Genomic DNA, 144179 nt, shown 5'->3' on the forward strand with positions numbered 1-144179 from the left:
CGAGTTAAAGCCGAACAGTCAGACAGACAGAGAAATGCCCTCATTAAGGGTATGTATCCTCTTCTTGCCGAGGGCTTGCCAAAAGCAACCCCGGAAGCATCATGTAATTTTCCGCCACCATTAGTTCCGATTAAGCTACGTCACAAACCGACCGCAGCTGATATTTTTCTCTCGTCCTATTTGGACGACACAGTCCCAGAATATGCGAATCCTGCTCCGCCAGCTCCTGTAAATAATGTAATCCCTGTTCCTCCAGCCACCGGGGCACCTGCTACAGCACCTGTTACGGTACCCCCGGTCCAGCCTGTAATACAAGTTCCCGTTACATCAGTCACTCTGCCAGCACGAAGAGTATCAGTCGACGATTCCAGTTTAGGGGCCGCGGGAGGAGGTCCTCCTGGCACCCCGCCGCCAAACAAGCGTATAACTTTAGTCGAGTTACATGAACGTGCGTTACAGCGTACGCCCAAACATCAGTCCGTTGCAGAAATCAGGCGAGCTCTTACCGAATGCTGTTATGATCCAGTCCCAGGCGATGATAATATGGTTTTATATTCATTGCGTGTAAGACGGGTGACCGAGTATTTGGACACCCTACCGAATATGAAAGAAGATCTAGACAGAATGTATCGATTCATCCGTACAGGAGAAGATCCAGAAAGTATTGGCGAAATCATGTCTTTAAGGAAAGCTGAGACCCAGCTTATGCTATTAAAGTTTCTAATCAATTGTTTAATAAGGGAACAAGATTATCCGACTAAAGATCCGACCGAAATGAAAGTTCTGACAAGGTGGAGTGATAATATAGCCGAGGGTAGACACAAGACACTCAGTAGTATAGAGAGTATGTACAAGAAAATACGTAAGGAAATAATAAGGTTACACGAAAATCATAAAACAGCACAAGTAAGCGAGAAAGAAAACGAATCTGATACTGAAGAAGTAGACGACGAGAATCCCGCCAGAATAGCGTATGTAGGTAAATCTAGATTTCCAGACCGACATTTACGCCTACAACACAAGAAAGTCTTTCATCATCTAGCACCAGAACAAGGTTCTCTAGAACAAGTATTTCAAGCTACCGATCACATTCTGAAATCACGAATCGGTTATAGTGAACTTAGTACCATGCATGAACAAGAACTAGCCCGATCAGCAGTCCGATGGATTACTGATTCTACCACTTTTCCAGACGAAATAGTGGCACAAATGTTTCTGAAACTGCCCCCAGCCGAGCAGCGACTGGTGGGTATGTATATGATCCAGCACCTCATTACATTGTATGAGGGTCAACATTCTGATCCAGGTCCGTTACATGATATCCTGAATGAGTTACTCCAGTATAAATGGAAAGGTTTAGGTACAGATTTAATTAGTGTCATTCTAGAACAGCGCCACAAATATAGAACGTTTCTGAACCCGCATTTTGTTCACGTCTCACCTCCAGAAAGTAAACCATTTTACATAGATAGACAGCATCCGCTACGAGAAGTACACCCAGTTAGGACACCGGATGGTGAAATGCAACGAGTATTTGTTTACACCCCTGTCACAAAGATGGAACTCTTAGAGATGAAGAAATTAATTCCCTGTCACGACAAAGATCCAGCAGGGTTCCATCGAGAATTAAAAGACATGCTCCGTATGGGAGAATACACGTATCCAGATATTATTAAAATGTTAAAGGTCCTGTTGCCCGCAGGGGTATATGAAAAACTCAAGGAAAAGGAATGGGAGGTGGGAGAGAAAAAGATTGATTGGACAGCTCTAGAAGCTGAAGATAAAATACGAGTGCCAGGTACCGGTCTTGGAGACAAATGTAAAGAATTGCCAGAGTTATTGATCCAGGTTTTGCCTAGGTTATTAGCCACAAAAAAGGAAGATTGGGATGCAATCTCAGCATGTAAACAGAAACAGGATGAAGATACTAGTGATTTTTATTCTAGATTCGAGAAATGTTTCATTATCAACAGTGGTTTGAAGACAGGTAGCGAGTCATACCCTCATCTTTTTGTTACTAAACTAGTCGAGAATTCAAGTCCACAAGTTAAAAATCGAGTTTTGAAAGTCGAAAGTACTTGGCAAGCTAGTACCCCGTCACAGATGCTTCAGATGCTCCAGTATCACCAGAATAGAATCAGGGAAGAGCAAGAACACGAAAGGAGACGTATGAAAGACACGAAAATGAAAGTACTAGTTGCACAATCTGTTCCACAAGACAGTCAGAAGAGGGGTCCGAATCAAGCCAGTCATCCTGCAGCTCCCGTTAAAGGGACATGCAATTATTGTAAACAGCCAGGTCATTTTATAAACGAGTGTGCAGTTCTGAAACACAACATAGCTACTGGTAAGACTAAAGAAAGACCACGTCCGCCTAGACAAGAACAAGTTTCCCAGACTTCTCAGTCACCACAGAATGCACAACAGACAGTTCCAGCACCGCAGCCTATTGCTGCAACCCAGCATGTTACACAGCAGATGTACCAGTATGCCCAGACAGAGTATCCAGATTATCAACCGTATTCATGAAACAGCCTAGAGAGGGAGGTAGGCTTGCCTCTCATCGAGATACCTGTAGATCAAGAGGGTCCCTATGTACATAGCCAGGTATTAGGGAAAGACAGAAAGTTTTTGATTGATACAGGGGCAAGTAGGACTACTATCAGTCATGACGAGGTTCCAGGGGCTCCGCTCTCAGGCTCTAGAAATGTTTCCCTTGGATTTTCAGGAAAGCCTATTGTAAACGAGATATCAAAGCCAGTTACTCTAGAAGTTGGTCCATTGTCCCGAACTACTGATTTGTTACTTACGAAATCATGTCCAGAAAATTTGTTAGGTATTAAAACATTGAAGGAATTAGGTGCAGTTATTTGCTGTTCCCCAGAAGGAATACGTATGTTCTTAAGAGATTTTAAAGGTCACTATGTATTACGAGATTTTGATCCAAGATTGTCAAATGTTCCGCAGCATTTATGGGCGCAAGGTCCAACTGATGTAGGTTTTATGCAAATCACACCCCATCGTGTGACCCTCAAGCAAGGTATAGTCCTGCCACGAATCAGACAGTACAGATTGCCACCTGAGGCTGTAGCAGCCTTATCCAAAATTATTGACAAACTCATTGCTCAAGGAGTGGTTGTAGAAACTGACTCCAATGTATGTAATTCTCCTATCATTCCAGTCATGAAACGTACTGATCCAAATGCACCCCCCGTATATCGATTAGTGATTTACCTTCGAGAACTTAATAAATGTATCATACCCCAGTATCCAGTAGTCCCAGATATTTCATCTCTATTGACAGCTATTGATTCTGAAGCTACATTTTTCACTGTAATAGACCTCAAGAATGCATTTTTCAGTGTTCCAATTCATCCAGATAGCCAGTACCTTTTCGGTTTTTGTTTAAATGGAAGGAGCTATAAATTCACACGAGCTCCTCAAGGTTTCACAGAAAGTCCTAGCATTTACAGTCAAGCACTTAAAAGACAACTAGACAATATTCACATGCCAACTGACACTGCCCTGCTCCAGTATGTCGATGATCTACTGATCACAGCCCGGTCTGAACGTGACTGCGAGCGAGCGTCACTTACAGTTCTGTATTTCCTAGCCGAGATGGGGCACAAGGTGTCCCCTTCGAAGCTTCAGTTCTGTGTCCAGCAAGTGATCTACTTAGGCCACTTACTGTCCAAGTGGGGTAGGCAGTTGACACCAGACCGTATCCAGTTGATAGCGAGTCTTCCACAGCCCAAGACACAGAAGGAGGTACGTGCTTTTATTGGCCTTACTTCTTACTGCAGACAATGGATTCCTCAGTATGCATTTCTAGCAAAGCCACTGATACAGTTAACGACACAGGAGGCAGCCGTATCGACTGTTCTCCCTTGGACATCTGAACATACACTTAGTTTTAATGAATTAAAGAAAGCTTTATGCCAAGCACCTGTTCTAGCTACACCGAACTACAGTAAGCCTTTTACACTTTTTGTCACAGAACGTGATGGTACAGCATTATCTGTTCTCACACAAGATCAAGCCGGACAGTACAAGCCTTGTGCTTATTTTTCGAGCACATTAGATCCAGTAGCTCAGGCTTTGCCTGCGTGCCTCAAGTCAGTTGCAGCCACAGCTCTAGCAATCAGACAAAGTGATTCCATAGTATTAGGACACTCCCTGACAGTACAAGTTCCACACTCCGTGGAAGTTCTTTTAAACCGAACACAGACTCAGCACTTGACAATTGCACGTTTAACAGGTTATGAACTGACATTGTTCCAGCCACACATAGAAATCAGACGCTGCAACGTTCTAAATCCTGCTACACTGTTACCGTCAGTTACTTCAAATCCTGCCACACATGACTGTGTGGAAGTCATTAACACTATGACTAAGCCCAGACAAGACCTGACAGACATTGCCTTACCTGATCCCGACCTGACACTTTATGTGGATGGTTCATGTATGAGAACTAGTACAGGAGAACTAGTAGCCGCGTATGCAGTGACTACTGACACTAAAGTTATTGAAACACACCGTATTGACACCTTGTCTGCTCAAGCAGCAGAGCTAGTTGCTCTGACCCAAGCCTGCATACGTGCCAAGAACCTGAAAGTAAACATATATACAGATTCACGTTACGCATTCGGAGTTGTACACGACTTCGGAGTGCTCTGGCAAGAGAGAGGTTTCATGACTTCTCATGGAACCAAGATTCAGCATGGTCTCCTCATTCAAGCTCTGTTAGATGCAATACATTTACCGACAGCTATCGCTATCATGAAGTGCAAGGCACACACGAAAGTTACAGACATTATTTCCCAAGGTAATGATCTAGCAGATCGAACAGCCAAGCTTACAGCTCGGACACCAGACATTCCAGTTAACAAGACACAGACATCCACTCCAGAACAGACTACTTGTATGACAGTTAAGGATCCTACACAAGATGTCATAGACATACAGTTACATGCTACTCCCGAAGAAATCAAGAAATGGTCCGAACAAGGAGGGGTCCAGACAGATCAGGGATGGGTGACGAAGGGAAAAGCCACATGGTTTCTCCCCGACTCTATGGTTCAAGTCATTATCAATACCGCACATAGTCCAGCACATCTAGGAGAAAAAGCCATGTTAGACAGTATCCAGAACCTTTGGTTTAACAAGCACTTACGAGCTGCAGCCAAGCAGAAAGTCCGTACTTGTATGATATGTTGCCAGTTCAATCAAGGTAAAAGTGTCCCGGTGGAACAAGGTGGATTCCAGCCCCCTGACCACCCTTTTGAGGTCCTCCAGATGGATTATATTCAGATGGAGCGATGTCGAGGTTTCAAATATGTCCTTGTAGTTGTATGCGCTTTGTCCAGGTGGACAGAAGCATATCCAGTTCCAGATTACACAGCAGCGACCACTGCCAAGCAGTTGGTTCGTGAATTCTTCCCCCGTTATGGACTCCCTAGGGTCGTGTATTCTGATAACGGCCAGCCATTCTCATCTGAACTCATGAAGCATGTTTCCCTCTTGTTAGGGTACCAGTGGAAGTTCCATTGTGTGCGCCATCCTGAAGCAGCCGGTCTCGTAGAGAGACATAATCAGACCCTGAAAATCCGTATTGCTAAGACATGTAAAGAGAAAGGTGTAGACTGGCTAGTTGCCCTGCCAGTTGCTTTATTCTTTATGCGCATGGTTGCACACTCCAGATCAGGTCTGTCCCCTTATGAGGTCGTATTCGGCCGCCCCCCAAATATGTGGGGTACACCTAGACCCCGCAGTATTACAGATGTTTCCAGTAATATGCTGACAGATTACCTAGCTTCCTTGATGTCTGCCCTACACTCTTGTCGTTCACAGGTTGCCGCCGCATTTCCAGACAATACTGAAGTGAAACCGCACGAGGTCATCCCAGGGGATCTAGTTTTCATACGGAACTTTGATCGTTCAAGTCCGCTGGAGCCTCGTTGGAAAGAACCGCGACTTGTCCTCCTGACCACCCGTACGGCCGTGAAGTTGGAAGGCCGCAAGGGATGGGTCCATCTGTCGCATATCAAGAAATTTCATGGAATCCGGAAAAAGACTTTGTTGAATGACAATGCCAAAGACTGCTCCATTTCTAAAGACTGCCTGAAACCAGACTCCAAATCAGACATTAATCTCAATCCCGAACTGAAAGTTCCTTTGTTAGAGAAAACTCCGCAGCAGGAGTATAAATTAAAGCTCCGGTCTAGTAAAATAAGTCAGCCAGTTTAATTGTCTAAGTCCCCCTCGGGTGAAACGGTTAGACAGGTATCTGACATGTATGAGATAGACCCCCATAGTGAGAGAGTTAGTCAAAGCTCTATCCGATGTATCGTTTTTCTAAGTTTTCTATTGTTTCTAAGTTTGATGGTTACCTGCACAAGTTATGCATTGCATTTATGTTTTCCAATTTCTCATGTAAATAAGTTTTCTAATGCTACAGTAGAGCACACGTTTAGTGATCTGCCTCCTCACGAGTTATCCTATCGTCTTGCTATGAGAAATAATACATTCATTAGAATGTTGCATTATTCACACCAGACCAGCAATGCTACTAATTGTTGGGTGTGTGGTCGACTCCCCCCTTTCCAGACACCGAAGGGAGTTCTGCCACTCTTTCCTTATCCGTTTTCACATAATGGTTCGTGTGGAGCATGGCCCATGTTAACGTCATCTTCAAATGATATGTCCCTTCTGAATAGAACATGTTTTCCAGACAAGCAAGGTCTCTCCCATAGAACAGGGTTAGATCTAGAGAATGAAGTTTATAATTTAGGTAATTATTCTTCGAATTTTATGGTCCTGAATGTTCAGTCTGATACTACTCCAGACTTACCTGCTATTTCAGTACTACCAGTCAAAGGCGAATTATGTGTCAGAAATAATGGTTCCGTACATGTAGGACATAGTGATTGTACTACTACTGTCGAGTATAGTGACAGTGGGAAATCTATTTTCAAAGCCTCACGTCATTCTTATTTTGTTTGTGGTCAGACCGCATATGTTCGTCTGCCCCTCGATTGGGATGGAACATGTTACATTGCCTTCCTACTGCCACCAGTTTTTCTAGCCCCATCTGATTATCACAGAAACACACATCTAGTACACGTCAGACATAGACGGGAGATTGAGTCCCCAATTGTCGATCAAACTGAAACTGCTCTAGAACAGTATACAGATTTCAATAGAGGTTTCTTCTTCTTTATAGGCCCTGTCCAGAATAGTAAGTCAATCCGTAGATTAACCAGAACCCTTGAAGCAGTAGTGAATGAGACTACTTCTGCTCTAGGTAACTTAACTGAAGAGCAAGCTGCTATGAGATTTGTCGTGCTCCAGAATCGTCTCGTTCTTGACGTCATACTGGCCGATAGAGGAGGAGCATGTAGAGTCATCGGATCTAGTTGCTGCATTTTCATTCCTAATAACGCGCCGTCTGTTTATTCAGCTATAACCAGACTTCATAAAATTGCCCATCAGTTACACCAGAATCCAGGCACCTGGACATGGTCCGGTTGGCTCTGGAGTATCATATCTGCTTGGGGATGGAAAGTATTGTCATTCCTAGGTATTGCAGTAATGATCATATTCAGTTGCTGCCTCTGTATACAATGTGGCCCTGCGATTTGTGGCATTTGTGCTACCTCTTGTATTCCTAGTCCTAAGTCCAGCTCTAAGTCCCGTTCCAAGACAATTCGAGACGAGCAAATGATGCTGTATGAAATGATAGATGGTATCATGAATATAGATGTTTCCTGATGGAAACGTAGGGCACAAGGAGGGAATGTGGAAAAGTAAATTTTGCCATGTTATATGTGCCTACGTGTTCCCCATGTTATGTCATATGTGCATGATCGATATGCATGTATTCCCTTCTGATCGATTAAAGACGCAATTACAGTTGTGTCCATCTCTAGTATGCCAGTTTTCAGTCTTCGTGAATACAACGAATATCAGGCCTATGTAAAGCTACGTTGCCACGTTTCACAGTGTGCACGTTAATTCATTGAAATATCCCCGTTTCTAGGCCTCAATAGGGCCCGGACTCAGATTCAGCTCCTGTTTTCTGAACCCTCTCCGAGGAGCGATACAGCCCCCACCTGTATCCCTGACCCTTAGCTTACTTTCATGTCTCGCAGTGCCCGGCTCGGCCTGGCTCTGCCTCCTAGTCTGCCAAGAGTATGTTATGTTTCTAGTTATCAGTCCAGCCCTCCTTCTCTGCATTCCTAAGCTACTGAATCGCATCAATAGTTTCCGTCATAGTCTAGCCTTTATGTCTCCATGTAAAAGAAATACTGTATTAATATTCATAGAATATTCCCCGCACACGCACTACATGTAGGATTATGTATGCACCAGTCTTAATGTCTGTTAGCCTTTGCCCTGATAACTTTTGGATTCTATCAACATGTTCTCTAAACACTAGATACTAGATAGGCTTTAGGTACGTGTCGCTCTGACACTCCAGACTTTAGTCTCCTCTTCTAGCGCAGAAGTTATAGCCCCCCAGTTCTCCCTAGTAACACGTCATTGCCAGTTTGCGCGCACCATTAGGTTAGAGGTCCCAGCTGCTCAGGGAGCCCCCTCCATGTTTCCGCCCCGTTTATGACATATTCTGTTACGTTTGCATCACATGTCTATGTATACGCCCTGTACACGCCTTCTTGTTGCATCAGTTATGCCTTATCTTTCGCGACTGCTACAAACTCCGCCTACTGCTACGCCTACTGTATTGAATGCCATGTATTTGTTTAACTATAAGTATTGTGCACTGTTATTAAAGTTTGCTAGCCATTCCCAGATCCTGCCCGGCAGCTGTCGGGCCCCCGTCGTGCCCTGTCGGGCCCTGCCATCCCGTTCCCATGCAGGCTGTCCTGTTCCTGTCCTTTTATGCTTGATTAAAGCCTGTCAACTCTAGCTACCTCGTATCTTGACTCTTATTTATTGAGCTATCTATTTGTATGAGTATCCTGAAAAATAGTACCGGTAATTAATTATTTATTTACCACAGTCCGGGCAGAGGCACAGAATCTGCCCTCCTTGCCATCGGGGATGACCTAAAGAATACAGTAGACCTCAACGGGGTTGCTGCGCTACTCCTCTTGGAGCTTTCGGCTGCCTTTGACACGGTTGACCATGACACTCTGAAACAAAGACTCTATGAAGCCGGCATAGAGGGGACTGCTCTAGACTGGATCACATCCAACCTTCGTAACAGACCTAATGTCATCCACACCCCACTTTTCTCATCCAAACCGTATTCTACAAAAGCAGGGGTCCCTCAAGGCTCTATCATCTCACCCATGCTTTTCAACATCTTCATAAAGTCATTACCAGTATTGATCAATTAATCTCACGTGCTATAACTATGCAGATGACACACAAATACTCCTTCAACTGATGTGCCACAAAGAGATTGGAAAATCCCCAATGTTCAGTTGTCTCAGAGCTGTGGATCAGTGGATGACTTGGAGCCATCTCAAATTGAAGGCTTCCAAAAACGGAAATACTCACATGTTTCGATTCGAAACATTATGACCCGCTTTCCTCCTGGCCTGATGAACTGGAATCACCGCCTAACGTATTGAAGGAAGTTAGAAACCTCGGAATTACCATGGACTCCAAGCTATCAATGAATACCCAAGTGGACAAACTAGCAAGAACAAGTTTTGTCACTATAAAAACACTGTAACTAATTTTCCCTCATTTGGGATTTCCACACAAGATCCAAGGTACCATCTTCCTTGTTTTGTCCAAACTCGATTATGCCAATAGCCTCTACCACGGATCACATTTAACAACCATCAAATGACTACAACAGATACAGAACTCGGCTGCCAGACTACTCTTGCATATCAAACCGGGAGACCACATCTCACCTGTCTTGAAAGCCCTGCATTGGTTACCGGTTGCCAGAAGATCCACGTTCAAGCTACTTTGTATCACCCACAAAGCACTATATGGAATGGGACCGCTCTTCATCAGGAATAAAATCACCAAACACATTCAACAAAGGAACATCTGCTCTAAAGGGGCATTGTGCCTCAAAATCCCAAGATACCAGCAAAAAACATGGGTGGCAAATCCTTCTCTGTTCAAGCAGCCAAACGATGGAACTCTTTACCCTCCAACATAAGATCCACTAACAACCACCTTATCTTGAGAAAACTACTCAAGAATTTGCTCTTCCCCACCGAAGCACTATACACCAAGAGAAACTTACAGCATATCCCTCTGTATATAAGCATTTATCTCACTATAAATGTGTACCTATCTTTGTGTATTGCGTTGTATAAACATGTAGAATAATTATGTTGTTAATAAAAAATTGTAAAAAAAAATAAAAAATCATCTTTGGTCTACATGTACTTTCTTCCATTGTGCATCTATGTATCTTCCATGTACTTGTATCTGTGTGTCAATTACTTTTCTCCTGAAAAATCATATCCATAATTAGTCACGAAATACATGTGCTATATACAATGTGAAACTGTTAACTTTGCATCGTGCTTTTAATAGTGCATCCATTTGAGTACTCATGATCGCATTTTATAAGTATTTTCTTGTATTCTCCAAACATGTTTTCCCTCATATACTGAATGTTCAAACATGTTGAATTCTTCCCGCTTTCACATTGTATATAGCACATGTATTTCGGGACTAATTAGCTTTCAATGTTTTTTATGTGTTTCATCACAATGTATATACTTCTCGGAAATAATGATGTCTCAGGTTTATTGTGCCAGTGTTAATGCATTATCATAACTCAGGCATCTGTCACACGTGACGGGAGCTTTCGTCTCCTTCTCCGGTAATCGGCGCATGGCCTTGCGAGTCTTTCAACTCTGGCCATTAGTGCACGTCCTCAGTAACCTTTTCCCGCGGCCTCCGGTATTTAATTATCCTCCTGGCGGGGCCACGCTTGCAATTCATTTGTTGCTGAGACACCGAACTGTGAGGACCCCTGTCTTCAGGTAATTAACCACACAACTCGCGGCGTAATTGTAATGCTTTTACAGCCGGCTGCCTTTCCTTGCCAGCATGACTAAGCTTTCGCACATTTACTTCACAGACTGCTGATCGCCTTGAACCGTGGTTAATACACGGACCACGATGGCGCCCCCACCTTTACAACTTTGCCTAGGCTTCATTCCTGAATAACACTGAGGTATGTCTGATCAGCAATGTAACTGACGTATACGCTATCCTCGATGCCGGTCCAGTACTTAAGGCATTTTATCCCCATTTTTCCTCCTTAGTTCATTAATCTCCTTGATGGTTACCCCAAATGGAATTTACTAGTGAATCCGACATGGCTTGATGAACTCATCCCTTGGCTTCTCACCACATGCGAAGGGTAAGCCTTACCTTTTTCAACCACGCGCACTGCTTCTTGATGCGCACCTTTACATACAGCAACGGACCTGACCCAAGCTTTTATTCCCATTAGGCGACTTATCCACCTTCATCCAGGTTGCCCCACACCACCCCAGTCCTGAAGAAGATCCGCACGGCTGAGGTTGTGAAATTCCCTTGTGCCCTAAGTCGGATCGAAACGTCGACGCTCTTGGATAGGCCTAGACTTACCCTTTTGTGTCCTCTAAAATGCAAATTTTGAATTTTATTCTGCAATTTTACATATGACTTCAATTGTGTACAAATACGTGTGGAGCTGGGCTGCTTATGACGGTGAAGGACAACCGATCATAGTGTTTTTGAAAATAATATGCATCTCTTGTTTTCTCCTAGGTCACTGATTTCGTTCCTTCTTAACACTGAGCACTCCTCATCCTATTAGCACGTTCCCCCTTTTGGAGCAACCTTTACTTAACCGGTAATTCTTGAATATTACCTGTCTCTTGAATATTACTTGAGTATTCACCAGAAAAACTAGTACATTAAATTACTTGGTGAACATATATTTTTTGGTCTGTTTTGTCTGTTTATCCTTATGTATAACTGAGTTTTTGAAATGTGCAAGCAGATATAAACCAGGCTTTCCTGTAGTACCAGACGTCTGTATACCAGGCTGTGTTGGGAGTGCAAGTGCCCCAATTAGATGAGTATTTGAATAGACTGTCGATCCCCAGACTTAACCCCCTTCAGGGACATTCACCAGATGAAACCCTGACCACTGAGGAAATTGGCTTCATGATTGACTAGATCGCGTGCAACAAAACTTGGATGGACGGGTTCCCAGTGGATTTTTACTTCACCTATAGAGCAACCCTCACTCCAAACCTACTCCAAATGTACCAACAGGCCCGGCAGGAGGGCACATTGCCGGGATCCCTATGGGAGGCTATGATATTGGTGCTGCCTAAGCCCCACAGGGACCCCCTGGAGCTACGCTCCTACTGGCCACCGTACACCGACAACAAGATTCGCAGGAAGGTCCTTGCAAACAGGTTGCTCCCCTGCCTCTCTACATTGGCACCAAGACCAGAATGGTTTCGTACCTGGGAGAAAAATGTGTCTAAACCTATGGCGCCTCTGCAGCTGATGGAAAAGAATCTTCAAGAATTTGCCTCCATAAACAACACTCTCACTAGATGTAGAGAAGGCCTTCGACACCCCGGAGTAGTTTTATTTAACGAAAGTGCTGATGTGCATGGAACTAGGTGCAGAAATACCGCACTTGATAAATCTCTGGCCCGCATCCGGACAGGCAGAGATCTCAGTTTGTTTTGAAGCATGTGGCAAAGATACCTGCTGTCGATTACTTTCGCCCTAGTCATGGACCTGTTCGCTGGTCAGTTTCGTTTGCAGGACCCAGCAGTCGGTATACCAAGTGGGCAAAATTGGGAGGTCATTTCACTGTATGCTGATGACACATTTGTGTACCTCAGGAATGTGCAGGCGTATCTACCTCAGGTGATAGAGGTTCTAGATGATTTTGGTAGGGATTCTGGACTGAGGCTAAATTGGACCAAATCCAGCTTATATCCCATGCGCAAACTCACAACTGAGAACAGGAAGTGCTGCCCCAATTAGCACTGGGGTGGCACCCTTACATCTTCAGGTATTTAGGGGTAAATTTACTACACCGAAGAAGAACTTATACAGGGCAACTTAGATGATGTCCAATGTTTGCAGCTCCCTGTCACTTTGGGGCTCCCTGCCACTATCGACCCATGGGTAGAGTGAAAGTTGCAAAAATGCTGTTAATACATTTATACTGCTTCTCGACCCCTCCAGTTTACCCGCCCCGGCGCTTCTTCAGGAAATTGGACTCTGTTTCTGTTTTTATGGACTTAATCAGGGGAGCGGGCCACGAGAGAGTCGCGCTTCAGCAACTATACTCTACCTTGGAACGGGATGGGGGATGTACATTTAAAAGACTAATAAAGAACTACAAACTACTGTGTGACTTGAAGACGATTATTTCTCAATACAGCCCTTGTTTGTGATTTCGTTACCATTCTCACATTATCATCCGCAGTAGAAGAAATGGAAGCCAGGGGTGTTTGATCACAGAAACTCATTTGCATACAAAGGGGGGTGAAAGCCTGTTCACAAAGCACAACACAACTTGTTTATGTAAAAGTTTGTACATTGCACAGGGAGTGTGATTCACGTAACAGTGTGAGTGTTGTATGGCAATAGCGAGCAGTCTTAGTTGCTGAGATATGAATCTCTGACTGGTGCATCTTTATCTCTTTCAACTGTTTGAGACTGAGAGGGTGGCAGTCTCAAATTCTTGGGGCACAGATACCAACAGCTTCACTCATAATCTTCACTTTTTGCATCTACAGGTGGTACAGATGCCACCTAAGAGAGTAACCTTAGTGTGCTTTCTCGAGTCAGTCTGCTTTGCTTTTCCCAAACTTTGGTCAGCAAAGTTAAATGTGTCTTTTACTCAAGTGTTCTTTGCTCGCTTTTGGTAACGTGGCTTGAGCAGTATGGCCTAAGGGGCGCTCGCAGGTAAAGAAAAACAGTGGAAGTCACAAATTTCAATACAGTTTATTAAAAATAGACAAGGAACTGTAAGATTCAAACCAAGTTTAGATCAAAAAGAATATTTAATAATTATTCAGAAGCTAAATCTAAAGGAGGGCTGTGATTTAAGCATTATTAATTAGCAAAACCACTGTCAAAACCAAACAAAAAGGTAAATGAATGAAAAAAAGCAGATCCACTGAATCAATCAGGAAGTCACCTACAAAATTGTAGCTGACTTCGATAGCTATGCTCGAGAAGACAAAGATTCGTTTAGTCTCTGGTGATGATTAACACAGGAATTTGAAGCAAGGTTTTTGGCTGGATCAGTCTCAGAAGGTGACGAGCTGCACAGAAGTGGCTTGAAGTGCAAAATTCCCACAGAGTAGAGTTGGGTTATCAAGTTGAACCTGAATCCACGGCCATCAAAATGCGGGAAACTTCAAGCAGTTACAACAGCTGCGAAGTCTTCGGAGCTTCCAAGTTATGGAGATGGTTCAAGGTTGATGACGAGATAAGAGCCAAAGCATGGAACGTGGCAGGCCTGAGGCATGGTTAAAGGGATAGCAGGTTCCATTTGAAGCAAAAAGAAGATGGAAAGAGGCCACTCGTGTGGATCTTTGTAATACGAGGCCATGTCCCATTGGAACAGAAGTCATTAGGAGTATTTAGGGTGGAGCCAAGAATGGTTTGCATATGGCTGACCTTGTTTGTAGTTACACAAAGACTAGAGAATGATGTGGCGGGATGTTGTAGAGATTAACTACCAGTCCATCCATCACCTTTAGTTTTTCTCAATAATAATCCCTACGTTGTACAGACATGAACAGATGTTGGTCCCATCGAGACCTACGACAAAGGGACTCCTGCTTCAGCCCCCTGGTGAGGCTCATTAAGGCTGGAAACAGTTTGAGGTTACATGCATTCCAGACCCTTGGGGGCGTGGCATCAAAGTTCAGGATCCAATGGACTTTGTGGGTCAGTCATTGCTTATAAACACTCAGCAAACACAACACGCTGAATGGAATGAGGCCACAAATAGTTACAATAGAATAAGGTTAATTCAAGCATTTCCATCCCACGCTGTGTTCTTTTCTGAGTAGACGGTTTGTTGGACAATCAATGGAGCGGTGTCTTTGTGGCTGCTTCATGTAAATGTTTTGCGATGCTGAAACCTCCCCCAGGGTTTACAGTGAGCACCTTTTATTCTCCCACATTGTCTCTCTTATGTGGAAAGGTTACATTTATAACTGAAGTTTTTGTCACATTGAAAGCACGGATCATTTTCTTTCATGTTGTGGGTTCTCTCTTGTTGAATGAAACTGAATGTCCAGCAGACCCTTCCCAGGCATTTAGAACAAAGACAAGGTTTTTTCACGGTGAGTTCTCGCAGGTTGAGTGAGACCAGATTTCCGACTGAAACTTTTCCAGCATTCAGAGAGTTAAGAAGGTTTTACCCCAGTGTGAGTTATCTCATGTCGAATGAGAGTCTTTTTCAATCTGAAGCTTTTGTGGCATTCAGAGCACTGATACGGTTTGAGTCCAGTGTGGGTTCTTTCATGTACAGTAAGGTTGGATTTCTGACCAAAGCTTTTCCAGCATTCTGAGCACTGATAAGGTTTTTGCCCAGTGTGAGTTCTCTCATGGTGAGTGAGAGTCTGTTTCAATCTGAAGCTTTTCTGGCATTCAGGGCACTGATATGGTTTATGCCCAGTGTGGGTTCTTTCATGCACAGTAAGGTTGTATTTCTGACTGAAGCTTTTCTGGCATTCAGAGCACTGATACTGTTTGAGCCCAGTATGGATTCTCTGATGTTGAGTTAAACCGGATTTGTGATAGTAACCTTTTTGGCATTCAGGGCACTGATACCGTTTATGCCCAGTGTGGTTTCTTTCATGCACAGTAAGGTTGTATTTCTGACTGAAGCTTTTACAGCATTCAGAGCACTGATAAGGTTTTTGTCCAGTGTGGGTCCTTTCATGTGCAGTAAGGCTGGATTTATGACTGAAGCTTTTATAGCATTCAGTGCACTGATAAGGTTTTTGCCCAGTGTGGGTTCTTTCATGGTGAGTGAGAATTATTTTCTGACTGAAGCTTTTCTGGCATTCAGAGCACTGATAGGGTTTGAGCCCAGTATGTTTTCTCTCATGTTGAGTTAAACCGGATTTGTGATAGAAACCTTTTTGGCATTCAGAGCACTGATACGGTTTCTGCCCAGTGTGGGTTCTTTCATTTGCAGTAAGGCTGGATTTATGACTGAAGCTTTTACAGCATTCAGAGCACTGATAAGGTTTTTGGCCAGTGTGGGTCCTTTCATGTACAGTAAGGCTAGATTTATGACTGAAGCTCTTAAAGCATTCAGAGCACCGATAAGGTTTTTGTCCAGTGTGGGTTCTTTCATGTGCAGTAAGTCTGGATTCATGATTGAAGCTTTTCCGGCACTCAGAGCACTGATAAGGTTTTTGGCCAGTGTGAGTTTTCTGATGTTGAATCAGACTGCCACTAAAACTGAAGCTTTTTTGGCATTCAGGGCACTGATAAGGTTTTTGCCCACTGTGGGTTCTTTCATGTGAAGTGAGATTGGATTTGCTACTGAAGCTTTTACCGCATTCAGAGCACTGATAAGGTTTATGCCCAGTGTGGGTTGTTTCATGTACCGTAAGGCTGTATTTGTGTTTGAAGAGTTTCTGGCATTCAGGACACTGATAGCGTTTTCGTCCAGCACTAGTTTTCTCATGTTTAGTGAGGTGGGATTGATAACTAAAGCTGTTCTCACAGTCATTGCTCTTATTAGGGTTGTTTGTTTCTCCAAGTTGGGTTTGTTCCTGAATACAAGCCATCTTAAGACTGAATTTGATTTCTGATTGTGTACTTGTTTATGTTACAACTCAGCATTAACTTCTAAAATACATTTCAGATGCTCTTCTTAACATTTATTTAACTAATTATAGTTTTAACCTGAAGATCATTTTCCTACCTTTAAAGGCACCGATCTAACTTGTCTTATTAACTTTCACTGAGGAGCCCCTTGTATTGATTAAGAGGCCTCTCATGGATTCATTTTCTCCAAGTTATGCCCGGGTGAATTCTCTCAAGTTTAATGAGTCTCATTTAGTGATTCCAGTTTATCACATTTGTTAGGTATGTTTGTTCATACCAGTAATGACAGATGATTAGGGCATGCCAGGGTGGTTTATGAATTATCAATAGCGTAACACTGGCCCCTTTTATACTTTCTGTGCCAGTATATGCTTTTTTGTTCAGTGGTTAAGACAGGTATATGAGCGACTTTGGAGTTACAGGACCCTTTGAAACTACTCGGATCAACCCAAGAGACAGAGCTGGTGGGGGAAAATCTTCCTATATTGGAAATGATAATCCAGCATCTTTTCTGTAACGACATCTGAGAAAGAGTATTTACAATGACTTTCTTTTAAACCATCTTTTCTTTCCTCTCATCTTCAGGAGACAGAGACAAAAGCTTGCGCTTGTAAACCAAGGATATTAGTCTTTTTGACGGTTCCGTCACATCCCAACACGTCTACGGATGCTGATCTGTTGGGGAGGGTTTGTGTCTCCAAAGCATTTCTCATAAACCATCAAACAGATTTACAACACTGACTTTTCTCAAGTGCACTGCGTGGGAATCAATTGAGGCCAATGTTCTCTTCAATCTCAGTTCCTAACACTTGATAAACATTTATGGCCATTTTACTATAGGGATTTGACAACTTTCACATTCACCATTTTCTTCCGCACCAACATCCTCACCATTCCTGGCACATAGAATGTGTTTCTTCTCAAGAGCTCGAGAATGTTTTAACTTTCCTTGAAATAATCCTTTTCGCGTGTTTCACTAAATTTAAACCTTCTTTTTTTTGTTCATGCTTCAGTCACCTGTAGAAATGGAGTCAAAAATTTTCAATGAACACAAAGAAAAAATATTTGTGACCTTATACTTTGCAAAAAGAAAGTATGGACAAAAACAAGCTAGGAAATCAGTTGAGTATAATTTCTGATAGTGGTGAAACAGCTCGGGGACACTGTAGATCGGGAGCTTCGGATCACTGGAACTCAAGGATGTGAGAGTAAACGTATTTTAATATTAAAGATAGAAACACAAGTTGCACATATATTGTGACTCAGATTCTCACAAGAAGCCAACACTATCAATTTTCAATTTCTGTGGCAAAGGCTGGCATCACAATTAGATATTTGTAATACTTTTAATGAATTATCAGATGTTATTTACTCCCCTGCCCACCTAGACTGTTAAGAGCTATAGAAATCCTTACCTGACAGTTATATTATATTTTGTTCCTCCAAGGGTGGCAGCCACGCTGCAATGCCTGGTCATCCCAGAATACCTTGAAAGGAAGTAAAGAAATAGTTTTGCGTCAGACGACTATCACACTTCATCACATTTTACAAATAACCGTCCTGAACTTACAAACAAAAGAATCTCTTGTTCTCTGGAGGCCATTGTGAAGCAAATATGGGTATGAATAAATACTTTTTTGGTTCAAGAGCCATGATCCCTTGCTGTAAAAGGTCTCTGTGAATATGGAGTGCACCCACAGACTCAGAGAACAAACCCTAACAGCCGTCCACTTCTTCATAACCCCCATCTTTCCATTTGCAGACCATGAAACTTGCAAATCAAAACAATCGGGTTTGCATTGGTATGTTAATGTCCTTGTACATAATTCTGCCCACCGTTCATAAATCAGTCAACCAGACAGTCAATGGAAGCAACAAAGCATCAACGTGTTGATGCTATTTATCTATAACTTATCTGAAGGGATGATGCGGAGGGTCAGTATAAATAAATCCTTCACGAGACAAAGCTTGAAACCTTGAAATGTTTAGACCTCCATTGAAGACAACGGAGCAGCAGCAGCAGCAGCCTATACAACCTGATATAGGCCCGCTGCTCTCAAAATTTCAATGTCCTTATACACAGCCACTGCCTCTTCCTTGCTCTTTCCACTGCCTCTCCTAAATATATGGATTGGGCAGGAGAAGGCAGAAGATAGAGCCTGCAGCAGGGCACACAGGAGCCTCCCCCCTTCCTCCTCCAGTAGCTCGCAGTGTCACTGGCGTCTCAGAGGGCAGAGGGGGGGTTCTGCTCATCTCCTGCATCTGTTTCGGCTCACCTGAATGATGAAAAGCAGTTTAGCCGAGCCCATGGAGAACCAGGGGCTGACTTCAGCCTCCTTTACCACCTATTGCTGTGAATGTTCAACAATTAACCACTGTGGTCTTGCATGCGGGTGTTAACTGTTCAACATTCACACTTACAGCAGTCGGAGTACCGGAGGTGTTTCAAGCCCCTCGGTCTCCGGGACACTGTTATTTTATTAATTAACACATTCTGCCCTCATGGGGCAAACAGTTTAATGACCTTATAGTCAGCCGTAGCAGTCAATACTGCCCATTAAAGGACCGCTCCCTTGATAAAGGCCCTTGCCTTTGGAGCTACAACAAGCTACAAAGCTATATTAAAGGTTTCAAATAATTACTGAAGGCATAAACATGGGTACTCAGTCAGAGAAATAATTATCATAATATTTTCAGGAGGATCACATAAAGGTAACCCCTAAAGTATATCAAAAAAGCTCGGCGGAACCAACCCCTTCAGTTCCGCGGTCATCCCATCGCTTGGTATCAGGACCTTTCTGCTATCACTCTCCAGAAGAGGAAGGCATTCAAGTGGCTACGGACTTTCTGCGTAAACAAGAGGTTCCCTACTCCTGGGGACACACATTTCGTTTGATCTTCAAATGGAATGGAGCCCTACAACAGCTGCGTTCACTCAAGGATACCTGCACACTACTGGGCATTGAGATGGTAGAGGACGCATCGCCAGTGGGGTCCTCCCAGGGACCCTCCCGGGGAGGCTGGCAAACGGTGGGCCGAAGACGATCCTCAGACCTACGCTTCAAGCCTGAACCCCACGTCATCTCACAGGAGAGAGCTACGGCCATTTTGGAAGTGGCCAAAGAGACATCGTCCTCTGATTGATTTCTCCTATCGGGGGGGGGGAGTATCACAGCACTGTTGCACACTGAGCGGGGGGGACGGGCGGGGGGCCACGAAGGCCGCCAGTGGACATCACCCCAATAGGTATTGTTACCACAGACCTGTGTCGGACTGACAGGACTGGGACATTGTATCCACACATTTGGGCCTTTGGGGTCCGGGTGGAGGGAGGAGGGAGGCTGGTTATTGGGTCTGGGGGTTTGTTGGGGTTGGGGATGGAGGGGGTGGACGGGAGTTTTTTTGGGGGTGGGGGGGCGGGGAGGGGAGCCGGTGTGTCACAGGGGATTCCATATTCTGGGCTTGTCATCTTTTACCCTCGTTTCAGGGCGTGTCACTGTCATCCTCATACAAAACCTCTCCTTTACCTGATTTGTAATGGCTAATTCTGCTTTGAAAGTGTTGACCCTTAACATGAAGGGCTTGAACAATCCCATAAAGCGGAGGGCAGTGATCTCATATCTAGAAAACTCCGAGGCGGGGATTTGTCTACTTCAGGAGACCCACCTGCTTACGAAAGATTGGTATAGGATGCGCTCCCGCGTTTTTCCACAGCAGTTTTTCTCCTCACTCCCATCGAAGAGGGCGGGGATGGCCATTCTGGTTTCTAGGCACTTCAGAGGGCGAATAGGGGATAAAGTGGGGGAAATTAAGGGCAGATTCCTTGCCTACACCTTTTACATAGGCGATCAACACCTCACCATTGGCTCCTTTTACGCCCCTAACACAGGTCAGGAGCCCTTCATGAAGGGTGCCATTTCAGAGGCGCTTCATTCACCCGACCCCCTCTTGCTCCTTGGGGGGGGGACCTCAACCTAGTATTGGACACTCATATGGACAGATCCGGCACAGGTATTGGGACACGGGCGCCCTCTCCAGTGCAGGTAGGGCTTGGTTACATGAGCGGGGCTGGGTGGATTTGTGGAGGGCTAAGCACCCTACTGCGTCCCAATTCACTTTCTACTCCCATGTGCATCACACTTACGCCAGTCTCGACTACTTCCTAGGATCCTCCGACCTGGCCGCTTCTCTCGCTGACGTCAGCATTGTCCCTGCCGCCCTCTCCGATCATGATGCCGTTGAGCTACTGCTCGAGCTTCCTAGCCCTAGTTGTCCCCCGGGGGCGTGGAGACTACGCAAAACTCTGCTCCAACGCCCAGAGGTAACTAAACAAATCCGTTCGTGTATCACGGATTACTTAACCATTAACGACACGCCGGAGACGCCAATCACGGCTCTGTGGGGAGCGCTGAAATCAGTGGTCCGTGGCGACCTCATTGCCATAGCGGCAGCAGAGGCTAAGGCTTGTAAAGCGAAGCGAGAGGACCTCTCTGCCCAGGTCTCTGAACTCGAGAGAGTTCACAGTCGCACCGGGGCTCCACGGGTGTGGAAGCAATTGAAAGCCGCCAGGGCCCAATTAGCCAGCCTAGATACCGACAGGGCTGAATTTGCGGCTCTCAGAGTGCGCCACTCGTACTACGTCGGGGGGAATAAAACTGGCCGACTTCTGGCTAGCACGCTGAAAGCCAAGTCACAACACTCAATGATTTCCGGCCTTTGAGACCACAATGGAGTGGCGGTCGTGGGGGAGACAAAGATCGCGGAAACGTTCAGAGACTTCTACGCCTCACTATACCACGCTGATAATGTCCAGAGCGGGGATATCGACAGCTATTTGGAGACAGCGGAGATTACCGCACTCTCCCCGGGAACGGTGGACGCCCTGGAGGCCCCCATCCGCCTGGAGGAGGTACTGGCGGCTAGCTCCCGCCTCCGCCCTCTTAAATCTCCGGGGCCTGACGGCTTTTCGGACGGTTTTTATAAGATCTTCAGCTCCCTACTCGCTCCTATCCTGACCCAGCTCTTCAATTCCTTTACTGGCCCGGGTTCCATCCCCCCCGATATGCTGGCGGCCGAAATTGTGGTGCTGCCTAAGCCCGGCAAAGATCCCACACACTGCTCGGCATTTCGCCCCATTTCTCTTCTCAATTTAGACCTGAAGCTTTTCACTGGAATATTGGCCACGTGCCTCGGGTCGTGTCTGCCTGGGATTCTGGAACCCGACCAATCAGGCTTTGTCCCGAGCCGTCAATTTAGCGATAACACCAAGCGGATTCTACATAACAAGGCCCAGTTCCAGCAATCGGATTCGGCTCTTGTCGCCATCGATGCTGAAAAAGCGTTTGACCACGTCGATTGGACCTTTTACCAGCGGGTATTAGCCCGATTTCGACTCGGGGGTCACTTCCAATCTTGGATTGCGAGTTGTTACCATCGTCCCTCCGCACGTGTCCGCTTAGGCGGCTACTATTCTAGTCCCTTTGAAATACAAAGAGGCACAAGGCAAGGGTGCCCACTCTCACCCCTTTTATTTGCCCTTTACTTCGAGCCGCTGGCGCAAATAATTCGCAATAACCCCAGCATTCGCGGCATCACCTATCATATGGCAGAGGTCTGCAGACGACAACACAACTCCCTTACTTGTGCATCATGCTCACCTCCTCCACGGAATCAACGGTTTCCCTCAATTACGATACCCTCTCCTCCCGCATTCGGGCTGACCTCGTGCGGTGGTCAAAACAACCGCTCTCTCTGCTGGGCCGTGTCGCGGCAGTGAAAACGTCTGCCCTGCCCTGGATTTTGTATATCTTCCAGACCATTCCGGTAACTCCTCTAGCTGGGGCTATCGCACATCTCCAGGCTGCCTTTCACCATTTCATCTGGGGGGGTAAGCGCCCGCGCCTGCACAAATAACTGGCGTATCGCGGTGTAGACGAGGGCGGTCTCGGAATCCCCAATCTCCAGCAGTACTTCCAAGCCTCCCAAATCCGTTATCTGGTGGAGTGGTATAGGCCGGAATCTGAAAAAAGATGGTTATTTCAAGATTGGGCGATGGCCCAGACGTCCCTTTGGAAAATCCCGTTCCTCCGCCGCCAAGACCGACCGAAATACCTCCAGAAGTTTCACATCACTCCCACTATCTTACGCGTGTGGGACGTGGTTGCAGTTAAGAGAATACTGACAATTTTTCCCTCCCCGCTCACCCCCCTCCTGGACAACCCCGAATTCCCACCGGGCACTGACCCCCGCGCCTTTTTGCAATGGCGAGGCACGAGCTGCAGATCGGCGGGCCATCTCTTCGACCCGCAGGGCTTTCTTCCTCTCTCTGAACTGTCAAAGGGTTATGATGTTGTCTCTCCCCACTTGTTCCAGTACTTTCAACTCAGGCACTGGCTCACGCACCCAGATTATGCTCCCTTGGTGAGCAGGCATATGACAAGTTTTGAGTGGTGGCTGGTGACAAGAGAAACGGACAAACATCTTATATCGGACCTTTAAAAGATGCTCACTCCCCCAAACAACTCGGGTCGAGCGGCGGGACAGCGACGCTGGGAGACGGAATTAGGGAGGACATTGTCGGCTCGGGAATGGAGCTCCATATACTTTAGGGCCTCTCACACTACACATAACACAGCGGGTGGGAAGTGGCGGTGAAACTAGCCCTTTACTGGCACCTTACTCCTGTAAGACTCAACAAGGGGAATCCGGCTAGTAGTGCGCTCTGCTGGAAAGGCTGTGGGGAACAGGGCACCATGACCCATCTCCTCTGGGACTGTCGGGAAGTCAAAGACTACTGGACTGCAGTTTTAACTGACATAGATAAAACTTTCGATACCAAAATCCCAAGTTTCCCTGCCTATGCTATCTTAGGCCTCCCCAACGCGCTCACCTTCCCCTTGAAATCGGTCCGAGGGCGCCAGATGGGAATTGCGATGCAGGCAGCAACACAACACATTCTGTCACTCTGGGGATCCTCTACCAAGGCCACCCACACGGGATGGCTGCATAAACTCTGGTTTATGCTAGGCATGGAGCGCATTCAAGCTACACTCACGCAAACCACAGACACGTTTCGGAAAGTGTGGCTGCCATTGCTGTCCCTCCTCTCCACTGAATTCAATGAGATCACGTGTCCCAGATATCTCTGCTTACTGCGCCTCACAGAAATCCCTGAAGATCCTCCATGACCTCCTGATGGGACAAACTATACCCCTTACGGGTGGCTTCACGTTTGTTTTTCTACTTTGGTGGCACACCGGCTGGGGAGGGGGGGGATGGGGGTGGTGGGAGTTTGAGGGTTTTGCTCTCGAAGTTGTGCGTCTCTGCTATACTTGGCAAATATGACCTCTGCAGCTTATTCATAACCTGGCGCATGTACCTTGCTTGCGACTCGATTTGTGGAGAAGCCTTATATGTCTGTCTCGGATGCTTCCTTTACAAGATGCCTTTCTACTGCGATGCATTGCCTGTCATTGTTTTTGAAACCAATAAAACAAATTTAAAACTAAAGTATATCAAAAGCCAAAATCAGAAATAACTCTCGATGTAAAGTCAATAGACAGAGCACCACAACAAATGTGTGCTTAGAAATAAGAAAACGTTTTTCTATAATATTAAAATAGCAACTGCTTAGATAAAAATCAAGGAAAAGTTCTTAAGTACAAAATCAGTTAGAGGACTGACATGTAATCTGCCTTTAGGAAAAGTGTCAAATAAAACAATTCAAACAAATATCCCAAAACAGTACATTTTACAAGTTTTTAGACAGAGAGAACACATTATTGACATGGTTCATGATGAGGTAAAAAAGACAGCAATCAATGATTGTTCATGAAAACATGGCACAACAAAATGTAATTTAATAAACCATACCTACAAAATGAATAATGAATTGTGACTCTTCCCCTAAAAGCCACATGTCATTTTACAAGGTTATTCCCTAACATAATAACTGGATCTTAATGACTCACAGTTTAAGTTTCTGGCCATTCATCATTGACCCAATTTGTACGGGAACATTTGCTGACAGCCTATTAGTTGTTTATTATAAATGCCTACAACTTGGACACCTTTCCCAAGAGGGGTGGGTTGTGAGCTGCCGTCAGTTTGATTGTGGAACGGGAGGCACATTTATTGATTAAAAGAGATGCCGGATTCTCATTTACTTCTTCCACAAAAGGGCCACTCTGGGTGACCTCCAGGACTGCACCAAGCATGCAATCCTTCTCCCGCCTCAGGCACCGTCATTGTGTCTGATTCACTCAGTAGAAACTCTTAGTGTAGATGCAAGTTGTGGAAATTTCTTATTAATCACTGAAGGATTTTTTTGAAATCCTGAATTTGTTGAGAATTTGACATGCTATTCTGTATTGGGCTGTGGGACCATCGGTTCCGAAGGCATACTCCGATTTGACTGCCTTTGATTCTGCATGCTCGGTACAGAGGCCAGTTGGGCTGGGACCATTGGCTGTGACATCCCATTCTGTGCCATCTGAATCATGTTCCCGTCTACCAGTTTGCCACAAGCATGGCAAGGAGCGTGTCTTATGCTATGCCATCTGGACTTGCCTCACCTCCTTTGCAGCCCTTGGACAGGCCCCACCTCCTCTGCGGCCCCTGGAAAGATCTCACCTCCTCTGCACCCCCTGGTAATATCTCACCTCCTCTGCACCCCCAGGACATTCCTTACCTCTTCTGCACCCCACTGGACAGGCCTCACCTCCAATGCACCGCCAGCTCAGGACAGGCCTAACCTCCTTTGCACCCCCAGCTCAGGGACAGGCCTCATCTCCCCTGCATCCCGCAGGACAGACCTCACCTCCTCTGAACGCGCAGGGCAGACCTCACCTCTTCTGCCCCCCCTTGACATGCTTCACCTTCTCTGCACCCCTTGGACAGGCCTTAACTCATATGTACCACCTGGAAAGATCTCACCTCCTCTGCATACCCTGGACACGACTCACCTCCTCTGCAACCCCAGTCCAGGACAGGTCTCACTTCCTCTGCACCCCCTAGACAGACCTCTCACCCCCTGGATAAGCCGTATCTCCTCTTCAACCCCCTGGACACACATAAACTCCCCTGTACTGTCATGGACAGGACTCACCTCCTCTGCACCCCCATGTACAGGACAGGCCTCACCTCATCTGCAAATCCCTGGACAGGGCAAGCCTCACCTCTGCTCTCCCCTGGACAGGCCTCACCTATTCTTCACCCTGTAGACAGGGAGGCCTCATCTCCTCTGCAATCTCATGGGCAAGTAACACATCGTCTGCACCCCCAAGACAGGCCTCACCTCCTCTGCACTCACCGGGACCGGACAGGCTTCACCTCCTTTGTGCGTCGCCACATAACAGGTTTTATCTCCTCTGTACCGACCTGGACAGCCTCACCTCTTCTGCACTCTTTAGACAGGGAGGCCTTCTTTCCTCTGCATCCCTGTGGGCAGGCCACATATCGTCTGAAACCCCAAACACAGGTCAGGCCTCGCCTCCTCTGCACACCTCAAGACAGGCCTCACTTCCTCTGCACCCCAGCACAGGACACAGGCCTCACCTACTTTGCACCCCTGGACAGACCTCTCTTCCTCTGCACCCCTGGACTGGCCTCACCTCCTCTGCAACCCCTGGACAGGCGTCACCTCCACGGCACCCTTTGGACAGGCCACACTACCTTAGCACCTCTCCCGTATAAGTTTCACCTCCTATACACCCACTCTAAACAGGCCACACATCATCTACATTCCCGAGAAGGAGCAGGCCTCTCCTCTTCTGCACCCCCAGGACTGGACAAGCCTTGCAAGCTCTGCACCCCCTGGAAAGTCTCACTTAATCTGACCCCCAGCCCAGGACCTCTGCAACACCAGGACAGGTCTCACCTCCTCTGCACTTCCCCCTGTTTGACAGGCCTCACCTCCACTGCTCCAGCTGGACAGGCCTCACCTCCTCTGCACCACCTGGACAGGCCTCACTCACCTCCTCTGATCCCCCTGGACAGGCCTCACTTCCTCTGCATCCCCCCCGAAATGTCTCGCCTCCTCTGCACCTCCGTCCAAACAGGCCTCACCTCCTCTACATCCCATGGACAGTCCTCACCTCCTCTGCACCCGCTGGACAGGCCTCACCTTCTTTGTGCCTTCACCTCCTCTAACCTTCCCCCAACAGGACAGGGCTTACCTTCTCTGCAAGTGGCAGGTCTCACCTCCTCTGCCTCTCCCCCCTCTCCGCAGGTCTCCCCTTCTCTGTACCACCTGGACAGGTCTCACCTCGGCTGCACCCCCCTGGACAGTACAGACCTTACCTCCTCTTCCCTCTGGACATGCCTTCTCTGCACCCCCTCGACAGGTTCCGCCTCTCCTGCATCCCCTGCACAGGCCTCCCCTACTCGGCACCCCTGGAAAGGCCTCGCCTCCTCTGCAGCCCCCTGGACAGGCCTCACCTCCTCTGCACTCCTGGACAGGCCTCACCTCATTTGCATTCCCTGGACCGGTCTCACCTCCTCTGCGCCCTTGGACAAGCCTCACCTCCTCTGCACCCCTGGAGAGGCCTCACGTCATCTGCACCCATGGACAGGCCTCACTTCTTCAGCACCAACTGGACAGGCCTTACCACCTATTCCCTCTGGACACACCTCACCTTCTTTGCACCCCTGGACAGGCCTCACCTTCTCTGCACCCCTGGACAGGCCTCACCTCCTCTGCAACCGCTGGACAGGCCTCTCCTCCTCTGCTCCCCTGGACAGGCCTCACCTCCCATGCACCCCTGGACAGGCATCACCTCCTCTGCACCCCTGGACAGATCTCGCCTCCTCTGTACCCCCTGGACAGGCCTCTCCTCCTCTGCTCCCCTGGACAGGCCTCTCCTCCTCTGCACCCCTGGACAGGCCTCACACAATATTCTCATGTTCTTGGTGTGCCCTTACATAAGCTTGTTTGATGGTTCACCACATGCCTCACAGTGCGCATTGCAGACCACGCAGGAGGCTCAAACCCATTCACAATGAGTGCATGCAAGAAAAGCCACATGCTCTCCATGCAGGGACTGCAGCCCTGCACACAACAACGCCCGAGGTTGTAAACCCACATTAAGCGGCGGCTGAATCTAAAGCAGTCTGTTTATTTCTAGACTTCCGCCTAGGTTAGGGGTGACTTCAAAATATTCACCTCTCTCATTGCCTGGTATTTTTCAAAGTTCACTTTTGTGTATTCGTTATATGCTTTTTAGCATGTAAAGGAAAATTTGTTTTTATCAAAGGGTTGTGGGTAGAGTATCTAACTCCACTACGTAGCAGAGTCGGATTTATTTACATGAATTCTGTGTTTTAATGAAATGCGTAGTTCATTGCCCACGGTTATAAAGAACTACATAACCACAGTTGTGTGACTTGGAAGCCTATTTTTTCTCAATACAGCTTTTGTTTGTGCTTACGTTACAGTGCTCATGTTATCATCCGCACTAGAAGAGATGGGAGCCTCGGGTGTCTGGTCACAGAAGCTCATTTACATACAAAGGGGGTGACAGCCTGTTCGCAACACACAACACAACTTGTTTCTGTAAAATGCTAGTATACAGCACAGGGTAAAGTGACTCAGGTAACAGTGTGACTGTTGTATGACATGAGTGGGCAGTGTTAGTTGTTGAGACCGGAATGTCTGCAGGGTGCATCTTTAGCTCTTTCAACTGTTTGAGAGAGGGCGGCAGTCTCACATTCTGGGGACACAGCTGCAAACAGCTCCCCTCATGGTTTTTACTTTTTGCATCTAGTAGGTGCATATTCCACCTAAGACTGTAACCTTTCCAGCTTGATGGTCTGCTTCCTGGAATCAGCTTGCTTTCCTGTTCCTATACTTTGGTCAGCAAAGGTAAATGTGCCTTTCACTAAAGTGTCCTTAGCTCGCTTTTGGTAACGTGGCTTGATCAATAAGGCCACGCTCGAAGGTAAAGCAAACAGTGGAAGTCACAAATTTCAATACAATGTAGTAAAAGGAGACAACGAAATTCAACATTCAAACCAAGTTCAGATAAAAAGGAATATTTAATAATTACTCAGGAGTAAAATCAAAACCAGGTGAGTGATTTAAGGATTATTAATTAGCAAAAACAACTGTCCCAAAGGAAATAAAGGACACAGTTAGTTCTGTCTTCAAAACCACAAAAAAAGGAAAATTAAGAAAAAAAAGTATACCCAAGGACTCAATGATGGAGCCACGTACAAAATAGTAGTTGTCCTCATTAGCCATGCTCAAGGTGGCACCAGTAAGTCCAGTTTCTGGTAATGATTAACACTGGAATTTAATATAAGGTTTTGGGCTCAATCAGTCCCAGAAGCTGACGAGATGCACAGAAGTGGCTTGAAGTTCAAAATGAACACAAAGTAGAGTTGGGTCATCAAGTTGAACCTCATTTTACGGGCATCAAAATGCGAGAAACTTCAGGCAGTTACAACAGCTGCGAAGTCTTCAGAGCTCCGAGTTATGGAGCTGGTTCAAGGTTGATGATCCCAGCGAAAGCACGGAACATGGTGTGAGAACAAGCAGCGTACTGGAGCTCACGCTGACGGTTCAAACATGAAACTTGCAATCGTCAAGTTACATCACAGCAGGTTCAAAGGTCAATCAACGATTCAAACCCATATCTCAGTTATCCACTTGTAAAGGTAGAATACCAATAAAGGAAGAACAAGGTGCAGGGATCTCAGATTTTGGGCTCTCTGTGCTTACATTGTAGCCGTACAGCGAGGGTAAAAACTGTTCATCGTATAAAAATGTACATGAAGAATAACAGCCCCTCAGAACCAGTTAACAGCAGATGAGATTTCAGCAACAATGTGCCGGTGAACACAACAACAGGTAAAAGGAAGAAGAGAAGGGTAAATATCAAATCAAATCATGATAACATGGTTAACAAAATGGAGAAAGTACCTGATCCTACTACTACAGTATCAAATAGCTGCTACAAGAGTCCCTCAGGAGACGGAGTGATGAAGGAAGTACAGGAAAATTACTGCAAGATATTCGTTGCCGCTCTTCAGCCAAACAAGTGCATTGGACGAGTGCTCTGGTGCTCAAGCAGGGTCATCCAATTCGCTCTAATAACCGCCCAAGTGCTGCGTCCACTTATGCATTACCACAAAAATGAAACATTCAGGTCGAGATGGACGCCTCGAGGGCTACTCACAAAGGTACCTTACATCTGTGAGTAATCTATACATGCAAGGATGCCCTTAGAGTAACTTTGCTACTTTTAGCTATTTGCTATTGCGAGTATAAAGTTACTCAAAAGGGTGGACTTGCACATCTGCGCACGCTTAAACAGAGGTGGAGTAAAATTTACAAATGTAACTTACTGCATCCGAAGTGGAGCAATAGAAAGGGCAGTACCACACATGGCCTACCACTGGTAATGCAACACCCTGCCCTAGAAAATAATAGAGGGAGAGACTTAAAAATCGAACCCATTAGAAAATAAAGATAAAATAATGTATTTCGTCTTTTAAAACTACATATACCTTCAAAAGAATGTTATAAAATGACATATACTTTAAAATTCATTAGTTTTTGATAACATATGTTAATCTTTTAATTTTTACCAAGTTGGGATTTTTAAACAGATCTTCAAAAAACTTTTTTTACATTTAAAATCAATTAAATATCTAATTAAAATACAAGTAGCATTTCTTACGTTGTTCTATATTTAAAGTATAAAAAATTTGCATTTTTATTTAACATAAAAATATTACATTTTTTACAAGTGTAATGAACAATTGAAATATTCTTTATATTTTTTACACAGGGAAAACTCCACCCAAGTTGAAAATATAGAAGATTATAATTGTTTTAAGGTTCAATTAAAGGTGTCCCACCTAAATTAACATTTATATTATGTATTAATAATTTTTAAATGTGATGTAGGGCATTCATTATAAGAAATGTAATTATAAGTTTCTAAAAATTAATGTTTTATTAGTGTTTCAATCAAACAGATGTTATTAAAACATTATAAAATAATGAATTTTGTAAACTTTTTAGATATTTTTTGCCATTGAATAACATTTATTTAGATTTTTAACTAGTTTGAAATATTTAATTTAACATGATTTCCTATGGGGTTTTAATTAATGTCCGTAGCTCCATTATTATTTTTTTTTTTTTTTTTTTTTTATAAACCTTTATTTGTACAAAAAGGATATACAAGTCTGGGCCTACAACCAAATTGGCCGGCCACAATACAAGGAGCAGTCAAAAGATCTAAAGCGAACATTACAAAATCAATCATTAAGGAGCATAAGCAATACAATCCTAGAAGGGGGGAAGACAGAAGATCTAGACGGCCAGTAAACAGGAGCATAGAAGGTTAATTTTATAATATGGGGATAAGGAGTATGACAGGCTCAGTGACAACATAGAAGAATCTGGATTCCCCAAACAAACCATTGGCAACAAAAAGGGGTATAGGGCCGCAATGCAGGAGGGGCAGCACTGTATACATAGGTATAAAAACAGGTGCGGTAAATACAAATCAATATGCAATTACTATCAACTTTGCATGCCCACCACCCAGTAGCACATCGGAACCAGGACAAAGGGGTCGGATAAGCGGCGACACCAAGACTAACCCGTCATACTGACCTTGGGTGAAAAGGAAGGGGAGGAGAGGGGGGGGGGGAGGATGAGACGGGAGAGAGGAAAGAAAAGAGGGAAAGGAAAACACAGACTAAAAGAAGAAGAACGCCACGCCGAAACAGGCGTCCTGTGGCGAGAAACACAGGAGAGAGCAGGAGTATCAGCAACGAGGAGGGTATGGAAGTCGCGATGGAAAACAGCAGAACTATAAGAAGAAGATCAGCGACGCTACAGACTCCACCCCAATCATACCATGGAAGGCAAGGACAGACGCGGCACTCCAATAAAGAGATACAAAAGGGCCATAGAACTGAGGAAAATAAAACATCAAATAAGACCCAACCCACCCACCCCACCCTGCACCCCTGCAGAAGGCTACGGCCTACCCTCCAAACAGCGTGCCTGTCACCCTAAACCAGAACCCGAAATGCAGTAGAGAGAAGAGAGAAGAAGAATAACAAGACAAAAAGAGGACATGAAGCAAAGGAAATAAATGGGAGGGAGGAGCCAGAGGGCAGAAACAAATACGGTCGGCCACAGCCCTCCGCCCAACCATACAATCATATTACGAGTGAACCAGAACGACACGATCTCTAGCGCCATAAAACTTACAGGGGGGGTCTCCCACCGCGCTATGAATATAAGCAACTGCGCCACGAATTCGTACACCAATAATCCACCGGGAGTCGTGTATCTCACCCCAATCCTTTCCTAACCACAAATCCCACCCGCCACATGACAATGTGAAGTGAGCAACATGATGCGAGGCAAGCACACAATTGAAAGAAATTACGATAAAGACGTAGACCAGGGAGGTCAATAAGTCTGCAAGTGAGCAAAAGTTCAAATAGGTAGTTCAAATGTCTCAGCAATAGCAACACGGGCAGTAAAGGACCGGAGTTCAGTCTCGCCGTTCGGAGATGTGGGGGTTTCCCTGCAAAACAGAAATACGAGCTCGTCCATGCAGAAACAGGCAGCAGTCCACCATTTTTCTCAGGCACCCGGGGAGGATCGGGCCCCTGCACGATATCCAAGTCCCGAAACTCCAAACATCGAAGAGCAGGAGGTGCAAAAGCCACTGGCCTACAAACCGGTCGATGAACAGCGGTAACAACCCTCGTAGCAACCGAGGGGGGCGAGGCAATGGGATCACTGGGACAAGAGGGGAGCATGAAGAAGCGTCCACTCAAGATGGCGGCGGATCGCGGCGAGTTTACAGGGGCACCGGGGGCCAAGGACGCGTGCAAGGATCTCAAGGCATCAAGGACATCTCCAATCGTAGGCTCACGCACACATGTCCATGCCCCCGTGCAGTACGGCAACCTAAGTCCGCCGTCACGAGGTGATCCACATCCCAGATCGTTGGCAGCCATTTTGTGAATTCAGCCTCTTCACCACCCTCCGCGACTTTCGGGACAGTTCAGAAATGCAGGACTTTACAGATCTCCGGGGGGTCCCAGCAATGGCGGCCTTGGTGCAAAAAGGAGAACCGCCCAGTGCGGGGGTCCGCCTATATTATCGCTGGCGCTCCTCACGAGTAGAGTCCGAGCGCGAGGGTCCAGGGTCGCCGGACGGAGCAGCGGCGGGGGGACCCCTTCACATGATCAGTCCCCGGAGCATCGTGCCCCGCACCAGCCTCACGGCCACCAAGGCAGGCCCGGATCAGGGTCACCGGGATGTTCGCACAACGGCTCTCACCAGTGGTTCACTCTTTCGGCCGGGGCCGACAGTCACAGCAACACCAGGCCGGATCACATAGGCGAGGCCCCGGTCCCAGCTCCACGGAGGCCCCGGTCCATTCGGGGGGCACAACTTCGGAACCGCAGCACGTCGGAGCTTCCGGGTCAAACGGTGAGTAAGAGCGAAATGTTGCGTTCCTAATTCTTCTGCAATGTGTCGTCTCTGGACAGGATATGCAGCAGGATATACGAGTCAGGCCGGAGGGCTGACGGAGCCGAGCTAAAAGGCGACCATTACGCTCGCGAGCTTGGCTCCTCCCTCCATAGCTCCATTATTATTTATGGGAGTGTGTTGCAGTTCCAGTGGATGGCCGTTTGTGCTGTTGCCCTTACTCCGGCTCTGAGCTGGAGTACATTTAGAATTGTTTTAGGTACATTATGGCTGTAGTGGCTTTAGAGCTGTGGTTTATAAATAGCAATGGGTTTACTCCTTTGTGGGTGAATACTTGTGATTCCCTAAATTCCTCCTTACTCCTTCCTTAGCCCCTCCCCTTTATTCATAAGTAGTTCACATTTTACACCCACTCCCCTCTGTCCCTCTCACATTTACTACACACAAGTATACATGTGCAGAAACTAAGCAGTCGAGGCAGACAAATCCACAAAGAAAAAGATGGGAGAGGCAGAACGACTGCACGTAGTTTGTGAATCGCATTTTCTTGTATTTTAGTCATCCTATAGTAGTTTATGAATAGACCTGATTATCTGTGAGACTCTCTTGGGTGTATCTGATGTGATTGTAAAGCTTGTGAAACTGTCCTCAGCAGATGGGAAGCAGGTTCCATTTGTAGCAAAAACAACATGGAAAGAGGCCCCTACAGTGGATCTTTGTAATACGAGGCTGTGTCCTTTTGGAACAGAAGTCATTAGGACTATTTGGGATGGGGCCAAGAGTGGCATGCATATGGCTGACCTTGTCTGTAGTTACACAAAGACTAGAGAATGATGTGGCGGGATGTTGCTGAGATTAACTACCAGTCCATCCATCACCTTTAGTTTTTCTCAATGATCAGCCCTAAGTGGCACAGAACAGATGTTGGTCCCATAGAAACCTACGACAAAGGGACTCCTGCTGCAGCTCCCTGGTGAGGCTCATTAAATCTGGAAACAGTTTGAGGTTACATGCATTCCTGAATCTAGCAGCGTGGCCTCAAAGTTCAGGATCGAATGGCCTTTGTGGGTCAGTCATTGCTTATAAACACTCAGGGAGCAAAACACACTGAATGGAATGAGGCCACAAATAGTTACTAAGGAATTAAGTTATTACAAGCATTTCCATCCCTCATTGTGTGCTTTTCTTTTCGGTTTGTTGGGCAATCAATGGAGCGGTGACTTTGTGGCTGCTTCATCTGAAGGTTTTGTGATTCTGAAACCTCCCCCCAGGGTTTACAGTGAGCACCTTTTATTCTCCCACATTGTATCTCTTATGTAGAAAGTTTACATTTACAACTGAAGTTTTTGTCACATTGAGGGCACTGACAATTTTCTTTCTCGCTGTGGATTTTCATGTTGAATCAAATTAAATCTCCAGCAGACCCTTCCCTTGCATTTAGAACAATTACAAGGTTTTTTCCCGGTAAGTTCTTGCAGGTTGAGTGAGACCAGATTTCTGGCTGAAACTTTTCCAGCATTCAGAGAGCTAAGAAGGTTAGTGCCCAGTGTGAGTTCTCTCATGTCTAGTGAGATTTATTTTCTGACTGAAGCTTTTCTGGCATTCAGAACACTGATACAGTTAATACCCAGTGTGAGTTCTCTCATGTCGAGAGAGCTCAGATTTCTGAATAAAGCTTTTCCAGCATACAGAGCACTGATAAGGTTTTAGTCCAGTGTGAGTATTCTCATGTCGAGAGAGCTCAGATTTATGAATAAAACCCTTCCAGCATTCAGAGCACTGATAAGGTTTTTCCCCAGTGTGGGTTCTCTCGTGATGAATTAAAATGGATTTCAGACTAAATTGTTTATGGCATTCTTTGCATTGATATGGGTTTTGCCCAGTGTGGGTTCTTTCATGTACAGTGAGGTTGGATTTCTGACTGAAGCTTTTCCAGCATTCAGAGCACTGATACGTTTTTTGCCTAGTGTGGGTTTTTTCATGATAAATTAAACTGGATTTCAGACCGAATCGTTTATGGCATTCTATGCATTGATAAGGTTTTTGCCCAGTGTGAGTGCTCTCATGGTTAGTGAGAGTTATTTTCTGACTGAAGCTTTTCTGGCATTCAGAGCGGCGATACAGTTTGAGCCCAGTATGGACTCTCTCATGTACAGTTAAACTGAATTTCTGATGGAACCTTTTTGGGCATTCAGAACACTGATACGGTTTCTGCCCAGTGTGGGTTCTTTCATGCACAGTAAGGTTGTATTTCCGACTGAAGCCTTTACAGCATTCAGAGCACTGATACGTTTTTTGTCCAGTATGAGTTCCCTGATGTTGAATCAGACTTCGCCAATAACTGAAACTTTTTTGGCACGTGCAGCACTGAAATGGTTTTTGACCAGTGTGGGTTTTCGCATGTTGCATGAGAGAAGATTTGTGACTGAAGCTTTTCTGGCATTCAGGGCACTGGTAGGGTTTTTGTCCAGTGTGATTTCTCTTGTGTTTAGTGAGGTGGGATTGAAAACTAATGCTGCTTTCACATTCTTTGCTCGTATTCAAGTTGTTTGTTTCTCTAATTTGGGTCTGTTCCTGGATACATGCCATCTTAAGACTAAATCTGATTCCAGAGTCTGTACTTGTTTATGTTACACACAACATTAACTTATAAAATGCACTGCAGATGATCTTCATAACATTTGTATTTAACTAATTATAGTTTTTACCTGGAGATCATGTTCCTACCTTTAAAGACACCTATCTAACTTCTCTTATAAACTTTCACTGAGGAGCCCCTTGTGTTTATTTAGATGCTCCTCGTGGATTCATTTTCTCCAAGTTATACCTTGTGATTTTGTGACTCCAGTTTATTACATTTGATTTAGGAGTTTTAAAAGCCCTGACGAGGTCTTTGAGGTGTAGTGCTTGTCTGTTAAGTGTATTTGTTCATACAAGTAATGACAGATGATTTGGGCATGCCAGGGTGGTTTTATGTATTATCAATCGTGCAATACTGGCCCCTTTTAAGCTTTCTGTGCCAGTACATGCTTTTTACACTTTACACTCATCGGCTAAGGCATGTACGGTTTGAAGGTCTGGGAAACTTGAAAACCACTCGGATCAACCCAAAATACAGATTTGGTGGGGAAAAATCTTCCTATATTGGAAATGATAATCCAGCGTCTTTGCTGTAACGACATCTGAGAAAGAGCATTTACAATGACTTTCTTTTAAACAACCTTTTCTCTCCTCTCGTCTCCAGGAGACAGAGACAAAAGCTTGCACCTGTAAACCGAGGATATTAGTCTTTTTGACAGTTCTGTTCCATCACAACACGTCCACGGATGCTGATCTGTTGGGGAGGGTTTGGGTCTATAAAGCTTTTCTCATAAACCATCAAACAGAATTTACAACACTGAGTATTCCCATGCGCACTGCGTGTGCATCAATTGCGCCCAATGTTCTCCTCAATCTCAGTTACTGACACTCAATAAACATTTATGGTCAGTTTACTTTAGGGATTTGACAACTTTCACAGTCACCAGTTTCTTCCGCTCCAACATCCTCACCATTCCTGGCACTTAGAATGTGCTTCTTCTCTAGAGCTCCAGAATGTTTTAACTCTACTTGAAATAATCCTTTTCATTGTGTTTCACTAAATGTAAAACTTTTTTCTGTTCATGCTTCAGTCACCTGTAGAAACGGAGTCAGAGATTGTAAATAAACACAAAGAAAAATATTTATGACCATATACTTTGCACAAAGAAAGTATTGACAAAAACAAGATAGGAAATCAGTTTGAGCTGCATTTCTGATCGTGGTGAAACAGTGTAGATCGGGAGCTTGGGATCACTGGAAATCAAGGATGGGGGAGCAAACATAGTGCATATTTAAGAAAGAAACTCAAGTTGCACATATATTGCGCCACAGATTCTCAGAAGCAGCCAACACTATCAATTTACACTCTCTGTGAAACAGGCTGGCATGCTAGTGAGATATTTGTAATTCTTTTAATGAATTATTAGATGTTACTTACTCCCTTACTCACTTAAACTATTCATATATTCCTTTTTTCCAGTGATCTAGGAAGGGACATTTTATTGACCAAAGGAATTGGCCTTTTTGCACTCAGTGCTTTAAATGCCACTGTAGGCTGACGCTGTGTCCAGTTAGCTCAGTGGAATTCACAATTTCAAATTGTGCGGATGATAAGGACTTACTTGGTGGCTCAGAACTCATCACGCTCCTCCGACAGGACCCATGCACTGCAACATCTGAAAAAGAGAAAAAAACAGCACAACAGTAAAGGAAACTAAAAAAGGTCAAGAAAAGAAAAACACAAAATAGAGGAAAGAGAAAAAAAGCTATCTTCCACTTTGACCACATGTTCCAGCACAGGAAACTGTGCAGCAGATGCGTGTGAACCCATAAGTTACATCTAAACACTGTGCCCCCAAGGTCAGCACCAGGTGCGGCTCCACCGGTTGCACCACCCTACGCAAGCCTTGTGTGCATGTGTCCACACATATGTACTGTGTCTTTTGCTTGTAGTAGACAGGACAGAAAAGGGCAGGATGGGAGTGCGTAAAGAGATGGAAGACAGATCCAGAGAGAAAAGATGCCGAAAGAACGGGCAAAGGGAGGATAGTATAACGTGGTGTAGAGGATGAGACAAATGTGCCAATAGTTAAGGATCTGCTGGGCAAAACTGACCTAAAAGGAACTGACCTTGCACTACAACCCAACATGGTAATTATAAGAAGTTTGATAACAACAAGAATAGTGCACACAGGGAGTCAAATGTTGAAGTGAAGAGACAAAAACAAAACAGAGAACAAGAAAGGGAATAGCGAAAGAAGAAACAGGGGAAAAGGAAACTTAGAGTTATTGGAATTCTTACCTGGCAGTTATTTTATTTTGTGTTCTTCCAAGGGTGGCAGCCACGCTGCACTGCCTGGTCATCCCAGAATACCTTGAAAGGAAGGAAATAAATAGTTTTGTGTCGGCAATCACACTTCAGCCCATCTTCCAAATAACCGTCCTGAACTTACAAAACAAAAGAATCTCTTGTTCTCTGGAGGCCATTGTGAAGCAACTATGGTTAATGAATAAGTACTTTTTTGGTTCACCAAGAACCATGGTCCCTTGCTGGAAAAGGTCTCTGTGAATATAGAGTGCACCCACAGTCTCAGAGAACAAACCCTAACAACCCAGTCCACTTCATAACCACATCTTTCCATTTAAAGATCATGAAACTTGCAAATCAAAAGAATCTGGTTAGCAAAAGTATGTTAATGTCCTTGTACATAATTCTGCCCACACTTCATAAATCAGTCAACCACACTCTTAGATCTATACAAACCATGCTCTCGGAGAAACTGCAATTCAAGTTCAAGCTGATGTAGAGTTTGAATGCTGAGCAATGGAAGCAACAAGGCATCAATGTGTTGCCGCTTTTTATTGATAAATTATCTAAAGGGATGATGTGGAGGGTCAGGGTCTTATGAGCCATATAGGATGGTGACCCAAGGAATAGAATTTGAAATAAATCCTTTATAAGACAAAGCTTAGAACATCGGAATGTTGAGATCTATTGAAAACAACAGAGCAGCAGAAGCGTCTAAAACCTGATATAGGCCCGCTGCTCTCAACATTACAATGTCCTAATACACAGCCTCTGCCTCTCCAAAATATATGGATTGGGCAGGAGAAGGCAGAAGATAGAACCTGCAGCAGGGAACACACCTTCCTCCTCCCGCAGTTTGCAGTGTCACTGGCGTCTCAGGGGGAAGAGGGGGGTTCTGCTCATCTCCTGCATCTCCCGACTCACCTGCATGATGAAAAGCAGTTTAGCCGCGCCCAGGGAGAGCCAGGGGCTGACTTCAGCCTCCTTTACCAGCTATTGCTGTGAATGTTCAACAATTAACCGCCGTGGTCCTGCTTGCGGCTGTTAACTGTTCAACATTCACACTTACAGCAGTTCGGAGTACCGGAGGTGTTTCAAGCCCCTCGGTCTATGAGACAACGTTGTTTTATTAATTAACACATTCTGCCCTCATAGGGCAAACAGTGTAATGACCTTATAGTCAGCCGTCGCTGGCAATACTGCCCATTAAAGGACCGCTCCCTTGGTAAAGGCCCTTGCCTTTGGAGCTACAACAAGCTACAAAGCTATATTAAAGGTTTCAAATAATTACTGAAGGCAAAAACATGGTTACTCAATCAGAGAAATAATTATCATAATATTTGCAGGAGGATCACATAATGGTAACCTCTAAAGTATATCAAAAGCCAGAATCAGAAACAACTTTAGCTGTAAAGTCAATAGACAGACCACCACAATAAATGTGTGCTAAGAAATAAGAAACTTTTTTTATAATATCAAATGGCAAACTGACATAGGACATGCTTAGTTAGAAATCAAGGAAAAGTTATTAAGTACAAAATCAGTAAGAGGAATGACATGTAGTCTGCCTTTAGGAAAAGTGTAAAATAAAACAATTCCAGCAAATATCCCAAACCAGTACATTTTATACGTTTTTAGACTGAGAGAACACATTATTGACATGGCTCATGATGAGGTAAAATTGACAGCAATCAATGAAGAGTCATGAAAACATGGCACAACATAATGTAATGTAATAAACCACACCTACAAAATGAATCATTAATTGTGACTCTTCCCCAAAAAGCCATAAGTAATTTTACAAGGTGATTCCCTAACATCATAACTGGATCTTAATCACATTGACCCAATTTGTACGGGAACATTTGCTGACAGCTTATTAGTTGTTTAGTAGAAACGCCTACAACTTGGACTCCTTTCCCAAGAGGGGTGGGTTGGGCGCTCCCATCAGTCTGGCTGTGGAACGGGTAGCACATTTATTGATTAAAATTAAAAGAGATGCTGGATTCCCATTTTCTTCTTCTACAAAAGGGCCGCTCTGGGTGACCTCTAGGACTGCCCCAAGCATGCAACCCTTCTCCCGTCTCAGGCACCGTCATTGTGTCTGATTCAGTCCAGTAAAAACTCCTAGTGTAGATGCAAAATGTGGAAAATCCTTATTAATCACTAAAGGAATTTGTTGAAATTCTGAATTTGTTGAGATTTTGGCGTTTTAGTCTGCACTGGGCTGTGGGGCCATCGGGACTGAAGGCATGTTCCAATATATCTGCCTTTGAATCTGCATGCTCGGTACAGAGGCCAGTTGGGCTGGGACCATTGACTGAGACATCCCATTCGGTGCTATCTGATTCATGTTCCAGTTTCCCAGGTTTGTGCACAAATCGCAAGGATCATGTCTTACTCTGCACAATATTAGTGTTTGAGGTATTTAAATTGCCACTGTTAGTAAAACCTATACCCTAAGCGGGGCCGGACTGGCCGTAACGGGCTTCCGGGGTTTCCCCAGGAGGCTGGAACAGTGGGGACCGATTTTTCAGTGCAGGTCACTGGGGGCTGGTTTTGCTGTGATGCTGCTATATCACCCCCCAGCAACAAAAGAGGCAGGGAGCTGGTCCGTCAAAATTGTCAGGCCTGGTTTGGGTTCCCAGTCCGGCCCTGACCCAGAGGAACACCATTTCCTCCTTGCACATGCTGAGCATCATTATTCTGCACACCAACGCCATGCATATCCAAATTCACACCAGCAACAAACCCAGAATCAAAACGAGAATACAATCCGTGAGAACCACTTTCATCACCCGTTTGGAAAAATTTTGTCTGAGCCATCATTATTTTTATTTTGATCTTCTTCTGCTTAGTAATAAAATTGTCACTAGAGTACTTTGGTTACAACAAACTAACCTTTGGATGCAACGCTAAATGATGCATCCTCTTTCACCCGGTCTTTGACTTTGCAATATTGTCTGTAAATATGCATTCATCTCTTGTAATATATAATAAAATATTTTGAGGCGCTTCACTCTGTGGCTCTTCAATTGGCCAGTTTACAAACAACTTACACTCTTCCACAAATCTCTTGGGACAACAATTAATAAACTTAAACTCAGCTCTCGACCACCCTGCCTGGACGAACAGGTCTCATCTCCACTGCATCCCTCCAGGACAGGCCCCACCTTCTATGAACCACCCAAACACAGGACAGGCCTCACCTCATCTGCACCCCTGGACAGGCCTCTCCCCCTCTGCACCCCTGGACACCTCACCTCCTCTGCACCGCTAGACAGGCCACACCTCCTCAGCACCCCTGGACATGCCTTACCTCATCTGCCCACCTGGACAGGCCTCATCTCTTCTGGACCCATGAACAGGCCTCACCTCCTCTGCACTCCTGGACAGGCATCACCTCATCTCCACCCCTAGACAGGCCTCTCCCCCTCTGCACCCCTGGACACAGGCCTCACCTCCTCTGCACCCCTGGACAGGCCTCACCTGCGCTGACCCCCTGAACAGACCTTTCCTCCTCTGAACCCCTGGACAGGCCTCACCTCCTCTATGTCCCCCTGGACAGACCTCTTCTCCCCTGCACCCCTGGACAGGCCTCACCTCATCTGGACCCCTGGACAGGCCTCTCTTCCTCTGCACCCCTGGACAGGCCTCACCTCCTCTGCACCCCTGGACAGATCTCTCTTCCTCTGCACCCCTGGACAGGCCTCACCTCCTCTGCACTCTGGACAGACCTCTTCTCCCCTGCACCCCTGGACAGGCCTCACCTCATCTGGACCCCTGGACAGGCCTCTCTTCCTCTGCACCCCTGGACAGGCCTCACCTCCTCTGCACCCCTGGACAGGCCTCTCATCCTCTGCACCCCTGGACAGACCTCACCTCCTCTGCACTCTGGACAGGCCTTGCCTCCTCTGCACCCCTGGACAGGCCTCACCTCCTCTGCACCCTTGACAGGCCTCACCTCCTCTGTACCCCTGGACATGCCTCACCTCCTCTGCACCCCTGGACAAGTCTCTCCTCCTCTGCACCTCTGGACAGGCCTCTCCTCCTCCGCTGATCCCCTGAACAGACCTTTACTCCTCTTCACCCCTGGACAGGCCTCACCTCCTCTATGTCCCCCTGGGCAGGCCTCTCCTCCCCTGCACCCCTGGACAGGCCTCACCTCATCTGCACCCCTGGACAGGCCTCTCTTCCTCTGCACACCTGGACAGGCCTCACCTCCTCTGCACCCCTGGACAGGCCTCTCTTCCTCTGCACCCCTGGACAGGCCTCAGTTCCTCTTCCTCTGCACCCCTGGACAGGCCTCACCACCTCTACACCCCTGGACAGGTCTCTCCTCCTCTGCACCCCTGGACAGGCCTCACCTCCTCTGCACCCTGGACAGGCCTCACCTCCTCTGCACCCCTGGACAGGCCTCACCTCCTCTGACCCCCTGAACAAGCCTCTAGTCCTCTGCACCCCTGGACAGGCCTCACCTCCTCTGCACCCCTGGACAGGTCTCTCCTCCTCTGTACCTCTGGACAGGCCTCCCCTCCTCCGCTGATCCCCTGAACAGACCTTTACTCCTCTTCACCCCTGGACAGGCCTCACCTCCTCTATGTCCCCCTGGACAGGCCTCTCCTCCCCTGCACCCCTGGACAGGCATCACCACATCTGCACCCCTGGACAGGCCTCTCTTCCTCTGCACACCTGGACAGGCCTCACCTCCTCTGCATCCCTGGACAGGCCTTTCTTCCTCTGCACCCCTTGACAGGCCTCTCTTTCTCTGCACCCCTGGACAGGCCGCACCTCCTCTGTACCCATGGACAGGCCTCTCCTCCTCTGCACCCCTGGACAGGCCTCACCTCCTCTGCACCCTGGACAGGCCTCGCCTCCTCTGCACCCCTGGACAGGCCTCACCTCCTCTGACCCCCTGAACAAGCCTCTAGTCCTCTGTACCCCTGGACAGGCCTCACCTCCTCTGCACTCTGGACAGGCCTCACCTCCTCTGCACCCTGGACAGGCCTTGTCTCCTCTGCACCCCTGGACAGGCCTCACCTCCTCTGACCCCCTGGACAGGCCTCACCTCCTCTGCACCCCTGGACAGGCCTCACCTCCTCTGCACCTGTGGACAGGCCTCACCTCCTCTACACCCCTGGACAGGCCCCACCTCCTCTGCACTCCCCTGGACAGGCCTCTCCTCCTCTGCACCCCAGGACAGTCCTCTCCTCCTCTGCACCCCTGGACAGGCCTCACCTCCTTTGCACTCCCTTGGACAGGCCTCACCTCCTCTGCACCCCTGGACAGGCCTCACCTGTGCTGACCCCCCGAACAGACCTTTCCTCCTCTGAACCCCTGGACAGGCCTCACCTCCTCTATGTCCCCTGGACAGGCCTCTCCTCCCCTGCACCCCTGGACAGGCCTCACCTCATCTGCACCCCTGGACAGGCCTCTCTTCCTCTGCACCACTGGACAGGCCTCACCTCCTCTGCACTCTGGACAGGCCTCGCCTCCTCTGGACCCCTGGACAGGCCTCACCTCCCCTGTCCCCCTTACAAGCCTCTCATCCTCTGCACCCCTGGACAGGCCTCACCTCCTCTGCACTCTGGACAGGCCTCGCCTCCTCTGCACCCCTGGACAGGCCTTACCTCCTCTGCACTCCTTGACAGGCCTCACCTCCTCTGTACCCCTGGACAGGCCTCACCTCCTCTGCACCCCTGGACAGGCCTCACCTCCTCTGCACCCCTTTCAGGATTCTTCTCCTCTGCACCCCTGGACAGGCCTCACCTGCTCTGCACCCTGGACAGGCCTCGCCTCCTCTGCACCCCTAGACAGGCCTCACCTCATCTGCACCCCTGGACAGGCCTCTCTTCCTCTGCACACCTGGACAGGCCTCACCCCCTCTGCACCCCTGGACAGGCCTCTCTTCCTCTGCACCCCTGGACAGGCCTCTCTTCCTCTGCACCCCTGGACAGGCCTCACCTCCTCTTCCTCTGCACCCATGGACAGGCCTCACCTCCTCTACACCCCTGGACAGGCCTCTCCTCCTCTGCACCCCTGGACAGGCCTCACCTCCTCTGCACCCTGGACAGGCCTCGCCTCCTCTGCACCCCTGGACAGGCCTCACCTGCTCTGACCCCCTGAACAAGTCTCTCCTCCTCTGCGCCTCTGGACAGGCCTCTCCTCCTCCGCTGATCCCCTGAACAGACCTTTACTCCTCTTCACCCCTGGACAGGCCTCATCTCCTCTATGTCCCCCTGGACAGGCCTCTCCTCCCCTGCACCCCTGGACAGGCCTTACCTCATCTGCACCCCTGGACAGGCCTCTCTTCCTCTGCACACCTGGACAGGCCTCACCTCCTCTGCACCCCTGGACAGGCCTCTCTTCCTCTGCAATCCTGGACAGGCCTCAGCTCCACTTCCTCTGTACCCCTGGACAGGCCTCACCTCCTCTACACCACTGGACAGGCCTCTCCTCCTCTGCACCCCTGGACAGGCCTCACCTCCTCTGCACCCTGGACAGGCCTCGCCTCCTCTGCACCCCTGGACAGGCCTCACCTCCTCTGACCCCCTGAACAAGCCTCTAGTCCTCTGCACCCCTGGACAGGCCTCACCTCCTCTGCACCCCTGGACAGGTCTCTCCTCCTCTGTACCTCTGGACAGGCCTCCCCTCCTCCGCTGATCCCCTGAACAGACCTTTACTCCTCTTCACCCCTGGACAGGCCTCACCTCCTCTATGTCCCCCTGGACAGGCCTCTCCTCCCCAGCACCCCTGGACAGGCATCACCACATCTGCACCCCTGGACAGGCCTCTCTTCCTCTGCACACCTGGACAGGCCTCACCTCCTCTGCACCCCTGGACAGGCCTTTCTTCCTCTGCACCCCTTGACAGGCCTCTCTTCCTCTGCACCCCTGGACAGGCCTCACCTCCTCTGCACCCTGGACAGGCCTCGCCTCCTCTGCACCCCTGGACAGGCCTCACCTCCTCTGACCCCCTGAACAAGCCTCTAGTCCTCTGCCCCCTGGACAGGCCTCACCTCCTCTGCACTCTGGACAGGCCTCACCTCCTCTGCACCCTGGACAGGCCTTGTCTCCTCTGCACCCCTGGAGAGGCCTCACCTACTCTGACCCCCTGGACAGGCCTCACCTCCTCTGCACTCCTGGACAGGCCTCACCTCCTCTGCACCCGTGGACAGGCCTCACCTCCTCTTCACCCCTGGACAGGCCTCTCCTCCTCTGCACCCCAGGACAGTCCTCTCCTCCTCTGCACCCCTGGACAGGCCTCACCTCCTCTGCACTCCCCTGGATATGCCTCACCTCCTCTGCACTCCCCTGGACAGGCCTCACCTCCTCTGCACCCCTGGACAAGCCTCTCCTTCTCTGCACCCCTGGACAGGCCTCACCTGCGCTGACCCCCGAACAGACCTTTCTTCCTCTGCACCCCTTGACAGGCCTCTCTTCCTCTGCACCCCTGGACAGGCCGCACCTCCTCTGTACCCCTGGACAGGCCTCTCTTCCTCTGCACCCCTGGACAGGCCTCACCTCCTCTGCAGTCTGGACAGGCCTCGCCTCCTCTTGACCCCTGGACAGGCCTCACCTCCCCTGTCCCCCTTACAAGCCTCTCATCCTCTGCACCCCTGGACAGGCCTCACCTCCTCTGCACTCTGGACAGGCCTCGCCTCCTCTGCACCCCTGGACAGGCCTTACCTCCTCTGCACCCCTTGACAGGCCTCACCTCCTCTGTACCCCTGGACAGGCCTCACCTCCTCTGCACCCCTGGACAGGCCTCACCTCCTCTGCACCCCTTTCAGGATTCTTCTCCTCTGCACCCCTGGACAGGCCTCACCTGCTCTGCACCCTGGACAGGCCTCGCCTCCTCTGCACCCCTGGACAGGCCTCACCTGCTCTGCACCCTGGACAGGCCTCACCTCATCTACACTCCTGGACAGGCCTCTCTTCCTCTGCACACCTGGACAGGCCTCACCCCCTCTGCACCCCTGGACAGGCCTCCCTTCCTCTGCACCCCTGGACAGGCCTCTCCTCCTCTGCACCCCTGGACAGGCCTCACCTCCTTTTCCTCTGCACCCATGGACAGGCCTCACCTCCTCTACACCCCTGGACAGGCCTCACCTCCTCTGTACCCCTGGACAGACCTCTCCTCCTCTGTACCCCTGGACAGGCCTCACCTCCTCTGCACCCCTGGACAGGCCTCACCTCCTCTTCCTCTGCACCCATGGACAGGCCTCACCTCCTCTACACCCCTGGACAGGCCTCACCTCCTCTGTACCCCTGGACAGACCTCTCCTCCTCTGCACCCCTGGACAGGCCTCACCTCCTCTACACCCCTGGACAGGCCTCACCTCCTCTACACCCCTGGACAGGCCTCACCTCCTCTACACCCCTGGACAGGCCTCACCTCCTCTACACCCCTGGACAGGCCTCACCTCCTCTGTACCCCTGGACAGACCTCTCCTCCTCTGCACCCCTGGACAGGCCTCACCTCCTCTACACCCCTGGACAGGCCTCACCTCCTCTGCACCCCTGGACAGACCTCTCCTCCTCTGCACCCCTGGACAGGCCTCACCTCCTCTACACCCCTGGACAGGCCTCGCCTCCTCTACACCCCTGGACAGGCCTCTCCTCCTCTGCACCCCTGGACAGGCCTCACCTCCTCTACACCCCTGGACAGGCCTCACCTCCTCTACACCCCTGGACAGGCCTCACCTCCTCTACACCCCTGGACAGGCCTCACCTCCTCTGCACCCCTGGACAGGCCTCACCTCCTCTACACCCCTGGACAGGCCTCACCTCCTCTACACCCCTGGACAGACCTCTCCTCCTCTGCACCCCTGGACAGGCCTCACCTCCTCTACACCCCTGGACAGGCCTCACCTCCTCTGCAACCCTGGACAGGCCTCACCTCCCCTGCACCCCTGGACAGGCCTCGCCTCCTCTGCTCCCCACTCAGGCTCAGCAGGAGGAAGATCCATGGATTAATACATTGCAGCCATGTGAGTTGGCAGCTCACCTACCTGAGCAGAAACCTCTCCAGGCTCTCTCCTCCTCCTGGGGCTGATCTGGGGTGAGGGGGGGCAGGGGCAGATCTGGGGTCTGAGGGGGGGCAGATCTAGGGTCTGTAAGGGTCTGAAGATGAAGGTCGCTGCACAGACAGACAGGGCTCCTTCCTCCTCTGCTGCAGGCTGGACACAGAGCACAGGAATGAAGTGATGTCAGCACTTGCTGCTGGTGCTGTCTCTGCCACCGCTAAACCGGAAAAGGAAACCCTTCTCCTTTTCAAACGAAGTGCAGCTCATTGGGTTTCATCAGCAGGCGAGGAGCGCCCTCTGGTGGCCGCTGACGGAACCGCCACCTCCAGGCTCCAAGAGTGAATACATTTCACACAAACAAGCATTGGTGCCTGTAAAGACCTGGGATTTCAGATGTCACAGACGTGAATGTTTTTAAGGGTCAGACAGTTCAAGTACAGGGCCTCACACTTGGCTGCAGCTGTAAAAAAGTATTTATAGCTTCACTTCAGATGAGCATCTTCCAAACACTGATGTAAAGGACGTAAGAGTATTTACAGAAAGGTGACAACTGGAAATGAAAGCCTTTATTTCAATGAATATATCTGTATTTCAATGAATATATCTGAGCATATTGGTCAGTTTTCCAATTAAACTGGGCAACTTATTTATTCTTTTAAATAATTTATTTGCAGTTTTTCAAATCCATAACGTGCTAGATAGCAAAGTAAATAGAAGTAAATACCATGGAGTTTTATACACCATATCAGTGACAATGCGGCATAGGTCATGTGTCAAAGCGACAATTGAAGGAACAGCTTAATTTTAATTTTCCTGTGCCTGTGGCTTATTCCTTATACTTAATAAGGTTTTATATCCTCGAACAAGACTGAATTGTAGGTTCTAATTAGGTTTTGAGATTCTGGTTTAAGAGCACAACTGTCTCCTAAAATATTAAGATAGCGGTCTCTTGCAGGCTTTGTTTTTTTGTTTACAGTAACCACCATCCTCTCTCAACAAAGATGCACTGACAAAAATAAAGCAATAGCTCTATGAAACAATTAATTCCTAAGATAGTACAATGATGGTTGCTGTTACGGTGTGAAAGATTAGATTTCCATGATTAGGTTGCACTAGGAGGGGTCGACTAACTGTTTGGAATTGATGCTGAGTCTACGGGGGTGGAAGGGGGGTGGGTGTAGAAATTGGTTTAGTTTTCTTTTTTATTATATAATTGGAAGAAACACGGTCACCAATAACTGTTATCTTGAACAGGTCTATAACATGAAAAGGTCAATTAAGCTTGGATCATACCAAACAGCGCTTGAAGAGTAGTGTGCAGATGTGGTACCTCCATTTGTTATATATCACCTGCTGTACAGTTGTAAACTCGGGCTACTACTTTGCGATACGCTTCCACTACTGTTTCTTCTGAGACTCTTCATGCTGCCATATGGCTGTACTGACTAATGTCTTCTGATTTATTGTTTTATGTATATATTCAATTAAAATAAGTTGGGGAAAAAATGGTGGAGTAGCACAGGATCATGATCGAAGGTACTGTTTGGGAGGATCAAGGCGTAAACGTTTACGATGGACGCAGTAGGTGAAAGTATAGTCCATGTCCCTCAGCTGCGCCAATCCCCATGGATCCATCAAGGCATGATCATCAATAATGTCAGAGAGGATGAACCTGTCTCGGGGCTGCCTGGTCGTATGGTTTCTGGACTTGTCAAGGTGCCATATTCCAGCACCCCCCCTCATGAATGCCCCGGCTGTCCCAAAGGAGAGCAGGAGTTTGATCAGCCTCCGGGGCATAGATAGAGCCCACACACAAAGACTTATTGAACATCTGAACCTTAGCAAAAATATATCTGTCCAGGGTGGTCCCAGCATGTCTGCAGTGTGCAAACCCCCAGGGATTTGTGAAATAAGATGTCCAACCCACTCTCTCTATGTTCCATAGGAGTAGATGGATGTGGAAGGGATCCTGCGGGTATGTAGTACCGTACTCATCCAATTCCTTCTGAGTTCATCATGTTCAATAGGTGACAGGTGTGTTTCCTGGAGCAATGCTACATCATGGCTGTGCATCTTCTGAAATAAGAGGATTTTCTGTCTCTTGATAAAATAGGTCAGGCTGTTGACAGTAAGGGGAATTTTTACAAGCAAGTCGAGGAGCGCAGCGCTCTCCACTTCTGAAACGCAGGGTTGCACCGTATTTACAAGAATACACTGCAGCCCTAAGTTTCTCCCTCTGCTGGTGCTAAAGTTAGCTGCCTAGCGCCAATGCAGGCAGCCTTGCACCATACTGCAAGGGTGCCTGCCTTGAGGGGAGCAGGCCTGACAAGTACCACGCTTCAGGGGTTGGACTAACACATTTCAATGTGGTGGTCCGCACCACTGCACTGAAATGCAAAGTCGCATATTTTTATGGTTTTCTGAGCTGTCAAGTGCTGGAGCGCTGCTATAAAGTCAAACTGAGCAAAGCTGACAGCGCATGTTTAGTGGCTGGCTCAGCAGCACTTGTTCTGGTTTAGCTACATTCAAGGACAGCACTCCTATCCGTCACATGAGACTGCAATGATTTGCCCAATGGTCGAGCTGTTTGCCAGGGCCGGTTTCGGTTTCCTGTCGAGCCGTGGATCGCTCTGTCACACTAGTGCCTGCCACAACCGGTATTCATGTCCTACAGCCCCCATCCTGGGGTCGGGGGGCACTTGCCTTCTGTTGTCGATTTTACTCTGGTCTGGGTTCTGTGGCAGGCAAAAAAAGTTCTAAATCATGATTAGTAGCCGAGTCAGCCCGTGTCTTATCGGCGTGCATGGCTGCACCTCAAATGTTGATAATGTAAGTGCCATCAGCTGCAGACAGCGCCAGGCACATGTGGATCCATGGGGCCACTCCTTACCTGTTGATATGGTCTGGCAAAGCTTGCCACGCTTATTCATAATTGCCCCGAGGCAGACATTCCAGCACCTCCCCAAAGGGCCACTAGCTTTCCTGGTGTGCTCGAGCCTGCCATGGTCAGGTTGAGAGAGCAGTCGGTCTGCTGCATCCTAGCGTCAGATATGAGAGTGACAACTCGGACGACTTCATGTCTGCAGCCAGCAGACTCTCATGCAGGTGGACTTACAGCAGCCCTGAGCCTGGGCCTCAGCACGAGCACCACTGCCATGCCACCAGTGAAGCGCTCCGATGGGCAGACACACTGCCACAGGCACTTGTGAACTGGCAGTCTGGGGGAGTCCGGCACTTAGGGCCTGATTCACAAAGGTAAACTGAGACAGGTCTCACTTTGCCACTTTCGATATTCACAAAAGGCATTTATGAGTAGTAAAGTTAGACTTTTGTCTCAGTTTAACTTAAGTTTTGGTCTTAAGTGTAACTGAGTGCAAACTTATGTTAACTGTAGGAGAGTAGGGTCTGCTATCCTATGGTCACCCCAAATTTTTGCTTTTTGCTTCACTGGTTTTAGACTTCTGAGGCTGTGGGCCTGCTAATCAGACCCCCAGCCTGCTGTTCTCTCTCTAAATTATTAATACATGTGCTATAGGTACATACCACAATTGTAAAAGGACTCCTTGTCAGCCCCTGTACCATGCACTATAGGTGCCCAGGGCATAGGAGCCACCAAGGCCTACCAGGGGCTGCAGCATATCTTTTGCCACCCCTGGCTGGTTCTTAAATTGACACAACTGGCTGATCACTCAGCTGGGGTAAGGTGGTGTAATCACCCCTTGCTTAGATGTAGTATTCCTATATCTAAACCTATATCTGGACACATATAAACCTGTGAGCCACTCCTATGGAAGGCCTCATCAATCCTGGAGGCAGAGTGCGTGGTTTAATGTGAGATGGAGCTCTAGCATGAGCTGAGCCTGTCTGCAGCTGTCGGGAACAACTTCCTAAGCTGTTTCAGGATAATGCCATACCATATACTCTTAAGTGCATTATAATCCTCGCGGTTATATAGCAACTCTGGTTTGGCTTTATCAAAACATGTCGTGTAAGGTGTCATACGATTTGGAATACTATCCCCTCGCCAGTTCTGGCGACGGGGATAGCATTCCACCCCACTAGAGGGAGAAGACATGTTACTTTACTTAAATGCGGTTAATTTCTAAAAGGACCTTGGATCCACAAAATGGATGCCTCTGCCACAGACACGGGTCTGACCCCCTGCAGCTGAACGAAACTCAGCCAAGGGGGCTTGGACAAAGGGTTTCCTGTTACAGGGAGGTGTCACGCACCCCCAGACAGTAGATAGTGGATTGTAGCAGGGAGGTTTGAAAGAAACCAGACACTGCATGGGGAGCACAAGGCTGCCCCTTGCATAATCCGGCCAAACTGGTTCTGGGGCACTCCAGCCCTCGTGCCAGGGCGGCCTGGATCAAAGGAAGGGGGTGTATCCACCCACTTCCTGGGTCCCACCCATAGGAGGGGACCTAGCAGGTAATCCAGCCCCCTAAATTAGTATAAGACTGGGAGCAGTGCCAATGCACTTCAGATTATCCTGATGAAACATAAGAAACGAAACTCTGGACCCTTCGACATCCTACTCGACGTAGAAGACTGAAGAATCTCCCTTGTGGTCAAGGAGTGACCACCCTGTGCAAACAGGCACCATCCAGCCATCAACGTCTGCTTTGTTGCAGTTACCGCTGGAACTCGAGCGACAGAGATCAACGAGATCAAGCTTGCCTGCCTTCCAACAGCCCGATCCACAGTTCCTGCAGAGCTGAGACCCGTGGAGGCGACCGGAAGCGTGGGGCACGCCATCTTGGAAAGACCACGAGACGCTGACCGTGCAGCCCACGAGTGACCCTCAAAGCTGTACACCGGGGTTTGAGAAGCCCCCACCCTGAGCCACTCTTGCACTGAAGCTCACCCCTCTACACTCACCGAGTGCTGCGTGGGGCCCTTCTGCTACTTTTGGCTCAACGCGTTGGCCCGGTCACTTGCCAGCCGGCTAGTGGCCCCTGTGCCGACGAAACTTTGAATACGACTTGCGATTCTGGTTGCTCCCGACTTGCACCAGCTCCCCTAAAAAGGAGCCCCCACTCGGACCCTCCTGGTTCGAGTGAGAAGCAATCTCCCGGTTCTGCGTGGATTGCTCTTGCCAAGTGTTGTTTGCTCCAATCTTGAAGCCGACTGCGCCGATGGTGAGAGCCCTCGTGGGACAGATCGTGACCTGCTCCTGGACGCCGCAGATGCCCCAGAGCCCACGTGACAGCGGAGAGAAGCTCCTCGACAACCGCCTGATTGCGCCCGACATTGCCTGGTTCCATCCTGGTTCCACCCTGGTCACTGCTGAGTGACCCAGACTCTGTCCCCTCTGCTTTCAGGTACTTTTCGACTTGAGTCCACCCTTGGACTCCACCGGACACTTCTCTTTCACCCCGCCTGCAGCCCTTTCAGATCCAAGCACCAAGAGCCTGCGTGACGAAACCCGACTCAACTTCAACCCTGTGCACTTGCTTCCTGTGGGTGAGGTAACTTTGCAACGCCGGTGTTCCCACACTGGTACACACCTCTAGGGTCTGTGTCTTAAGTTTTGTTCTTCTAGGTTCAGCGGAAGTGTCCTTAAACTCTAACTCTATAACTTTTACGCACCATTGGTTAACATTGATGCATGCGTGCACTTTCTGCACTGCACCCGAATCCCGCGGGCTTTTCCCGACTTCAGCATTGCTTGTCCTGACTGCTCCCAGCGATTCCCTAGGCCCTAGGCCTAACCACTGATCGATTGGTATCTCTTATACCATTTTTTTAGTATATGGTCTGAGTGGCCTCTCGCCCTCATCCATATTTGTGCAACTTTGTATGTTATACTGTGCTTTTGATTTAACGCTTGTGCCCCTTTATTCATAAAGAATACTGGGGATTGTTTTAGTTAAAAATACATATATTTTTATAATATATACTTGTGTGGTGTCCTTTCATTTGATATTACAGGATTGTATGTGGTAAAACAGCTCGCTTAACACGACCTCTTAAGTTAAGCCTTTAGGCTGCTTAGTCCATGCTACCCCTAGGATAGCTTGTCTAATAAGGTTGACTTACAACCAGACACCATAAGGGATTGTTTGGTCTGATATCAGGTGGTTCCAGAATTGGAAACATCACCTATCAGGCCAACTTCTCACATTGGTGGCAGCGGTGGGATTTGAGCTTGCTGTTGTTTTACCATTGCAATCTTTTTATCAAATTGAAAGATCACATAAAGTACCTCTAGGTACATATAAATCAAAAGCTTAGCATATTTAAGTTCTACTGAACTTAGTAGTTGTAGATTAAAGGGATTAGCACACCCTGACTACAACTCACTAGCAAGGTACAGTAGGGAAACACTTAGTGTAGGTAGGTGCATCACTTACACCACACTAGAGTCATGTCTGACGCAGGTAAGGCCTCAGGGTCTGCTCCTGTGACAGTTGACCTTACCAAGGCAACTTCCAGCTATGACAAATTAACCCACAAAGACTTGGTTGCCTTGTGCATCTCAAGAGGGTTAAAAAGGGGCAGAAGTCCCACCAGTCCTTCCCTGATAGCCATTCTAGAACAGGATGACTTAGAAAAGGCGAATGCAGTTCCCTTAGAGTCAGGAGATGGAGTGAACCCCCCTGTAACTGATACCACTCCAGAGGAGGAAGAAGAAGAGGAGGAAGAGGAGGAGGATGGTTCAGACATAGAAGAACCTGAAGATCTGGAGCTAGGGGTTAACCAAGGTGTAGTTGTCAGGCTTAGCCAGGCCAACTTAGACCTACTTGGGAATAGAGAGGGCCAGCACCTCCCTAGATCCCACCAGAGCATTCTCCCAGGCAACAGAAGAGTGAGATCTCCCTCAGGGGACTCTCATATTTCTAGTGCCTCAAGAGAATCTCAGAGAGGCATGACTGCTTCTCAAAAGCTAGAGCATAAGGCCAGGATGAGGGCTGTCAAACTCCAAATAGAGAGGGAGGAGGTAGCCCTGGCCCAAGCTAGACTTGCCTTGGCAAGAGAGCAAAAATTGAGTGGCTTAGATGCCACTGGTGGCAGCAATATTCCTAGAGAAAAAGACAGGAGCTATGATAATAGAAACCTGACAAAGATTGTAGCCCCCTACAAGGAAGGGGATGACATCCACAAATGGATGACTGCTCTTGAGAGAGCCTGCATAGTACAGCAGGTTCCTCAGGATCAGTGGGCTGCAATTTTATGGTACTCCTTTTCAGAGAAAGGGAGGGATAGGCTCCTCACAGTTAGACCTGAGGATGCCAAAAACTACTCTGTCTTGAAGAGTGCTCTTATTGAAGGGTTTGGCCTAACCACTGAGCAATAAAGGTTGATGTTCAGAGACACCCAAAAAGCACAGACTCAAGACTGGACTGATTTTGTTGATTGTGCCACTAAGGCTCTGGAGGGTTGGTTGCTGGGAAGTAAAGTTTCAGACTATACAGGATTGTACAATCTTATAATGAGAGAGCAGATCCTTAATAACTGTACAAACCACCTGTTGCATCAATACCTTATTGACTCTGATCTGACCTCTCCCCAAGAATTGGGAAAGAAGGCAGACAAATGGGTCAGAACAAGGATTAAGCAGAAACCCCAGAACCAAGGTGGTGACCAGAAGAAAACAGACCAGAAGGGTGGAAATCAGAAAGATAAAGAAAAAGACCAGAAGTCTTCAGGCCCCCAAACTAGTGGTAAGGAGGGTGGTTCCCAAAATGGAAACAAGAAAAAGAAGAAGAATGGCCCAAAGAAACCTTGGTGTAATAACTGCAAATCAGTTTCACACTGGGGCAGTGAATGCACCAAGACAAATCCAGTCCCCACCACTACAGCTCCTAAAGCAACTGCACCCCCTAGTACAGTAAGCAGTGGTGGAACACAGTCCAAGGGTGTACCATTTAGCCTTTAGCCATGAGCCACGTCACTTATATATTTCTTCACTCTTTGATCGACACCTTAATCGTTAACCTCCTCTTGGCCCCCATATATGATTTAAGCCCAGCGCGCTGTTTTGCTTTAGTTTTTTTATGACACTCGACCTGATTGCTACCCGTCTCCTTCTTTACAGCACTCCTTGATAAAGGGCTCTGCCCGAAATGCATTGGAGTCGCATTTCTTGATTGTTCCTCATTTGAAAAATGAATTTGATTGAATATGAATATATAATTGATATGAATTAAATATCATCTTGCTGTTGAGGATTAACCCTCGCCTGAATAAATTCAACTATAAGGATAATCCGTCATTGAAGTATTCTTTACCCGGTGTGCCACCTGTGGGGATGTAGTAGCATGGTCCATGCATACACAACCTTTTGATTATTTCCTTATGTGTTTCGGACGGAGACACTACCCACGTGTGCACCCAAGACTCTCTCCAACTGTTATAACTGTTTTACAACACTGCTGTGCATCGCTTCACACCATTTATTATCTACAATTCTCCGACTCGAGCGATTGCACGCCTTAAAATGCAATTTGAAGAAATCAGCCGTAGTACTGAAGCCCGAGCACACACTCTTGCGTATGACGAAGAGGAACGTCAACGCATTTTTGCTTTAATTGAGGAAGACACCACTCCATCTTCTACCACACGCAACAAGGAACAATGTATAAAGCAATTATTATACCTATCGAAGAGACATATCAACCAAAAGCTCCATGCGAGCACATTACTCAAATATCACAGGGCACTCAGAATCCCTCGCGGTTTACGGATCGCCTTGAAACCCTCATTATGCAAGAATTCGAAAACATTTAAAGACAAATGGGAAAGAATATTGAACAAATGCAGCCTGGATCTCATCCTGTTAATTGTTGAAGAACTCTCAGACATTCTAAAAGAACTTGAACAAGAAATTGATCAAGAACTTAAAGAAATGTTAACCCCAGAAGAACTTTCAAACACATTGGCTGACTTAAAAATTACATTAGACAAACACCAGAAAGAAATCAACGGGCGGAAGATTCGGAAATTTCGCCGTGACACGCTTGATTACAAGCTTGACGAGGTTTACTCGTGGGCAGACGTGTACGCCCAACGACGACGCAATCGACCAACCAACACACAGACTGATACATCATCTTCTGGTAGCGACACTTCAACTCGACCGCCCCGCAGCACTATACCTCCTAGACCAATCCATGAACTTGCAAGCACATCTGCCACCTCACAAATTCAAACCTCAGCGGTTAATTTTTTAGAGGTAGACACGGACAACGTCGAAGACTCAGGAGGAGCCAGAGCAAAAGAAAAAGATTCAACCGCTCCAACCACTCGGAGCAAGGCAACAACGAAAGATCGCAAACCGAAAAAGAACATTTAGTTATTAACATTTCGAGCACTACCATTACTCCACATCAGATGAATCTACTAGAAAAAGGCACATTGTTTATTCCTACCACTGACACCAATCTACTGGAACTCGAGGTTAGCACCTTCAAATTTTTAAGGAAACTCAGGTTGCGTTATTTTTTCGAAAAGGTTTTACCACCTACCATCGACAACAAACCTGATGAACTAAAAGGATTGAGACCCGCAAGCACATTTCAAGGCCCCTGCAGCCACAAGTCAATTGATTTATTTGAAAAATTGGTACGCAACGACGTGTCAAAAATCAATTTCCAGCGCCACAACCGGCGCCCAAACCTCACAACTAAAGATCGTGATGTCCTTCAATCTTTGGCTAACAATAAGGAAATTAAATGCATGAAAGCTGACAAGGGAGGGGCTCTTGTCATTCTTGACAATTCCATGTGCACTCGGCGACTACAAGAACACATATGTGATGCTTCCTTGTATATGCAACTGGATAACAATCCCACAAGAGAATTTTATAATACTCTTCAAGACATCGTCATGAAAGCCTTTCAAAACAATGTCATACAGGAACGCACCAAGAACTTTCTTTTACCACAGCACCCAAGGAGCCCGACTTTGCAAATGAGCCCTAAAATTCACAAAGATCTTAACAATCCACCTTTTCGGCCTATTGTGTCCACCAAAGGTTCAATTCACGAAGCCTCAGGGAAACTAATTGATAAATATTTGCAACCCATCGTTATCAAAGCTCACAGTTACATCAAGGACACTACTGAATTTTTAACCAAATTATCCAACATTCAAATAGACCATGACAACAAGTATATAATGTGCACTGCTGATGTCAGCTCCTTGTATACATCCATCCCTCACCAGGGAGGCATCGAAGCCATTGAACAAGCTTTACTTACCAGTGACATTGACGGTCCCATGCAAGCTTTCCTCATGGAATTGATGGTATATACCTTATACCATAGTTACTTTCAAGTACATAATGAGTGGTTCCTACAGCTTTCTGGAATGGCAATGGGAAATTGTGCGGCCCCTTCATATGCCAACATTTATATGGAAAACTTTGAAAAAACACACATTTATGGTGACCATATCAATCAAGGAAAAATAAAAATGTACGTCAGGTATATCGACGATCTATTTTTCATCTGGATGGATTCCAAAGATTCTCTTGAACAATTTCTTTGTCAACTCAATTCCAAGGATGATCGAATCAAACTAACATGGGAGATCAGCGACTCGGAAATTACATTCTGAGACGTCAACATAAAAATCACCACTAATGGGCTCATCACTGATCTTTATAGGAAAAAGACTGATCGCAACAACACCTTACACTATAAAAGTCATCATCAAGAGTCACTCAAAAGACATTTGCCGTTTTCTCAACTTTTGAGAGTCAAACGCATCGTTTCAGATGAACATACTATGGAAATTCGCATGAATGAAATGCATAAACGATTTCTGGATAGAGGTTACCCCTTACAGGTTCTCAATGAGGCACAATCTCGTGTGACACAAATCACTAGACAAGAAGCTCTGTCTAAAAAACCGATCTCAGCACAACCACGCAACGTCCTGGTTTCTAAACATTCAACTGTAAGCAAGGTCTATAAAAAGATCATACTGAAACATTGGCCCATTCTTCAGATTGAACCAGACTTTGAGGAAATGTTCAGATCTGTACCTTTGTTTGCCCACACCCGAAGTCGAAACATCAAAGAAATATTGACCAATCCCACAACCTCAGGTCAACAATACAAAGGCACACAACCTTGTTTGAACTGTAGACACTGCAATTCCATCATCAAAGGTAACTTCATCCATCACCCCATGAAAGGCAAGGTTATCAAACTTCGAGTCAACGCTACATGTGACTCCTCAAATCTAATCTACGCATTAAAATGCCCGTGTGGTAAACTATATGTGGGGAAGACCGAAAGAAAAATAAAGATTCGCTTAAATGAGCACAAATCGAACATTCGATTAAAAAATGTGAAGTCCAACATTGCCATTCACTTTGATGAAGCTCGTCACTCCATTGCACAATTGCAATACATCATTTTGGAAATTGTCAACAAAAAGGAGGGAACTGACAATAACAAACTCCTTTTGAAAAGAGAACTGGAATGGATATATCGTCTCCAGACCCAAAAGCCTTTTGGGTTAAATGATCGTTGTGAATTTAGTTGCTATTTATAATGTCTGTATCATGCTACATTGTCTTCTTGCCACGTGTGTCTTTACATTTTTGATTCTTTACTTTCATTTTTCTTTCCTTTCACCCTTTCATTATCATTAACGTCCTCTAGTACTTCCTTTGGTTGTTCATTTCCACCATTCCATCATGGCGCTCAAACACCCTTTTTTTTTTCATCATCAGTTGAGTCCGTTTTTCATGTTTACACCTTTCGCCTCTCTTTATGTTCGTCATTTCCGACATTGTGCCTCAGCGTTCTTGTTTGAATCCTGAACCTGCTAGTAACGCGCGGCGTTACATTGAACCCTCAGTAAGTTTTTGAATGGCACTTTGCTTAGCGCTAATATAGCCCTCCACGTCCGTTAAAGCTACGAGCACTTTGGTTGCTGCGAGCATCCCATTAGTTATGACCCTGCATTTAGCCTTTAGCCATGAGCCACGTCACTTATATATTTCTTCACTCTTTGATCGACACCTTAATCGTTAACCTCCTCTTGGCCCCCATATATGATTTAAGCCCAGCGCGCTGTTTTGCTTTAGTTTTTTTATGACACTCGACCTGATTGCTACCCGTCTCCTTCTTTACAGCACTCCTTGATAAAGGGCTCTGCCCGAAATGCATTGGAGTCGCATTTCTTGATTGTTCCTCATTTGAAAAATGAATTTGATTGAATATGAATATATAATTGATATGAATTAAATATCAACTTGCTGTTGAGGATTAACCCTCGCCTGAATAAATTCAACTATAAGGATAATCCGTCATTGAAGTATTCTTTACCCGGTGTGCCACCTGTGGGGATGTAGTAGCATGGTCCATGCATACACAACCTTTTGATTATTTCCTTATGTGTTTCGGACGGAGACACTACCCACGTGTGCACCCAAGACTCTCTCCAACTGTTATAACTGTTTTACAACACTGCTGTGCATCGCTTCACACCATTTATTACCAGTGTGACACTGGCACATGTGTCCCTGTAGGCCTGAGCCAGTTTCTCATTAATTAAAGGCGTCTGCCTATATTTGCCCAGGTTACTGGGGCTTACTGTAGTGGACAAAGTCAAGTCCACATCATATAGGAGAATTGCCTGAGTAGGGGTTCTGACTAGGCCAAACACCCTTTTTTTTTCATCATCAGTTGAGTCCGTTTTTCATGTTTACACCTTTCGCCTCTCTTTATGTTCGTCATTTCCGACATTGTGCCTCAGCGTTCTTGTTTGAATCCTGAACCTGCTAGTAACGCGCGGCGTTACATTGAACCCTCAGTAAGTTTTTGAATGGCACTTTGCTTAGCGCTAATATATATGTGGGGATGTAGTAGCATGGTCCATGCATACACAACCTTTTGAGTGTCACAATGGTGACACCTGACTTTGTGGACCCTGGACAAATTGTACTAGGTGAAAGTTACCTAGTGACCAATGCAAGCAACTCCACTACTACACATAGTGTGGCTGTTGTGAACTTCTCCTGGGGAGGGGTAGATGGCCTAAAGAAAGTTGTTGTGAGTGCAGACCTCCCAGTAGACTGTCTGTTAGGCAATGATCTTGAAAGCTTAGTTTGGTCAGAAGTGGAGTACAGGACTCATGCAGAAATGCTAGGGATTTCAGCACATGTCCTTGCAGTGACAAGGACTCAGGCTAAGAAGTGCCTTCCTGAATCAGTGGTGGATCTTGGAACAATAGACCAACCACAACCCAAGAGAAGGAGCAAGAGAGGAAAGGCTGAGCCTTCCACCTTGCCCCAGGTTGAGGATCAGGTTTCACAGGAAACTGATTCTGCAGTCCAAGAGGAGACTGTCTCTGAAGAGCTTGAACCTGATCAGGTTGAGTTTCTGGGGACAGGGGGACCCTCAAGGGCAGATCTGGGGCAGGCTCAATTAGATTGCCCTTCCCTTGAACCCCTCAGACAGCAGGCTGCTGCTGAGGCTGCAGGGAATGCCCAAGGTACCCATTCTGTGTATTGGGATGATGGACTCCTTTACTCAGAGGCTAGAGACCCCAAGCCTGGTGCCACCAGGAGCTTGGTCATACCTCTGCAGTTTAGGGGCTTCCTTCTCACCTTGGCCCATGATATTCCCCTTGCAGGACACTTAGGCCAGAACAAGACGTGGGACAGGCTTGTTTCACACTTTCACTGGCCTCACATGTCAGAAAATGTCAAGGAGTTTTGTCGCTCCTGTGTCACTTGCCAAGCCAGTGGTAAGTCAGGTGGCACCTCAAAGGCCCCCCTCATACCACTACCTGTGGTGGGGGTCCCCTTTGAAAGAGTTGGAATAGACATTGTGGGTCCCATGGATCCTCAAACAGCATCTGGAAACAGATTTATACTGGTGGTAGTGGATCATGCCACCAGGTATCCAGAAGCTATTCCCCTGAGGACCACCACAGCTCCTGTGGTGGCAAAAGCCCTCATTGCAGTTTTCTCAAGAGTGGGCTTTCCAAAGGAGGTATTGTCAGATAGAGGCACAAATTTTATGTCTAGTTATCTGAAGGCAATGTGGAAGGAGTGTGGTGTAAACTACAAGTTTACCACACCCTATCACCCACAGTGCAATGGGCTTGTGGAGAGATTCAACAAGACCCTAAAGGGAATGATAAAAGGATTACCAGAGAAGCTCAGGCGGAAATGGGACATTCTTTTACCCTGCTTGCTCTTTGCTTACAGAGAGGTCCCACAGAAGGGGGTTGGCTACAGCCCTTTTGAACTTTTGTTTGGCCACCCTGTGAGGGGTCCACTATGTTTGGTGAAGGAAGGCTGGGAGTTACCTCTCAAAAAGCCTAAGCTAGATGTGGTGGACTATGTACTTGGTCTCCGCTCCCGGATGGCTGAATACATGGAGAGAGCATCCAAAAACCTGGAGGCCAGCCAAGAATTACAAAAAGCTTGGCATGACCAAAAGGCTGTTCTGGTAGAGTTCCAGCCAGGGCAGAAGGTGTGGGTGTTGGAGCCAGTGGCCCCTGCAGCACTCCAGGACAAATGGAGTGGACGCTATCCTATCATTGAGAAAAAGGGAGAAGTCACCTATCTGGTTGATTTTGGAACCCCTAGGAGCCCCCACAGGGTGCACCATGTGAATCGTTTGAAAGCATTTGTGGACAGGAAGGACATGAGCTTGCTCATGGCCGCAGATGGGGAACAGGAGGAAGAGAGTGACCCTCTCCCAGACCTGCTTTCTCAGAACCCTGATGATGGTTCAGTTGATGGAGGAGCCTTGGCAGGCAGCCTCACTGACCAGTAACAGATGGACTGCAGACACGTTTTGCAGGCCCACAGGCAATTGTTTTCACTCACACCCAGCCAGACTGACTGGTGTACCCATGTGGTGGACACTGGTGACAGTCTGCCTGTGAAGAATAAGATCTACAGGCAACCTGACCATGTCAGGGATTGCATCAAGGCTGAGGTGCAAAAGATGTTGGAGCTTGGAGTGATTGAGCCATCAGAGAGCCCATGGGTCAGCCCAGTAGTCCTTGTGCCAAAACCCCATACCCAAGATGGAAAGAGAGAAATGAGGTTTTGTGTGGACTACAGGGGTCTCAATGCTGTCACTAGGACAGATGCACATCCCATTCCAAGAGCAGATGAGCTCATTGACAGATTGGCTTCTGCCAAGTTTCTGAGCACATTCGATCTGACAGCTGGCTACTGGCACATCAGACTAGCTGAGGAGTCAAAAGCCAAAACAGCATTCTCTACCCCTAGTGGACATTATCAGTTTGTGGTAATGCCCTTTTGGTTTGAAGAATGCACCTGCCACTTTCCAAAGGTTGGTGAACCAAGTCCTTGCTGGGTTGGATGACTTTTGTGCAGCTTATCTAGATGATATTGCTGTCTTTAGCTCCACCTGGGAGGATCACCTGATCCACCTGAATAAAGTTCTAGAGGCCCTGCAAAAGGCAGGCCTGACTATCAAGGCCACCAAGTGCCAGATAGGGCAGAGTAAGGTTGTATACCTTGTCCACCTAGTAGGTGGAGGTCAGGTTCAGCCACTGGAGAGCAAAATCCAGACCATACAGGACTGGGCTCCTCCAGTTACCCAGACACAAGTCAGAGCCTTCTTGGGCCTGACTGGGTATTACAGAAAGTTTGTGAAAAACTATGGGTCTATAGTGACACCATTAAATGACTTGACATCCAAGAAGGTTCAGTGGACAGTTAGCTGTCAAAAGGCATTTGAGGACCTGAAGAAGGCCATGTGCTCTGCACCTATCCTGAAGAGTCCTGACTACTCCAAACAGTTCATTGTACAGACAGATGCTTCTGAGTTGGGGGTGGGAGCTGTGCTTTCACAACTTAATCAAGATGGTCAAGACCAGCCCATTGCTTTTATTAGCAGAAGGCTGACCCCCAGGGAGAAACGTTGGTCAGCTATTGAGAGGGAGGCCTTTGCTGTGGTTTGGCCCCTGAAGAAGTTGAGGTCCTACTTGTTTGGAACTCACTTCCTTGTTCAGACAGACCGTAAGCCCCTCTTGTGGCTAAATCAGATGATGGGTGAAAATCCCAAACTGCTCAGGTGGTCCATTTCCCTACAGGGGATGGACTTTACAGTGGAGCACCGCCCAGGGACTGACCATGGTAATGCAGATGGTCTCTCCAGGTACTTCCACTTAGAACATGAAGACTTATCTGGTCAAGGTTAGTTTAATGTCCCTGCGTTTGGGGGGGGGGTGTAGGAGAGTAGGGTCTGCTATCCTATGGTCACCCCAAATCTTTGCTTTTTGCTTCACTGGTTTTAGACTTCTGAGGCTGTGGGCCTGCTAATCAGACCCCCAGCCTGCTGTTCTCTCTCTAAATTATTAATACATGTGCAATAGGTACATACCACAATTGTAAAAGGACTCCTTGTCAGCCCCTGTACCATGCACTATAGGTGCCCAGGACATAGGAGCCACCAAGGCCTACCAGGGGCTGCAGCATATCTTTTGCCACCCCTGGCTGGTTCTTAAATTGACACAACTGGCTGATCACTCAGCTGGGGTAAGGTGGTGTAATCACCCCTTGCTTAGATGTAGTATTCCTATATCTAAACCTATATCTGGACACATATAAACCTGTGAGCCACTCCTATGGAAGGCCTCATCAATCCTGGAGGCAGAGTGCGTGGTTTAATGTGAGATGGAGCTCTAGCATGAGCTGAGCCTGTCTGCAGCTGTCGGGAACAACTCCCTAAGCTGTTTCAGGATAATGCCATACCATATACTCTTAAGTGCATCATAATCCTCGCGGTTATATAGCAACTCTGGTTTGGCTTTATCAAAACATGTCGTGTAAGGTGTCATACGATTTGGAATACTATCCCCTCGCCAGTTCTGGCGACAGGGATAGCATTCCACCCCTCTAGAGGGAGAAGACATGTTACTTTACTTAAATGCGGTTAATTTCTAAAAGGGCCTTGGATCCACAAAATGGATGCCTCTGCCACAGACACGGGTCTGACCCCCTGCAGCTGACCGAAACTCAGCCAAGGGGGCTTGGACAAAGGGTTTCCTGTCACAGGGAGGTGTCACGCACCCCCAGACAGGAGATTTTGGATTGTAGCAGGGAGGTTTGAAAGAAACCAGACACTGCATGGGGAGCACAAGGCTGCCCCTTGCATAATCCGGCCAAACCGGTTCTGGGGCACTCCAGCCCTCGTGCCAGGGCGGCCTGGATCAAAGGAAGGGGGTGTATCCACCCACTTCCTGGGTCCCACCCATAGGAGTGGACCTAGCAGGTAATCCAGCCCCCTAAATTAGTATAAGACTGGGAGCAGTGCCAATGCACTTCAGATTATCCTGATGAAACATAAGAAATGAAACTCTGGACCCTTCGACATCCTACTCGACGTAGAAGACTGAAGAATCTCCCTTGTGGTCAAGGAGTGACCACCCTGTGCAAACAGGCACCATCCAGCCATCGACGTCTGCTTTGTTGCAGTTCCCGCCGGAACTCGAGCGACAGAGATCAACAAGATCAAGCTTGCCTGCCTTCCAACAGCCCGATCCACAGTCCCTGCAGAGCTGAGACCCGTGGAGGCGACCGGAAGCGTGGGGAACGCCATCTTGGAAAGACCACGAGACGCTGACCGTGCAGCCCACGAGTGACCCTCGAAGCTGTACACCGGGGTTTGAGAAGCCCCCACCCTGAGCCACTCTTGCACTGAAGCTCACCCCTCTACACTCACCGAGTGCTGCGTGGGGCCCTTCTGCTACTTTTGGCTCAACACGTTGGCCCGGTCAATTGCCAGCCGGCTAGTGGCCCCTCTGCCGACGAAACTTTGAATACGACTTGCGATTCTAGTTGCTCCAGACTTGCACCAGCTCCCCTAAAAAGGAGCCCCCACTCTGACCCTCCTGGTTCGAGTGAGAAGCAATCTCCCGGTCCTGCGTGGATTGCTCTTGCCAAGTGTTGTTTGCTCCAATCTTGAAGCCGACTGCGCCGACGGTGAGAGCCCTCATGGGACAGATCGTGACCTGCTCCTGGACGTCGCAGATGCCCCAGAGCCCACGTGACAGTGGAGAGAAGCTCCTCGACAACCGCCTGATTGCGCCCGACATTGCCTGGTTCCGTCCTGGTTCCACCCTGGTCACTGCTGAGTGACCCAGACTCTGTCCCCTCTGCTTTCAGGTACTTTTCGACTTGAGTCCACCCTTGGACTCCACCGGACACTTCTCTTTCACCCCGCCTGCAGCCCTTTCAGCTCCAAGCACCAAGAGCCTGCGTGACGAAACCCGACTCAACTTCAACCCTGTGCACCCGCTTCCTGTGGGTGAGGTAACTTTGCAACGCCGGTGTTCCCACACTGGTACACACCTCTAGGGTCTGTGTCTTAAGTTTTGTTCCTCTAGGTTCAGCGGAAGTGTCCTTAAACTCTAACTCTATAACTTTTACGCACCATTGGTTAACATTGATGCATGTGTGCACTTTCTGCACTGCACCCGAATCCCGCGGGATTTTCCCGACTTCAGCATTGCTTGTCCCGACTGCTCCCAGCGATTCCCTAGGCCCTAGGCCTAACCACTGATCGATTGGTATCTCTTATACCATTTTTTTAGTATATGGTCTGAGTGGCCCCTCGCCCTCATCCATATTTGTGCAACTTTGTATGTTATACTGTGCTTTTGATTTAACGCTTGTGCCCCTTTATTCATAAAGAATACTGGGGATTGTTTTAGTAATAAATACATATATTTTTATAATATATACTTGTGTGGTGTCCTTTAATTTGATATTACAGGATTGTATGTGGTAAAACAGCTCGCTTAACACGACCTCTTAAGTTAAGCCTTTAGGCTGCTTAGTCCATGCTACCCCTAGGATAGCTTGTCTAATAAGGTTGACTTACAACCAGACACCATAAGGGATTGTTTGGTCTGATATCAGGTGGTTCCAGAATTGGAAACATCACCTATCAGGCCAACTTCTCACATTAACCCCTTGCCCGCTGCCGGAATTCCGCTCCTGTGCGGCACATTCAGATCGCGGGTGTGGTCATGACGGCCCCCAGCCATCATCAGCACACGAGCACTGTGTGCCATGACGGCCGGGGGCCATCATCAGCATGGAAGGGGTTAAAGTGAGAAAATAGTCTAACTTTACTACTGGTAATTTTCCGACATGACATTCATCCAGGCATTATAAGTTTGAGAACTTAACATACATCTTCAATGTACACACATTTTTTGATGTGGCTTTTTGTTTTTAATTTTACTGGGGGGTATACAAGTCGAATTTGCTTGAATATGATTTGGATTTGCTTGAATTTGAATTTGCTTGAATCACTTTTCCTTGAACTCAAATTGCGGCGGTGTAACTCCACTGTGAACCCTTCACTTCCTCACTCCAGTGTTTGGCAGTGGGCGGGGCAACTTAGTCTTTTCTCTTCTAACGCTTCTTAAGTTGTTCAAAGCGCAGATGTGCCACTGGTGTACCGAAGGCGTGCCGAAGGCAACTCCTGCTACTATAGCCTACGTCTGCTGCGTAAAATCCTCCCCTTTATGCCTACTTCCCATCGTAAAACCTTGGTCCAGGCTATGGTTATCAGTCGCCTGGACTATGGCAACGCTCTGTTGGCAGGGGTAGAAGAGACCCTGCTGAACAAACTGCAGGTGATTCAAAACACTGCAGCTAAGATGGTATTGAATCGCCCAGTGGGCACCGCATCGGTGCCCTTATTGCGAGAACTCCACTGGCTATCGGTGAGAAAGAAATCATTCTTCAAGATCTGGTGTCTCACTTACACTGCACTCAATGGAAGAGGTCCTGAATACCTCCAAAAGAGACTTACAAAACACGTACCTAACAGAAACCTTAGGTCCGGGACGCGAGGTCTCCTACAAGTACCGAGTACAAGGCTGTGTCGCTCTGGAGGAAAAGCATTCTCGTATTTAACCCCAAGATACTGGAAAGAGCTACCAGATCTCCTTCACAAAATTGCTCATTATTGCACATTTAGAAAACAGCTACAAGCTTTCCTCTTCTAATTTCTCTTGTCCTCCTTTCAGTCTCAGGAATATTTCTAGTCAAGCGCTGAGATGCCCCCGGGTGAGTCGAGCGCTATAGAAGTATATTTAACATAACATAACATAACAAGGCATGCCCAGCTGCACCTGTCTGCGCCCGTCAGCGTCCCAGAAGCAAACCAGATTCTAGCACATCAGATGACGTCAATGGGAATAGCAATTGCTCCTGCTGCAGATACAGTCTTCCCAAAGTCCAGTGCTTCAGGGCAAACAAATACATGTGACAAGAGAAATCTGGGCGTCCCAAGTGGTACTCAGGTCTATCTTTTGAAACCCACATCCACCATGTCTCGTCTGTCTGCTTTGGCAAACTGAAAACTTAAAAAAAGATTCCTGCACTGCTTGCCAGAGAACAGTAGGAGGACAGTAGTCCATGCGACGGTGACATCTCATCTAGATTATGCCAACAGTCAGTACCTGGGATTACCCAGATATTTAATCCACAGACTTCAGATGATTCAGTACGCGGGAGCAAGACTTATTCACAGAGTGCCTTTCTGTCACTGCATTTCCCCTCTCATCAAGCTCCTTCCTTGGCTCCCAGATTCAAGCCCTTGACCCTTGCTTTTAGGGTAATACATCATATAGGACCTAGATACCTCCGAAAGAAACTCCTCCCGTATCAATCGGCACACACACTTAGGTCTAACTCCAAGCACCTCGTGTGCATCCCCGGTTTTCCAAGGCCAGAAAGGGAGGAAGGGCCGTCTCAGTCAGGACAGCTATGTGTGGAATGCACTTCCTTTACATCTTTGCATTCGGTCTTCTCAGTCAGGACAGCTTTGCTATGGAATGCACTTCCTCTACATCTTCGCATACTCGCGTCTGAATCCGACTCTCGCAGGCACCTGAAGACGTGGCTCTTCGGCTAGGCCAGCTCTTACCTGTTCACCTGACTGCTGCTCAGCGCCGGGACGCCTCTGTTCGAGGGAACTGTGTGCACTACAGAAGTAACACTATTATTAATATTATTATCTATAAATGGTCTGCAGGTTCAGTTTTTCAGCACAATCTAAAGCACCTGAAACAGAAAGGAGTCCAGTCTCTTCATGAAAAACGCATCAACGGCGAGAGAAATAACAACTGAGAAGGGCTCCTCCACCAGGCCCCATGCACGGTCAGGACCGCATATTTTTTTTATTCACTACAGATTTGTTACTAAAGATGACTGCATCAAAGAGCTGGTACTGGACGTCATTACTGATATAATTGTTTTTTTTGGTTGATACAGTCCCCATGTTTTGTCTGCATCCCACTTTGGTCCAGGTTGATATATCTGACTCACCTACGCTGGTGTGTAGTTCCTTTAAATCTATATAGGATCTGCACGTTTAGACAACATAGACTGTGGGATTGGTGTCCAGACTGATTCCAGACACCCCCGCCGGGTATGTTCACCTCTATACCAGCTAGCTCGCAGTGCCACTATGAACCCCTCTTACAAAGGACAGAATAGTTTCTGGCAACTTGATATCTCCCCTCCCTCTGTACTTCCCTGTTCTTGGTCCGACCATTATTCTATTTCCTTTTCTCTCGATCTTCACACCCCCCGCCCCTCTCCTCTTATCAATAACTTATCTGCTCGCAATTGGAAGAAAGCCAACATAATCGAATTCCATACCCTATTGGCTTCCTCCGTCCCAGCACCTACGATTTCGGTCGCCGACCAGGCTGCCCACCTTGAAGAATGGCTGTTATCTGCCTGTGACAAAGTTGCACCTTATAAAACCATTAAAGCTAAGCGTCCCCACGACGCTCAACGGTGGTTTTCTGAGCAGCTTAAGGCTGATAAACTTGCTCTTCGGCAGGCAGAGCGCCGTTGGAGACGCAATTATGATCCTCAGCTTAAACTGGTTTATGTAGATGTCCGGAACACCTACAAAAAAGCTATTCTATCTGCCAAAACAGCCTATTTTTCACAAAAAATCTTGGACTCTAACACCAAAGCCAAAGACATTTTTTCTATCGTCAATGAGCTTTCCCTGCCCGACAGGATCACTCCCCAACCCCAACCAACCCAAATCTTGTGCGATTCTCTGAATTCTTACTTTAGAGACAAAATAATCATTATCAAAGACATCATCCCTCCCCCCTCATCACCTCTTCCGTTACCTCTCCCCCCCATGAATCCCAGCCGGTTGACTCATTTTCCACCAATCTCTCAAAATGATTTCTCTTCGCTTCTTCTCAAGGTCAGCTCAGGTTCCCCTAATGACTGCTGCCCCCCTCAGATCCTTAGAGAGGCTTTCCTGGCATGCCCTGGCCCCCCATTAGCCTTGCTTAACAACTCTCTTGCTACTGGGGAGGTCCCCCGTTCTTTCAAACAGGCAGCTGTCATACCCATCCTTAAAAAAACTAATGCTGATCCTACCATTCTAAGTAACTATCGTCCCATTTCCCTCCTTCCCTATCTGGGCAAAATTCTGGAGACTTACGTCACCCGCTGCTTGAGTACCTTTATCGAGAATTCCTCCTTCCTGGATGCCCAACAAGCTGGCTTCAGACCCCTCCACTCCACCGAGGGGGTCATAGTGGCCGTCATGGATGCCTTGAGGAAAGGTGCCGACAATAACATCTCTCAGGCCCTTGTCCTCTTGGACCTGTCGGCTGCTTTTGACACGGTCGATCACACTATTTTGATTGACCGTGTCAACAACGCCGGCATCCAGGGGGTGGCCCTCGACTGGCTCAGATCTTTTCTGAGCCACCGGACTCAAGCAGTTCACTTATCTACCTTTTCTGCGCCCTACTCATCTCTCACCTGCGGGGTCCCTCAGGGCTCCGCGCTTTCACCCTTATTGTTTAATTTGTACCTACAGCCCCTTCTTGCTTCCCTCCGTAATTCTCCGGTCACTATTTTTAACTACGCAGACGATCTTCAGTTAATTTTCCCCATTGACTCCCTTCCTTCCTCCCGTTTCAACTTTCAAACCCCTCTGCTCAACATCGCTGAGTGGATGCTCCACAGTCAGTTAAAACTGAACCCCACAAAAACGGAGCTGGTACTTGTAGGAGGCTCCACTAATCCGTGGAATTCCACCTTTTGGCCCTCTTCCCTGGGGAGTCCACCTAGCCCGGTCAGCACTGTGAAGAGTCTGGGGGTGGTCATCTCTGAGGACCTCTCTATGAGACCTCAAATCAACGCAGTCACCTCATCCTGTTTTTTCCATCTAAGGCGGATTCGTAAAATCAGCAGGTTCCTCACTAGAGAGGCCCTAATTCTAGTCATCCTAGCACTGATCACTTCCAGACTCGACTATGCCAACACGTTGTATGCCGGAATTCCATCAATCCATCTCCACCGGTTACAACTCATCCAGAACCAGGCAGCCCGTTTGATTTTCCGCCAACCAAAACATCAGCACGTCACTCCCCTTCTGCGTAGCCTTCACTGGCTCCCCATCACTAAACGCTGCACCTTCAAACTGGGCTGTATCACTTTCAAAGCCCTATCTGACCTAGCCCCTGCATTCATTTCTTCCTGCTTGATACGGTATGTTCCTCACAGAGACCTTCGTTCTGCAACTTTTAATCTCCTTGTCATTCCCAAAACCAGACGCAAAAAGCATGGTGGTCTGAGTTTCTCTGCCATGGCCCCCACCACCTGGAATTCCCTTCCAACTGCACTCCGCCTCTGTCCCAACTACGATCATTTTCGCAGACTGTTAAAAACCTACTTGTTTCAGTCAGCATTTCAGTAACTCCTCCACCCCAGCTGCCGTTATGTCAAGAGCGCCATGAAACCGTTGGTGAACGTGCGCGGTACAAATATTTTTAACGTAACGTAACGGCAACTATCGAACATGACAACACTGTCCCATCAGGTATCATGAAAACAATACAGTACTTTTCGCTCAGTCACTCGTGCTCACTTTGTCTCAGAGAGATACACAGAATAAACAGTGGGGACATTTCAATAAGCATTTATTGAACAAGCATGTGTGCTGAAACAACCATAAGACAGAAATGGATTTTAACGATTATAAGCACCAAGAGAGTAAGTGGATGGTAGATTTCTACCATAGTGCTAAAACAATGAATATATTGTGAGAAGTTAGCCTGGCATATGATGTCCACTAGTTCTAGTGGGCACCTTGCACTAGTCTTATCGACCCTTATTGATGGTGGTTGTAAAGTCAACCTTATAGAAAGCTATCCTAGTGGTAGCATGGACCAGCAGTGTTCAGGCTAAGACTTCAGTAGGCGAGTTAAGCAAGTTATTTTACCATATATAAATCCTTGAATACCAAATGAAAGGACACCACACAAGGTAGATATCAAATATATATGTATTTAATCTAAACACAATCCTTCTGCACTCTTTATGAGGTCAGAGGTAAAAATACAATACAAGTCACACAGTTAATATACGATAAGTTGCACAGTATACGTTATGCCCTAGGGACCTCACAAACCATATACTAAGAAAGTGGTATAAGCACCATGAGAGGATTAGAAAGCAGACCTAGGGCCTGTGGAATCATTGGGGCTACACTAAACAACCAAAGGTTAGGAAGTAGAAAGCCCACGGGAGACGCGTGCAGTGTCTAAACACAGATGCGGGTTCCCATTGACTTTCTATGGAGATTGCAAAAGTTACAAAGTTACAATTTAAGGACAGTTCCGGATGGAACCCTTTTAAACTAGGACACTTCGAGAGTCAAGACCCACAGGAGCACAGGAGTACTCGTGTTACCTAACCCAGGGAAGCCGGGTGCATAGGTGTCTTTTCGTGTCGGGTTTCGTCGTCGTTTCCTATGGAGAGCTGCAAGGAAGTGCTGCAGGCGACCAGAGGAAAAGTGTCTGGGTGGATCCAAGGGTGGATCAGAGATGTGAAGAACCTGAAAGCAGAGGGGACAGAGTCTGGGTCACTAGCCAGTGACCAGGAAGGAACCAGGAAGGAACCAGGCGATGTCGGGTGCTTTAAGGTGAAGAAGGTGAGTTTGTCTTTTCAGCCACGAGGTCCAGGAGGCATCAACGATGACCAGGAGCTGGATTCGAGCTGGCCCACAATGGATCTAGATGACTGCGGTGTCGGTATCCGGACTGGACCCAACAAGCCTTGGCAGCCACAACCCATGCAGGATGATGAGATTTTCTCTGTTGCAGACCTGCAAGGTCTGTGGCGCTTCTCCTTTTCAGGGAAGCTGAAGCAAGCCTGGAGCAACCAGGAAAGCAAGTAAAATTCAAAGGAAGGTCTTCAGGGGGCTCACAAGCCAACGGGCAAGGAACCGGGAAGACACGTCAAGCTCAAATGCAAGAGCGGGGCCCACGGGACACTCACGGAGTGTGAGGGCCTGGGCTTCGGTGCAAATGGTGCTTGGGGCTGGGGCTTCTCGTACCCCAATGCACAACTTACTGAGGCTTCAGGAGAGGAGCGCAGGTAGCAAAATGCAGGATGTCCAAGATGTCTGGTCCCACGTCTCTCGTGTCCGCCACATGTCTCAGCTTTGCTGTGGATGTGGGTCGGGGTCAGATAAGTCAGCAGAGTTCGGGTTCCGATGGGAGCCTTGATACTGCAGACCGGCGAAGTTGCTGTTGGTGTCTGTTTGCACAGGGTGGTCACTCCTTGACCACATGGGAGATGTCTTCCATCTTCCAGTCAGAATGAAATGTCGAAGGTCCAAGATATGTCTTTCAAAGATTCGTCCAGGATAATCTAAAGTCCTGGGGACACAGCTCCTATACTTATACTAAGAAAGGGGGTTGGATTACCTGACTAGGTCCCTCCTATGGGTGGACCTGAGAAGGGGGTGGTTACACCCCTTTCCCTTTGTCCAGTTTCACGCCAGAGCTGGGGCTGGAGTGCCCCAGGAACTGGTTTGAACCGGGCTATGCATGGAGCACCTTGTGTGCCCCAGGCAGTGTCTAGATGTATTCACTGAATGCAGCCCTCCCTGCCCCAATACACAAAACCCCTGTCTGGGGAGGTGCCAGCACCTCCCTGTACAGGAAACCTATTGTCCAGGCCTCCCCTGCCGGGGTTTCATCCAGCAACAGGAGGTCAGACTCGTGTCTGTGGCAGCAGCATCCATTTTGTGATGCTGGGGCTCTGTTAAACTTTAACCGGGTAAACCAGTAACTACATGTCTTTTCCCTCTAGAAGGGTGGAATGCTACCCCCGCCGCCAGAATTGGCGGGGGGGGAAGGTAGTATTCCAAAGTGTTTGACACATTACACGACATGTTTTGATAAAACCAAACCAAAGTTATAATTAACCGCGAGGATTATATTGCACTTAAGAGTATATGGTATGGCTATATCTTAGAACAGCTATAAGGAGATGGTTCTGAAAGCTGCAGAGGGGCTCAGCTCATGCCAGAGCACCCTCTCACATAAAACCAAGCACTCTGCCTCCAAGATTGTCGAGGCCTACCATAGGAGTGGCTTATAGGTGTATATGTGTCTATATGTAAAGGTAGATATAGGTATACTATATCTAAGTAAGGGGTGATTACACCACCTTAACCAGGCAGCGTGAACAGACCTGTGGTGTCAGTTTGGAAGGCAAACCAGGGGTTGCACAATACATGCTGCAGCCCCTGGTAGGCCTAGGGTGCACCTATGCCCTGGGTACCTATGGTACACTATACAGGAGCTCGCACGGGTTACCCAGTAACCTATCTGGTATGCACCTAAAGTGCATGGTATCAATTTAGAGAGAGACCAGTTGGACTGTGGGTCTGATTAGTGGGCCCACAGCCACATTAAAGTCGAAAAACCAGAAAATCACAGCAAAAAGTAGGGTGACCATAGGAAGCAGACTCTACTCTCCTACAATATGCAAGCTCATAAATACATAACAATAATAATGTGTACTCCTACGATACAGAGGCTAACTAGATGTACCTAAATTAACCAAGCATGTATGTATGTGTACAGCCAAGAACCGCCCTAAGATAAAACCAACCCTATTACCTGGTGTGAGAGAATGAAAGATCCCGTCTTGGTCTCGAGATGGACACCGCGCGAGGGATGTCAGACCACTGCGTGCTGGAGTGTCTGCGTGCAGGTACCTCAGTGTCTCGCGTCAGGGTATCAGCATGGAAGTCTTTCTCCTCTGCCCGCCTCAGCAAAGATATGGTGTTCATATACCTAAAAGATGCCCTCAGGGGTTCTACCTTGCTGCGTCATGTTGGCCAAGGATGACGAAAGGGATGACCCTTACACATAGTTATTATGCAAAAGATGGTAATCCTGCTGTGATTCTGAGAATGCATAATAAATTAGGCTAGATTTCTAGGAAAACGACACAACATTTATGCAGCACCTAACTAGGTAAACGTTCAATACCAAAACCTGTTATGTAGTACAATGGCAGGGAAAATGTAGGTGAAAGGTTAGGTGACTACCCAGGCCTATATTGGGGTACATTATACATCATAACACTCACTCCTCATCCGACCTGACTATATACTAAAAACTAGGGAATGTCCTTCTAATCAATCATAAAAACATTGCTAAAATGTTCAGATTAAACATTTCTAAAGTTTATAAAAAGAAAAATGTGTAAAAAGCTCTATAAGTCTTTTAAAAATCTTTATACGTTTTTTAAAATATGTTCACATATAACGCTTGAACAACTGACTGAGTCTAACAGCCATGGTGCTCAGTAATAGCATCGAAGGAAAGATAAAAAAAGATTGTATTTAAAATTCCAATTTTTGTTGTTTTGGAAAAAAGCCGAATTCTTCCCAGCACACTGAGAGCCAAATGCTTATGTGTCCTGTGTGGGAGATGAACCATCACTGCTGCTTGCTATATATACAAATCCTCTGCACACGTTCAAAAGTAAATCCATAAAGTTACATTAAATATCACAATGATGATGCTTGTCTTTATATTTTCAGATGTCTTTATTTCAAGATCTGTAATTCTTCTTAACCAACACGTGTTCAGACTGCTGATTTGCACAGCGAACATGCCACGGCCTGGAGATCTGAAGGGTTCCACCTAAATATTGGTGGATGGGGCAACTCTTCTAAAAGAAACCCCCTTATATTTGGAAGCATATTTAGCTCTCCGGGCAAGAGACTAATTGGTCTACCTCTCCAGGAGCAGTACTTACAGGATCCCCTTCCGGGTTGGAATTATCACCAGAACTAAGAGACTTCTTGAAACTGACCTCAACCCTGAAGACACTCTGTCCCACATTTTGTTGGCAAAACCTTTCTGGGTTAAATCCTGGAATACTGACATTTTGTGAAGCAAGGTCAGACGGGTCATCAATTGCGGTGCCACCCCTAGGTGGTCATCAAGGTATCCCAAATGGAGCCGTAGTAGCACAAAGCACAGTACAGTCCACAGGAAATGCAAATTGTCACAGGCGACTGCGCCACACCGTAAGCCCCTCCAGCACTTGGAATCCTCCACCATATGTGCTTTATAGATCCACTCCAACGTCCAGTGCCAGTGGTGTAGAAACTTGAAATAACTAAATTTGAACCTGACCTCCTGGAGGAAACTGCCATGGTCTTGCCAAAGGTCGTGCCAGTCCAACTCAGAGTGGGAGGCCCAGCCTCTGCTCCAACAAACAGCATAGATTGTGGACAGTGGTGTTCAATAAAAGGCTGGCCACAGCTGTATCAGACAATCCCACTTTAGGGCCTGATTCTGATGTGGTTAGGAAGGCCTCCTAACAGCATTTTCTCCTTCCAAATCAGATCGGGAAACGTGTCTTTCCAACTGAGGGCTCATTATGATGCAGTTAGGAAAGCCTTCCGACCTATGGCCCGATTACGATGCGAGTAGGAACATAGGCTCCCATTAAAGTCAATGGGAGGCCAACCAAATCATATCTGGAAGCATACTCGATTGGTTGGGTTCCTCCGATCCGACGTGGTTGGAAACCATTCCCAAACCCATTTGGTCTGGAAGCTTTCCAAACCGCATCAGAATCGGGCCCATAGTGTCCTTGTATCCTTTCCACATCAGAGTATTACGCAACATTGGGACAGTCTCAAGATCATAAGGGGGAGCACCCGGCATGTATCGCAGGCTATGCATAGGCTGTCGGTACTGTCAGTGATGCGATTGTGGCAGCCCATAATCACGCATGAGAGTAGCAAAGGGGGCCAACTCACCGTCCCTTACTATATCGTCCACAGAGCGTATCCCTCTGGTCCTCCACTGTGTAATCGGAGTTCAGATCATACCTGGCTCCAAGCAGCTCCTTGAGAAGAGCAGGTGTAAGCAATGCGTTATACGTCAGAGTCAGGTGAAGCATGAGGTCAGTCAACCAACGCTGTTATGCCTCACAGTGGCACTTATAGGCAGCCAAATCCTTCATCGGCCTTCTTGCCCTCCCACAGCACCTGTGCAGAGGAGATGGACCCAGCGTTCTCCTCCAAGTACTGGCTCAGATATTGGCACCGTCTGTGTTTGTTTTCAGGGGCTTTATACCGTGCTGTATACATACGCCAAAGGGCCTGAGGGGTTTGCAACAGTCGAAGATTATGGTCGAGTTGCAGAAGATCATGATCAGAGGTACTGTTTGGGAGGATCAAGGCGTAAACGTTTACAATGGACGCAGGAGGTGAAAGTATAGTCCATGTCCCTCAGGTGCGTCAACCACCATGGATCCATCAAGGCATGATCATCAATAATGTCAGAGAGGATGAACCGGTCTCGGGGCTGCCTGGTCGTATGGTTTCTGGACTTGTCAAGGTGCCATATTCCAGCACCCCTCTCATGAATACCCCGGCTGTCCCAAAAAAGAGCAGGAGTTTGGTCAGCCGCCGGGGCATAGATAGAGCCCACACACTAAGACTCATTGAGAATCTGAACCTTGGCAAAAATATATCTGCCCTGGAGGTCCCGCCATGTCTGCAGTATGCAAACCCCCAGGGATTTTCGAAATAAGATCTCCAACCCACTCTCCCCATGTTCCAAAGGAGTAGATGGCTGTGTAAGGGTAGTCTGGATCCTGCTGGCATGTAGTACCGTACTCATCCAATCCCTTCTGAATGTATCATGTTCAATAGGTGACAGGTGTGTTTCCTGGAGCAATGCTACATCAAGGCGGTGCATCTACTGAAATGAAAGGATTTTCTGTCTCTTGATAAAATAGGCCAGGTTGTTGACATTAAGGGGCATATTTACAAGAAAGTGGTGGAGCACGGCGTTGGCCTCCTTGGCTTAACACCACGCTCTCCACTTCTGAAATGCAGGGGTGCACCGTATTTACAAGAATACGGTGCAGCCCTGCATTTCTCCCTGTGCTGGTGCTGAATTTAGCTGCCTAGCGCCAATGCAGGCAGCCTTGCACCATACTGCAAGGGTGCCTGCGTTGAGGGGAGCAGGCCTGCCAAGTACCACGCATCAGGGGTTAGAGTAGCACATTTCAATGTGGGGGTCCGTATCACCGTATTGAAATGCAAAGACACACATTTTTATGGCTTCCTGAGCTGTCAAGTGCTGGAGCGCTGCTATAATAATTAGAAGTCAAAGTGAGCAAAGCTGGCAGCGCACATTCAGGGGTTCTGGTTTAGCTACATTCAGGCATGTTATGTATGTTGTTATGTTAAGTTAATTTCTATAGCGCATGACTCACCCGGGGGCATCTCAGCGCTCGCCTAGAAATTTGGCCCGAGGACTGAAAGTCAGAACAGAGTTAGAACAGGAATGCTTTTAGTTGTTTCCTAAAGGTGCAGTATATGAACATTTTGTTTAGGGACAGCAGTAGTTTATTCAAGTATCTTGAGCCAGATGCGAAAAAGCTTTTCCACCAGTCTGACTCAAATTTATACGAGGAACCTGTAGAAGGCCTAGAGTACAGGATCTAAGATTTCTGTTCGGTGTATGAAAGGTGAGTTTCTTTTGTAGATAGTAAGGGCCTCTGCCGTTCAGCGCATTGTAAGTGAGACAACAGATTTTGAAAAAGGATCTCTTCCCTACAGGTAACCAATGCAGCTCTCTCAGCAAGGGAGCAGAAGGGGAGCCAGCAGGGCGGTTCAGTAACATTCTGGCCGCCGTGTTCTGAATCACTTGTAATTTAGTAAGCAGGGTCTCTCCCACTTCCGCCAACAGAGCATTACAATAGTCTAATTGGCTGATGACCACGGCTTGAACTAAGGTTCTGCGGTGATTAGTGGGCAAGTAGGGAAGAATTTTGCGGAGTAAACGCATACTATAGTAGCAGGAGCTAGTAGTGGCAGCAATGTGGACTTTCATGGTTAATGACTGATCTAATTTTAGGCCTAGATTTTTAACACATTGTTTAGGAACAGGAGTTGCTCCCAGTTGTGAGGGCCACCATTCGTCAGACCAGCTAGCTAAGGCTTTCCCCGTTAGCATGACCTCGGTTTTTCCAGGATTCAACTGGAGGCAGTTCTGTGTCATCCAGCTAGAGATTACAAGCATTCTGCTGGAGTACCGCAATTTCTCTGCTTCTATCTTTGGGCCAATAGTAAATATAAGCTGAGTATCATCAGCATATGAAATTATCCCAAAACCTAGCTGTTCTACAAATTTTTCGAACAGATATTGCCCTAGCATCATAGTTTGCGTTCTGTCTGTCAAAGTTCTGCAACCACTTCAAGGCTGTCGCCACAGGAAACTAGTCTCTACGCGAGCACTAAATGTGAGATGGTATCAAAAGCCGCCGAGAGATCTAGAAGGATCAGTACTGCCGATCCTCCAATGTCTATTTTCTATCTGAGCGAGTCAGTTACAGCAAGCATGGCAGTCTCGGTACTGAAGCCCGGTTGAAACCCGGATTGTGATTGATCCAGAATTTCCTTGGACTCCAGGCATAGACTTAGTTGCTTGTTAATTATACTTTCCAGCAGCTTGCCCAATAAGGTTACCAAAGAAATATGGCGGTAGTTGCTGAGTTCTTGGGGATCCGCAGTCGGTTTCTTCAATATTGGACGTACAAATGCTTCCTTCCATGTTATTGGAATGGTAGACACTGAAAATTGGGTGTCTAAAGAGATTTGGGCGCTCATGTAAAATTTACACACAATTTGTTATGAACCCACAGTATCCTGACATTTGCTATGTATCGCTGTGCCTTCAGAAAAGGAGAGTGTACACTCAATCCCTCCTATTAAATCAATCAGAAGATTGAATGCAATTTTAACAATTTTCCGAATCACAAGCCAAATAAAATATAAATTGACAATACAAAAGAATATACGGATTGATCTCCAAATTATTGTGCTTGTCTTGTGTCTTTATTTCTTTTCACTTGATCAAAGTCTTCCACTCCCTTATACCAACGCGTTTCGTCGTCATTGGGTGTGTACCCACGACTTCCTCAGGGCTTATGTAATCTGTAAGCTCCAGATTACTGTCCCTCGCAGTTGCAAGAAGTAGGTTGTCTTTCCCAGGGTAAGAGTCCCTTTCCTACTTTAAAAACTTTTTCAATATCCGATTTTTCACCATGTAAATCCTCCGATTAAATCAAGCAGTCCGCTTAAAATATTTCTCCAGGTTGTCTCCCAAGGTTCAATTACTCATCTCGTACATTGACATTGCTCAGATTCTATCCATATATTAGAGAAATGACGAAAATGTGAAACCAATTCTTCCGCCTAGATCCTCAGGTCCCTGCAGTACGGGCAACCTGTAACTCTCCTCGCTGGGCATCTTGTGAAATCGCATACTAAAGTAGCAGGAGCTAGTAGTGGCAGCAATGTGGTCTTTCATGGTTAATGACTGATCTAATTTTAGGCCTAGATTTTTAACACATTGTTTAGGAACAGGAGCTGGTCCCAATTGTGAGGGCCACCATTCGTCAGACCAGCTAGCTGAGGCTTTCCCCGTTAGCATGACCTCGGTTTTTCCAGGATTCAACAGGAGGCAGTTCTGTGTCATCCAGCTAGAGATTACAAGCATGCCGCTGAAGAACTCTGCTTCTATCTTTGGGCGAATAATAAATATAAGCTCAGTATTATCAGCATATGAAATTATCTCAAAACCTAGCTGTTCTACAATTTTTTCTAACAGATATGGTCCTAGCATGATAGTTTGCGTTCTGTCTGACAAAGTTCTGCAACCACCACAAGGCTGTCCCTTGAATGTCAAAGGAAGCTAGTCTCTCCGGAGCACTAAATGTGAGATGGTATTAAAAGCCACGAGAGATCTAGAAGGATCAGTACTACCAATCCTCCAATTTCTATTTTCTGTCTGAGCGAGTCAGTTACATCGAGCATGGCAGTCTCGGTACTGAAGCCCGGTTGAAACCCGGATTGTGATTGATCCAGAATTTTGTTAGACTCCAGGCATAGACTTAGTTGCTTGTTAATTATACTTTCCAGCAGCTTGCCCAATAAGGTTACCAAAGAAATAGGGCGGTAGTTGTTGAGCTCTCAGGGAGCCGCAGTTGGTTTCTTCAATATTGGACCTACGAATGCTTCCTTCCATGTTCCATGTTATTGGAATGGTACCTGATTGTATTGAATAATTATTGATATTTAGAATTGCTGGCACGCAACGAGTGGCTAATAGGGCCATTGTCTTTGGAGGACAAAGATCTTGGGGTGAGCCTGATTTTGAGAAGGAGAGAGCATTGGAAACTTCCTCAAGCGTGGTTGACTCGAAACAATCTAAGGTGCTAGCTGCAATTTTTTCTAAGCCCTCTGTTCTAGTAGAGGCTTCAAGGTCTTGAGAGGTGATCGATGAAAAGTTAGCATAAATATCAATTATCTTTTCTTGAAAATAGATTGCTAACGAATTACAAAAATCTTGGGTTTCCATAGGCAATTGTCTACAAACATGAAGAAATACGAAGTCTTTTACTATATTAAAAAGGGCCTTTGGGACGTTACTGGCACGTTCAATTTGAATTGTTTAAACCGTAGTTTGTTTTGTGGGTCTTTACTAACTCGCCAAAGTCTCTCCAATCTCTTGCATTTGGATTTTTCAATCTTTAGCTCCGAAGTGCACCAGGGGGCTGATGGTGGACATTGGGGAGAATCCAAAACTGTCACAAAGGCGGTATTAAATTCTTCCAACGTCGTAGGAGCATCCTTATCCTTCTTTGGTGATTCCAGGTGAAAATCCTCATTAAAGGCTTCTACAGAGAGATTTTGCCAAGGTCTTGCGCCACTTGTTTTTTCCCTGCACTTAAGTCTGAGCTCTCAGGGCATGGCTGTTGGATAGAGAACTTAATCATTGAATGATCGGTCCAAGTGAGAGAGTCTGGGAGGTTACAGGTTAGATGATCAATATTAGAAAAGATTAGGTCTAGCGAGTGGCCAGCTGGAAGAGTTGGGCCTGTAACTCTTTGGGTGAGTTCAATCATGTCAAGAGTAGAGAGGAGTTTATTAACCTCAGGGTTCGTATGATTTTCAACATGAAAATTAAAATCCCCCAACAAAAGAAATGTATTTGAGGAGAGCACATGTATAGCAATTCGATCTATCAGTTGGTCCGTGAAATGGTCTTATGAGAGCTCTTCCGGGGAACTCTCCCTGCTCCCGGGACCGACATTACAGAGCCTAACAGCAACCTAGGTCTGCTGCCGATGCCAGACACAATTCTGCCCTCCTGCTGCTGGGCCATGGCCGAGCACGGGAAGGTAGGACAATAGGTTTGCTGTCACAGAAAGGTCGCTCCCCACACTGCAACAGTATCACCTGTCTGCCTGTGTCTCCCAGCTCGCTGCTGTTGCCTCGGACACGAGTTCAAGGCCCTCCTCCACCCGCAGGCTACCACCTGTGCCTCATCCCTGGTGGCCAGTGGTAGGTTGCTTTGTGTAATTGTATTGCTTGTTGTATTGTTTATTTTGTTTGCTTCATTCCCCCTGTTACCTCTTGCACTACTTCTGTGCCCTGTGCCCTTCTGCCTTCTCACCGTTCCTCCTGTGGTGTCCCCGCCGCTGCGTCCCCAGCGGACCTGCCCCCCGCTCGTTACACTTCACCTTAGTGTATTTTGTATTGCATTTTGTTGGATTGTTAGTTGTTTTCCTTTCCATTCCTCCTTTTCCTCTTGTGCCATTTCTGTGCCCTTTTTGCCTTCTGTACCCTCGCCGTTCCCCGTTTTCCCGTCGCTGCCCCCCCTGCGGCCCCAACCGCCCGCTTGCCCATTCATGCACCCCCACCTCCCAGATGCTCCTCCCTTCCATCTTCCTTTCTTATGGCGGCTGCTGCACGGTGAGGAGAACGACCCTTGACCCTTTCACAGGCAGGTGGCTTCCCACGCCGCAACAGGACCACCTGTCTCACCGTGTCTCCCAGCTCATTGCAGCTGCCTTGGACGCGAGTTCGAGCACTCCTCCACCTGCAGGCTACCACCTGCGCCCCATCCCTGGTGACCAGTGGTAGGTTGCTTTGTGTAATTGTATTGCTTGTTGTATTGTTTATTTTGTTTGTTTCATTCCCCCTGTTGCCTCTTGCGCTACTTCTGTGCCCAGTGCCCTTCTGCCTTCTCGCCGTTCCTCCCATGGTTTCTCCATCGTTGCGTCCCCTCCGGCCCTCCCCCCCCACTTGCTACACTTTGCCTTAGTGTATTTTGTATTGCATTTTGTTGGATTGTTAGTTGTTTTCCTTCCCATTCCTCCTTTTCCTCTTGTGCCATTTCTGTGCCCTTTCTGCCTTCTGTACCCTCGCCGTTCCTCCCCAGTTTTCCCGCCGCTGCGTCCCCGCTCCCCTGCTCGCCCATTCGTCTGCCCCCACCACCCAGCTGCTCCTCCCTTCTACCTCCCCTTCTTATGGCGTCCGCGCCTGGACCGCGCCCAGAGCCAGAACACCTGGCCCCCGTGAACGCCACGACGCCCGTCTCCACAACTACTTTACCTCCCTTCACGCACTCAACGCCGGACGCTCATGCACCTGCTGCCTGGCTGACCCGAAACGCACCCAAGGACCCTTCTCCTGCCAGAACTGCAGCTTAACCAGCATCCGGCCCACCAACCCTCCTACCAGGAAAGATCCCAACTACCTTAGATGCATTCATCACAACACTCGCAACACTAGAAAGCATGTTAAGACTCACTTACCAGCCGGGATGAGATGAAAACTGTGGATCAATGTTTTGTCCACGGGGCAAAGTAACATAATTAGGAAAATTAGTTAAATTAGGATTGCTATATAAGATACAGTGCCAAAGTTCATAATGCCATCTTTGGTGTAATCTTTCCTAGTTTTTCAGTGCAGGGCAGTAGAAAAACGAATTTGCAGGAAGTTGCGCTGAGTTTGGCACTTCTTTACGATCCCATAGGGATTCTATAAGGACAGTATCCACTTGTCCTAGCTCAAATTTACATTTTGTTACAATCAGTCAGGGAACTTAGAGTCAAAGAACTTAAAGTATAAGTAAAAGATTCATATATTCATTTGAAATTTGAATGCTCCACGTTAGATTTCTGAAGACGAATAAATTATTGTGGCTTCTCTCCGCGCTTCTGGTTAACGAAACACGGCAGAGAAGACCTACAACATAAACGGGATGCAGCTGGCAGCCACAGCGTGTGCATGCAGTGTTCAAAGGCCTCGTGTAAGATGGCCGATCAGTTGAGAGGCGGTTTAGCTGCCGCTTGCTGTATGGTACAAGTGGGATTATACGAAGTATGCATCTAAGACTACCCAAGGTTACAGTCCTGTTTTTCTATCACAAACTTACTTCAAATGTTTTGTTTGATTTACCTTATTCCTGTAACTGGTCAAAACGAAGAGATTGATCTTGAGAACACAATTTGTCACAAGGGTAGGCTGAGAATTAAGAAAAACAACAAATCTCCTGGTTTTATAGATGCCATCTTGTTTTTTAGTAGATGTCACTGTCTGTGATGGTGAGACCGGGACTGTTCTTATCATGGAAATGCCACTGAGTGCAAGCTGCCCAGACCTTGAATAAAGAGTTCTCACCCACAATATTTTGCCATAGAGGTGAAGCCACAAATAAATGAGTGAGGTTTGTGGCTGCCCAAATCAGTGAACACCTTGTTGGGGGGGGGGGGAGATTCACAAGGATTTTTTTAAAGCACTCGCTACTTTAACAGAGCCAGTTTCCAAGCACTCAAAGTGTTTACCGATAAGAGACTAAGGGCCAGATGTAGGAAGCTAAATACCGGTCGGTAATGGCCAAAAATCTGTGAATTTTCCGTCACAGACCGGTATTTAGCCCTTTCCAATGTAGGAGGCTGTAAATAAGGATTCGGTAATTTACCGATTCGTTATTTACAGGAATCAGTAAAATACTGATTCCTTATTTTAAGGAATCAGTAAATTACCGAATCCTTAAAACCTATGTAGGTAGCACTTAAGTGAGTGCATTTTTGCTTTAAGGATTCTCTATTTACCACCAACTACAAGTTGGTGGTAAATACCGAATACCTTTAAAAAGCAATTATTTGCTTTTTTCAAAGTGCCATGTGACAGACATACATGTATGTGCGCCACATGTGCACACATGCACGATTCAGGGGTGTAACAGGGTGTCAATGTGACACCCTGCCACCCTTGAATATGATCCCGCTATTGCCGATTCTTTATTTACCGAATCGGTAATAGTGAATGGCTTCCTATTCATTCCAGGGCCATAGGAATAAATGGGAAGGTATTCCTCATTACCAAATCGGTATTACTGATTCGGTAATAAGGAATATTACCGAATCAGTAAATTTTACCTATTTTTAACCTACATCATATTTACCGATTCTTAAATACCGAATCGGTAAAATTCGGTATTTAAGAATCAGTAAATTGAGATTACCTACATCGGGCCCTAAAGGTATAATAAGGAGATAGCGATGCCTAAGATTTTATTTCATACCAATCAAGTTACTTCCTGTGTAGACTTGGCTCACCAAATGCAGCAATAGCAGGCAGAAAAGGCTTACTTTAAGGTCCAGTACAGTCTAATCTATGTTTCTTCTAAACACTAGGGGATTCCACAAACTTTATTCGGTTTTATTAATGGAAAAAAACATAAAAGTCATAGATAGGATGCTTTTTTGCAGCACGCTGCTGGGGTTCTGGACAAGGAGATTGAACTGGCTATTAGACAATTATCTCACTCACCTTACCACCCTTCCCTAAGGGTTTCTTCTGTTGCTCCATATGCTGGTTCCCATACACAGTCCCCTCAAGTAGGCTTGGTGGACATACCTTAAGATATGCCTCAAGACCAGGCTGGGGGTGTCATCCCCCTTACACCAGTTGTTGTCACACGGGTCGGTGCCCAGTCTCCAATTTTTAGGTCAGCCCCTGACATGACCCCTGGCAATGGGTGGTGCCCAGGAGATGCTAAGAGGAAGCACCCCTCGGTTGGGGCCCTTGTAAACTAAAAAGAACATTGGATCACAGTCATCTTCAGCAGTCCACCCAGAAGTGCCTATTCTGGATGCTATTTCGTTAGACATGCTCAAAGCAGCCTTGCTGTCAGCATTTGGAACTAAATTGGACTCCATCCTACTCCGACTTTCTGCACTGGAAAGCAACCTGTCTGCACTGATAGCTACTTGCAAAGGGACCGTGTCCTTCTCTACACAAGTATCCCTCCTAAAAGGCCTACGATCTCGACCACCATTTCCAGTCCCAGTAGTAGTGGCACAGAAGCAGGAGACAGAGCAGTGTCTATCACGAAGCATCCTAGTTACATGGTAGGAGATACAACGGCACCTATTGCCCAGGACTGACCCTCAGCACCGTCCAGCCAACCGGAGGGGGCGGGGGGCACCCAGAACACAGTATCTTTTCAGTCTCTGCAATCTCAGGGTTTCAAAGTGGGCGGATTGTACAGTTCCGATGATAGGTGTGATGTACCATAACAAATCAAATCCAGACCATACTTGCCAATGGCCCGATAATTACTAAATAAGTCAATCAGTCGGCAGTGAAGAATAGGCAATCGTTTATTCTATATAGACTCTGCGCAGAGGAGCCCCCGCGTCAGCACCCAGTCAGTGCGCCGAGAAGACTCTCGAATTACACATGAGATCAATCCTTTATACAAACACACGTTACATGAAATAACCATATTTGGCAGCATTCCAATAGGTATGAGATCTTTCAGGAAGGACCATATATGGGAGACAAAGAGAGCTTAGAAGTCTGTTTCTTCAATTAGAAGGATGGTCAGTAAGGGTAACTCCCTTTTGTCTTGGTACATGGGAGTAACCGCCTGGCGCCAGCAAGAATGCGCTTATCGTCCCTTAACACCAGATGTGACCTTGGGCCTTAGTAAAGGAAAATAGTCATGAGTTCAGCTGTCCAGTAACTCAGCTAATTGGGACCTGAGCGATATATTCAGCAGGCAACACGTGATAGTCGCCCAGGCCCGGGTCGACAGATTCAAAATGGAGTCTTAGTGATCTCTCGAACTAGGATGCAATTTAGCCTATTTACAAGGAGCTCAACTACACTCGGTTGCTAATATAGAAATAACGCATAAATGAGAACACATATACATACAGCTATATCATGCTAACAAATATAATGTTAGCAACTATGCAAAAAACATTCTGTCCCTCAGATCCACCCTTTTAGCATGATGTAGCTAAATCAATCTTCAAAAATACCTTCATCTATCTGCGTCAATTCTTGTATTTCTTGTTGTATCATTTGGGGCTTTTCCTTTATGGGCGGTGACGGTACCAGGGCAGAAGATACTCTCCTAGCACAATAGGAACAGCAGGCAGGGCCACAGTGTATGCATAAACAACAAGTAAAGAGGAATCCCGCTATACCTATCAGAATCATCAGAATCTTCCATCCCCAGGCCGACAATAAATCCCAAAACCAACCCGTAAGTGACCAATTCCCTGTATCTGCGTGTATTTCGGATGCTAATCGGTGCAACTTTTGTATGGCCAGATGGACAGATGGGGCGGAGTCAGAAATGTATACACAGCAGGAGCTGCCAATCACGCGGCATGCTCCTCCTAGATCCGCTAGGATAACGTCCAATACCATACGGTTTTGGAGCGAGACAAGTCTCGTAGCCTGAAGCTCTACTGTCAAATTGGTTAATATGCCGGCTGTAGTATTAATAACCCTCTCGACTACTCTTGATAATCGTCTTACTTCCTTACTGGTTATTATAGGTCCCCATATTGGAAACACTCTCTTTACTATATCGACGAAATGCTGCTCAGGGGTATCCGTCTGGTCTACCTCAGACGTATCCAACTCTCTTTTCTCTCTATTAATTAGCGACCCAAGGCCATCCAGTCTATGATCCTTGTGGTAATTTGAGGGAGCAATGTATACAGGTGGGTGTAGGAAGGATAAATAACAATGACCCATCCATCCCCGGGGAAGCCAGGTATATGCATTTTCTCCACAGACGAAATACACATTCAGGGGCGTTATCAATGGTGGACTACTGAAAGTGTGCAGTCGGTACGTATAATTACACTGGCTATCCCCTAAGGAAATATGTCCTGCCCCTTGTATGCAGAATGCAGAGGTGCTGTTCAATATAGCTACTGGAATAGGTTTATCATCAGTGACATTTCGATCTTGAAAATGGTGAAAATACTGAGTAAAGTTGAACTCCGCAAAGTCTAGAATTTCTGTCCTCAACCAAGTTACATTTTCATATTCAGTATACAAGTTCATACACGCCTTGGGGTCCAAAGACCCTTCCCCAATATTCCCCTGTGGGGCAAAACCTTGATGTACCTCTATATAGGTCAGGATCATCTCGTAATCCTTTTCCGTGTATCGGGAGGCATCTACAGTGTAATGTAAGTACATAATACTTAATAATTTGAACCATGCTTCACAACTTCCTAAATAGGATAGCGGCAGTGAGATTAAAAGGTCATGTCGATGCATTACAGAGGGTAATAATCCACAAACCCAACAATTGGTTGTATTAGTAGCACTGTGAGTCTGTTGCAGCATTTCTACAAATACATTCTTAGCATAGGCCTGACGGTGTCTTTCCTTGTGGGGAGCTAACGTAAAGAAATGATGCTCTGGGGGTGGGGTAGAGGTCCCTATTATTGTATGCACAGGGTGATGCAATTCTAAATATAAAAACACACTCATGATTACAATAAACAATACTGCAATAGTCGTCACAAAAGCATCCTTCACTCTGGTTGTCCATGACGAAAACATAGGTACATAAATGGGCATATATCGGGGAGCAAGAGGACGCTCCTCCTCGGGCATAAACCGACCAAAAGGATACATTCTCACTAAAAGTCCAAACTATTCTAGGAACAATGCAGTCCGTCCTGCCAGAGGGTGTTTCTTTCCTGTGTCCGTCTAGAGCCTCACAGTCAGGCTCCTATTGTTCTTCAAAAGAACAAATCCTCTTATTCACTGATTTTCCAGAATCACAACCTGGCCCTTTTCCTTCAGTCTTTCTTTCTGAACAGAGCAACACAGAGTTCCAGCTCTCAACGGGTTCAGTCCAGTGTCTCGCTCAGTATTCCCAAATTCTTCTAGCAAGTCCCTACTACTCAAGTCTTTCCCTATCTCCTATCATCATTGGGAATACCGCGTCGGTTTTCTGGGCCGCAGATTGTATCGAGCTTGACCTGACAATTCCTGATCATTGAACAAAACAGGCGTGGTGGCCTCCAAAGCGCCAAGTTTCCCCTGTACCCTCCTTTCAACAACTGGAGCACCAGATTCAGAGGCCAATTCTGCACTTGATGAGGTAGCCTCTTTCGTGCTCCCGGCTCCCCTGCCTCGCCCTTCACACTCCTGGGCTTCGGAAAAGGGAGCTCTTTTACTTTCCTGGGTCATTATTCCTTCTGAATTCAGGCAATCAGATGGGAGGGGCAGAGTTACTCGCTTTACATGGGCCACATGTACCCAATGCTTCCGTCCGGTCACCTTCACCACCATTCGGGTGGCCAGCAAGATCTGTGCTTGAATCTTTGCCATCTTCAACTTCAAAACACCATTATATTTTTCCACCAACCCATCTGACTGAGGATGTCGAGCAGCATGACATTTATGATTTATATGCAACCCGTTACAGATGTGCTTGATAAGAGCAGCATTAAAATGGGTCCCATTGTCCGTCCATATGACCCGAGGGACCCCATATCTTGGGATACATTCTTTTATTAGGGCCTCTGCAGTCGCTAATGCAGTATTTTCCTTAGTAGGGAAAGCTTCTACCCACTTACTGAATGTACACACCACTACCAAAACATACTTTAAATTATTCACCCTCTCTAGTTGAATATAATCCAATTGAAGCACCTCAAAAGATAAAGAAGGTGGTGCAAAATTTCCACTAAGAACAGGTTCTCTCCCTCCAGGATTATGTCGCAAACAAACCATACAATGTTGAACCAAATGGATGGCAGTTTTAGCAATGTTGGGATTATTCCAAACCGGGTCCAATAGTTTACAAATTCCCTTCGCTCCTATGTGAGCAGTCCCATGTGCCATCGTCACTACAGCATTAACAAAATCATTAGGAAGCATCCATCTTTGTTTTTCACTCAAATCAACCCAGCACCCCTTATCATCCAACCTCCCTACTTCATTTTCCCAATGAGCTAGTTCATCCAGTGTTGCCTCCTTCTGCATTTCCCGGACACTTTCCATTGTGTTATCAAACATATCAGTCTCCTCCACCCATCGAGTTGAGTTCACATACATGGGGGACACTATGGATCTGGCTGTCTCCTTCGCAGTCTGATCAGTGAAAGCATTTCCTTCTCCCACTCTATCCACTATAGCTTTGTGGGCACTACATTTAATAATGGCTACCTTCTTGGGCAAAGTTAGCGCAGTCAACAACCTCAATATCAAAGGGCCATGTTGTATTCATTGGCCATGAGAAGTGAAAAATCCCCGTTCTGCCCACAACCTCCCAAAACTATGGGCAACACCGAAGGCATACTGGCTATCGGTATAAATATTTACTGCCAGTCCTTCACTCAATTCACATGCTCGTAAAAGGGCCATTAATTCAGCTGCCTGCGCAGAATTATAGGGAACTCGAGACGTTTCAACTACAGTACGCAAAGTGGTAATCGCTATCGCTGCTGTTGTTGTTGTGCCATCTGGTAAATTAAAGCAAGAGCCATCCACATACAACTCCCCTTCGGGCTCAGATAGGGGCGTGTCAGTAAGATCCACCCGTCCCTTCGTTTCTTCTTCTGTCCGAAATATACAATCATGTATGTCATTATTTGGTTCATCCGAAGGAAGGGGTAGCAACGTGGCTGGGTTCAAAGTAGCACATCTTTTGATAGTGATATGGGGGGCAAACAAGGTTAATTCATATCCAGTAAGACGTGCACTAGTAAGGTGCTGTGTCTTTGTTTTATTCAAGAGCGTGTCCACTGCATGTGGTACCATCACTGTGAGATCAGAATTTAACACGAGTCCTTCCGACTGCCTAATGGCCACTGCCACTGCGGCAGTAGCTCTCAGACAGCTAGGAAGTGCTCTAGCCACATGGTCAATACTGCTGAAAAATAAGCACAAGGTCTTAACTTACCACCAAAACCTTGTGTTAATACTGAAAGCGAACAACCATCTACCTCGTGCACATAAAGTACAAAAGGCTTCTGGTAGACTGGAGTTCCTCAAACAGGTGCAGAGCAAAGAGCAGTTTTCAAAGAATTAAAGGCTTCCTGACATTCATTCGTCCAGGGTAAGGGCTCATGCACTTCTTTCGTAATCAAATGTAACAATGGTTTAGTAAGAAGAGAAAAGGTAGGAATCCCCTGGCGACAGTAAGAGGTTATGCCAAGAAATGCACGAACATCTCGTTGAGTAGGAGGAACAGGCATGTTAGATATAGCACACACACGTTCGGGAGTCAGTTTCCTCCCCTCTTTCGACAGTAGAGGATCGAAATAAGTCACATCCTGTCGACAATATTGAAATTTGGAAAGAGACACTTTGTTGCCTTGTGCCGCCAAGTGGGACAGCAATTTAACCGTTGCCTCCTTGCAGCCTTCCTCTGTATCAGATGCCACCAGCAAGTCATCGACATACTGGAGGAGCACATTTCCTGGAAGCAAGGTCAATTCATCCAAGATGACCTTTAAAGCCTGGCTATAAATACTAGGACTTTCTGTATAGCCTTGAGGAGCGTGACAAAATCTGAAACTGCGGCCTGATAATGTGAAAACAAAAATATGTCTGCTCTCAGGATGTATAGGAATGCTAAAGAAAGCATTCTTTAGATTGACAACTGAGAAATATTTAGCCGTAGGAGGGATCACAGTAAGTATCGTTGTAATATCAGAAACCACTGGATACTGTGGCACTACCACTTTATTAACCTCCCAGAGGTCAATTACAAAGCGGTATGTATCAGCATAATCAGGACTGCTCCCAATAGGAGCCTTCTTCAAGATCGGTAATATAGGACTACTACAAATATTAGAAGCTGTTTCTTCCACCACCCCTTTATCAATCAAATCCTGAATTATCAACATTAATGCCTTTTCACCCGCTTGGGATATTTTATACTGTGGAATACGGGGCAAACAAACATTTGGTTTCAATGTAATAAAAACTGGTGGAATATTTAGTAACCCTACATCAGTATCCCCAGCTGCCCATAAGGCAGGGGGAATGTTTGCCAGCTCAGGAGGAAGCTGATCAGTTTTCATGAAGTTCTGCTTAGTATATTCTTCTGGTGTTTGGACTGTTAAATATACTTCATCCGGGGAACAATAAATCTTAGCATGCATTTTCTTTAATGGATCCAACCCCAGTTTTCTCCACATTGCGACGTCAACAAGAATGGAGAATCCACTGTGTCCGGACCCACCATGAATGCAAGGGGCTTTGAAATAGGACTCACCACGGGGACACCAGAAAAACCCACTGACACATTATTTTGCCCGGACAGAGCAGCCCCTGGGACCAACGAATGAGAAATTGAACCGTTCATTGCACCTGTGTCCACTAAGAAATTTTCAGAAACTCCCATGATCTGTCCCTTTACATAGGGTCCCCTTTGATCAACAGGTACTGACACTTGGCCCCCTCTCTGTCCGTGGCTGTCCTATGCACAAAAATATCTGTCCGACTCACTTGTTCCAAAATCTTCATTGTAATACTGCTTTCCGTCATTTCTATTAAAATAATTCCCTCCAGACTCACCTTGTGTCATTTCATCTTGTCTCATATCACCCCGGTCAGTACCACCTCGTCCTCTGCCTCTACCTCTACCTCGCACGGGTCTGTTCTGAGTGGGGAGGTAGGGACACTGAGCTTGCCAATGTCCTTCCTCTTTACAATAAGCCCACTGATTCGGTGCCAAAGTGACAGCTGGCCCTATTTCTCTTCTTTCAGTTCCTGCCCCCCTTTGACCAGTTCCCCTTGCTCTTCCATTCCAGCATCGCCCTCTAGCCACCTGTTGCAATAAGACTCGAGTTTTAAGATCCTTAGCCTTCTTATCTGTTCTATCCTTACTCTCGTTTTCACTATGTTCGTAATACTGAGCCATGCTCAGTATAATTGAAGGGGTAGAGGTGGTCCAAGTACTTTCGGCGGCTTGAAGCCGTGCCGATACTTCCGGCAATAAATTAGTGACAAAACGATTAACAAAAAATCTTATTCCTCCTTCCACAGACAGATCTTGCCCACTAAAATCAATAAATACCCCTTCAAATCGAGTAAAGAAATCTGATACACTTTCATCTTTCTTTTGTTTACATGCAGTTAACTTATCCCAATCTACTTTTCGAGGAGGAATTAAAGTGTGCATATACGCAATAATTTGAGCTGGCAGAGCCAGAATTTCAGCTCTTGGTTTATCTCCAGGTTTCCGCTCCCCGTCCCAAGCTTTAAGCTGATCCCATGTCCCTCCTAATTCATTTGCATGGGGCTGATCATGTACCTGGCACCATACATCGACGGGGACCAATAATCCAAAAAATTGAAATCGAGCCTCCACGTGAGCTCTAATAACTTGATTAGCATTGTCTTTAAGTTCGGGGATTTCGGGGTGATAAAGGGGGTGGACTTCCCACATCGGGTGCTGAGAGTTCCAAGCCGGACTATTAGTAATCAATCATTGCCGGTATCGCAAAATGGTAACCAAATTCCCATACACATATTCCTGACCTAATTCAAATTTATGGGCCCGATCCACTATATCATATAAAACCTGGGGGGCCCTCCCATCTTCCAACTGCTGTTCCCATAATGAGATCAGACGGTTTGCCATAGTTTCTAATGCATATTGCTGCATAACTGGTTCATAATCGTTCATAGTCCCCCAAATATCTTCAAGGGTATAAATAGTGTTCCGCACCCATTGGGACGTCTGATCTATTACCAGCTGCTTCTCCTCATAACCTACTACCGCCCGTGTTTATAATCGCCGAGCACCTCCCAACCTGGGGGCTCGAGAGGAAGTCATGTCTGTCTTAACAGGAGTAGGGGTGGCTGACTCAGAGGGCCAGGCTACTGACGACGAAGGAGAAATTAAAGTCATTGGGGACTTAAGAGAAGTCAACAGACCATCTGTCAACAAGGTTGCGGTGGCAGATGTCGTAGAGGGGGAAGCAAGAATAGCACTACTTGACACAGCAGAAACGAGGGCGTAGGAGCAGTGGCCACCACGATGGATGCGGAGGGGGTGCTGGCTAAAGGTATCGCAGGATACACTCGTTGTGGAACATAAGGGGGCGGAGGACGGGCATTCAATAGATCCTCTATTTCATCCTCCGTCTCAGGGCGAACTGTGTAACTTTTATCTGTTTGTAATCAAAACTGTCTATCTATACATTCGATTTTCTTTTCTGTCTGATCTTTATCATATGCTATAGCTTTTTGCGTTATGGTCTGTCCATTCTGTATTTATTATATGTTTTCCTCTCTAATTCGACGGCGTTTTGACTCTTTCTGCCATAACTGTAGAGCGTCAAACATTCCTAGTCTACTTCGTTTTGAAAATAATCGGTCTTGTAAATACTGTATCTTTTTATCATCGAAAGAGTCAGTTAGAGGCCATCTTAATTCTTCATTATCCTTTGTATACTTGTGCCATAAATTACTAAATAGAATGGGTGTAAGACCATGTTTCACATACATATCGAAATTTGGGCTGCCCTCCGATGGGGCGGGTTGACTTTCATCTAATCGTACACTTTTTGGTCGACAACAACATCCAAAAAATATTTTGCTAAAACACGACATTTTTCTCTGACAACTGGTTCTTACACTCTGTTACACAGACCCAAAACATGGCCATGTTTCATTCATTCTCAACATATCATTAACCTCGCACCAACCATACACATTGAATTGACACACAATGTATTACAACAAGAAGGGAAACATTTTTCTATTTCAAAGTCTAAATCATGATTTAAAAAACAACCAAGGAACAGAGCCCGTCGTTCATAGAGAAGTTGTGGCCCACCGGCCTCCGGATCAAACAGAAACCAAAACAAGCATTTACAATGCAATAGGTCTCGCAGCATTAAAGTTTGAGTTATTGGCATTGTGTATGACAATGCGTTGCATAACATTTTTAGCAAACTTTTAATTGGTGAGCAGTGAGAGTGTGTGCAAGAGTATGCTGTTCTTGAAAGCAGTGTGGTATAGAGTGTAGGAATTTGGGTGTTTTTTTCCCTTCAGATGCACAGTTAGGAGGGCATACGCTTAATTTCTGCTTTGCATAATGAGCTGGCAATTTTCTAAAAAACTTGGGTATGTAATTAGAGTGAAGAAAAGAATCCAAAAGCTGGGACAGTCCTCTGAAAACCAGGAATGTCCTGGGAAATCTGAGACTGCTGGTCACCCTACTCTCTCGAAGAACAGGGTTCTCCATTCAATTCACTATATACTTTTAACGTATATGTTTGCGCAGGGCTTTAAATGGGCTGGGTCCTCCTGGTGCACAGTGCTGTGATGGGTCCAAATCTAGCTCTCCATTTATGCCCTCCAATGGCTGAAGTATGTTGACCCGCTGACCTATTATCCCAGTAATGCTGTGGTGGACGGACGCAAAATGTCAATGACAGTTCAACAGAACAATGGATAAAGAGGGCACACCAACATCCCCTATTTGTACGCACATTTGCAGGCTTTATTTTATATAAATTCTAGATGACTTGAGACTTCTAAAACAATTAAGGCGGCTCTAGGCCATATCTATAAACGGGGAGAATTATAAAGTGTCAAGATGTTGTTTTTTTTTTTAAAGCAGCATTCTAAAAAAAATAAAGAGTGAAACGAAAGGAGAATCACTAACCCTGCAGCTGAATTAGGCACTATTAATTAGCAAAAAAAGTATTTAAATTATAAAGCAATTTCTTCCTTGCTTTCCATAAGAGGGGGATCAGTTTAACCTGTGTTTAATTCTACATAACATCCGAGGGCATGAAAGACTGCATACCACGACTCACAATGTAATGTCTTTTTGGTAACAAACACGGCCATTTGGGGATACTGGCTAAACGTTCGTAATGCCAAAAACCAACACCCCTTCCCATGGACCCAGAACGGTTCATTTACACACCACCAGTTACAAAACACAGAATGCAAAGGGCTGAAAAATTAGTAGGCTAAGTTTGCAGTTTACCCTACCTGCCCAGTCAACTGCAGGGTGAAATACCTGCGAGCTGCAGTTGGTGTTTGGACTTTTCCTCAATTACTCTCAATCCGCGCCAATGACAATCATTATATTGCAATCCTTTATTTGATATAACCTTGCAACTAAGCATAGGCTCATCATAGCTGACCAACATCTCAGCCACGAACCATGAGAATAAAAAATACAGGAAATAATGTTCTGATTAACATGGTAGTTCTCAGTCAAAGATATAATTTCTTTTCAATAACCACAATCACTTTGTCTCATCACCCAGACAGCTACACTTACGCTCTAGGCAACCACCGAAAGTCATCTCCGTGGAACAAGCAAGCAGTACCACACCAAAGCAGCTAGCATGATGGCCACCACAAAGATGTGTCGTATAGAAATAAACTGCATCCAGCACTGGCGGCTGCCGGTCTGCCTCAGAGGGCACCCCTCAAACGTCTCGCCCCCTCACGTCACCACTGTTTGTGAGCCAGATCTGAAATCTGCGTTCCTCGTGGTCTTACATCAGTAAGAAAGTACTGATTATCTGGGGCAGCGGCCCTCCCTTGGACCCCACCCTCAAAGATGAAAACATAGAAATACCAAAGTCGAAGTGCACCACAGCATATCCATTGTACACGTTCTATTTTTCTGTCACATTTGCATACAGGAAAGGAAAAAAAAAAACACAGATGCAGTATTTACAAAATGAGAAAAAGTAAATCACAATGCCTAAAGGTTTGCACAATCATGAAAGATGGGACATAGAAAAGGAATGTACAGCAAAATAAAAAATCTACGCACCCACCGGAAGTCAGGCAATGTCGCCTGTGACGGGGGCGGGGCCACGTCCGGACCGGAAGAGGAGGCATGCGTATCACGGCCCGGGGCTCCTGTGAGCGGTGGAGAGCCCCGGGCCCGCCAGCAGGAGGTTAGGTGAGTGTTGCGAGGCTCCCTTGACCAAGAGGGAGCCCCGTGAAAGGAGCTGGCAAGAGCTGCAGCGGCGGAGTCCCCCGAGATTGGCCCGGTAAGTTAAAAAGGGCTGGGGGGGCTTGGTGACCTTATATGTGTGTCTGTGTGCGACGGGCGGGGGAGGGGGGCAGCACTTGTGTGTCTGTGTGCGTACGCGTGTGTATGTGTGTGGGGGGGGCTGTATGTGCGTGCGTGCATGGGCGCTTGTGTGTGTGTCTGAGAGAATGCAGGGAGCGCATTCGCGTGCGCGTGCTCGTTTCAAATCGCCTCCAAGGCGATGCGCGCGGTCAGGATTGTCTCCTGGAAAGGAGACACGCCAACAATAGGTTCTCGGCGGAGACGCGCTTCCGCGCGTTCAGCCGAGACCTAAAAATCAGGCAGTCCAAAGACTACCAAGAGGCCTTCAGACAGGAATTACCCACAGACCAGCCTACAGACCATCTCATGGGCCTCCCTGGTTCACCTTCAGGACTATTTTGACTGAGCCCGCTGCCTTAGCGTCGCTTCGGATATGTCAAGAAGTCACCCAGTTACTGCCATGAGCCTTTCCGAGTGCAGTAAGGCCGGGTGTGCAAACAAAATGCCACACCAGGGCGTCAGATCGTCACCTCTATTATTCACCAAACAAGCCCGCGGAGCATCTGACCGTGCAGCCTCACTGCTACCCCATCAGATCTCCAAAACTCCTCGTGGTACGCCGACCACCAACCTAACCAAATCCAATTATTTCAACAACGTGGTTTCAAGAGCACAATCCATAAATAATAGGACCAATTCACTCACCTGGTGCACTCAGGAATGATTGCGAGTTCTCCATTGCCCACTCCAGAAGATCAACTCGGATCGGTTCCCGTGTAACACCCGTAGGACTCCGGCGAGGGGACACTAGCAGCAGGGGGCCCTCTGATCGTGAAAGCGGAGTCCGGTCAAATGTCTTCCAGAAAATTGAGTCCGCCCCCTCGACCAAAGTACTTCCCTAATGTCTTTAATTCACCCCGTGTTACGGGAGGACGACCCCATACGCGGAGTCCCGGCGGAGTCGCCAACTGATGTACCATAACAAATCAAATGCAGACCATACTTACCAATGGCCCGATAATTACTAAATAAGTCAATCAGTCGGCAGTGAAGAAGAGGCAATCGTTTATTCTACATAGACTCTGCGCAGAGGAGCCCCCTCATCAGCACCCAATCAGTGTGCCGAGAAGACTCCCGAATTACACATGAGATCAATCCTTTATACAAACACACGTTACATGAAATAACCATATTTGGCAGAATTCCAATAGGAATGAGATCTTTCGGGAAGGACCATATATGGGAGACAAAGAGAGCTTAGAAGTCTGTTTCTTCTATTAGAAGGAAGGTCAGTAAGGGTAACTCCCTTTCGTCTTGGTACATGGGAGTAACGGCCTGGTGCCAGCAAGAATGCACTTATCGTCCCTTAACCCCAGATGTGACCTTGGGCCTTAGTAAAGGAAAACAGTCATGAGTTCAGCTGTCCAGTAACTCAGCTAATTGGGACCTGAGCGATATATTCAGCAGACAACACGTGATAGCCGCCAGGCCCTGGTCGACAGATTCAAAATGGAGTCTTAGTGATCTCTCGAACTAGGATGCGATTTAGCCTATTTACAAGGAGCTCGAACTACACTTGGTTGCTAATATAGAACTAACACATATATGAGAACACATATACATACAGCTATATCATGCTAACAAAGATAACGTTAGCAACTATGCAAAAACATTCTGTCCCTCAGGTGGGAAGGGCTGGAAGCCATGCCCCCGGGGACTAGAATAACTATTATCCTAGTTTGGGCTCTATTCATCTCCTACCAGAGTCCACGACGCTTGTTGTGGTGTTAGCTAGAGTACCATGCCTCAACCCCGGGACCAAGGAAGACTTTTACCAGCTGAACAATAAGGTGGTGCACTGGCTCAATTAAAACATTGCCCCTGGGCTTAGGGTGGAAAACTAAATTCTCATGGTGCCCCAGACACAGTGGGTTTGTAGCGCCAAGAAATCCTGGCTGGGGGACTGCATTATCATCAATTTTAACAATCCAGTCATGGTAAACCGAATCTTAAGCACGGTTGCCCAGTCTAACTACAGGTGTTGGAACTCAGCAATCTTGACACTCCCGCTGGGATACTTCTACAGACCCAATTATTACCAACTACTGTCCCAGCGCGAGCGGCTCCAAGAGGTGGGCCATAGGGGTCGTGCAGAGGGGATTATAGTGGTAAGCACAGCAAGTAGGTTTACTCCTCTGAGCTCACAGGAAGATTGCGATTGACGATGAGTGGGTCCCTCGGCCCCTGTGGCACCCGCATCCCAGGGAAATGTATCGCCCCCGGAACAGGTATCGAGTGTGAATGGAGGGTGTACATTTCTTTCTTGGAATATAGTGGGGATGGAGAGTAGGATTTGGCCACACCAAATGGTTGGCCCTTGTTAAGAGTTTTGATGTGATATGCCTCCAGGAAACTTGGGCTGGAGACAATAATTAGCACCTGGATGGCTATAAAACCCTCTTTGTTCTAGCTACCCCATCCAGGTCAGGGAGAGCCAAGAGGGGGCTTATCACCTTTGTTTCTCTAGCTGTCCTTGGCATCTCCGCTCCCTGTAGGAAGGAAAATGCTACTTACCAGTGTGCATCTGTTCATGGCATGTAGAGCTGCAGAGATTCACACTCTGTGCATAGATCGCCATCTGGTGTGGGGCTCGGATGCTTGCACCTTGTTGTTGTCTTGGTAGAAGTCTTTTTAGTCACAAGATAGGTGACTTCTCCTTTGGACGATAGTGCGCACGGGCATCAACTCCATCCTCAGATTGTTTTTCGCGATGTGAGTTTGTAAGAAACAGAGATGTCCACGAGAACACTGGAACAGATACAGGTTCCGGGGAGGTGGGGATGGCGTGTGAATCTCTACAGCTATACATGCTAGGAAAAGATGCATACTGGAGTAGCATTTTCTGTTCGAGGCATATGAGTCGCAGAATTCACACTCTGTGCATAGACTGTACAGCCGTGTCTCCCCTAGCGGTGGTTGCCTGTATCTGTTGCAGTGGTTTGAAAAAGTGTTTGCCTGCACAGCTACACAATAGTGTTTCGTGAAGGTGTATGTAGTAGAAAATGTTGCTGCCTTACAAATGTCTTCTAGGGGAATGTTCCCTAAGAATGCCATGGAAGCCCCTAGTTGGCGTGTTGAGTGCGCTCTAGGGGGAATTGTTAACATGCATTTTGCTTTCTGATAGCATATTTGAATGCATTTTACTATCTACCTGGCAATTCCAGCATTGAAAATTGGGTTGCCTTTATGAGGTGGTGGGAAAGCCACAAACAGTTGTTTTGTTTTCCTAAAGGCTTTAGCCCTGTCTATGTAATAAAGTAAAGCTCTTTTGACATCAAGCGTGTGAAGACCTCTTTCCGCTACAGAATCAGGGTTTTGGAAAAATACTGGTAACTCTACTAATTGATTAAGATGGAATGGATAAATCACCTCTGGAAGAACTGTTGGGGTTGTTCTAAGAACCACTTTGTTGCGATGTATTTGTAAAAATGGTTCTTGTACGGTTAAAGCCGGAATCTCACTTACTCTCCTGAGAGATGATTGCGACAAGGAAAGCTACTTTCCATGTAAGGAATTGTAATTCGCATTTGTGTAAAGGCTCAAACGGGGGACCCATGAGCCTAGTAAGAACATTGTTTAGGTTCCACACTGGAGATGGTGGCAGTCTGGTTGGAATTATTCTTTTAAGGCCTTCCATGAAGGCGTTGATAGCAGGTACCCTAAACAATGACAAATGTTGCCTGTTTTGTAAGTAGGCTGCAAGAGCAGCTAGATGTAATCTGATTGATGAGTATGCAAGATTTCATCTTTGTAGATGTAGTAAATAGCAAATAATGTTCAGAATTGAAGCATCTAATGGGTCAATTTTCTTGTTATTGTAGTAAATGACAAATCTTTTCCATTTAGCTGCATAGCAAGCTCTAGTAGTGGGGCATCTGGCTTCTTTAATAATATTCATACAGTCCATGGGAGTTTCAGGTAACCAAACTCTAAGATTTCAGGAGCCAGATTGCTAGATTCAGTTGTGCTGGATCTGGGTGCCTTATCTCTCCATGGTTCTGCGTCAGCAGTTTTGGGGATAGATGTAGTTTTTTGGTGTGGAACTATTGAGAGTTCGAGGAGTGTTGTGAACCATGGTTGCCGTGCCCATGTGGGAGCAACCAGGATCATCTTGAGAAACTGCTGTTTGAGCTTGCGTACTACTAGTGGGATGAGTGGGAGTGGCGGAAAAGCGTACGCAAATCTCCCCGACCAGTTCATCCATATTGCATTGCCCTTGGACAACGGGTTTGGGAACCTGGCAGCGAAGGTGTGGCATTTTGTGTTTGCGTGTGTGGCAAACAGATCTATGTCTGGTTGGCCCCACATTTGGAAGAAAGGTTGAAGGACTTGTGGATGAAGTTCCCATTTGTGTATTTGTTGAGTCTGACGACTGAACAGATCCGCTATCTGATTGTTTACTCCTGGAAGATGTTCTGCCAGGAGATATATGTTTTGTGTAATGGCCCACCTCCATATACTTTGCGCTAGGTGAGACAGCTGCAAAGAATGTGTTCCTCCTTGCTTTTGTATGTAGTACATTGCTGTCATATTGTCCATCCGGACTTAGGCAGCCTTGTTGAGAAGATGTACTTGAAACTAGAAATATTGCCAGTGGTTCTAGGTGATTGATGTGGAGCGCATTTTGTTGAGTGGTCCACTTGCCCTGAATTGTGTGATTTAAGAGATGGGCTCCCCAGCCGGTGAGTGATGCGTCTGTTGTTAGCACTATTTGTGAAACTGGCTCTAGGAACGGCCGTCCTTTGGAAAGGTTTTGTGTGTTCCACCACTGCAGAGAGCGATGTGTTTGGCTCTCTACCAACATCAGATCTGTAAGTTGTCCCTGAGCCTGATTCCACTGACATGCCAAACATGCTTGTAAAGGGCGCATCTGAAGTCTTGCGTGAGGTTCGATGAAAATGCAAGAGGCCATCATCCTATTAGCTGCATAAACACTTGTGCTTACAGAGAATGTTGAGGCTGAAACTTGGTGATGAGGGTTTGAATGCTGGGTATCCTGGCTGGATTGGGGTATGCTAGAGCTTTGCAAGTGTCTACTGTAGCTCCTAGATACTGATGTACGTAGGAGGGTTGAAAGTGTGACTTGGTGTAGTTTAGTGTGATCCCTAAGTCGTGTAATAGCTGGATCATTTGATAAGTGTGATGAACACACTGACGTATGACTTGCCTTTTAAGAGCCAGTCGTCCAGGTATGGAAATGCGTGGATTTGCTGCCTTCTTAAGTGCGCTGCTACTACTGCAAGGCACTTTGTGAACACCCCGAGTGCTGTGGTCACCCTAAATGGAAGGACCTTGAACTGATAATGCTGGCCGTCCACTGTGATTCTTAGGTATTTCCTGTGAGCAGGGTGAATGGGAATTTGGAAGTAGGAGTCCTTGAGATCTAGTGTGGCAAGGAAGTCGCCTCTTTGAAGCAGTGGAAGGATCTGCTGAAGAGTGATCATGTGAAAATGATCTGATTGAACGTAGAAATTGAGAGGTCTGAGGTCCAGTATTGGTCTTAGAGTCCCGACTATTTTGGGGATTAGGAAATACAGGGAGTAAACCCCTGTTCATTGATGTTGTATGGAAACTGGTTCTATTGCGTGCTTTTGAAGCAGTGAAAGAACTTCTTGTTTGAGGATTGTTCGATGTTCCCTGGACATTGGACGCTGTTTGGGTGGTATGTTGAGGGGAGTAGCAGAAAGTTCCAGGCAGTAACCATACTGGATAATATGTCTTACCCACTTGTCCATAGTGATGAAATTCCAGACAGGTAGGAACTGTGATAGTCTCCCTCCAACCGGAGTGGAATGGGCTGGAGGGAAGTCACTGCTTACTAGCGGGGGAGGTGCGAGTGTTGTCGTTACCTCGACCTCTCCCTTTGTTGTTACTTTCCCTGTATCCACCTCTAAAATATCCCCTACTGGAAGAAGTGTGTGTGGTGTTTTTGTATGAAGAGGAATCAGTGTCGGTACCAATGTTCTTGGATGCTCCTCTGTAGGACGAGCGGCGAAAGGAACCACGTGTGGATGGAGACTGTAATGCTCCCATGGATTTAGCAGTCTATGTGTCCTTTTTAATTTTTTCCATTGTGGTGTCTACAGCCGGTCCAAAAAGTTGTTGCTGATTGAACACCTGGTTGAGGATAGTTGTTTGTACCTCCTGTTTGAAGCCAGAAATGCGCAACCAAGCATGTTGTCTGAGTAACACGCTAGTGTTAAATGCCCTAGAGGCGGTCTCTGCTGCATCAAGGGCACACTTGATTGATGCATTGGTTATTAATTTACCCTCTTGGATGAGATCATTGGCCTTGGTCTTGTATTGATCTGGTAAATGTTGCAATAGGGTTTCTAGTTGGTCATAGTGAGCCCTATCATACCTAGCAAGTAATGTTTGTGTGTTGGCTATCCGCCAGTGATTAGCTGCTTGAGCAGCAACTCGTTTGCCAGAAGCATCTAATAATTTATACTTCTTGGCCGGAGGTGGTGCCTCACCAGAGGTCTGAGAATTAGCCCATTTTCTAGCGTTAGCTACCACCAGGGAATCTTAAGGGAGTTGACCTTTGATGTAGGCGGGATCATTGAGAGGAGGTTTATATGTTTTGTCAATTCTCAGATTGAGAATTATAGCCCTAACAGGGTCTTTAAATGTGTCAGGGGCATGTTTAATGACACCTTTTAACATTGGCAGGGTTTGTACAGTCTTTAGTGACTGCTCAAAAGTGTTTGAATGCATTGAAACACCACGGTATGTAGCTGCCCTATTTACCAACTTACTAAAACCAATATTGTCATCTGGGGGAGTTGGCTTTGTTGGGTATGCCTGGGGATCAGGGAGGTCTGGAGGGTCGACCGGGTCATCATAATCGTCCCAGTCGTCCTGTGGTACGTCTGTTGGTATCAGGGTATGTAAAAGGGTCATTGTTGCCTCCCCATCCCCTAAATCATCATCGACCTGTGGTAATGGTGAGTTTGGTGGAAATATAGGAGAGTGTGGAGGAGAGATAGGATTGGTAGGAAGAACAGGAAAAGAGGATTGTATAGGTTTAGTAGCACAGTTTTTTTCTTGACAGGCACTGCAGGAATGCCTGGTGTATCCAGTTTCCTCTTCTTGTGTGGAACAGTAGACACATATCCGGTTTCGGGTCTTTGTGGAATGTCTTTTTATTTGGATCGATAGGATCTGGTCGAAAAAGTTCTTCCTCTTTAGACCCTTTCGGTGCCGATCTTTTCGGGTCCAAGCGAGGTTTGGATTTCTGCTCCGGAGCCTTGGAAGGAATTTTTGAATCCTTCGGCTTCGATGCGGAGGCGGAATTTTTTTCTGTTCCGAATGTGTTGATTTCGGATCAGATGCCTTTTCTTTCGGCGTCGGGGGGTCGATATCTTTCTGGGAGAAGGCTGTGCTTCCGACTTCGGTGCCGATGGATCCTATGGGACACTAACATGCAGCTTGCTCGGTCACGAGCTGCCTGAAGGCTTGTCCTTTGTCTTTAGAGCCGAGCCAGGGGGCGGGGCTTCTGAATATTGTTTTCGGTCAACAGGCGAAGTCTTGACCAGGGCCTTCTTTTTTGCAGGTGGGGTTGGGGTTGCGGCAGTGGTACTCTCTCGTTGATCTGGAGGGATGGGGTTGTCTGAGTTGGAGTCGTCTGCTTCGGACACGATTTCCAGTTCCTCCGAATCTTCCTCCGGGACATCGGGCCTTCATCAAAGATGTCCACCGGTATCAGAGCTGCTTGCTGCGCCATGATGTGTCATTGGGCCCGGCGATCACGGATGTTCTTTTTGGATCGAAAGGAGGTGCAGGCATGGCAATTATTCTCGTTGTGCTCTGTCGAGAGACCCAGATTACAGACCTTGTGGTGGTCACTGTGTCGAGTCCTTTCCATGAGCCGTAGGCCAAAATGGCATTGATATGCCCAGTGGTCCGTGTCGACGACCGGAATGAGATATTTGAGGAGAGCGTCGAAGGTCACGCGATCAAGAAACAATAGCGTCAAATTTTATGATGGTTTGCGCGTCAAAAAGATTTGGAGATATGGTGCCGAACCGGAGCGCAGAAGTTACATCCGAACCCAATGGCGGAAAAAAACAATCTGAGGATAGAGTCGATGCCCATGCACACTATCGTCCAAGGGAGGAGTCACCTATCTCGTGACTACAAAAGACTGCTTCAAAGACAACAAGGTGCAAGCATCCAAACCCAACACCAGATGGCGATCTATGCACAGAGTGTGAATTCTGCAGCTCATATGCCTCGAACAGTGGGTTTCTGTTGCAGTAATTTGGTGCAGAACAAAGTGAAGAGTCGACATGGCACACATCCTTGTGTGCCATGCCCACAAACCACTGCCCTGGCATACATCAGTCACCTCTCTAGCTGGGTGCCCTATGCCAGTGGTGAGTGTACAGGTGCATGAGCCCTATATCCCTACAGTGCCCAAGTTTATTCCTGGGCATTGTAAGTGCAGTGCTGCCATTAAGAATATATGGTGCTGGGAGCTTGTCATTACGAACTCCACAGCACCATAATGGCTACACTGGAGACTGGGAAGTTTGGTATCAAACTTCTCAGCACATTAAACCCACACTGATGCCAGTGTGGTATTTATTGTAAAATGCACAACAGAGGGCATCTTAGAGAGCCCCCTGCGACTCGACCGACTCCTATTGACCTGACTGAGTGGCTGCTTAGGCTGCCACCACCAGACATGTCTGTGGACCCCTGGGTCGAGAGCTTGCTGTTCTGTCGGGGGCCTGAAACAATGCACATCCTGGGAAGAGGCGCCAAGCCTCCTCCCCCAGGATAGGCAGGGTTCACGAAGGGAAACCTTCAAAGGCATGCCACCTTTGTGAGACTCTCCAGACCTTTTGCCGCTTTCAGCAATGGGTCCCCACTGGTTCTACCCCCCACTTTGGGTGGGAGAACCGGCGGGAAAAACAAGTGCAAAAGAGGTGTGCCCACCTCTGCCAACTCCACCCCTAAGGTGGGGGAGGCGAGATGAAGCACAACCTCGAGTCCCCACCATCTTGATGATAGGCGGACCCAGCCAACCAGGGACAGGCTCCTGCCCCCTCCCACTGGAGAGTGACAGAATAGGGGGTGTAGCCACCCCAGGGAAGGGACCCATTGGTCCCTGCCCTTTACCTACCTGTAACGCCCCTAAATTTAGTATTTAGTGGAAGCCTGAACCTTCCTTCCTCAGATACAGCAACAACAAGAAAAGAAGAGAAGAAGGATGAGAAGTCATGCAGAGCTAACAAGAGGATGACGCCCACTGACTTGGCCCCAGCCCTACAGGCCTGTCTCCCCTTGAACCTGCTCCTGTGAAACCCTGGCCTTTCCAGCAGCCAGCACCCTCAGAAACCCCAGAGGACCTGCCTGCCTTCACTTTCAAGACTGTTTCTCCTGTGAAAACTGGACGTGTTTAAACTGCAGCTGCTGGTGCCAGCCAGAAACCTAAGAATCCAGCCCACTCCACACCCGCCGAACCCGACCCGAGCTTGAGTGGAAAAACACCACAAGGAGGTCCCCCCGGCGATCCTGACCCGAGATCCGATGAACCATGATTTGCCTCATGCCTCCAGAAGACGACTGTAGCCTTAATCCAGAGGACCCCCCCTACCGTGACCAGAACGGGTAAGAAAATCCGACGTCCAAAGGCACCCCTACATCCGACTCCCCACGGCCTTGTGTGCCCAACCCAGCGGTGCCTAACCAACCTACAAGATCCCAACTTACCACTCGAAGTGGTGGTCGCTCCTGGAAGATCCTCGTCCACAAGCCTGCAGTGTTTCTTTGTCCCGGAGAATCTCCATTGAAATCAACAGGGCACCCGACCTCAAAACAGCCCCTGCGCCCGGCCGCCCCAGTGCCGCTGAGGGTGCACCTTTGGTTCCCAACTTGCCCTGAGCTAAACACTAGGAGCTTAGCTCTCACAATCTTGTGGCCTGCTTGCCAGGCGCCACCAAACGAAGCCCCCCTATCCTCCTTAGGATAACATTGGGCCTCAACACTCTGCACCCGGCCGTCCTAGTGCTGCTGAGGGTGCAACAACAGTGCATCACTGACCCTGGGAGACCCCCTGAGTCTAACCCCAGAACCTTAACTACCACAGTCAATTACTTACCTGAGAACCGTTAACCTGTTTTCTCTCCATAGGATAACATGGACACTTTTTCTCCAAAATGTTTCAAAGTGTGGAGTTTTGAAATCTAAAAATATTTTTTTAAATCGCACAAATAACCAAAACGTGTTTACTTACCTGTTTCAAGAGAATGTCCCAGTGCTGAATCTAGGTATCCAAAGCGATACAAAAGGGGATGATGGACGGAGCATTTGAGCAAATCAAACACTCACCCCCAGTCAACTGAGCTGGGTTTAATCCATCACCGTCTTTTGCTCACTCCGCCACCCCGTTCAGACATGGCCATATGCAAATCAATATGACCCTGTGCCTCATGGGAACAGTCTTGATCTGTGTTCATACAAGTAAATGATTACCGCAAAGTATTTTTATGCTTACCTGTACCAGGCTTGCTTGGTTCTAGAAATAAAATAACAGTATATTTTTTTTATACAAAAACAATTGGCTTAGAGTTCAGTTCTTGAGTTTGTGAATTCATTTGCTGACTGAGTGTGTACATCAAATGCTTAACACTGTCCTCTTATACTGCCTTACTGCTCGACCAAGCTACCACTTTAGAGAGTAAGGTTCTATCTAACTTTAACCTCTGCCTACCTCTGGAGACCCTTGGATTCAATACACACTGTACCTCACTTTGGTGCAGTATACAGATCCAGTTTCTTACAATACCTCACTGTATGTCTCTCTCAATTTACATGTGATGTTGTTGCCCAGTGGACGGAGCAAGCTGCTCTGGTAACTTTTTCAACGCTGGAGTTACACAGGGAAATATGACTCTGCTGGGGTCTGTACTTCAGCATAGCATCTTGAAAGGTCAGAGTTATCACTACATTTTTTTAACAGGGGATTTTAACACTCATGTGTAGGGACATCATGCAAGGAGGAGTGCAAGATATGGGCTGTGCACGACAAGCAGGCTTACACATGGAACATACTCCCAAGGGTGTTGAGCTTAACTCCATCTTGCTTGAATTTGATCTAACATCTGTAATAAATAAGCTGCCTCCGGGGAAAAACAGATATTACTCCCACCTTTATTGGGAGAGGGTGTGAGACCGTTATTGATTTCACCTTTGTATATACCCCCTTTTACTCTCTGGTTACCGATTTGTCTGTGCAGGCGAGTGAATGCAGTGACCACAACCCCAATTGTGTCTCAACTTGCTGGACCCTAACACTAGGACAAACCAAGATGGGCGGGGGGCTAGTGTCCCCCTTAACGAGGTGGAAGCGGGAAGGAGCGTAAAGTGGTGGTGTATTGTCCCAGAGCTACTCCACGAGTCCCTTTTAACTCGCTGTCACAGCAAGTTTGCCACCAGCCTCGACGATGAAGCAAGTGCTCCCGACATCATGGGTGCATTTGGATCCATGTCTACTGTCATAAGGAACTTTCTACGGAGCCTGTTAACAACCAGGTCCAAGATGGTTTGACTCTGCGTGCTCCCAGGCTTCCAGGAACCTGAGACAGGCCTTGGGTGTTAAGCCCTGAGACCGGGTGGCAGTCAACGGACTACGAAGAGCATATAAGGCTGCTCTAGCAACTCGCGAGTCTGTCCTGAAGGAGGAGGCCTGGATCAATTTGGTGGAGGCTAGTACACTGCGTAATAGCTCAAAGTTCTGGGGCATTATTAACAGCCCATTTCTATCTGGAAATAAAGCTAATTTACTGGATGCCCAAATCACAGAGGACGATTGGGTACATAATTTCGAGGGTATATTCCAGTCGGATACCCCTCCAATTGAGGGGCAGGAAAGGGTGGAAGGCAAGTCGGAACTTATTTTCACCATGCAAGAGGTGAGAGGCGGTATTCTGGGTCTCTCTAAAAACAAGGCCCCCGCGCCAGATGGGATCCCACCAGATCTCTACATCGCCCACTTAAAAACCTGGCTGCCTGTCCTCACAGCTGTTATCAATGCTGCAGTCCAGATTGGCCGCACAGATTCTTGGGCTTTATCGATTATAGTCCCGGCATTTAAAAAGAGAGATCGGTACAGTACCTATTGTTATAGGCCCATTTCTCTGCTGGACTCTGTGGTGAAGGTGGTGGGTCGCATGGTACATGACACACTTGCATCATGGGTTGAGGAAAACAACTTTTTATCCGATATCCAAAACGGCATTTGCCCAGGTCGTTCCACTGTGGAACAGTGTTTAAACCTGTACATGGTTCTGAACAAATACACCGTGGCTCGTTCCAGCCCCATATACCTAGCCTTCATGGACCAGTTCTCAGCATTCGACTGTGTCAATAGGTCCAAGCTGAGGCAGTTGATGTCCTCCATTGGCATTGACATTAACATCATTTTATTTCTGAGGGATCTTTACCGTGATAATAATCACTAGGGGATTCATTTACAGGGTAGCATAGTATCCCTCACAATAACTCCAGGAGTCACAGTCCACACAATGTACATGCGTTGTTTCCCCCTAATTCCAACTTAACATGTATCCCCAACCACCTGCCCAAACCTCTCCCTGCTGATGCCAATGTGGTCCTCCGTCATCCCACAGACCATATTTTTGGCCCCTTTGAAACTGACCCATACTATAAAAATGCTGCAGTTGTAAATACATATCAACTACCATTTGTTGTGTTTGAAACATTTTATTGAATAATAAAACCTAATAAACATAAGCTGATTATTAAAGCAAAACAAAACATCAGTTGCCATACACATAAGAGACAAACGTTGTACATAGAAGTCAACAAACTGTAACACAGAAAAGTTATGTAGAGCACAATTCTTAATTTCGGGCAATCTTTAAAGTTCAACAATAGAAACGTTCATAAAGAACAGGAAAGGAAACAAAGAAGGTGGGATACAGTGGTTTCATTAATGTAATGCTTCCTACATATAGAAAAACAAATACTAATTATTTTCCTTAAGCAATAAAGTCCTCACATTAAAATACTAAGAGAAATATATTGAACAATGGACATTTCAGGTGTAATTAGAATTCAATTTGAATATTTTAACCTCCTCAGCATTATTTGACTCATGATTACAACCTGAAGGCTTTCTGGAAAGGAACCGCCTCATGGGGTTAAAAATCACGTATTTTCCACCAATAGGATTCAAATGATAAACTTGAATTTCAATTCAATTTATTGATTTAGGCCGTTTTGGAGATCAACAATTTTAAATAAATTTTAAATCAAGCGCACGATTACCAAAAAGGCGTCCTGGCACTAGTTGAAACCTGACAGTACGGGATATAAAATACCTAAACATTGGCCTAGCAGTTAGATGAGAACATTAAACTATGGGCTGAAAAGAAAAGACTTATGTTCCTTCCTGAACTTCAATAGTTGAGGCTGACCTCAAATGATTGGATAGAGTTCCACCATCTGGAGGTGGAGTAGGAGAAACGTCTCCCTCCCCAATGGACACTTTTTATTCTGGGTACACATACATGCCTTGTATTGCTGGACCATAGAGTACGAGAAGGGGCATATCATTTGAACATCTTGTAGGAAGCGAGGGCCAACCTGATGCAGTGCCTTATGGGCACAGCATGAGGCTTTGAATTTAATTATTTCCCTAATAAACAGCCGATAGAGGTCTTAAATGGATTCAAAGGCTGAGCAGAATTTGGGGAGGTTCTTCAGCAGTCTTGCTGCCACATTTTGGACTTTTTGCCACTTATTGAGAAGACAACTGGGAGCCCATATCAAGTTCAATAAAATAATCCATTTTTGATTCGAGAAGAGTCAGGATGACACTTTTCCTAAGCTCCATGGGAAGGAAGGCCAAGATTTTCTTTGAATCTTTTAACATAAGGAAACAGGAAGAGGTTACCTGATTGGAGTGGTCAATGAAAGTGAGTTTTGAGTCAACGACGAATACCCAAATTTCTAGCCTTCCGGGCTGGGAGTGGAAGGGGCTCGAGACTGTGTGGCCACCAAAAGGTGTTCCAGAAGGAGGAATCCTTACAAAATAGCACTAACTCTGTTTTTTCCGCATCTAATTTTAAGAAATTCTTCTGCATCGATTAGCGATGCTAGTCATACTCGTTCTAAAATCTTTTGCCACTTTTCAGGTTCTGCAGTAACCGATACCACTATTTGGGTATCACTGGCATAAAATAATGTAGAGGAGCAACAGGATCGAACTAGTCCAATTAATGGAGTGCTGTAGGCATTAGACAAAGTCAGACTTATTGAAGATCCCCGAAACCACACAAGGAAATGAAAATGGAGCAGAGGTAAAATCTTCCAAAGATACCAATTGTTCTCTGTTTGACGAAAATAACCTGATCAGTTTGAGAGCAGTACCGTTGATGCTTATACTTTCTAAACGGCTTACCAAAGAGAAATGGTTAACCGTATCAAATGTGGCCGAAAGATCCTATAGGATCAAGGCTGCATTAATCTCCTCTATCCACAATGGATCTGATCTCTTCAGTTACTGCCGATAAGGTTGACTCTGTACGGTAGTAGGGTCTAAACCCATGTTGAGCAGGATCCAGACAGTCCGTATTTTCAAAAAAGATGGTGATCTCCTGATTCATGGCCTTTTCTAAAATTTCATCAGGAAGAGGAAGGACCAATTTGGATCTGTAGTTCTTTACATCTGAGGGATCGAGGGAAAGAGTCTTTAGAAGGGGCAAAATCAAAGCCTTTTTCCAAGCATCTGGAAAAAAGCCGGACTTGAGCACCATTGTAATAACAAAGTGAGATGAGCAGAAATGGTAGCTGAAACTGAATGGAGGGCAAGAATCTGCAGAGTCCAAATTTCATAGTGTTGATAAGATTAGAGACTTTCTCTTCAGAGAGTGGGGTGAATGTACACATTACCAGGAAATGGTAAGTTAGTTTATTCACCATACGTTACTCCACTGTATCTGTCCCTAAGGATTATCAGGTGTTATCTTAAAATTCAGGAATATTTTTTTTACTTTGGAAAAAAGAATTCGGTTAGTTCATCACAGCTTTTCGGCTGGGAGTTGCTACATTTTTATAATCAAAGGATGAAAGTGATTTAATTGTGTTGAACAATAGACTGTAAGTCTTCGTCCCAAATTGTTATTGGTGCCTACATTTTCTTTTACATTTCTTGAGATCATAGGAGTACCATGGCGCGGAAGGCGCAGGCAGATCATTAGACTTCAATCTAATAGGCCGTACTTGACAAACTGTCTGGTAACAATGCGCGAGATGTTTAGCCTTAAGTAGATCAAGATTTTCACTGATTAGAAGTGCCACTCACTACAGAAAAGAGGTTGAAGATCCCTGTTGTAAACACTTAATATCCCCAAAATCAAATACTTTGAAAAATGCACACAAAAAACCCAGAAATGTGCTAAAAAACAAAGAGTTTCCATTGGGCCAGTCCTGTGAAAGGGGGCTCAACAAACGCCTCTCGTTCTACGCCCCGACTCGCCAACTCCACTCAGCCAGCCTCACCCTCGCCACCGTACCACGCACCAGAAGAACAACAACAGTCCGCAAATCTTTCTCCTACCTCGCTGCCAAGACGTGGAACTCCCTCCCCACCCACCTCCGACGGACCCACAACCTTCTCACCTTCAGGAGACACCTCAAGACCTGGCTGTTCGAGCAGTAGCAGCACCACCCCCTCCCCCACCCTCGGCGCCTTGAAACCCTCACGGGTGAGTAGTGCGCTCTATAAATGTACTGATTGATTGATTGATTTACACTTGCAATAATTGTCTAGGATAGATAGGACAGGCATGATGCAAATTGTGAAAGTGAGATGGGCACACATGTTACCTCCACCCTTTTCAAGTGGGAGTTCAAAAATATGGATCCAGCCCACAAGGTTCTGAGTTTCCAGAAGTGTACTGAACCCCAGACCGACTGGAGCCTTGAAGCAGAAAGAGTATATTGTAGTTATCAGACAGCTCAAGAGCTTTAGAACAATCAGAATCTACCTTCCAAGACTCTACACAAGAACAAAAAGGAGTTAGAATAGCCTAGCCCTTTTCCATGTCACCCTACCCCACAGCACTGCCACCAACCCCCCCCAATAGCCTTGAAAACCATAGGCCCTTTCCCCAAAACACTGCCATCATCCGTTCCCACAAAACACTGGCCATTTCTGCTTGCCCTAAAATACTCCTCCACACTGACCCCTACCCTCAAAACACTACATGGCTACACTGAGATCTCTTTTCTGAATATAACGTTTCTGGCTTTCCCCTCCTGTATAAGGCTTTATTTAGTCCAGTGTGAATTCTCTCATGTGAAATTACATTGTATTCAAGACTAAGGAGTTTTGTCCCGTGTGAGTTCGCTCATGTCAAGTGAGAAGTAATTTGTACCCAAAACTTTGCTTGCATTTCGAGCACTCATAAAGTTTTTCCCCAGAGTGAGATCGCTCATAAAGCATAACACTGTCTTTCAGATTCAAGCTTTTATGGCATAAGGATTTTCTCCAGTGTGGAGTTTCTCATGGTGAGATAGCGTTTTTCTCTGCAGCTTTTCTGGCATTCAGAACACTCATGAGGTTTTTCATCGTATGGAGTGAGGCTGTGCCTATCAAATAGGAATTTCTGGCATTTACCGCATTGGTAATGTTTTTCCCCTGTGTGCGTCTGCTCATGTAGAGTGAGATTGAGTTTAAAATTGATGCTTTTCTGGCATTCGGAGCACTGAATTATTTTGATGGTGTGTTTTCTTATGGCGCTTGTAACCATCTCTACCTCTGAATCTTTTCCGACATTTAGAGCACTGATAGAAAAAATTCTCCAGTGTGGATTCTCACATGTTCAGTGAGATGAGATTTACGGCTGAAACATTTTTGACATTCGGAGCACTGATAAGGTTTTTCCCCAGTGTGGATTCTCATATGATGAGTGAGACTGTTTTTTCCAGTGAAAAATTTGTGGCATTCAGAGCACTGATAAGGTTTTTCCCCAGTGTGGGTTCTTATATGCCGAGCGAGATTCTTTCTTTCACTGAAACATTTCTGGCATTCAGAGCACTGATAAGGTTTTTCCCCAGTGTGGGTTCTTATGTGATGAGTGAGACGGCTTTTTTCAATGAAACATATCTGGCATTCAGAGCACTGATAAGGTTTTTCCCCCGTGTGGGTTCTTATATGATGAATGAGACTGTGTTTTGTACTGAAACATTTGTGGCATTCAGAGCACTGATAAGGTTTTTCCCCAGTGTGGGTTCTTATATGCTGAGTGAGATTGCTTTTTACACTGAAACATTTGTCACATTCAGAGCACTGATAACGTTTTACCCTAGTGTGGAATCTGACATGTGCAGTTAGAAGTGTTTTAAGTTTGAAATCTTTTAGGCATTCAGGGCAGTGATAAGGTTTTTCCCCAGTGTGGGTTATTATATGTTGAGAAAGACTTCTTTTGTCTCGGAAATATTTTTGGCATTCAGAGCACTGATAACGGTTTTCCCCAGTGTGGATCTTCATATGATGTGTGAGACTCCTTTTTTCACTGAAACATTTGTGGCATTCAGTGCACTGATAACGGTTTTCCCCAGTGTGGATCTTTATATGATGTGTGAGACTCTTTTTTTCACTGAAACATTTGTGGCATTCTGGGCACTGATAACGGTTTTCCCCAGTGTGGATCTTTATATGCAGTGTGAGACTCCTTTTTGTACTGAAACATTTGTGGCATTCAGAGCACTGATAAGGTTTTTCCCCAGTGTGGAATCTCAAATGTTCAGTTAGAAGTGATTTGCACTTGAAATGTTTTGGGCATTCAGAGCACTGATAAGGGTTTTCACCAGAGTGGATTCTTCTATGCAGAGTGAGATTGTGTTTGTAAATGAAAGATTTCTGGCATTCAGAGCACTGGTAAGGTTTATCCCCAGTGTGGGCTCTTCTATGCTGAGTGAGAATGATTTTTTGACTAAAACATTTCTGGCATTCAGAGCACTGGTAAGGGTTTTTGCCAGAGTGGGTTATTACATGTCGAGAAAGACTTGGTTTGTTCCAAAACCTTTTCTGGCATTCAGAGCACTGATAAGGTTTTTCCCCAGTGTGGGTTCTTATATGATGAATGAGACTGGGTTTTAGACTGAAACATTTGTCGCATTCAGAGCACTGATAAGGTTTTTCCCCAGTGTGGATTCTCATATGAACAGTTAGATGAGATTTACGGTTGAAACTTTTTTGGCATTCAGTGCACTGGTAAAGTTTTTCCACAGAGTGGGTTAATGCATGTTGATATAGACTTGGTTTGACTCTAAAGCTTTTCTGGCATTCGGAGCACTGATAAGGTTTTTCCCCAGTGTGGATTCTCATATGCTCAGTGAGATAAGATTTACGCCTGAAACTTTTATGGCATACTTTGCACGGAGAGTGGTTTCCCCCAGTGTGGATTCTCATATGCTCAGTGAGATAAGCTTTACGCCTGAAACTTTTTTGGCATACTTTGCACTGAGAGTGGTTTCCCCCAGTGTGCATTCTGTCAAATTCTGTGAGATAAGATTTATAGCTGTATCTTTTTTGGCACAAGTAACTTTTTTCCCCAATTTCAGTTAGTTTGCCTTGATTGAGGCGGGTTTGAACACTGAATTTGTTCTCACAGTCCGTGTTTTTATAAGGTGTATTCCTAGGGTTAATATCTCTATGTTTAGTTTTCTCTTGCTATTATGCCACGGTAAGAGTGAACCTGATTTTAGAGTCTGGCTTGTTTAGATATTGTTCAGCATTTATCTCTAAAAGAAATTGTGTGTAATCTTCTTAACACTTGAATTGAGCAAAATATGTCTGGAAGCAGCCCTGTAACACCTGTTGAAATTGTTCTAGTAGATAATAGTCTTTAGGTAATAGCCTCTCCGGCAGTAAATTATTTTGTGACTGACGTTTTTCTCCAATCTATTTATATAGGTTCTTAGCACTGCAGTAATGAAGTTTTGGTCTGATATTTAATGATTAAACTGATAAGTACCTTTTTGCACTGACGTAAAGGCAGTAACTGAGGGTGTTAGAACATGCACAGTACTATTGTGGATCATCAGTCGCAGAACATCAGTTCCTTTTATCCTTTCTATGTTTGGTGTAAGGTTAAGGTTTGTAGTTCCGAAGGCGAGGATTTATTTACATTACCTATAGCCCAACGGTGCTCATCTAATCCATTTTTATAATTAACAGTTTTACATATCACTCATGCACAGCAGATAATGTTGAGGCGATTTACATAGAATTACAGAACAGTACACAATAAAAAGGAAACAATCTGAGATGGTCATGAACACAATAAAGTGGTGAATTTTTAAGATTTTTCGCCAGAGTGAGCAGAGTGGGCCGTGGTGTTCTATCCAGAGGCAGATAGTCTCAAACTTGTGTAACTGGTTAAAAATGGTTGTTGAACAAAGGTGATTTTTCAATCTTTTGCTTGCCAATGTGTCTTTTCTTTGATGGTATGCAGAAGATACCTTTTGTTATAACTTTCTTTTATGCAGTGTGTGCTTCCTCTCTGGAATTACATGATGCTTTAGATGAATGTTTTTCTGTCATGATGAGGCAATTTGTCTTTCTGATAATATTTCAGATGAGGATGCTGAAGTGGTCTTTCTACATTATTTCTGATGCTGTGTGCACAGATATGGTTTTGCTCTGGGTTAATGAAATGCAAAATTAGAGACTTCACTTACAGGTATAGTACTTTCCTCGCCAAACCTAGATTTTTGGAAATTGTTTAAACGTAGAATGCTGGATGTTCTTCAGTTTTTCAAAATAATCCTTCTTATGGCACTGACATTCAGTTGCTTATTGCTAAATCTTGCTTTCTTCGTCCGTAATTTCAATCACCTATAGTATTAAAATGAAATAGTTAATACATGTACATTTCCAAAAATATAATTTACTAGCCAAATTAATGCAGAATTTGGAATATGTTGAGCTGTTTTTCCAGACAGAGCGTAGAATGGTAGCATGAGAGTACTTGGATGTAGGAGGGAGGATTTGTAGAATTTTCAACATTTTATTAAGCTCACAAAGGATACATGTACCCTATGGAGTTGTAACATAGAATCCCAAAGGCAGATATTAAAGTCATATGGACTGGTACCAAACAGATAATATAAAAATATATACTATTAATTAATTTGTAATGCAGATTTCTGGGACGGGAATGACTCCCCCACGGACAACAGGTGTATTCCCCTGCCCCGAGTTACCACCTACTTGTATCTGGCATCCTGACTTGAGCAAATCTATTGTGTGCTGCAAGGACTATGCCTAGACCAATCCCTCAAATATGGTCCAGAGTATGAATCAAGGGCAATGAAATGAAGGCGTACTTTCATGTGTTCATTTTATTCCACCTGATTATCAGTTGTTAGGTTTTTCTGCACCTGGATTTACTGGGTGCAGAAAACCAGGACACAATTTTTTTCCAGACAGAAAAATTAGACTGCAAAGACGCATAAGACTCTGGGTGCAGCAGAAGCAGCCAAGACTTATGCTGTGTTTTTTTACTAACTGGGGTAAACACACAATTCTTCCCTCTGTTGGTGTTCACAGTCATTATCGGCCTGTGATTCGCCATTGAGTGCAAAGCGTACAGAGTAGAGCTGAGGGGCCGAGCGGAGGAGGAGTTGACGAGCAAGCGGAGCGGAGCCTGGGACGACTGCCCGCGTTTGTTTTATGACCCGTTCCCGCTCCCGAAGGTTTCTTCCGCTTCATCTGCGTCCTGTTATACGGGCGCTTTAAGTTCTACGGATCTGCTGTGGGGGCAGGAACGGCCGCTGCCGGCACCGCGGCCACTGCAGAGGTCAAAGGAGCCTTTGCCTGCGGTGCTGCTGGTGCGGCGGCTGTAGCAGGGCACAGAGGAGAACAGAGGAGCACAGAGGAGCCTTGGCCTGCCGCCTGATTTTACGTATTTACTAAGAATTGAGCAGAGCAGACAGAGCTGAACCGAGGAGTGGGGAGAAGTGCCCACATCTGGCGTCTGTAGTGGGACTAGCTCTGGATTCCGCTCTTGCTCCTGAACGATTGCCAGCATTCTCCCTTGTACTCTTGTCAGCGATGAATAGCAACGAACAAGCAATGAACAGTGAGTGGTGAGTGACAAGTGGCAAGAGGTGTGTGGCGTGTGACGAGTAGCTAAGATTGATCGGTCCCTAAGTCGCTGAGCCATTGGAGTCTGTAATAAGTCTGTAATACAAAATCTGAGAAATTATGATTTAGACCCTCTTGAAGCACCCCTCGGCCCTTGAATTACTCTGTATGCCTAGACTACAGCCCTACCCGGTGCCCGGATGTTAATCAATCGGTTAATTAATTAATTAATTAAGTAACCAGCAGTACCGGCAGATTCTGTACGGAGGAGTGCTTTTTGGGTGTTTTCCCCTGGAGGTGTTTGGTGGTGTTTTTGTCCTATGGTCTTGTCACTGGCCCGTTTGATTCTCTGAAAGGAGCAAGACTTCTTCACCTTAGAGGGTGTATTATGAGCTCAGGAAAGGAGCAGCCACCTTTCCCTCCTATCAAAAGGAAAAGAAAAATACAACAAACACCAATATTAGATACGTTTAAAATAGAACAGGCAGGTGACATATAGTCCTTTAAATCATCTAACGTCCATACATTTGGGAAACTGGGAAAGTCGCCGCGCTGTCAAAGTTTGACTTTATGAAAGATCCAACTGGTGCTATGCTAACATTGCTAACTAACTCATGTGATCTTCAAACTCCAATTAAACCACTGAGTAGAACAAATATTATATCCCCTAAGCAAGGAGTAAGTGAACCAGGCCACCCTGAGTCTAAAGCTGAAGTCGAACGAATGTCAAATTGAACTAAGGACCAAGTCAACCATTGGGGTCAAATAACGGACATAGAGATGTTAACTATTCCACTTACTGGTCGTTCACAACAAAAGGACCCAAAATGCACAAATCTAACAATGGGAGATACTCAGCAATTACTACCAACTTAGGCAGCCAATGCCAATAGAAGTGCAAGTAAAAATCAGAAAAGCTAACGGTATAGGGGAACCATCTAATTTGGGCCAAATAAATCAATCAGACCAAGAAGCTCCAAATGAACTAAATAGTGGGGTGAAAATCATAAGGGAAGCAAATACCCCACTGAAATCGGATCTTACTCTGTCTAAAATAAATTCAGTTCAAAAACAGCACCAGCCGAAATGTAATCAAAATAACGGATCTCAAATTAATAAGGATGAATACACCAGCAACCCAGAAACTCTGCAGCGTTGGAGTACTCCGTATCAAAAAGATGGTTTGAATAGTAGTCCACAATTCATTCATGACGAGGAACATGATTTTCAAGGACCACAAAAAGAGGAGTATAAGGACCTTTCATTCATAAATGGGAAACACCATAGCCCAGGTACTCAGGTACCAGGAAGTGGGAACGCGGGAGCAATTTGGGATTTATTCTTCAAAACCTCGCAATTAACTCTGGAAGCTTTAACATATCAGTCCAACAAAAAGGAGGTCCAAATAGATCTCTTGAGCGCTACGGCATCCTCTGTTGCCGGAACTGAGCAGAAGATAACACCACAAAATAATCTAATAGTAAGGGCACAATCTCAGCCAATATCTACGTATGCAGAGTGTAGTTGTGCCCCACTAATTAAACTGGATACCATTCCGGATATTTTAAAAACAATAATTGACGATGTAAAAGGGAATTTTCCTGATGCGGGAATTCAACCCATCAAGACCGACTGCCCCTCTAAAGATACAATAAAATGTAAAAACAAGTTGTTGTTAAATAAAAAAAAGATGATAAAACAAAAGATCAAGAAGTGATAAACCTATGCTCGACACAATCAACAATGACAGACGCGGCTCCGGAAGTTCATCTATCAAAAAGACAGAGGAAAAAACAACAGAAAGCAAGAAATAAAGCTTCTAAAAGTATTTAAAAAAACTAATGCATCAGATATAGTGAGATTGAACACTGGAAACAACCATGACTAAATATCATATTGTGAAGGTAAGGGTAAACAAATGTCTCCAACAAAACCCTTCTACCCTCTATTTAATAAGGATCTATCGGAGGTACAAGCAGTTATGAAAAATAAATGCCTAAACAAGCAAGCTGATAGTATAAAAATGATAGAGAATGGGAACATTCAGTCCTTAGAAAAGCTGCAAGTGGAGGAATGTAATAAACAGGTGGAGAATAAGCCATAACAATTGGAAACAAAAAGAGCAAAGAGGGAGAGTATCAGAGGGGATGAAACAAATAGAGATTTGTTAAAAACCTGGAAGGATATTAAATTACCACAAGATCTGGGAACCGAAACGAAGCAGTTACATAAACATCGACAATCATGGTCTCAAACTGTTAGTAATCATAATGGAAGGTTAATTGAGCATGCTCAAGGTGAAAATAGCCTGGAACAAATTAAATTAAATAACCCAGATCAAAAAGGAGTGGTGCAGGTAATTTTTGCGATGGAATATAAATCTAGGGGTAATAATGATATCTTGACTCATGGGAACATATTAAAATTGTGTAATGCAGTACCCTCATTAAAGGAAATTAAATGTACCGACATAGAATCAATTGAATTCCTCACAATCAAGAATAATCGCGAATCGATATTAGTAATTTGGACATCTTCTACTGCCGCCAGCCTTATTATGCAAGAACATAATCGCTTTCAGGACTTGGGAATAAAAATAACAACTCCCCTGCAACGTCCTTTTGTTTCAACAAAATTAAAAAATCATAACCAAATGAGAACCGAGAATAATAAGAAATACTCAATATTAAAAAAAAACATAGGTATGACCAACGGGCATCTTTTAAAATCATTAGAGGAAAAAATAGGAGACCTATTATTTGACACTGTCAAATTAGGTTGGCTAACAGCAGCCCTCCATAATGTCAGGCAGGATTGACATCTACAATCTGAAGTTGCTTTAAGGGGGCCAGTCCGGAGCCACAAGAATGACTTAGGACCGGTCGTGTTTGATTTTCTTCAGCAATTTTGGCAGAAGTGGTACAGGCAGAAAGGCGTACAGGAGGCTGAAACTCCACTCGTGACGAAAAGCGTTGCCGAGGGAGAGCCGCCTTGAAAACTCCAACACGCAGAACTGCTGACATTGCGCGTTCTCTTTGGTGGCGAATAGATTTAACCAAGGCTCTCCCCACTGCTAAAAGAGACCTTGCACCACCTTCGAGTGAAGACGCCATTCGTGATCCATCATGCACCGGCAGCGGAGTTTTTCCGCCCTGGCTTTCAGGGAACCTGTTAGGTGTTGAACCACCAGAGGTATGCCCTGATGTTCCAGCCATGTCCAAGGAGAAGAGCCTCTTGACATAGGGTTCATGACCCGACCCTACCCTGTTTGTTGCAGCATCACATGGCAGTGGTGTTGTCCGTGAACACCTGCACCACTCTTCCTTTGACAGAAAGAAGGAATGCCTTCAATGCAAGACGAATCGCCCGGAGCTCCAGAAGGTTGATGTGGTGCCTGGACTCCGCCAGAGACCAGAGGCCTTTGATCTCTGCCATTCCCATATGGCTGCCCCAAACCAGGAGTGACGCATCCGTCACTACTGTGAACTCAGGTTGGGGAAGGGAGAGGGATCTGCAGTTGACTCAATCCTGGTTCGTGAACCACTACTGCAACTGACTTGGAGTCCCCTCCGAAATCTGAACGTCATCGGAAAGATTCCCCTGGTGCTGCTCCCACTGGGACTTCAAGTTCCACTGCAGAGCATGTATATACCATCTGGCATGATGCACCAGCAGGATGTAGGAGAACATGAGGCCCAGCAGCCTCATTCTCACCGAACACCGGGATGGAGGCTGAAACATCGGTATCATAGCCCGAATATCCTGGACTTGCTGCTAGGGAGGATAGACCCAAAACTGTGCTGTGTCCAGAACCGCTCAGATGAAAAGGAGCTTATGGGAGGGAATCAGTTGCGACTTCAGCACGTTAACTGTGAACCCCAGCAAATGCAGGAAGTCAGTCTTAGTCTGGAGGAGGGAGACAACAGCCTGGGCGACCTCGCCTTCAACAGCCAGTCGTCGAGATAGGGGAAGACTGGAACCCCTGATCTGCGCAGATGAGCTGCGACAACCGCCATCACTTTCGTGAACACCGGGGGGAGGGCTGGTAAGGCCAAAGGGGAGCATGGTAAACTGAAAATGCGTGTGGCCTACCGTGAACCGAGGTAATGACGGTGGGCAGGCAAGACGGGGATGTGAAAGTAAGTGTCCTGCAAGTCCAATGCTACCATCAAATCTCCAGGCTCGAAGGCAGACAAGACCTGAGCCAAGGTTAACATCTTGAATTTCTCTTTTAGGAGGAAGCGGTTGATGTCCCTGAGGACTAAGATAGGATGCAGGCCTTTGTCCTTCTTGGGTACCAAGAAGTAGTGGGAGTAGCAACCCTGACCTACTTCTGGCACAGGGACGCGTTTGATAGCTCCCTTGGCAAAGAGATCCATAACTTCTTGGAAGAGAAGGGCCAAATGATCCTCCGACATGGGATGAAATCACCACAAACGGCATGACCCTTTCGCATTCCGCTGCTTGCGGAACTCCGCGTAGACAGCCAGAGTTTTTTGTCACATAGGCTTAATCTTATCATGAAAAAATAGATATCAGTCATATGTTAAGAAACAAAGGTGAGTAGAAACCTTTTGGGTGGAGTAAAATTTAAGACATTATTATTATGATTTTTAGGGCAATTAGTTGATTTTTGCAAGCACTAAAACGTCTCTGTGTAAAGTAAAGACCTTGAGAGTTTTGTGACTTTCAGATACTCAAATTGTGGATTCTGTTGCAATTAAAAATATTTCCAGGTCTGAAATTTCTTTGGAGGTTGCATGCGGGCAGCCTAAGTTATCCTGCAAGAGTTTCTTGATGAACTTTATTGCAACTACAATATGTGCTCTCTCATGTAAAGTCAGGTTGTTAGAAGCTTTTCTGCAACTCAAGATACGCCTTACTTTTCACCTCATGTGCATGCATTTCTCATGTTTAGTGAGATCTTCTTTCTGAGTAAAACGTTTCTGGCTTTTTCCTCCTGTATAATGTTTTAGTCCAGTGTGAATTCTCTCATGTGAAATGACATTGTATTCAAGACTAAACCTTATCTGACATTCAGAACACACATAAATGATGTTCACTCTTCTAGTGAGCACCTTGCACCAGTCCAAACAACCCTTATGGTGATGGTTGTAAAGTCAACCTTTGTAGCAGGGATTCTGTACCTATACAGAACTGTGCATCGAAATCCAGAACCTCAGTGATTGAGGGTGTGCCAAAAACTCACCTCAGTATCCAAAATCCCCTACCAGACTAGCAATCAATGTCTCATTGGTTCTTTCTCATCCCCAATGATTAGACAACCCAGAACATGAACTCAGAACACCTCAGGTAAAGTGGAATAAATGAACACTCTTTCGTCATACACACATCAGTCCAGAACGAGGAGTAAATGAAGACACGTGCAATTTTGAAATGTTTATTTCTAATGCTGTGTTCTCAAGCATAGTGTCTTAGATAATACAAGGAAACATATAATCAAGAACAAGGTTATCAGCATTGTTACTATTCCATAAAATACAAAAGGAGAAAGCATGTCAAAATGCTAATAGTAAAAGGTGACATTAAACGTAAGTTTACCCTCCCTAGCCTGTATATTATATCTAAAGAAGGTCTCTTTTGGGTTTAGAAGGGCAGACCCATACCTCTTGGTCTTAGCAGAAACGGATCACATCATCTCCTGCACCAACACTCAGCATACGAATCTCCATCAAGTGTGTTTTACTTCTCTGTGCAGTGCATTATTAAACCCGCTCAAACCCAAAGTTGGTCACAGCTGCATATGTGTTATGTCTAGACCGTGCCCTGATCAACTCGAACAACAAGCACTGTGTTGGAAAACCTTGAAGGCCTCGGCACTCACTGTACAGACATAGATTATCAAGCAAACCTTGTTATTCTCACGTCAAGCAAAATATGCAACTGGGCGAAAAGCTGTAATAACATAATGTGCCGTGTGCAGAGGCAGCAGAAAAGGAAAATGGCTTTTAAACTTGTAAAACGCTCATGCTAACTTAACACAGTGTGAAGGTATAATTACAAACACGTGACACCTTATAGACCAGCTATCCTAGGGGTAGCATGGACAGAGCAGTCTTAGGCTATAACTCTAGAGGGCGTGTAAAGTCAGCTGTTTTACCATACGTAACCCCTTGAATACCAAATGAAAGGACACCACACAGGATATATATAAAATATATATGTATTTATTCACTAACACACTCCTCTGAACTCTTTATGAGGACAGAGGCAAAAGCACATAACAAGTTACTCTTAGAAATACTTTAAATAGCACAATTTACAGTTAGGCCCTAGGGGCGTGTAAAACTATATACTAATTTAAGTGGTATAAGAACCACGACTTGTGAAAGGAGAAGGCCTAGGGCATCGCTGGGGCTACACTATCTGACCCTTAGGTTAGGAGTAGGAGGCCCACAGGCGGCGCGTGCAGAGTCGGAACACTCACGCGGGAGTCAATAGAAAGTCTATGGGAACTTAAAAGGTAAGTAATTATAGTTTTAGGACACTTCCGGTTTAGATAGGAGGAAACTACAAGCAAATCTGGACTCTAGGATAGTCAATCCCTACAGGAGCACCGAAGTACTCGCTTTACCTCACCCACGGGCTGCGGGTGCATAGGTGTCAAAGTGTGTCAGGTTTCGCCGTTGATTCCAATGGAGCCGTGAAGAAAGATGCTGCAGGCGACCAGGAGGAAGATGTCCGGGTGGATCCAAGGGTGGATCGAAGTTGAAAAAGGGCCTAAAAGCAGAGGGGACGAGTCTAGGTCACTAGCCAGTGACCGGGTGGAACCAGGAAGAAACCAGACGTCGTCGAGGAGCAATCAGGTGCTGTTGTGAAGCTGGTCTCTGCAGCCACGCGGACCAGGAGGGGTCGGGGACGGCCAGGCGCTAGCGAGGAGCTGTCCCTCGAAGGTTCTCGCAGAAGGAGGGGTCGACTTCAAGATCGGGGCCAACAAGCCTAAGCAAAGGTAACCCACCCAGGATACCCACCCGATAGATTCAGAAACTGCATGCTTGAAGTAGGTCGCTGGATGGCACAAAGCTGCCTTAAGCTAAACTCCTCAAAGACCGAGGTTTTGCTCTTTGGTGCCAGAGACAACTTTTGGTCCCCGAGGTGGTGGCCAGACGAAATGGGACCTCTCCCCGAGCCGGTGGACAAAGTGAAAAATCTCGGTATACTGGTGGACACCACCCTGACCTTTAAATCCCAGGTGAGCACCCTCTCCTCCTCCCTCCACTTCACACTCAAAACCATTAGAAAAATGTTACCTTATCTTGAGAAGAAACACAGGAAAACAATAGTCACTGGTCTAGTGCTCTCACGCCTAGACTATTGCAACAGCCTGATGCTAAACGCCCAGCAGAGCGTACTTAATAAACTCCAACTTCTGCAAAATGCAGCCGCCCGCCTAATCACTGACACACCCAAATTTGCCTCGGTATCTCAGGAGCTGGCTAAGCTACATTGGCTACCCATCCGTAAAAGAATCACTTTCAAGGCAGTATGTATGGTCTTCAAGGCCCTCCACGATACGGGCCCTAGGCACTTGAAATCACTTTTCTGCTGGCATAAACCAGCAAGAACCCTGAGGTCAGGACAACTGGCTCTGGTTACGGTCCCCAGAATTAAAAAAGCTCGCTGGGGAGGCAGGAGTTTTTCTCTCGGGGCGGCTGAGGCCTGGAATAAACTTCCACTTGCGCTCAGACAAACCCAGAATCTGATGGCCTTTAGAAGAGGTCTAAAAACATGGCTCTTCACTCAGTAAGTACGCTCCATCACACCAGTCTATCCTTCTAGCGCCAGGACACCTCCGGGTATTAGAGCGCTCTATAAATATGCAAAATAAATAAATAAATACACAAAAGGCTTCTGGTGCAGGCCAGGAGGGTCTGAGGTACTTCACCTTTTCAGGGAAGCAAGTGCCAGTCTGGAGCAACCAGACCAGCGATGGATTTCTTAAAGCATAGTCGTCTCAGGGCTACTAGCCAACTGGCCAGCAACCGGGACAACACGTCGAGTAGAACACAAACAGAAGGGCCCCACGCAGAACACGTGGAATGCGGAGGGCTGATCTTCGGTGCAGGTGGTGCTCAGTCTCGGGGAGTCTCAGTCCCCAGTGCACAGCTTCGAGGATGCCTCAGGAGCTGCGCTGGTAGCAAGAAGAAGGACTTTTCAAGATGTCCGGTCCACAAGGTCCAACGCCGTCCACAGTGCTCAGCTGTGCTGGAGTCGTGCAGTGGGGTCAGAGGGCTCAGGGAGTCAGGATCTTGTCAGGCACTGCGCTCGGGTTCCGGCGGGAACGGGGCAAAGCAAGCCTTCAAGTCGCTGGATGGTGCCTAGTTGCCCAGGGTGGTCACTCCTTGGCCACAAGGGAGATTCTTCAGTCTTCAGCTCAGGTGAATGTCGAAGGGTCCAGAGTTTCGTCTTCAGTTCGATTCCAGGATTAATCTAAAGTCTCCTGAGTCAGCTCCTATCTTTATACAACTAAAGTGGGCTGGTTTACCTACTAGGTCCCTCCTATAGGTGGGACCAGGAAGGGGGGTGGTTACACACCCTTTCCTTTCTCCAGTTTCGCGCCAGAGCTGGGGCAGGGTTGCCCCAGCAACCGGTTTGAACTGGGGTATGCATGGAGCACCTAGAGTGCTCCAGGCAGTGTGTTTCTTTTCAACCCTCCCTGTCCTAATACACAAACTCCTGTATGGGGCGGTGCTCGCACCTCTCCAGGCAGTAAACCTATTGTCCAGGCCTCCCTAGCTGGAAGGACTCCCAGCAGCAGGAGGCCAGACTTGTGTCTGGGGCAGCAGCGTTCATTTTGTAACGCTGGGGCTCTGGTTAACTTTAACCGTGATCGTCAGAACTAACATGTCTTCTCCGTCTAGAAGAGTGGAATACTAACCCCGTCTCCAGAATTGGCGAGGGGGTAGTATTCCAAAGCGTATGACACCTTACACGACATGTTTCGATAAAGCCAAACCAAAGTTAGCATTAACCGCGAGGATTATAATGCACTTAAGAGTATATAGTATGGCAATATCATAGAACAGCTATAAGGAAGTAGTTCCGAACGCTGCAGACAGGCTCAGCTCATGCTAGAGCACCATCTCACATATAACCAAGCACTCTGCCTTCAGGATTGTTAAGGCCTGCCATAGGAGTGACTTATAGGTTACTATGTGTCTATATGTATGTAGGTATAGGAATACTACACCTAAGCAAGGGGTGATTACACAACCTTGCTCCAGCTGAGTGATCAGCCAGTTGTGTCTATTTGGGTGGCCAGCCAGGGGTGGCATAAAACATGCTGCAGCCCCTGGTAGGCCTTGGTTGCACCTATGCCCTGAGTACCTAGGGTACACTATACAGGGACTCATAAGGTGAACCAATATCCAATTGTGTATGTACCTAAGGTACATGGAGTCCGTTTTAAGGAGAGAGCCGATAGTTGGCCTGGGATCCTGCTATTCAGGGCCCAGGCTAAGTCGAAAACCAGCTAAACACTAGGCAAAAAGTTGGGGGTAACCATAGTCAGATATCCACCTTCCTACAGTGTGTTTTCTTATGGCGCTTGTAACCATCTCTACCTCTGAATCTTTTCTGACATTTAGAGCACTGATAATTTTATTCACCAGTGTGGATTCTCACATGTTTAGTGAGATGAGATGTTTGGCTGAAACATTTTTGGCATTCGGAGCACTGATAAGGTTTTTCCCCAGTGTGGGTTCTTATGTGCTGTGTGAGAGTACTTTTTATACTGAAACATTTCTGGCATTCAGAGCACTGATAAGGTTTTTCCCCAGTGTGGATTCTTATGTGCTGTGTGAGACTACTTTTTATACTGAAACATTTCTGGCATTCAGAGCACTGATAAGGTTTTTCCCCAGTGTGGGTTTTTATATGCAACGTGAGATGTCTTTTTTCATTGAAACATTTCTGGCATTCAGAGCACTGATAAGGTTTTTCCCCAGTGTGGGTTCTTATGTGCCGAGTGAGACTGCTTTTTTCACTGAAACATTTGTTGCATTCAGTGCACCGATAACGTTTTACCCAAGTGTGGGTCCTTGTATGTTTAGTGAGTCTCATTTTGTCACTGAAACATCTCTGGCATTCAGAGCACTGATAAGGTTTTTCCCCAGTGTGGAATCTCACATGTACAGTTAGAAGTGATTTACGGTTAAATTGTTTCTGGCATTCAGAGCACTGATAAGGTTTTTCCCCAGTGTGGAATCTCGCATGTACAGTTAGAAGTGATTTACGGTTGAAACGTTTTGGGCATTCAGAGCACTGATAAGGTTTTTCCCCAGTGTGGGTACTTATGTGCTTTGTGAGACTACTTACTTTTTAAACGGAAACATTTCTGGCATTCAGAGCACTGATAAGGTTTTTCCCCAGTGTGGGTTCTTATATGCTGAGTCAGAGTGCTTTGATTACCGAAACATTTCTGGCATTCAGAGCACTGATAAGGTTGCTCCACAGAATGGGTCATTGCATGATGAGAAAGACTTTGTCTGTAACAAAACCTTTTCTGGCATTCAGAGCACTGATAAGGTTTTTCCCCAGTGTGGGTTCTTATATGCACTGTGAGATCGCGTTTTTCATTGAAACATTTCTGGCATTCCGTGCACTGATATGGTTTCTCTCCAGTGTGGGTTATTGTATGCCGAGTGAGACTGTTTTTGTCAATGAAACATTTCTGGCATTCTGTGCACTGATGAGGTTTTTCCCCAGTGTGGGTTCTTGTATGCTGAGTCAGAGTGCTTTGATTACCGAAACATTTCTGGCATTCAGAGCACTGATAAAGTTTTTCCTTAGTCTTAGAGTGGTAGCTTGTATGCTGAGTGAGACTGCTTTTGTCTTTGAAACATTTCTGACAATCCGGGCACTGATAAGGTTTGTCCACAGAGTGGGTTATTGCATGTCGAGATAGACTCTGTTTCTTACAAAAACTTTTCTGGCATTCAGAGCACTGATAAGGGTTTTCCCCAGAGTGGATTCTCATATGTTCAGTGAAATGAGATTTTTGGCTGAAACATTTTTGGCATTCGGAGCACTGATAAGGTTTTTCCCCAGTGTGGATTCTTATATGCTCAGTGAGATTGCTTTTTTGGCTGAAACATTTGTAACATTCAGAGCACTGATAAGGTTTTTCCCCAGTGTGGGTTCTTATATGCTGAGCGAGACTGCTTTTTTCACTGAAACATTTGTCACATTCAGTGCACCGATAACGTTTTACCCAAGAGTGGGTCCTTGTATGTTTAGTGAGTCTCCATTTGTCAATGAAACATCTCTGGCATTCAGAGCACTGATAAGGTTTTTCCCCAGTGTGGAATCTCACATGTGCCATTAGTAGTGATTTAAGTTTTAAATCTTTTGGGCATTCAGAGCACTGGTAAGGTTTTTCCCTAGAGTGGATTCTCATATGTTCAGTGAGATGAGATTTTTGGTTGAATCTTTTTGGGCATTCAGCGCACTGGTAAGGTTTTTCCACAGAGTGGGTTAATGCATGTCGATATAGACTCAGTTTGAAACTAAACCTTTTCTGACATTCAGAGCACTGAAAAGGTTTTTCCCCAGTGTGGATTCTCATATGCTCAGTGAGATAAGATTCACGCCTGAAACTTTTTTGGCATACTTTACACGGAGAGTGTTTTCCCCCAGTGTGGATTCTCATATGCTCAGTGAGATAAGATTTACGCCTGAAACTTTTTTGGCATACTTTACACGGAGAGTGTTTTCCCCCAGTGTGGATTCTCATATGCTCAGTGAGATAAGATTTACGCCTTAAACTTTTTGGCATACTTTGCACTGAAAGTGGTTTACCCCTGTGTGCATTCTGTCAAATTCTGTGAGATAAGATTTATGGCTGTATCTTTTTGACACAGGTAACTTTTTTCCCCAACTTCGGTTATTTTGCCTCGATTTTAGAGTCGGGCTTGTTTAGATAATGTTCAGCACTTATCTCTAAAAGAAATTGTGTGTAAATTTCTCAACACTTGAATTGAGCAAAAAATGTCGGGAAGCAGTCCTGTAACACCTGTTGAAATTTTCCTAGCAGATAATAGTCTTTAGGTTATAGCCTCTCCGGCAGCAACTTAATTTGTGACTGAAGTTTTTCTCAAATCGATTTGTATAGGTTCTTAGCAATGCAGTAATAAGGTGTTAGTCTGATATTTAATGATTAAACTGATAAGTACCTTTTTGCTCTGATGTAATGGCAGTAACTGAAGGCGTTAGAACGTGCACAGTACTATTGTGGATCATTAGTCGCAGAACATCAGTTCCTTCTACCCTTTCTATGTTTGGGGTAAGGTTAAGGTTTGTAGTTCTGAAGATGAGGATTTATTTACATTAGCTATAGCGCAACTGTGCTCTTTTAATCCATTTTTATATTTAACAGTTTTACATATCACTACTGCACAACAGATAATGTTGAGGTGATTTACATAGAATTACAGAACAGTACACAATAAAAAGGAAACAATCTGAGATGGTCATTAACACAATAAAGTGGTGAATTTTTAAGGTTTTCGCAAGAGTGAGCAGAGTGGGTCAAGGTGTTATATCCCAAGGCAGATAGTCTCAAACTTGCATAACTGGTTAAAACGGTTGTTGAACAAAGGCGATTTTCCAATCTCTTAGTTGTTAACGTGTCATCTTCGGAGTCTTCTTTCAGCGTCTTTTCTTTGATGGTATGCAGAAGAAACCTTTAGTTGTAACTTTTTATGCAGTGTGTGCTTCCTCTCTAGAATTACATGATGCTTTAGATGAACGTTATTCTGTCATGCTTAGGCAATTTGTCTTTCTGATAATATTTCAGATGAGGATGCTGAAGCAGTCTTTCTACATTATTTCTGATGCTGTGTGCACAGATATGGCTTTGCTCTGGGTTAATGAAATGCAAAATTAGAGACTTCACTTACAGGTATAGTACTTTCCTCGCCACACTTAGATTTTTGGAAATTGTTTAAACGTAGAATGCTGGATGTCCTTCAGTTTTTCAAAATAATCCTTCTTCTGGCACTGACATTCAAATCTTGCTTTCTTCGTCCGTAATTTCAATCACCTAAAGTATTAAAATTAAATAGTTAATACATGTGCATTTCCAAAAATATAATTTACAAGCCAAATCAATGCAGAATTTTGAAAATGCTGAGCTGTTTTTCAGACAGAGTAGAGTGTAGAATGGTAGAATGAGAGTAATTGGATGTAGGAGTGAGGATTTGTAGAATTTTCAACATTTTATTAAGCTCACAAAGGATACATGTACCCTATAAAGTTGCAACATAGAATCCCAAAGGCATTTCTGAAAGTCATATGGACTGGCACCAAACAAATATTAAAAAATATATACTATTAATTAATTTGTAATGCAGATTTCTGGGAACGGAATGACTCCTCCACGAACAACAGGCATTTTCCCCTGCCCTGAGTTACCACCTACTTGTATCTGGTTTCCTGACTTTTGAGTTTTGGCCTCTGCCTCAAGCAAATCTATTGTGTGCTGCGAGGACTATGCCTAAACATATCCCTCAACTATGGTCCAGAGTATCAATCAAGGGCAATGAAATGAAGGCGGACTTTCATGTGTTTATTTTATTCCACTTGATTATCAGTTGTTAGGTTTTTCTGCACCTGGATTTACTGGGTGCAGAAAACCAGGACACAATCTTTTTCCAGACAGAAAAATTAGACTGAAAAGACGCATAAGACTCTGGGTGCAGCAGAAGCAGCCAAGACTTATGCTGGTTTTTTTCACCAACTGGGGGAAACACACAATTCTTCCCTCTGTTGGTGTTCACATTTGTTGTCGGCCTGTGATTCGGCGTTGAGTGCAGAGCGTATCGATTAGAGCCGAGGGGCAGAGCCGAAGAGGAGTTGACGAGCAAGCGGAGCGGAGCCTGGGACGACTGCCAGGGTTTGTTTTGTGAGCGGTTCCCGCTTCACCCGCGTCCGGTTATACGGGCGCTTTAAGTTCTACAGATCTGCTTTGGGGGCAGGAACGGACGCTGCCGGCACCGCGGCGCTAAGTCGCTTGTGGTGCTGCTCGTGCGGCGGCTGCTGCAAGGCACAGAGGAGCCTTGGCCTGCCACCTGATTTATGTCAAAAATGTGTTCATTCATTTTTTTTTCCACAGTCCACAGGCAAAAATTACACCATCACTTGGTCCCACGCAGGGGATCAGAAAGCCTCAACAGAATTATAACAGGTGGACAAAGTACATTGATTAATATAAACCAGCTCCTCCTCTTATTAGATGAGTCAAATGAAAGATACAGCTTCTAAGTGCCCCGGAGCTGAGACAGAGAGATAAAAAAGAAGAACGTCATGCAACTTTGCTAAGCCAGCAGATAGGTCTAAAGAAAACTTAACGGCCTTCTGTAACGGTAATTTCTCCAGGTTGCTCCACAGAGGTGTTGTATGCGGAATAGCCAAAAAGCGTGGACAAACTCATCCTAACATGGGATAAGTAATTATGAATCTAACAAGGAACAAAGATAAAAAACACAAAAAAAATCCACCCCTTCCCCCATCCGTGGTGGCGGTGTGTTCATACTAACGAGAGGTAGGTCGACACTGGGATTGTGATCAAAACTGGAAGAGATGGCGGGCTTCGATGGTGGAGGGACACACCGCAGACGGACGGCCCTGGGAGAGGAAGGAGACAAGGGGGCCCCATTTAAATTCGAAATTCTTATCATTATCCCTGAAAATATCAGCCATACGTTCTAGGCTAAGCAGTCTCCAAAGATGAGAGTGCCATAGGGAAATAGCTGGAGCCTCCCTTCTCTTCCTCAGATCTCAAGGAACTGTCGTCTGATTTTACGTATACACAAAGCATTGAGCAGAGCAGAGCTGAGCCGAGGAGTGGCGTGAAGTGCCTACATTTGCCGTCTGTAGTGGGACTGGCTCTGGATCCCGCTCTTGCTCCTGAAGGATTCCCAGCATTCTCCCTTGTACTCTTGACAGCGATGAATAGCAACGAACAAGCAATGAACAGTGAGTGGTGAGTGACAAGTGGCAAGAGGTGTGTGGCGTGTGGCGAGTAGTTAAGGTTGATCGGTCCTTAAGTCGCTGAGCCATTGGAGCCTGTAACAAGTCCGTAATACAAAATCTGAGAAATTATGCAAAGGGGAAAGTGACAATAGACTTTGACCCTCTTGAAGCACCCCTCGACCCCTGAATTACTCTGCATGCCTAGACTCCAGCCCTACCTGGAGCCCGGATATTAATGAATCGGTTAATTAATTAATTAATTAATTAAGTAACCAGCCGTACCAGCAGATTCTGTACCGAGGTGTGCTTTGGGGGTGTTTTCCCTTGAAGGTATTTGGTATTTGGTGGTGTTTTGTCCTACCAAAGCACCCTTTGGTCTTGTCACTGGCCCGTTTGATTCTCTGAAAGAAGCAAGACTTCTTCACCTATTATGAGGTCAGGAAAGGAGCGGCCACCTTTCCCTGCTATCAAAAGGAAAAGAAAAATACAACAAACACTAATACTAGATACGTTTAAAATAAAACAGGCAGGTGACATATAGTCCTTTAAATCATCTAAGGTCCATACATTTGCGATACTAGGTAAAGTCGCAGTCAAAGTTTGATTTTATGAAAGATCCAACTGGTGCTATGCTAACAGTGCTAACTAACCCATGTGATCTTCAAATTCCAATTAAACCACTGAGTAGAACAAATATTATATCCCCTAAGCAAGGAGTAAGTGAACCAGGCCACCCTGAGTCTGAAGCTGAAGTCGAACGAATGTCAAATTCAAATAAGGACCAAGTCAACCATTGGGGTCAAATAACAGACCTAGAGATGTTAACTATTCCACTTACTGGTCGTTCACAATAAGAGGACGCAAAATGCACAAATCTAACAATGGGAGATACTCGGCACTTACTACAAACTAGGCAGCCAATGCCAATAGAAGTGCAAGTAAAAATCAGAAAAGCCAACGGGATAGGGGAACCATCTTATTTGGGCCAAATAAATCAACGAGAGCAAGAAGCTCCAAATGAACTAAATGGTGGGGTGAAAATCATAAGGGAAGCCAATACCCCACTGAAATCGGATCTTACTCTGTCTAGAATAAATTCAGTTAAAAAACAAGACCAGCCGAAATGTAATCAAAATAACGGATCTCTAATTAATTAGGACAAATACAACAGCAACCTAGAAACTCTGCAGCGTTGGAGTACTAATTAACAAACTGGCTACCATTCCGGATATTTTAAAAACAATAATTGACGATGTAAAAGGGAATTTTCCTAATGTGGGAATTCAACTCATCAAGACCGACTGCCCCTCTAAAGATACAATAAAATGTGAAGACAATACTGTTGTTGTTAAAGATAAAATAGATGATAAAACAAAAGATCAAGAAGTGATAAACCTATGCACGACACAATCAACAATGACAGACGCAGCTCCGGAAGTTTAACTATCAAAAAGTCAGAGGAAAAGACATTGGAAAGCAAGAAATAAAGCTTCTAAAAGTATTAAAAAAAATACAAATGCATCAGATATAGTGAGATTGAACACTGGAAACAACCATGACCAAATATCATATTGTGAAGGTGAGGGTAAACAAATGTCTCCAACAAAACCCTTTTTCCCTCTATTTAATAAAGATCTATCGGAGGTACAAGCAGTTCTAAAAAATAAATACCTAAACAAGCAAGCTGATAGTATAAGAATGATAGAGTATGGGAAAATTCAGTCCTTAGAAATGCTGCAAGTGGAGGAATGTAATAAACAGGTGGAGAATAAGCCATCACAATTGGAAACAAATAGAGCAAAGAGTGAGAGTATCAGAGGGGATGAAACGAATAGAGATTTGTTAAAAACCTGGAAGGATGGGGGCCGTGTCCAAGATGGTGACCTAGTCGGATGTGGATCTCCGCGGCTCCCCGTCCTGAATCCTGCCGACAGCCCTTACGATTAGCACTGCGGCTCTCCAGCTTCCAGACTGTCCCTAAGGTGGGGTCTGACATCGGCGGCACTGCTCGGGTGCCGCTGCGACGTTCCCTGAAGGCGGAACGGCTCTTCTGGGCAGAGACGCTCCGGTGGAGCTTCCCGATAATGCCGGCCATCTGAGGGGGTGGGGCGTCTGACGGAGCCCTCGCTGTCCCATCGGCGCCTCAGCGCCAAGCACCGCCGCCTGCACCACCCAGGAAACAAGCGACTGCTGCCTCATCGTGCCGGGGCCCCCCCTGGAGGGCCCAGACCCTGCGACCCGGCCAGCGAGGACGATCCGCCCGGCCGGGGGCCACGAAAATCGAGGCGCCGGCTTCCGGGCCTAGCAGCGGCACTTCTGCTCCTGGGGCGGCTTCGGCTGCCGAGTGCCAGAACCGGACCCCTGCCACCAGAATTCACCGGACTGGGCCCTGACGTACATCGAGGCTGTGAGACCACAGACTGGTGGGGGCAGCGACAAGCACGGAGCGGCTTGAGTAGAGGACACCGGGTCCGGACCCGGGCTCGGAGGAGATACCATACTCCGGGGGCCACCCGTTCAGACTGATCTTTAAGTGGAATGGTACCCTGCACCAAATGCGTTCCCTGAAGGACACTTGCACTCTCCTTGGTCTGGAATTGGACGCAGACGAGACAGTAATGAGGGAGCCGACGGGACCGCCCAAAGGAGGATGGCAAACAGTATGCCGCAGAAGATCCTCGACAGACCGCCTGAAACCAGCCGCCTCTGTGGTCGCCCAGGAGAGAGCGACGGCAGTGGCTGAGGTGGCCCGTGAAACTTCCCCTCCTGAATGAACAATGCGCTCACAGGAGAGCTGGCTCTTGGCGCACACTCTGCTTGAATGGCGGGGGGGGGTGACGGGCGGGGAGCCGCGACGGCCGCCACTGGAGATGACCCCTACAAGTAAAATTACCACAGCCCTGCAAGGACTGGCAGGACTGGGACTATACTTTGTTCTGATTTGGGGGTTACTGTGGGGGGGTGAGGGGGGTGGGGGGCTGCCATCCCGAACTGCATGTTGGAATTTGGAGCAGGGGATGCGGAACTGGAGTTTGGGGTCGTTCAGGGGAGGAGGGAGGGGGGGGAACTGGTGGTGGCTGTCCATTTTCATCTGTGTGGGATGGTCCACATGGGCAGACTGTTGGGGGGGAGATGGTCTGACTGGGAGGTCACAGAGCCTTTCACTGCGGCACAAGGGGGTGGACAGATATGGCACTGGGTGGTCGGCCTCTAGGGAGTGGTAGGGAGACGCACGACATGAGAGGGATGCCGGCGGGCCTGTGTGCCCCACCCCACATAGATAACCTGAGTTCCATGTTACAATGCCGCTTACAATAGGTACTTGGAATGTTAGGGGGCTCAACTCCCCCCAGAAGAGGCAGAAAGTCTGGAAGTACGTCTCAGACCACCACATAGACATACTTGCACTTCAGGAAACTCACCTAATGAACACTGAGGACTTTCGCCTGAAACACAGAATGTACCCGCTTATTTATAAGTCTTCCGCTCCTTCCAAGCACAAAGGGGTGGCACTCCTATTTCGTTCTTCCACTCACTTTCAACCAATGGGTATACTTAATGACAAAGATTGTCGGTGGCTGATGGTCAAGGGGAGGCTGAAGCTGTGCACCTCTGTTACGCTTTACGCCCCCAACAGCGGGCAGAAGGACTTCCTACACACTCTCTTGGGTAAAGTGATGGACTTTGCTGAGGGCCCTTTATTTCTACTGGGGGATTTCAACCTGGTTTGGCACCCCTCCCTCGACAGCACGCACACTAACCACTCTGGCCTGGGCTCCGTCCATTCTGACACTTAGGGGCTCATTCACGACATGGGACTGCTGGACACCTGGCGCGCCCCCTACCCACACACCAAAGACTATTCCTTTTTCTCCCATGTACACCACTCCTACTTTAGGCTCGATTACATCTTCACCAGCCAGTCTCTACAGGGCGGGCTGCGGGAGGCTAAGATATTTCCCATCTCCGTGTCCGATCACGGCTTGTACTCAATCTGCATGGCCTGGCTTGGTAATGCCCCCTCACCGGCTTGGTGGTATTTCCCGGCATCCTTAGCACGGTACAAGGAATCGTGCACCCTCCTTCAGGAGACTATACGGGACTTCTATGAGCAAAATAAACCGGAAGACACCTCTGAATATAATAATTGGGACACCCTTAAAGCTATGCTTCGGGGCAAGTGCATAGCACTGAACTCCGCCCTAAACAAGCAGAGGGCAAAGGAAAGGGAACTGTTGGAGGAGGAACTCACGTCGGTCGAACAGGCCCACAAACTTACACCCACCCGACAGACACTTCGCAGCCTCACAGCCATCAGAGGCAAGCTGCGGGCTATATATAACAACCGTGCCGAATTCACTCTCCTTAAACTACAGAATCTATCCTACACTCAAGGCAATAAAATAGGGAAACACCTAGCGAGGCAGTTACGCGACAAACGAGAACGGGAGTACATAGGCGGCATCCGGGACCCCTCGGGGGCGCTATCCCACAAGGATGAAGACAAGGCTAATCTATTCGGGGACTTTTATACAGCGCTGTATTCTGCAGACGTTTTAGACACTGACACTCAGCGTGACTTTTTTTCGGCACCTGCCTATTCCACAGGTCTCGCAGGCTTGGAATGATGAGTTAACGGCCCCAATCACAATAGAAGAGGTACTTTCAGCTATCAAATCTTTAAAACCTCACAAGGCACCGGGCACTGATGGATACAGTGCACTTTTTTATAAAACCTTCGCAGCCGACCTTGGTCACCACCTGGTCCGGCTGTTCAACCAAATGGCCTCCGATGGGGACGCGGCGACATCTATGACTGAAGCGGTGATATCCGTGATCCCTAAGGCGGGGAAAGACCCCACGCTCTGTGACTCCTACAGGCCTATCGCTCTTTTAAACATTGACGTCAAGCTCTACTCTTCGATCCTAGCAACACGTCTACACGGCCTTATGCCGCTCATCATCCACCCAGACCAGTCAGGATTTATAGCGGGACAGCAAACGCACGACAACACACGGCGCATCATCCATCTCATTGAAAAAGCTAACAGATTTAAAATCCCTGCCATCCTTGTCGGGCTCGATGCGGAGAAAGCCTTTAATCGGGTTGATTGGAAGTTCCTCATGGCCACACTTCAGGCGTTTGGCTTCTCCCCCACATTTATAAAAATGCTCCAAGCCAACTATAAACTCCCGAGATCTAGAGTCTTAGTGAATGGTGTCCAGTCTGCTCCCTTCTATCACTCCCGGGGCACTAGGCAGGGGTGTCCCCTATCCCCCTTACTGTTTGCCCTTAGTATAGAACCTTTGGCTATCGCCATCAGAGAACACCCAGGGATTAAGGGCCTGCCATTCACAGGTGAATCCCATAAAATATCACTCTTTGCTGATGACGTCCTCTTGTCCCTATCCAACCCAAGGACGTCTCTCCCACACCTGCGGACAGAACTGAGCCGTTTCGAAAAAGTGGCCGGCTTCAAAGTCAATCTGACTAAATCCTACATACTCAATCTTACTCTCTACCCGACGGAGGCCTGTCACCTCAAAACACTGTCGCCCCTGGCGTGGGCGCCCTCTTCGCTACAATACCTGGAAGTGCAGCTTACGCCAAGGGTGGAGCAATTGTACAAGGCCAACTACCCTACGATTTTGACCCGCATCCAAGCGGAGCTCAGGAGGTGGAAGCCACTTTTCCTCTCTTGGTTAGGGCGTATCCACGCCATAAAGATGACCCTCCTTCCTAGATTGTTATACTTGTTCCAGTCACTCCCCATTGAGATGGACAGGGAATTCTTTAGTAAGGTGAAAACAATGATCCTGCGCTTTATTTGGCAGGAAGGGCGAGCTCGCCTCCCCTTCCATGTGCTTCGACGTCCCCAGAGGGAGGGGGGAGCTGGTCTCCCCGACATGCAGCTTTACTATAGGGCAGCCCAGCTCAGAATTCTAGTCGAATGGTCTCAGAAGGAATCCGAGAAGCACTGGCTCCACATGGACCGCAGTGTGGCGGGCAGAACGATCTGGGACCTTATCTGGCGCTCGAAGCAGGACAGGCCCAAGAACGCCTACCTTAGCACCCCGACTCGTACCACTTTGACGGTCTGGGACTCGGTGGCGACACTGGAGGGCTGGTCTGCCCTTTACCCCTATCCATTTCAACCCGGCTTTCCCCCCTGCACTTCAAGAAGGGCCATTTGATACCTGGAGGGAGGGCGGTTGCCTAGCCTTGACCCACCTGTTTCACAATTATGATCCCCTCACATTTGACAATTGCAAGAGGGACTATGGGATAGCAGACTCTGAACACTTCCACTACACTCAGATGCAACACTGGGCCCTCGGTCCCCAGATACGGGATGGGGAAACTCGTTCCCTCACCAAATTTGAAGCCTTCCTGGTTAAATCTTCAGGCATGAAGGGTGCCATCTCCTTCCTATACAAGCTCCTGCTTTCCTCCATAGCGTCGCCGCGGCCGTGTTACATGACACTGTGGGAGGGGTTGGCCCAACGAGACATTACTGAAGAGGAGTGGTCACACCTATGGTCCGATATTTTCAAATGTAATCACTCTGCGGATCTTCGGGAGGCACACTTGAAGACGATGACTGATTGGTACCTGTACCCCTCTAAATTGGCTCGAATCTTCCCAGGGACATTGGATAGGTGTTGGCGAAGGTGTGGGCTCCTGGGCGACTTTCAACACATTTGGTGGGATTGTCCCTCTATTAGACCCTTTTGGGAAAAAATTCTGGCACAGGTGAAGGACCTACTGGGCTACCCTATACCGACCTCTATGGCTGAGACTCTTCTGGGGGTCCGAGACCCTATGTTGGAACATCAAACCAGGGCCGACAAGAGAATTATGTGGCTCTGTATAGGGGCTGCCAAAATCACCATCGCGGCGACTTGGAAGAAAAAAGAGGCCCTGGTGATGTCCCTGTGGCATTCCCGCCTCTGGAAGCTACTCAGTATGGAGCTTATGTCGGACATCTTCCAGGAGGACTTCAAGAACTTTGAATTTAGGTGGGGCCCACTGGTAGCCTTCCTGTCCCGCGGGTTGCCCTCAGCGGTCTGTCCCCCCACAGTTCGGGCTTCACATCTCTTCCAAATCTAAGTAATCTTGCATCTGCGACACCAATCAGGGACAACGCCACCACCGGGAGAGGGGGGGAAGGGGGGAGAATGGGGATTGCGGGGGGGGGGGTTTGGAGGGAGTTTAGCTTGTTTGTTGACCTCATGATTGCTATTTATGTTCTTCTCTCAGGTCTCCCTGTTGAGCCCCAAGGGGCGATCCCGATCCGCTTACGAGCATTGACCACTATCCCTTGATGGACCCATTTACGCACAAATCCCTCACCAAGACCGGTGAAGCCCAATACTCTGCTATTGACATTGATGCTGAGAGAGACTTAATGGCGCACCGGTCACGTTTTGAAGTTGTAACTTGTCAGTGGGTCTGTGCATTGGGAATGGGGTACGTGAATGTAGATCTTTGGGTTCGTTCTTAGCTTGCTTTGCCTGAAGGCTTTTGATCTGATCGCCCCTGTGTGGGAAAATGGGCGGACTGGGCCGTGAGTTGTTTTCAAAAAATCAATAAAAATATCTTTGACAAAAAAACCTGGAAGGATATTAAATTACCACAAGATCTGGGAACCAAAACGAAGCAGTTACATAAACATCGACAATCATGGTCTAAAACTGTTAATAATCATAATGGAAGGTTAATTGAGCATGCTCAAGGTGAAAATAGCCTGCAACAAATTAAATTAAATAACCCAGATCAAAAAGAAGGAGTGGTGCAGGTAATTTCTACGCCGGTATAGAAATCTAGTGGTAATAATGATATCATGACTCGTGGGAACATATTAAAATGCAGTACCCTCATTAAAGAAAAGTAAATGTACCGACATAGAATCAATTGAATTCCACACGTCAAGAATAATAATCGCAAATCAACATTAGTAATTTGGACACTTTCTACTGCCGCCAGCCTTATTATGCAAGAACATAATCTCTTTCAGGACTGGGGAATAAAAAGAACAACTCCCCTGCAACTTTCCTATCCTAGCCCTTTTGTTTTAACAAAATTACAAAATCATAACCAATGAGAACCGATAATAATAAGAAATACTCAATATTAAAAAAAAACACAGGTATGACCAACGGGCATCTTTTAAAATTATTAGAGGTAAAAAAAGTAGACCTATTATTTGACAATGTCAAATTAGGTTGGCTAACAGCAGCCCTCCATAATGTCAGGCAGGATTGACATCTACAATCTGAAGTTCCTTTAAGGGGACCAACAATTATGAATAAAAGGGTCAGATTATGTTCGTGGAATGTAAATGGGGTTCAAGCAAAGATTCAGAATAACCAACTCGCTACTTTGTGCTGTTTTCAAATCATTTGTTTACAAGAGACTTGGGCTTTAGTTCTTTTTAGATTGGAAGGGTATAGGGTTATTACTCATGAGCTAAGAGAACAAGTAACTATGGCAGACCTTGTGGGGTTTTGGCTATTTTTATATCAACTGAGCTAAAAATGGAAAGTGAAATGGACGTCCCAAGTCAAAAGGATTATCTAATTGTCAAAATACGATACAAGGAACAAAATATAATTACATCTATTGTAGTAATCAACGTATATAATTACGAAGAACAATGGCGACCAATTTGATAATTATGATATTGCAGCAACTGGACAATGACACCCAACCTGAGATTATTATTACCGGTGATTATAACATGAATATGCTATGGTCTTACGATAGAGATGTTGAAATACAATGGCAAAATTACGTATGGTCAATTCCAAGTTTTTCATCAACAATGGGTATGAGGGAACATAAGAATGAAAACATCGGCAAGACTCTTGTATAAGAATTAGAAACCATAGGTCTAAGATGGCAAAATGGGCGATTTCCTCAAGATTTGCCAAAAGCATGGACTTTTCAAGCAGGGGATCATAGTGCCAGAATAGATTATACCCTAGCATAGTTGAATCTATTTCATAAAATGTTGTCTTATCGGAAAGAGGGAATATATATAAACGACCCCCATCCTCAAATAATTGAGTTAAACCTAAATGGCCTAAGATTTGAAAACTATAGGTCACTTCCGGGAGAAACAACGGCAGTAAATTATAAGAAACTTTATTGGCCAGATAACACCAAAGATTCTATTACAAACACTGCGCAGGCAATTGTGGATTTTGACTTCGAAGGAGATTATTCGAATGCTGTCGAAAAATGGTCTCTCTTCACAAAGCAATTAATTACCACAATCTCAATAATATGCTAATAAAGGTCAGTGGAGGAAGAAACCAGCATGTTCATTGGTGATAATTTCGTTTGAAAGCCATCAATTAAAAAGAGGACGTAACAGAATCCTGAGATTGGTAAAAAAGTTCCGAGTTAATTTAATTTACAGAATAAAACTCAAAAAGATAAATACAGGAGTAAGGAAAATGGTCTGGAAGGACAAAATGCAAGAAAAGCAATAGTTGTGGGCAAAAGCTCTATATGCTTGCAAAGGGAGTAAGTCAAGAGGCTTCTGGATTCTGGTAAACAAACTGAGTAGATCTAGTAGGAAATCTACTTCATCAACAGTAACTGAATCTGAATCTGAATGGGTATTGTTCATAGATGTGCATTTGAATCCTACTCCTAACTTGGCTGTGAATTCTACTGATTGGGCTATAAATGGAATAGGAGGAGAAAAGAAAGATAACAGAAAAACAAGTATGTAAATTAATAAAGAATCAGAGATCCAATGGTGCCCCAGGCCCAAGTGGGATTCCCACTGTGTTGTATAAGGAGAAAGCATCATATTGGTCGAGCTATCGAACACCAGTATTTAATCATGCTCTCCAATAAAGAACAGTCCCCGAGGCATGGAACGGATCTATAATTTCTCCTATATAAAAAGTGGGGACTGGTCCCTCCCATCCAATTACAGATTAATTACGCTCCAAGATATCGAAGCTAAATTAGTTGCATTGGTTCTACTTGAGGAGTTAATTGATTGGGCTAATGAAAACCATTTAATTCCACCGAACCAATCGGGTTTTGTACACGGTCAAGGTACAACAACAAACGTGTTAACACTGGGAATTTTAATGGAAAAATATACAACAAAAAAACAGCCATTATATTTATGTTTCGTTGATTTTAAAGCTGCCTTTGACTGCATAAATAGGCAGATTTTATTGAGGAAACTGGATCGTTATGGCATTAGCTCCAGCCTTTTAAATGCAATACAATTGTTATATACTGATACCTGGACAAGAGTCCGGATAGGGAATGGTTCAAAGCGTTCGAGGAAAATTTAAAAAACTCAAGGCCTAAAGCAAGGGTGTGGTTTAGCTCCATATTTATTTAATCTATTTTTATCAGACTTTACCCTTGCAATGAACAATGAGTTAGCAAACTCACCAAAGCTGGCTGAGAAACAAATATCGAACTTATTATACGCTGATGACGTCGTCCTGCTAAGCCAAACAAGGGTAGGACTGCAGAAATTAATAAACAAAACATCAATGTATTCAATTGAGAACAAAATGACAATAAACGAAACAAAAACAAAAGTAATGGATGTCAGTACCAAGAATCGGAAGGGTAGTCAATACAAATGGTCACACAAAAAGCGAGAGCTAGAAAAAGTTCAATGTTATAAATATCTTGGGATACTGTATGACGAGAAAGGATCTTTTTCATACCATAAAATGTAGATGAAGTAAAGAGCCAAAAGTCTACACGGGGCTTTTCGCCTACTTTATAGTTTCTTGGGAGGCCCAACTTATACCCCATTAATAAAAGTAATAAAAGCAGAATTGCTACCGAGCCGTATATGGAAATGAAATACTCGTGGCTTGATGCCGCCCAGGCGGCGTGCCCCAGCCCTGAGACGCTGGCGCTGCTTTGCCAAAAGCATACCGAATTCTCGGATGAAACCGGCCGTGAACTGTCCTTCCTTGGTAGAGAGGGTCTAGTGTGACGCTTTGGGGAGGGAGACCGCCCGGGGTGTACTCTTGCTAACTCTTGTCAGCCACCCCCAGGAAAACCTTAGCCCCCTGGTTCGGGAAATCATACGTTTTGGCGGGCTTTCGGGCATCCAGATGAACTGGAGTAAGTCGATCCTATTTCCCCTGACTGATGCTACTGTCCCCTTCACACCGGACTTTCCATTTGTGTGGGCATCTGGCCCCACACGCTATTTGGCCATCTGGTTAATTAGGGATTTGGACTGAAGCACCGGGTTTTTAAGAACCCAGCGGTGCCAGGGGACACACCCAA

The 144179-nt window shown here is 46.2% G+C and overlaps 4 protein-coding genes across 4 annotated transcripts; all 4 read right to left on the reverse strand.

The window, feature by feature from the left end:
• Window positions 1-13958: 13958 nt before the first annotated feature.
• On the reverse strand, window positions 13959-116620 carry LOC144805874 (uncharacterized). Its single transcript, XM_078672354.1, has 5 exons — window positions 116488-116620; window positions 38184-38255; window positions 37504-37557; window positions 18246-18317; window positions 13959-17847 (listed from the first exon to the last, which is right to left on the reverse strand). The coding sequence occupies exon 5, from the start codon at window positions 16788-16790 to the stop codon at window positions 15393-15395; it is 1398 nt and encodes a 465-aa protein (XP_078528480.1). The 5' UTR covers window positions 16791-17847; window positions 18246-18317; window positions 37504-37557; window positions 38184-38255; window positions 116488-116620; the 3' UTR covers window positions 13959-15392.
• LOC144805872 (uncharacterized) lies at window positions 112768-116494 on the reverse strand. The gene has a single exon (XM_078672353.1). It carries the CDS (start codon window positions 115292-115294, stop codon window positions 113579-113581), a length of 1716 nt encoding a protein of 571 aa, XP_078528479.1. The 5' UTR covers window positions 115295-116494; the 3' UTR covers window positions 112768-113578.
• Window positions 116621-127166: 10546 nt separating the features above from the next.
• LOC144805892 (uncharacterized) lies at window positions 127167-128203 on the reverse strand (the record flags this gene model as incomplete). The annotated part of the gene is made up of 1 exon (XM_078672371.1): window positions 127167-128203. A coding segment is annotated over one exon (687 nt), but the record flags the coding sequence as incomplete, so codon positions are not given.
• A 22-nt stretch (window positions 128204-128225) lies between these two features.
• LOC144805894 (uncharacterized) lies at window positions 128226-129483 on the reverse strand. Its single transcript, XM_078672372.1, has one exon. It carries the CDS (start codon window positions 129480-129482, stop codon window positions 128226-128228), a length of 1257 nt encoding a protein of 418 aa, XP_078528498.1. The 5' UTR covers window position 129483.
• Window positions 129484-144179: the final 14696 nt, after the last annotated feature.

Source organism: Lissotriton helveticus (genome assembly GCF_964261635.1).
Source record: "Lissotriton helveticus chromosome 1_1 unlocalized genomic scaffold, aLisHel1.1 SUPER_1_unloc_31, whole genome shotgun sequence".
Lineage (NCBI taxonomy): Eukaryota > Metazoa > Chordata > Amphibia > Caudata > Salamandridae > Lissotriton > Lissotriton helveticus.

Bases quoted from the DNA above. Each gene is read 5' to 3' on its own strand.
- LOC144805894 (XM_078672372.1), bottom strand. From the start codon at position 129,482: ATGAGAATCCACACTGGGGAAAAACCTTTTCAGTGCTCTGAATGTCAG.
- LOC144805872 (XM_078672353.1), bottom strand. From the start codon at position 115,294: ATGCACACTGGGGGAAACCACTCTCAGTGCAAAGTATGCCAAAAAAGT.
- LOC144805874 (XM_078672354.1), bottom strand. From the start codon at position 16,790: ATGGCTTGTATTCAGGAACAAACCCAACTTGGAGAAACAAACAACCCT.